Source organism: Buteo buteo, chromosome 9, assembly GCF_964188355.1.
Source record: "Buteo buteo chromosome 9, bButBut1.hap1.1, whole genome shotgun sequence".
Lineage (NCBI taxonomy): Eukaryota > Metazoa > Chordata > Aves > Accipitriformes > Accipitridae > Buteo > Buteo buteo.
In genome coordinates this window covers 15,081,887-15,212,351 of record NC_134179.1, presented here as the reverse complement: position 1 = coordinate 15,212,351, position 130,465 = coordinate 15,081,887, and the positions used below count along the sequence as shown (strand labels likewise).

Below are 130,465 nucleotides of genomic sequence, written 5' to 3'. Positions count from 1 at the left end.
TGTTGAAAATTACAGCCTTGAAGCTGTTTTCTTTCTTGATTTACCCATAAGTCCTTATTTCTGACTGAATTTTCCTTTTCTACCTATGTATTTATATGGCCCCACTTTCCTGGTATAGGCTCTGTATATCTTGGCCCTGCTTGAAAAGAAAAATGGACCTCATTACCTTTAATTTTTCTTTCTTGGCAAATATAGATGTTTAGGTCTGATTTTTGTCCTGAGACTGCTCTGATGGAGATGATGGCACAACCTTATGTCTTCAGGGTCAAGAGAGCACAGCCTGGCATACAGCTGTGCCACAGGTATGGATGTGCAGAAGCAATTGCTACCCTATACTATCTGCTGTCAGGAGCAACTCCAGGTCATTTTGGTCCATTTTTGAATAGTATTTGGCCCAGAGGCATAGGGATCTCCTGAAGGTGTCCCCTATCCAGGCACTTAAGTCCCTTGGAGCAAAACTAGATGGAATATCCTTAAGTGTTTTCTCAGTGTTGCTGTTAGCTATCCTTACATCCATATGGTTGTGACATGCTGTAACACATGGGGGTCAACATCAGAAACCCATTGGCAGCCAGAGAGTATGTGCTCTGTTTTAACACTTAATACTGCTTGTACAGCCATGCTGATTTTAGTGGGGTTGCTTGAGACTGGGAGAAATGTTCTCTTCTCTTCTGAAGTATTTGTTCAAAAACCAGCAACAACAAACAACCCAAACCACAAGCCGTGGAAGCATGACTTCATCTTCTCTGTTTTCTCTGTGCTGTGCTGGGCAGAAGAGCAGCTAAGGCATTTGCAGATGCAAAAATACACTTCTGGGACTTTTCCCTGTGGGAAACCATTGCTTCACAGAGGAATGATTTAAACAGCGGTAGTTTGTCTTGACAGCATGTTTTCTTTACTCTGAGCTGCAAAATAACCTTTTTGCCAAAGTTATTCTCAGCTGTGAAAATCAGATGCTGCAGTATATGCCTTTGCAGGTGTTGGGTGTTTCTTGAAAGAGACAGAAATGGTTGGAAAATGGAGGGACACTTTGAAAAAAATACTCTTTTCCTGCCAAAAATCTAAAAATTTGAATTTAAAGGGGGGAGGAGGGGAAGTGTAGTTCACCTAGAAACCAAGATAAAATTTAGGGGAGGGGGTGGAGGAACCCACAACAGTATTTGATCCAGAAATGCTGCCATTTTGTTCCACAGAAGTTGCTGTCCAGGGTCCAGCAGCACTTTTTGCTTTGGGGGGGTGGGTGGGTGGTGGTGTTTGGGTTTTTTTTATTCCTCACACCACCACCTCTTTCCCACACCCACCCTGCCCCTGCCCCCTGGGATAATCTTCCTTGTCCCACAATACTTCCTGTTACTTATGATTGCACCAACACTGTGTTATATCCCCTGTCAGCACTGATATTCAGCTCAGATAAAAGAACAAGAACCAGTGGTGGTACTTCTAAGTTTTGAAACAACTAGACGTTGTTTTAGGCTTGCCTAAACAAAGTGTTGGGTTTTCATTTTGTGGGGGTTTTTTAATAGAACAATGAAAATTCTTCATGGAGAAACACTTCTTACAAGAAAAAGAATTGCTCAAAAGACTTCATTTCTTTAGTGTAATAATAGATTTGATGTGGCTGGTCTTTCAAGTAAGTAGAAAGATGTTATAGAAAAGACCACCCACGGTGGGGAAAAATATCTGCAAGGATATTCTGTAAGAGATGAGCCAAACCAAAGACTATACCAGACCCAAGAGGTTTGGGGTTTTTGTGTTGTGTCTCAAGTGTTCAATTCACACTGAAGTTTTGTCAGCCACTCCTCAGTGAAAGGATCGACAGGGCTTGTTTAGAGAGTTGTCCCTTCCTCACCTTGCTTTCTGCTTTTTTTTTTTTCTTTCCCCTTTGCCTCTGTTATTAACATTTTCTATGTTTGTGTGACTCGCTGGCAGCAAGTCAGTGTCCTTTTGTATCATGCAACCATTTACTTGTACATTTTCATCATATTTAATTCTTGTAACTTCCATGATACATTGATTTTGGGTGCTTTGTGAATCACTAACTTCATAAAGCTGATTGTATCACAATGTCATACAATACATAAAGTGATTCTTAATCCTAGAGAATTTTCACAGGACAGTGATAGTTGTTCAGAGTATTTTTGTTTGAGGAAATGTGTATGTTACTGAGCTGGTATGGACCTGCACCTTCTTTGTTTTTCAGATTGATTTTACTCTTACCTGTGTCACTTCATTGACTGAAGTCACATGTCCTGGTTAGTCTCCCTTTAAATAAAATAGGATTGAGGAATCCAATTTCAGACTTAATCTTGAAACTAGCTAGTTTGCTGTGCTGGCTCAGGATTGAATACTTGACTAGCAGTCACTGTCGGAAGACTTGGGAAATAAAGGAGAACAAATGTTTTGCTTTGCACTCTGTTACGATTTCATAAAAACCATAAAGTGTCTAGTCTCATCACCCTCATCTTACACTTTTTCTACATTCAGAAGATTTTCTGTATTTCAAAGGATTTTCAGAAATAATTTTGAAATTATAATAAAATGTTTCCTAACCCTCATGGTATTCAGAGCGTCAGGAGTTTGTCTTAGGCAAGACCTATTGAACTGAGCATTTCCAGGCAGTACTGTACTTTACCTCTTGCCCTGTACACCTTAAAGATTTCTGTGGTAGCTGCAACCCTACTCATCATTTCCCAGTTTTTCCTTAGCATTTTGTTGGAATGGAACTCTAAATGACTAATAATGTGCTTAGGTTTTTTGGACAGTTAAATAAGGGGTTAAAAATCAAAGCTGGTACATAGCAATGATGGGTTTTATGTATGTTCGTCCTTTAATAATAAGCTCATTTCTCAGCAGCCATTTTCACTTTTAAAGCTCTGCAGAACCATACTTTGTGTTGAACCATGAATAGCAGGTGGATTTTGATTAGCGTAGGATGACTTGCATCATTGCAGAGTCTCTAGATAGCCATGAAAAAAAGAACTGCGTTCACTCCAACTTCTACACTGTCAACACATTTGCCAGCCAGATTGAACTAAGATGAACCTTTATTGGAAGAGATGACTGAAAGAAGAAAGCCCCGTGCCAGTTCAGTTTCTCCCTCCGACTTATGGTTATTGACTTGTGGGCAAACTGCCTACATATAGTTTCTTTTCTATAACTACACCTTGCCTGTCTTGTCTGCTTAGGCTGCAAGCTTGTTGGGGCAGCAGTGGGCTGTGTATGCCTGTACCAGAGGGATGCTGATCTCAGTAGGAGCCTTGAGGTGCTGCTGTGACACAAGTGCTGTTGGTGCAGAGGATTTGATGGGCAGGGAGAACATCTGGCTGACACATAATGCGTAAGAAGTCAGACCCTTTCCTGCAATAAACTGCAACTGACTTAAGATGAACTAAGGTTTTCTTAGTTCTCCTGATTGGCTTTAAAGAGAAGTATTTTAAAGGGAGTTATAAGCAAATATTTTGAGTAAGTTACCAAGGTAATTCAGTAGAGTTTTCTCCCTCCCCCAGATTTCTTTTCTTGGTCTAACTTTTACTATCGAGCATACTCAGAACTATTCTAGAGCAATTTCATAATACAGTAATCTGCAGTCTATAGTTTTCCAACTTGGTATCAACTGAGCCCCCCTGATCTTACTCAAGTCTTTGCTTGCTCAAGTAACCGTCCATGTTTACAGGGGTCTCTACTATCAAGTCCTCACTGTCTGTTTTCTGTGTCCTTAAATGAGGTCACTGCAGGGCAGAATGCTATTGCTGGGCTGTGGCTTGAGTTCCCACTGTGTCCCGTCATCCACTGCAGCAGCTCTGCTTCGCAGCATGTGTTTTATTGTGTCCATTTTCAGCTTTGATTTCTTGTTCTCTGCAGCCTCCTCTGGCCTCAGCCCTTTCCCCTTCTCCAGCTGTGTGACTTACTAGTGCTTCTGGTATGTGTTTAGGGGTTTAAAACCTAATTATACTTTGGTTTGAGGGCAAATAAGCTTTCTCTTTTTTTCACCTCGAGGCCCAGCAAAAGTCAGTGAATATGGGTTGACTTCTGAGGGTAAGGCTGTAAGGATCGCCCGAGAGAAGCAGCAGTTCATTAAATTTTATGTTTCTGGTTAGTTTCCCCTCATATTCTAATTTAATCCAAGAAACAGAAATGTGCAGTGGGCACTGAAAATATGTTTTAAGATAAGGGCTTAAGGCTGAATGTCAGAATTATAGCTGCTGTTTCTTCAAAATTAACTTTTCAGCATGTGTTTTCATGGAGTTTATAAACTGATTCAAGAGCCATCTAGGCTTTTAGGGGTCCTGCAGAGCATCAAAAGTAGTTAATAAAATAGTCATCAGCTGGATTTATTATTGTTGATACAGTAAAGTCTGGGAGTACTATACAGTAAAGTCAAAATAGGTAAGGTTTCTTAAAGATATTTTGCTCAGGTTTGCATACTGTTGGTTTTGATACCCAAGAATACCCTTAGTGCAGTGAGGTTTATGCATATTCATGCTTTGGAGGTCTAATCAACCCCCAATGAATGTGGAAAGGAACGATTTTGTTCCTTTTAATGAACTTTTGATCAGAATTTAGATGGAGAACCTACTGTGCTGTAAGTGGAACTTACAGCTGCCTGTATTTAAGTTAACACTTAGCAAATAAATGTCAGACTGCCTACAGCAAAGTTTACTAAACCATTTCTAATATAGTATTTCATTTTAACTTTCTTATGCCAAATTGAGCTGTTCTGGATTTTTGATTAAATAACCCAGTACCAGATAATTATCCTAGCTGGAGTGAGGAAAATTTACCTCCCCTACCTGCTTTTTGAAAGCACAGGTTTTAAAAGCTTCAGGGAAAAAAAAAAAAATCTTGGTAGTTTTAATGAATGAAATTTGGGGAAGAAGGGAAGGAGAGTTGTTTTGCCTGTGTTAGAAAAGATTTTCCAGCTGTGTCGTGGAGAAGCATTACTATCCACTAGTGCTGTGGACCAGAGCCATAAAATTTAGCAGGCTGGAGGGCCTCTCAGTTATAGCCTTCCTGTGAAATACCTGCCCAGTGCTTGCCTGTCTGTCCTCAGCTGTCCAAACATCTTTGTTTGTGTCAGCCTATGGAGACTTTTTAGATCCTTTTGGATAGACTATCCGGAAAATTCCCCTGGCAACACGCATGCTGCCTTCTGGGACTGTCAGGGCTGAGCAAGGCTTTCTTGCAGGTGTCCCTCCAGGCAACAGTGGCATGGTGCTCAGCTGTGGAGTGGAAAGCAGGAGGCTGTTCATTTCTTCACTGCTGCTCCTGCTGAAATTGTGGAGGAGAGAGCCTGACTGAAAGCCCAGGGGTGAAAAACATGCGGGTGGAGGGATGCGAAGCAAGTGAGATGAGGGACGGGACTGAAGGCAGGCTAATTCAGCCCAAGAACAAGCAATGGGGTGCATACCGGGGGCTGTAGGAGGGAGAGAGGAGAGCTGAGAGAAGCCAGGGCAGAAGGGGACAGAGGTGCTGGGTGCACTGGAGTAGGAGCTAGTGGTCTGGTAGGTGGGGAGAAAAGACAGTTCAAGGCTGGGACTGTCCAGTGAAAGATCCCCGCAGTACTGAGTTTAACCAAGGCAGTAAGTGAATCCTGACACCCCAGTTGCTACTTTTCACTTTCAGCAAGCAGCTGTGAAGCCTACCAAGCAAATGAGCACCCCCTCCATCTGCTACCCACTGCTTGACCAAATCGTTTACCCTATTATATGCAGTTTTTGCATGGGCAGTAGTGATCTTGGAATAGATCCCAAATCTGTGGGAATCAGCATAATCCCACGTAATGATTTATTTTGATTTCCCTCACCACCATCTTGTGTGGGGTTTTTTGGTTGGGGGGGGTGGGGGGTGTTCTAAAATTACAAAACAATGTTTGAAACTAAATGCATTAAAACTGCTTGGTATTTTACAACACAAACATAATCTCACTGAATACTGTTACAGAGAGGATCCAACACTATTTGGCAAGTGCTTTGCAAAATAAATCAGCTAGAACCTGCCCCCTTGACCCCCATCAAACCAGCCCAACGCCCTAACTTCTCAGCAGGGTGTATCTCCAATGTCTGCATTTCTTGTAGCTATTTGCAGGTTTAAAAATACTCTATTTATGTTCTACCAACTTCCAAACAAACTGTCCTCATCTCTCTAGAAAGGCAACAAAATGGCTCAGAAGACAGCAGTCACATCCTGCGCACCTACGCCCACGGGCACACACAGCAGCAGTGCATATACTTAAGCTGTCTCTAACACACATAATTTTCCTTATTACTAAGTACTTGTCTCCTCCCTTTTCAATGCCTTTAAAATAAAGATTTATATGTGCATATGTACATACAGAAGGAGAGGGAAAAAAGTGTGGGAATTGATTTGTCTGCCTCTAGATCGCTCAATTAAAAGTCTTGAGTGATCTCTCTGGATTCAGGTCAAAATCCAAAGCCTGTGGAGGTTATCAGTTACTACTATAGCACACAATGTTTTGGAGCATAATTGTAATCTATATTTCTAGATTTAAAGTATATCTGTAATAAGCATGTCACATGGTACAGGCATCTCTCTAAGCAGATGCTTTACAGTTTGCCATGCAAACTCTGGCATATTTAGTTTTCTTCAGAAATGAAGTCAGCTAATAAAATTTACATTTTGTAAAAAAAAAATACTCATAACTTTTTTAGAGGTATAATTTTCTTTTATATACAGTAATATCACCAAATCCTCAAGGAATATTAATCAATTATTTTTCACTCTGTACCTTTACATCAAGTCTATCCGCTTTTCATAAGATATGTTCTATCAGACCACAAGGTGCTGTGTATGATCCGTCGTTTCTTTTCTTGCATTTATGTCAATCTGGAAAGTACTTACAGTCTCTTTTGAGTTTAGAAGCTGTGTGTTTATGCTAAGGTTGGGAATCATTAACATCCTAAAAGTTTTAAGGTTTCTTTGAGATAAGCCATCTTGATTTTTTTTTTTTTTTTTACTTAGCTTTCCCAATTTTCTCTCTGTTTCTCACTGTTGAAATCAGGCCAGGTATTTAATGAAGGTGATTTTTTTTTGCATGATATTACACTACTTATGAATTTTGTTCTGCTGAGGAATGACATTCAAATATCCTTCCTTGGGATTATTTTGATATTTCCATTTCCAGCCTAGACTGGGAAAGGAGGAGAATGCATGATACGAAAGAAGTCATTAATTGTGGATTTGTAGAGCTCAACAGAAGTTTGTCTTTTAATTGGACTTCAGTTTTTAAGCAAAACTTTAAGTAATCCAGCTGGGTAGTTCATTCAGCTAGGCACTTGAGAATATGAAAAAACCTTTTCCCTATGACTGCCTCAAACCAACATCAATGTGAGGATCTTACTATGTTGCAAACTGTTGATGAAAATGCATTGAAAGTCTAGAAATAAGTGATATTTCATGAAGCTTTGAGGACACCCCCCCCCCCCCCCCCCACCTCGCAAATGTGGATTTGCAGATCTCACCGGTACAGAGACACAAGAAATTACTGATTGGAAAATATAACATGGTCAAAGGGAAATTTCTTACCAGGAAAAGCAGACTTTGCCTTCAGAAAAACCTAAGTGTTTTTTGTTTCCACGATCAATGTGACCATTTTATTTTATGGGAGTTTTAATTCTAGCTCCTTGCTGTGTCCCTTTCCTTCTAGTGAGCCTTGCCCCTGAGTGGGTAACTGTGCACTGTGCTTGTTTGGCCGCTGGGAAAGCCTGCAGCGTATCATGGGAAACAGGGGCCCACCAGAGGGGGAAAGTAGGGGGAAAAAAAAGGAAATGCCACATTTGAGGCAATGTTATGTTTAAAACATCCTTTTTTTTCTATTGAGTCAGCTGCTACATCAGGGATTTGGTGTGCACAAAACTTAATGAACAGAAGTGGATTGTTCTAATAACAAACTGCATGACATCAAGTCTTTCTTTGAATTTTTTCAAGATTAATTAATCCTAGAAAAGTCAATTTTCAAAAACATCAGAGAAACGCAATACATTAAACTTATTTACTTAAGTAAATTTCAGCCAGCTCCTAAGAGACCCTGCATACAATGTAGAAGGATACAAAGACAAATGCAATGAAACATTTCAATGTTTCTATCCTTTAAATTTTCCATTTGGCAAAAAGTTCCAATAGTTTGGGTTTTGATCTTTGTTCAAGACAAACAGATATCAAACCAGTGATTTCCTTCACAGCAACGGCTTATATTTTTGATCAGCTATAATGAATTTTGCAAGTATGATCATTTTCAGATAGGGTGCATTCTTGTCAAACGGATGAGAATAATACCTCCATTAATATGTTTGTTACTTTCTTACATATTTCTTGCCTTTCTCAAATATCCTTGTATTTGTATATTCCCATGTTAATGCATTTTCCAGTACTATTATTGCCCTCCTTTGTCAAAGTAGGCTTTGACATTGCAGAATGATAGTGCTGTCATAAACACTAGAATCCCTCAGTGAACATGACTGGAAATGGTCAGCAGATTAAAAATGTTTGCTTGAAGTTTACTCTTTGGTTTGAAGTAGTGGGGGAAAATATTTGCATAAATGAGTTCTTAAGAGATACTAAAAATAAAAAGTTGCTAAAGAAAATATAGCTTGTCTACATTATCATGTGATTTTAATTATGCAAGCATTTATGTTCTTTGTGTATTTTGACTTAGGGCCATATGAGACACATGAGTGAACTGTCACTCATGCAGAGTTAATTATAATTTATTCATATAGGGGAAAAAAAACTGGGAAAATTTGATAACACTTTTCATTGGCAGTAAACACTAGTTGTTATTAGTCCTTTGAGAAAATTATTCTTAGCAGTCTATATAAACTCTGTATTTCAAAGTGTTCCCTGAAAAGAGGTGTATTAGCACGTGGCTAGAAACACTACGGGAATAGATTTTATTGACTAAGAAACTATATCCTTCTGTACCATAACATTTATTTCATTTTTTTCTTTCCCTTGAACAAGAGAATATGTTTTGATTCAGTGTTTGGCAATCCAAGCCAGGTTATTTAAAATAATATTCACTTGGAATGTACTGAGTGTAAAATGCTATTTTTAGAGTAGTAACTTTTACACAGTATTGCAAACAGAAATCTTTAGTTTCCCATGTGTAATACAGAACTAGTTTGTAAAGAATCTTTAGACTTTGCACTTCTCCTTTTCCCAGGTAAGTGGCAAATAACTAGAAGTCCCTGTCACGTAGGGCAACAAATGGATAAAGCAAGCATGGATTCTGAGTTCTATAATTTTTAATAAGTTTTAAACTAGCTACAAAATGTCAATCACTTCACAAACTGACAGGAGACATAAGGAATTTCATATTACATGCTGTAAATTATATTTATCTCACAGTTTATCTAGAGTTCATTCATTTAGGTTTTTTTATTATTTTTTAATTAAGTCAGCTACTAAACATCTTAGCGATTTGGTGTGCATAGCTCTAGGTAAGCAACAGAGAACTGTACCGATAACAAACCACATGGGGATAGCAACTAGTAAGAGAGCCTTATAAAAATTACATTTCTTTGCACCATTTCATATGGTAGTCATTACCTCCAAAAGATAGTCTTCAAAAGCAGCAAACAAACCCAATATATTACACTTATTTCTTTTTGTCTTTGACATATTTTCAGCCAAGCTTTTATTTTGCTGGCAATGGCTAAATGGTGAGTGCCAAATCCCTCTTTTTTCATAATTAAAAAAAATGATCATGATTAATAACTATATATATATCAACAAGAAAAAAGTGGCACAACTGCAAACTTGCTGGTATAACATAGTCCCAAAAGAGTCCGAATACTGAGCATGCTTTTGTTGTCATTGTTGTTGTGCTACTGCCATGGGAAAATTCTTGTTTAAGTAGGAGTCTAAAAGTCTATTTATTCCTCATGCATAAATGCATAAATCACATCACTTTTTAGTGCAATGCTTGTTATAGTAATATAATTCCACGTTGTCTAATCATGAAATCATAACAACAGATAATGGCAATGAAGAACTGAAGACAGCAGGTTTAAGTGCTTAAACATCATGATACCCAAAGACAGGAGCATGGCAGTAGCTCTGTGGAATGTCACAGTTTTACAAGAACAATACTGTATATTTAAAGGTTAACAGCACGTTTAGCATTCCAACAGTGTTGTCATTCAGCAAACATCATTTAAAAAAAAAATGAGGAGAGGGGAAAAAGGAATGGAATCCAAAACAGAAACAAGGAAAGGAAAAATCCCAAAAAACATCATAGTGAGCTATAGCCATCAAATCAGCACTATGTACAACCTTTGGAAAGAAAGATATCTAGAAAAAAATAATTACAAGTATCATTTTTGGAAAGCTGACGAACTACACAGGACAACATTTACAATGGGGCTGATATGTGCATGTGTGCAAACCTAGTAGGTAAATACCATGATAAAAGCATGAAGGTACTGCCCTGTTGGACAGCATTAAAAGGAAATGCACTTCACTGCATTTAACCACTGCCCAGCATCTTTGTTGCACGCTGGTTGGCTTCATCAATCCTGGTTTTGTTGGAGTCAGCCTAGGGAAACACAAAGGAAAGAAACAGATGAATACAGAGCAGAAGGAGAACATCTACAATGCTTAGTGGACACTTCTCTAGTCTTGGCTAGGTCAGGAAAAAAGAGAACCTTGAAAATACAGGAGAGCTGCTTTTTGTAGTGGTATTAGGGACCCAAAAGGAAATTACAGATTTGCTGGTTTTGTAAAACTTCAGGTAGCCTTTGAGTAGAGCTTTTATGTTTGTATTCAGCTTCACTAAGCTCTTTTAAATGCTGTGCTAGATCTGTAGCTGGTGTTATTGATGTATTGATGGTAATGGATGACAGAATGAGAACCAATGGTGTGCATATGGATTTCACTGGTGAAAAGCTTCAGTGCTCTCTAAGATTCAGTGGGCCTGAATTCTGTTCTAATTTAGATGACCAGGCATGCAGTGAAAACTAAAATTTTGTTAGTGTAGAGAGTCACTGGAGCAGGGAAGCTAGATCATCTGATGTAGGGAATGCTGGCAAAGATAATTTTTTTTTGAAAATACATCAGTCTGAATTTCTTTGCTCTACATGTGAAAGGAAGGGAAATAGGTAGGAGTGATGCCATTATTCCTTTCTCTTAACAAAGTTCACAAATGTAGTTGCAAGACAGAGAAACCTTTCTCATTGGGAGCAGCATAAACAGGAATTGAGAAAAGGCAGGGATTCTACCGTTATTTGAAGCAACCAAACTGGAATTTAGTCCAGCTTAGACTGAACCATTACCTTCACTGTATTCCATGGGGTAACACTTGTCATGATTATAAAATGCTGTTAATAAAATGGCACTACTTGGGAGGTTTAGGAGTTCTCTTTGAGTGGGAAGACACTGACCATGGCTTTCTGTAGCTCTACAGAAGTTAGCTTTGGAGACTAAAGCCATTGTTTTAGCTGACAAAAATTGGTAAAGCTCCCTTCAAACCCATGTTTCTATGCTGACTTATGCTAGCAGAGGGACAAGATAGAAAATATTTTTAATTTTTCCAGATCAGACTTGTGGGAAAGGTGAGAACTGTGTTACTGCTTTAAAAGCATGAACTCAAATAGCAAACTCTTTTCTGTGGTTTGATGGCTGTGTTTTGTTAGCTTTGATTGTTCCCACATCTCTGGGGTGTATCCAAATTGTACACGTTTATTTTAAATCTCCAATTTGCAAAGACAGAATGGTGAAGCAAATTTCCCACATGCATTTAAAAATCCTTTAAAAATGGTTATACTGATCTGCAATAAATCATTCTTAAATATCTTGGGCTTTTCTCCATAATTGTTTTGGCAAATGCTATGTAGGGTTTTTTTTGTTGCTATGCACTGTATTTTTAGTACAGTAGCACGTGCCAGATCCTTAACAAGCATAAATCAGCATAACTATTCATTATGAGCCACACTCCTTTATTTTAGCCATGAGTTTGACCTTGTCTACCACAACAGTTTTGTGTGCTTTTGCCAAAAGACTACCTAAAAAATAAGTTAATGGTTTTGGAAGCAGTTATGTTTGTCATGAAATCCATGGATATTGATTGAACATTGAGGAAACATAATGGTCCTAAACAGGAATACTAAGGTCTAACCCTGGTGGATGATGTTGCATCAAAGTCAGTGGGAGTCTTTGTACAGACCTTCCCACCTAGGTCAAGACAGAATGCTTTGAGACCTTCCTACTCCCCTCCCAGCCTTCTGTTTATGGCTCATTTTAGGGCCAGGGTCTTCTGGTGATGATGTCTGAGCTATTTGACCTACTTATCACGTTGTCATTTTAGTTTTTGTCCCTTTCTTTCTGATCTGAGGGAAGGATAAAGGCTTTTATTCATTGCTATCCTGATTACTGTGGGTAGATCAGATTACATCTCTGCATTATGAGATTGCTTGGGTTTGGATGCATGCATCCAGTTTAACAAGAATGCTTTAGAAGCATTTGGGTTAGCTTTGTGACACACCCCAGCTTTTGCAAAATGTGCCAGCCAAGGGTCTTTCTAATGATCATAATTGATCAAAAGTACAGGGCTCCAGCTGGTCAGGAAAAGAAAACAACTCCAGCAATGCTGTATGCCCACCGCCAGCTAGGGATGATGGTCTATTGACCTATTTCATTGCAAAATGGATGTGTGTGCATTTGCAGTTTCAGTATTATCTGGCTAACCACCATTTCTGTCTATAATTTTATAGAGGGTTTTCCTAATATATTGTGTTTCTTTTTCTAGTATCCCATTACTGTGTGTCCTTATTCTGAGAAATTTAGCAGATTTTCACTAAGACTGAAGATTGTCTTGGTTCTGTGCTGTTTTCATGATGACTACTCTGTGTACACTACAAGTCAATCTTTCAGGAATGTGTCACCGTTATTTAGCCAAGGGCTCTGCCTGACAAGGCCTGCCTGTGAGGCTGGATTTAATGAATCACATTAGCTTGCAATGTTGTTTTTCTACTGCTCTATGAAATGCCTAGCTCTGTAAGAAGACCACATAGATATGGAAGGCCAGTCCCTCAGTTAGCCAACTGCTCTCAGCATGCAATGCCTAGAGATTTGGCCCACGAGCTTCACGGGCACAAAGGGCCTGGTCAATGTTTTCAAAATCCAGATGTTTGCAAGCCTGAACTGATAGGAGAACAGTGACTTGTTAGGCTTGCTGTAGTTTGCGAGAGTATCCTGCAGGCATGGATAGGACGCAGCAGATTTCCATCCACAGGACATGTCTCCTGCCACTCTGGTATGTCATGAGTAGGGTAGCTGGTAACATGTAATAGTGCATGTCCTCATACTTGCTCTGAGAAAATAACATATGTCCTAGACTTCTTATTTAAAGGTAGTTATGATGTAGGCTGTATAATCTTCCAGTCTCTTCTCACAATGTGGATAGAGGTACTGCTCTATAGTCCTTTTCATATGAGTCACAGCGGTAAATCCTTCCCCTCCATGCTCCTATTTTTTCCAGAAGTATGAAATGCTGCAGAATGGCATCACAGTAATCCTGTGCATTTGCCAATACAGTCAAACTAACAGATGCAGCTGTATAAAACAAAACTTTTGACTGACACAAAGCCATGTGCTCTGCTGTGTTATGTGACTGTCTCTCTGTCAGAGATGAACTTCCCACCTTTAAGACAATGTATACTTTACCCAGTTCTCTCTGGAATCAAACTTCAATAAGCAAAAATATCTGAGTGATTCCCTCAGTGCAGTATTTTCTTTAATTTTTTCACTAGGCTCTGATGTAGTTAATTGACATGAAAAATAGTCATGGGCATCCTGCTCGTGTGAGAAGGCTTGCACGTGTAAAAAGGCTCAAGAGTACAAGCTCTACCATTTAAGGTCAGCATTAACTCTAAGCAGCACACATAAGTCCTTGGGTTAGATCCTCAGGTTGTGTAAACCTCAGCTGAAGTCAACTGTTGTATTGATTTTACACCAGATGAAGATCTAGCCTCTTATGTCACTTCAGCCTGGCTGTGCCTGTGCCTGGAGCTCTGCCAGTATGAATGCAGATGGCTTGCAGATCTTGGGATCTGAGGATGGCAGTGAGTTCCCAGCCGGGTTTGGAGGGTACTGCTATCTGCTTCAGAAATCTGCAATGCAGGTCTGGCACTGGAATGGTGCTCTCTGCCTTTTTAGATGGTGATTTTGCAACAGTAATGCTGAACCTCAGTTATTTTTACATACATATATACCACCACCACACCGCTGAGAGAGCTGGTAGATCTCTGTCCTAATGTGGTTATAAGCAGGCAGCACAAGACTGGCTGCACTGTCACCATACAGCAAAGCCTTGCTTAATAAATCCCTATCCCCTTTTTGGGACTAGCCCTCCAAGCAGGTGATCCAATTCTCAATCGCTCATGGCATTTCCAAGGGAAGTCCAGGAAAGCTTAAAGCTTGCCAGGAAGTGCCAGGGCATTCAGACCCAAACCTCACGGTGCTGCACAGTTCAGGGCACTTCACCTTTCTCAAAGCTGTTGCAGAAGGAGACTTGATTTGTGCTAAGGGGTCCCTTTGCCAGCTGTTGTCTTGCAAACCCAACACTGTGGGTTCAGCGCAATGTGCGCTGAAGGTTACTGAAGATCCACAGCAGCAAGCGCTTCTGTGGCCCAATGATTTAGAGGGAGAAGAGAGAGGAGCCCTACCAGCTATTTCTGTCCCTTGTCCTTCTCCAAGCTGAAGAAAAACTGCAGTATGCACATCCTGTGCTTGCAGAAGGGAAAACAGCCTCTTTTGGGGTCCTCTTAGAAATGTCATCTCTTACCTTCTCCATGATCCTGTCAATCTGGCGATTCTGTGTGTCGATCTCGTTGCCCATGTCCAGGGCCATGTGACGTAAGTTGCCAATGATGCCGCTGACCTGCTCGAGGTTCTCATCCATTTCATTTTCCCGGGCATCGTTTGTTACCCTGGGAGCAAAAAACCCAATTATTCAAAGCAGAGACAGAGGAGGTTTACCCTGAAACTCTGATTCACCTGCAATCTCCCCTGCATCCTCCTTCGCTTGTCACCTGAGGAGCATGCTGCTGTGCTCAGCTTTGAAGAAAAGGGATTAATAAGTAGCTAGCCTGAAAAACATTACGTGCTTATTTTTTGGTTGTGGGGATTAATTGTCTGGGTTCATCACTGCTCTGTTTATACTGCTCATGTCTGCTGTTCCTAGAAGTATTGCTATCTGAGCTTGTCTGTACTACATAATGCACCTCTCTGCTAGTGGTGGTCCTCCTCAAAAGACAAATGGAAGGGTGCTCTGTTTGGACTTGTGTGTTGTTAGAGTACATGGGAAATGCTGGAGGGTGGTGGAGTTGAAGCTATACCTGTTCCCCTCCTTGAACTACACATAACTAATGGATACTGTCCAGTTCTCGTACTCTTGGGGCTCACTGAAATATTGGGGAAGAGCTGCTTCAGCTGTGCAAATCCTGACCTAACATCCTATTTAATTAAATGTGTTTCTGGTAAATGACAGAAGCAGCTTCTCTCAGATTTACTGGCTTCAGTAAAGATCCTTTGTCCCTCATTCTTAGCACAGTCTTTTTAACTTGCTTGGTTTTTAGAAGAAAAAACTCACACTTGAGCTAAGGCCCAGTTCAATGCTCCAGTTACTGGAGAGGCATGTAGTGACTGACACTGGGAAAGGCAAGATCTATGGGTCCCACTCAGAAAATCACTACTTTGAGCCTTTTGTGCAATTTGTGTTCATGTAAGTGCCAAAAGGGTGCTACAGGCTGTTTGCAGAATGATTACGGTGTAGCGTAACTTCCTTCACTGCTATTCTGTTATCGTGCCCCAGCCTTCGTTTTGGTGGGGCTGCCATCCAGAAATAAAAAAAAAAAGTGAATGGCAGACCCAGCAAACTTAAATGGCAACTCCATCCCACACTCCAGATTGCATGACAGCATTGTTTCCATCACACTGATTTCCCTTTATCACAGCAGCCAAAAAAATAAGTGGATAATAGTTTTTGGAAAGATAATTACTTATTAATCCAGTGTCCTTAATCTTCAGAGATCAAAGCTTTGCCTACTGGTATGCCTTTATCCATTCAGCTGATAACATTGTCATCTAAATACATGCTCTATAAGCACTGTAATCAGTACGTACTTATTGCTGGATCCCTATGTATTGCTGAAAGTTTGCAGTTTGGTTGCCATTAGTATAGCTGTGTGTTTCAAACCGGCTTTCATTTGAGTGCACAGGGGTTGCCACTAAACCATCAATGTTTCTCCACAGTTGTGGCTTTACAGCAGCTGAGGAGTAGGGCATCATTCCCTGTTCAGTGAGGTTTTCTGCATAGCCACAAGCAGGGAAGCAGTATACCTCTAGATAAGTGTGCTTCAAGTTCTGCGCTTAGCTCAGTGCTTTGGCAGGGAGCCTGAGGCTTTTTTCTTTTTGAAAAGAGAAGAAGGGGTGCTGGATGCTTTGGTACATCTTCTGGCAAGGATGGATAATGAGCACTACATATCTTGAGACATTATAATGATTAACTAGTATTTATCTGACACTTCATTTCTGAGGCATTTGACAAACATCATTAATGAGACCCATAATAAGGCCCCCAGGAAAAGTGCATTGTTCACGCTGGGGAGCTGGAGTGCAGAGGACAGTGCCGACTGGCCATGACGGTCTGCAACCTCATGTTGGTGCTGTGAAGTAAATACATAGATATTATTTCTATTTTGTTATTGCCCAAATCTGGGCAATCTCAAGGAGGATGCTTTAGGGCCACATTTTCAAGCATCTTCTGGTTCTCAGGGTTAAGACCCTTACTTCCAGGATTTCTGGTGACATAGCCGTCCTTTGCACTAGCACAGGCAAGCACCCACAGGGCCAAGGGAAGTCAGTGGACACAGTAAGCCTTTACTACCTGTCTTAATTGTCGTCAACCTAAATCTGAGCACCTACCACTTGGTGGAAAACACTGGCTCCATCGTGTTTCGCAGCACCACTGAAGGAGTTAATGAGCGTCACAGAACTCATGACCATATGGAAGAAATCTAAATATATCAGTGACAAGGAGAATAGAGAGAAAACAGCGGATAAAAAGGCTCACCTGCGGATAAAGCCACCACTGATGGCCATCTGCTCCCGTTCATCTACGACACGTGCAGGCTGGCTGGCTACAACGCCATCCTGATTATTGCCCCAGGCTTTTTTGTAAGCATCACTTGATTTAAGCCTAGGCAAAAAAGATGATGAGTAACAAAGCATCAAGTGGACAAGGACAAATGCAAAACTCTTCTCCAAGCTAAAAGCTGCATCAAGCAAATGAGTTTTCAGATAGAGGGTCATTGATTGTATACCGATATATCATAACCCTGAATAAAAGGAGGGGTTTGGGTTTTGTTTTTTTTTTTTCTTTACTGCCACAACAACTGTGATGGTCAGAGGTTTTGTTTCCAATAGGGTGGATTGCAATTGTCAAGTCTACAACACTGCACACAGGTTTTTGGATGTTGACTTAGTTTCCAGAAAGAAGGAAAAAAAAAAAAAGGAAAAGAAAAAAGAAGAGGAGAAGAAATACAGATAAGTAGAAAACATTGTTTCATTTCAGTGACACATATGTTTTGACATCAAACACAGAGAACATACTGGCAGACAAACATAAAAACAGAACTGCCAAGTATAGTGTGTACATCACATCACAGCAACACACCCTCTTAGAGAAAAAAGGATTTGGCGAGATTTTAACATTTTACCATGCAGAAGATTGGACTTCTGTTGATATTTTTAACATGTATGTGGCATAATAGGCATTTAAAGCCACTAACCTTTCCCAAGGTGATTTGGGGATGCTTTTATCATAAAATTCATAGGGTTCATTGAATTTTTCAAATAATATATCGGTACTTGAAAATAGTAATCATACATCGACAGTTGATGTACAAACCTTTGTCCACAGAGACAAAAAGTAAAAGGCAGAAGTGAAATGAGTGCAGGAGAAAAGAAAAGATACAAGCAATCTAGCATCAGAAAGGGAAATTTTTCTACATTTTTCTTCATGCACCAGCTACAGGCATGAATAAGAAGTGAAGCATTCTCACTAAGCACAGTTGCCCCAATAGTTCATCATACTCTTAATGCATCAGCAGTAACAGCCTTCACAATAAGCAAGACACAGGCAAAAATGGATCATCACTTCCTTCAGGAGCTTTAAACCACAGGACTTTAAAATAGCCTAGCAACTTGTTATATTTGTTGTTTACGACAGTTACATTAACTTTCAGAGAGCCATTTTTGACTGAGCTGCCATGGATAGAAAATTAAAATCCAGGCATACGTTCAGTGGCAGATTAGCATGTGCAGCATATTTAGGGTTGGTGTCATTGGAGTTGTTAGATGAGAGTGAACACTTTAACAGGAGAATGTGAGTGCTTGGAGTCTGTAGGTGTAAGATCTTGATATTGTTCCGGAAACGGAGCAGTTTCCAACAAAGCTGGTGGGAACTGCAAATCTCCGTGGTTTCCCTGTTCTTCGGTCAGCTCCAATCAGTCATATAAACAGCCCTGTGGCTTGGATTTTGTGGGAGAAACTGAACATGCTTCTGGGGGACTTGGGAGAGGACACAACAAACCTATCTCTGGCGTTATGTTCTCTCCATGCCCCCTGAAGCAGCTCAGCTTCTATTGAGCCTGAAGAGATGTTACATGCTCCAATATAGAATTAAAATGTTGATGAAAAGAGGATCATTCCTATTCATCTGTTTTGTTGCTTATTTCCTATTAAAGTTTGTGAAGACTTGAAAACACGGTAGTTGGCTTGTTTGTTCTTAGTTCTCTGAAACTATACATCAGCTTTGGCTTTTGTAGGAATGAGTGAAAGTAGTTCTCTTGCTGCACATACATTTACAGGTTTTGCCTGTTCTTTAGACCTATGCAACTTTGAGAGTGAGACAGTCTCTGTGTTTGAGGTGAATGATTTTATACACCCAGAACTTGATCTCTGTTTCCTTGTGGACTTCCCATTAAAGTCAACAGGTGGAGTCTGGCTCTGCTCATGGTCAATAGCAGTTGTCCTTTTGAATGCAGTCTGGTCAAAGTTTCATGCCATGGACATTTTGGGTCTCCTAAGAATGTAGGATCAAGCCTTACATTTTGGTAAGGCTCACAGAATTGTATTTACTCTGTATATCAGAGTATAGTTATGCGTGAAATGGTTAATCTTTTTAAAACATATGCCATTAATCTACCACCAGCCAGAAGTATGCATTAGGAGATCATGGTGATACTGATGCCTAGAACTGTATGGATTTCTCTTTGTCCTACACTCCACTTCTCAGAATATCATCTTATTCCTACCTTTTGAGTCCTGGGATAGTGATTCAGGGAACAGTCTCTAAAAGCACTGTTCATCCATACCCTGTTTCTGAACACAGTGGCAGATTAGCAATGCCAGTTTATGAAATCTGGCTGCAGACTGCAAAGGTCAGAATACTGCCTTGAAGCAGGGAGGAGGCAAGTTTAAATGTCCTCCACATCAAATGCAGTATCTTTCTGTTCTTGCATCTGTTGGTTTCATGATACTGCGATCATAGTGAAGTGGTAAATGTTATAAGGCCACATGTCAGGTGCTAACCCAATCTATGCCACAGGCCTGGCTGTCAGTTCTGAGCAGCCTTTCCTACAGTACAGCATATCAAAGCTGCTCTAAAAACTGACTATTCCTGCAAAATACATTGGAATTTTTTGTACTTCAAGGGTGAGCTTTTGATGTAGGCGTCATGCCAGGTTTCTCCAGCAGGAGCAAGACAGGACAGTGTTCCTCTTTAAGTTGCAACAGCTTTTAGAGTGCGGGAGATGTAAAGTTTCTGCTCCATACTCTTGTACCTGCAGCTCTTCTGCGCTGGGTCCTCTGGTGCAGGACAGCAGGGCTAAAGCCTGTATCGGAGCTGATACCAATTGCATGCAGTCCTACTGACAAAGGCTGTATGTGTGTGTAGCTCTTTCCATTCCTTCTTGCTTCTCTCCCATTGTGCACACCAAGGCAATAATACACATATTCTGGGAAAAATATTTACCCCTGCAAAGTATTTGTGGCTTGGTGCACAGGAGCAAAATTGATTTTTTTTTAAGGCTGAGGTGGTATCTGCATTGTTTCCCAAGGGAATTAACTTCAAAATAAATGGTGACTGATAAGGCAGAAACCCAGTCCTACCGGGTGGATTTCTGGCAAAATACCCATTGAATTCTATGACAGCTCTCCTTCCTTTGGTCTTGATAATCATGGTAGGATCGGACCCTGGCTGCGAAGAAAGTATCTGTGCCACGCAGAAAGGGAGTATAATACTACAGAACCACAGCACTCTGCTTTGTTTCCTGCACAATCTCCGGCCAACCATTTATGACTGTTTTCACTGTAACCTGGTTGCATGCCTACTCACTGCATGCTGGATTTGCCATTCCTCAAGGGCTTCTGGTTGGTGCACTTTGTCCCCAATTTCCTACACCCGCATAACCACACATCACGTTTTCATTTGGCATTTAAAACAAGCTTTGCATTACTTGGAGGACGGTTTCGTTCAAGTGTGATGGCATGCAAGCAAATTCAATGCATTTCAACATTTCTGCTTAGTGTACGTGCTACCCAAATGAGAGAAATTTGGTGTGTTCAGCTTTTCTCAAATTTGTTGCCTATGGCAGGATGAAAACCATTTCAAGCTGGGTTCCAATTGTGAACATCATGTCTCTTTCAAGATCTCATCAAAGACTATTTCTGTTGTACAATGAAAAAACTGTGATTTTCATCCATAATTTTAAGCAATGTTTATTATGAGATCTGCATTTTTTCAGCTGTTTTGTTTTGTTTATTAAACTTGTTTGTGAAAATATGTTTCAAAATTTAGGGTCTCCAGGAATAAGGTAGCCCCAGTGTTTTTGTTTGCTGGAAAATGGAACCACTTGGTACACTTTGTGTAAAATGTTGAAACTTTTACCATTAAAAGGTGTCGACAGTGAAGCTTTCACTGCAGTATGCCTGATTTTAATGCATCTACAGTAATTCCCAGTCAGTTGTCTATGCTATGAGATGAATGCATTTGAACCAGAATCGTTCTTTCTGCATGCCACATGCTCATCCTGTCCATGTGCCTAGCAAGGATGAGCTTCACAAGGCCTTTGGGATCAGCCTTAAGTGCTCAAAGAGATGAGGCAGGCAGCACCTACTTGTTACATGGACAGACACAAAGACCACAGAATTTTCCTAGGTCCGTCAAATTCTTTTCTGCTTCTTTCATGTCCTTATTGATTTGGTCCATTCCCTCTTCGATGCGTTCCAGTTGTTCTGATTAAACACAAGTATTTTATCCCCACAGAATGAAGCAGATGGAAAAGGACAAAGAAAAAAAAGACAAAAACTTCAGACATTCACTGTGACAAAAAACTGGACACCACATAGCAGAGCCGGTACCCAGTACCTACTTGTTACAAGGACATATGAAAAGGCCACAGCATTTCCCTAAATCTTTTAAATTTTTCTCGGCCTCCTTCATGTCTTGGTTGATATGGTTCATGCCTTCTTCAACACGATCGAGTTGTTCTGGTCAGGACAAAGGGATGACAGTGTGGAATGAATTGTATTTTTGTTTGTTTGCTTTTGTCTTCAACAGAACATGAAAAATGACCATGTAGAACTGAATTAATAATGACATTACAATGCATTAATCTGAGCTGATGCATTGTTGGAAGGATGTATGCCGCACTGCATGCCGAAGATCTTTTTTACTAATATGGGAAGAACAAAACAAAGGAGGAAGATGTTTGAAATATATTCATTTAAACAAGATGTAATGATGTAGAAAGGAAGGGTTATAAAGTTCAAGGTCCAGAAACATAATACAATACATCCACTTACTAAGACACCAATGATATCCAAGAGGAAGAAAGATTAGTGTTATTATTTTGCATTTATGTACGTTAATACAAAAGAAAAGTTGTCCTTCCATGGAAAATACTTCAGTTACTTACGCTTAAAAATGCCTTGGAATTAGGTGATTTTGGACAGCATAATTGCTTTGACTAGTGAGTGAGAGCCCTGGTAGTAACTGTACCAGAGATGGAGCGAGCTGTTAAGAGCTGTGTCCAAGCACTCCTTTTTCCAGAGGCTGAGGAAACTGAGACCTGCCACTTCGATTGGCATTGGATATTAATCTCTAATTTGAGTATGGCCTATGGGCTGCTTTTCTTTCTGGTATGGGTGCTGCAAATTAGGAATAACCCCAGTGAACACAGAGTGATTGCAGCCACTCCGGGAGCCTGATGCTCACTGAAAGAGGACCACTGGTTGTGTCGTTCATTGTCTCTGTCCCCAAGGGATCTTATGAAAACAAGCATTGGGTGAAGACTCATGTTTTCAGTGGGGTCATTTCTGCTTTGCTCCAGGGCAAGTTATGAAGCACCAAGCCCAGTAACCAACCATACGTAGACACTGTCTCTCCACTGGCGTCAAAGAGAATTTGGCTTGTTTCCACCTAAGGCTGACAACAATGTAGGGTTTTCTTAGTGACTTGGTAGCTCAGAATAATTTAGTGTGTTAATTTCTTCACTATTAAAGCTGGGGAAAATGGCCTAGAGAAACAGAATGCCACAATGTAAAATTGTAGGAATGGATACTCTGCTGATGGAAACAGATATGGATCCAGTGGGATCAGGGGTCTTATGTGGACTCTGCGGTAGCAACAGCATTTTACATGGGTGGAAAGCCTCACCATTTGTTTCATGAAGGATAAACCCAAATAAGTATTACATGGAATGAGAAAGTTACTTGGAGTGGCATTTGAATACATTAAAAATTGTAACTGTACCTAAAGAGGCAAAGTAAAGCAATCCCAGTAAAACACAAATACATCCCTATTCCCTGTATTGAATAGAAAAAATATAAACACAGAATTAGACCTGGGAGGAAAGGAACTAAGAGAGCACTGGTTATAGGAAGAATTTAATGTCATCCCTGATGTTAACTGAGTCGTATCCAGAAGGAAAAGGAAAAAAAAGGCATTTTAGAAAAAAATCATGTGCATATTGATGTCGCTACAAAACTCCTCTTGACTTCTTTGGGAACATGAATAGCCCTAATTTCTTACTTGGGTTTCTAATAACAATTGAGGTTTAGATTTTTAAAGCTTTCTGGGGGATTTGGATACCCAATTCCCATTAAAATTAATTTTACTTAATTTATTTTAATGGGAAATAGGCATCTCACCCCTAGAGGGCCTTGAAAATGCTGGCCTAAATTATTCAAGCTGAAATAATTTGAATATTGAACTTGTGCTCTTTGTTTAATTCTTGCATGAGGCTGGGCTTTGAGAAGGAGAGGGGCCATGTCAGCGTTGTGAGTTGCATCTGCTTTTCAGCTGTCAGTTCTCATTCTCCTCAGCTGGATGTGCCTGTCTCCAGATACCACAGGAGTTATTGATCCTAAATCCAGAGATACATTTAGAAGATTAGAGTTGTTACCTGGCACTGTCCTCTAAAAGGGGCACATATAATGTGAGCAAAGGATTGAGAAACTAATAAGGAAACGCGAGAGATACACTGCACAAGTTCTGTTAGATAAACTGCTGAGCCAAGAACTAGAAATACAAGTTTGGATTGTTTTAATGCAACTTGTAATTTTACATTTTGGTTGGGAGACTTTAGCAGAAGCTTTGGTTCATGTTTGTAGCCACAGATTGTCAATCTCATCAGAAATGTAGAAATGTGAGTATGTGATAGAAGGTGATATTCCTCTAAGTGCTCCTGCTTCTCACTAACTCAGAGTCCTGCCTGCTCCTGCGTAACTGGGCAACTCTTGCTCTGGGAAGCAGCTGTAAGAGTGTGAGCTGGCTTTTATGCTGGTTCATGCAGCGTGATGGGAATTGCTAAATTTCTGTTGCAGATTCCCACCTCTTGCTTGTGAGAGCTGTGTTTGCAGAGCCCCGATGGTTTTCAGGGCTCTCAGTTAAGAAGGCTATTTCCACATACGTATTTTGACACTGGGGGGGACAAGAGATACTGACCTTTCTTCCGCTAATTTTGCTGCTAGTATTTCTCTAACCTTGACTGGCCAGTAGAAAACGCCAGGTAGGACTGCAGAGATCAGTCCTAGATCTGGTACCACTGGTGGCTTTCAGTCTAAGCATGTTTCCTTGCTCAGATGCACATTCTCTGAAGTCAGGTATTATGTACTAGGGCCTTTTGAACTTTCTTTCCCTGGTTCCTATTCTGCCTGAATAGATGAGTGCTAGTTGAAGAGTATATTTGTCATGACTCAAAGACTTTCATTTAAATTATAGCTCTCTCCAGGAACCTGACTTAATTTATCCTGCTTCAGAATTTGTGTGTGATGCCTATACTACTTCAGAATAGAAAAGGGACCCACAACTAATTTATCTCCTATTAAAGGAAACATCATCACTGTAAAAAGCCCATGTCATATTTGTAGCCCAGAAGTCTAGACAGCTGGCTGTTGGTCCTAAAACCATTTGCTAGTTGTTAATGTCATGGGCTGGATTGTTAACTGGTTTAAATCGGCGTAGTTATGCTGGCTTCATGGAGCAACACCAATTTATACCTGTCAAAGATCTGGTCCCACAGGCAAGGAAATAGATTCATGAGTCTAACCACAATTATTGAGGCATAAATATTATAGAGGAATTAACTTAATGGGGTCACTCTGGATTTGTTTTGGTATAACTGATATTAAAATCTGTCCCAGAATGAATCACTGCTGGTAAGAAATCAGATGGCTATCAAAAGGTTAATTTAATGTATGTTTTCATAGATCTTCCCTATTCCAACTTTGCACATTGTATTAAAGGTTTTAGGGAAGACAGTCTTCTGACACATACCGCCATGAACCTATGCAAATTCATGCCTACAAAAGATCATGTCCTTTATCTCCCATTTAGAGAAGCACTTCAAGGTCAGAGTTTAAATATCTTTTGATAGTTTGTTGCAGTATTCTTTGAATATACTACGTCTATATATAAGTTTATATATCGTATGTGATATATAAGAGAATTGGCGTTGTCTGGAAGCAGAATACACATCACAGGTACGTTTCATTGAGATTTCCTTCATTTTTTTTCTAGGAAGCTCTGCTAATTATTATCCCTTTGTGCATATTGATTGCCTTTTATGTCTGAGAATGTCACTGACTCAAACATAGTGGCCATATACCTTCTTCCAGATCTTACAGCAAACTAATGGCACATCGTAGGATATAAACAAGGATATTTTTTACCTGTATTGTTATACTTACAAATTACTTCTGTATTAAAACCATAGGCAGCTTTCTGTATTAAAACCACAGGCAACTGAGGGACTGTAAGTTAGTCCTGTTAGTTTTACCAGTGCAGTGTGGCCTTTTGCCAGTGGGTCTTTGCCAGGATCTTCTGTAACAGCGTGGTGAAACCCCACTCTGTGACTTATCTGGGGAAGCGGCTGGGAGAGGAAAGCTGTAGCAAGGGCATCCCTCATCTGTTCCTGTGGTCTCTTGAGCAAACACAGCTGCAAAAACATCTTAACACAGTGTTGGATGCAGGACCAGGACAGGGCAAGCGTGGTGTTGCTCCACCTTTGCATCCCCATCTGTAATTTATAACAAATGTTCCTTGACTAGTGTCCAGGATCTGGGGCCTGTGCTTGAATGTCAGTTAAATGCCTGTGGAGAAGGGAACTTGCTCCTTTGCCTGGAGTATTGTGCAATGAAGCAATTTCCACCAAGGACAGTTTTAATTAGAGAAAAAGAAAAAAAAAAAAAGGACATCTAAGAACAAATTGTGATCATAATTGCATACAAGAGGGCTGAATTTGAAAGAGAGTCAGCAGATTAACTACTTCCAACTATACTCAGTGATCGCATTTTCCATAAAGGAGAATCATATTGGAGTGCAGTACATTTCTAGGACAGCCTTTTCAGAAATCGTGAGTCTTGACCTAGCTCCGCTCTGAAGGGCATTGCTGGGCACAGGTATGAACAGAAGAAAGCTGGCAGGGAGTGCTTGTGAGCCCACGTGTAGCTGTGCTAAAAATAATAGTAGACAAGGCACAACCTGCTTTTGTGGGGGATTTGTTTGTCTTTTGTCCTGCACTACACTTTCAACATAATTAATACCATTTTTCCTGTATAATCTGGAATAGTTGATAGTTACCATATTTTTTCGCTATTTAGCAAACCATTTCTGACTGTGAACAGCTCAGCTCAAAGGTGGTGTTGGAGTGCCTCTTGCAACTCTGCTTTTGGCATCTCACTGTCTATCAATTTTCGTGGTAGCTGTTGAATAGGAAATAAGCAGGTGAAGGGGTCTGTGCAAGGGGCCATAATTTTGCTCTCTGATGGAAAGGAATGGTAATTATCTTTGTATTTACTGCAGTTGTTTCTCCAGTGCCATAGAAGCAGGTCAGCCATAACTCATACAAAACTAAAACTCGCAACTTCTGCAAAAACAATAGAGGTCAGCTAGCATGGGTACCATCACATGGTGCCAACACTTTCACTTGTGGGGTTGCCCAGTTATTCCAAAGTTTTATGTCCATACTTCAACTTGATCTGGAGTACAGATCTGCTGGGTAGATTAAGCTGCTCCCTGTGTTCACTGGCATTGCTTGTTGTGCATTTGCTGTTGCTGTGGTGCCGGGAGAAAATTTCAATTGCATTGACATTTTTCTTGTGACTTATTAAAGTTGTAGCTATTCCTCTGTCTTATCTTGGATGAAAAATGGCTGTGTTACTACTGTTATTGGAAAAGTTTCTCCCCTCCACCCTGTTTTGAATACAAGAACAAAATTCTTCTGTAATAAACTGCATGAGGATATCATCAGACAAAAAAAAAAGTCCTAGAAGGTCCAAATCTCTCTGCCTGCTGATACTCCCAGGTGATGGGAGTTTCCTCTGGAGGAAGAGAGCTACCACTCTGGGATCCCTCCTATGTCAGCAATTCAGATTTATCTTCATATCCCCACTTTGTACTATCAGTTTCATTTCTGCAGTCTGCTGTTAACCAACATGCATCCAAATATTAACATTTTTCTAAGTTAGCATGTTTCAAAGACACATTTAACGAAGCAGAGCAATTGCCACTGCTCAATAATCCTCTGCAGCATGACATTTTTTGTGTAAAATGTAAATATTTTCATTTAAAGCATTATGTACATATTTATATTTAAATAATTAATTAAGGGAACTTGACTCAAGGCCAGGTTTAAAAAAATGTAAGCATTATGGATGCACATAGGGAAAGATTTTCTCACTGATGAAGAAAATGCCAACAAGGAGAATCTAACCTCAGCTCCTTCCTGTGGGCTCCCCAGGGGAAGAACTGTGTTGAACTGGTTTGGGTGACAATGTCTTGCTCAAAAAATGATAACTCTTGGTATTGCAGAGGGACTACTCCAAAAGCCCACTCAGATTCCCGGTGACTTCAGAGGGCACTGGAAGAGGTTTCTAGTTCTTATGGCAGTCCCATTCTCTGTGAAACAGGAGTAGTAAAAGTTCTTGTGCAGCTCCACATCTCTGTAGGGTCATAACAGACTCTGTGGTCTGCTGTGCAGCCACCTGTGCTAAACAGTTAGGCAACAGGAGCTAGCCAGACTGGCTTTATTTTATAAATGCCTAGTATTGTAAAATTACGTTGACTTATTTCCTTTTATGATCCCAAAGACTTCTGCTTATTGATGTCAGAAAATGAGTTCTGCTTTGCGTTATTTAGATTGAGATCGGCTCAAAGAAGTTTTCTTTGTAACGTCTGTTTAAATTCAAAGCAAGCAATTTTGTAAGGAACCTAGAAATAGAGCTTCAAACAACTGCAGAGATTAGATATTCTGCTTGCCACCCACTGGAAAGATCAATGTCATGTTTTTTGTATATTTAACACCTAATAATCTTAAATGACTTGTGCAGTCAGCTGAAAAGAGATCACATGGCAGTGTTAGCAAATTATTTCCTTAATCTGATAATCTGCAGAGACATCCATGAGTTGCACACACTGTGCTAATTACAGAGGGTTCAAAGTCATCATTAGCATATTTTGCCTAATACTATAATAAGTTCTTTATCACTAAAATAAAAAAAAAAATCAGGAATTATTACAGCTATGTGTGGCTAAAATGGACAAAACTTAATTAAACATTTAGCATAGTACAGCGGTTACAATATTGTTAGGCTGTTTTCCTTGAGAAACCCATACTGTATAGTCACAAGCTAAATTTACTGAACCACCTAAGGCATGACCATAACTGATTTAAAGAGGCTTTTAAATTTTCTGATTCTTTCCTGTAAGTATCGACTAACTGCATCTCTGGCCATACAATATACATTTCAGGGTTTACTCTCAGTAAGAGTTTAACACTGAGTTCCCTGGACTCCAAAGAGGTCAGTGAGTCCAGTCTCAGCTCCTTGGCTCACACAGACTGTCCTTCCCAACATGACTAGAGAGATGGTCAGACAACTTTTGTGTACAAGGGTTTAGCAATAGTAGAACTCCGAAGTAAAAAAACAAAATTCAGGATTAAAAACAATGTACACCCCGCCCCAGCAATCTGTGGAAAAATAACAGTTAAAGAACAGAAACATACTTTCCCAAAGCTAAACAAAAGGGAAGTTATAGGAACCACTAAATTTTCTGCTGATCTACCTGTGAATTACATTGCAAGACACACCTGGGTATTTACAGACTTTCTTTGACAATATTTGTGATTTATTTTAACTGTATAATTCACTTCTGAAACAAAACACATTATTTAGACAGGTGCCATATCTGTTTCAATATAAGTAATTTCTGGTTTTCTGTATTCAGTGGTAGTTCTCTTACTGCCATTATTCAGAAAAAAAATTTTGAAGACAACAAAACATTCTATGTAATTTTTTTCTTGTCAAGACAAATAGATTTAACAAAATTTGGTTAGGTTAAATTCTTTCCCCTAAAGGGGGAGGTTGGGGGAAGCAATAAGATATACATAAAAAAAGCAAATAGGAAAAAATACTTTCTGTTTAGGTCCTGTTATTACTTTTCATTCATTTTAGTGCCAGAGAGGCAGGGCATTACAGCTAAAAAGGGCCTGTTGGGTTCTGCGGTCCATTTCTCAACAATGCCATACCATTGTTTATAATAATTGTCTGCACTTGATAAGTAACACGCATTACCTCTGCAGAAAATATTTCCTAATACAGTTTTGTATCATGCCACATAGTAAATAACAACAAGGGCTTTGGGGGGGCTAATTTGATATAGAGTAGCAGAAATTTATACTCTGTTGATTTAACTTCTCTTTGGAGACACCATTTTGCTGGTGCTGTGGGTCTACAGCAAATGAAGACTTACTAGTATTGTTGGGGGGGCGAAGCTACCCACTTTTTTGTAATATTATGAAAGGCAAAAATGTAATTTCCTGGAATGTATTGAATACGTCTAGCTCTGTCACTGTTGTCCACAGGCAGGGGCTCGTCTAAGCTTGAAAGCTCCTATACTGTCAATTGTAATGAGCTGATGGTGTCATAGCTTTTAATGTTAAATTCCTGTTATCCTCACTGACATTTCTATAGAAAAAGCAACGGAATTTTACACAAACTAAATCTGTTTTATCTTCTCTTGGGATGCATTTATTGCATGCCTTTCACTTGTGGCTAAAACAAGTGAAAAAATTACATAGCACCTGCATAAATAATGTTGGAGGCAAATCTTCTCATTGTGTATCTAGATCTTGACCCAAAGATTGGGCGGGGGGGGGAGATTATTTGGATGAGTTCAGCCTGCAGGTCTCAGACATTAGTGGGAAACAGATCAATAGAAGTACAGACTCTTTTGCAGTTACTGAGTTACTGTACATTCTTCCTCTGTCAGGCAATGAAGCTAAAGGCAAAGAGGTTTGGGGGTTCTCATGCACAACCACACTCATTTTATGGCCCTCATTTTCAGGATTGCACATAGTTAGTACAGTACTTTGAGAATGGTTATACTTCCTTACTGAAGCAATCTGAACTTACCTCCTTGCTCATCCAACATAACCAAAGTCCTGATACCAGCATCTTTACTCTACATCCCAATAGTGGTAGCAAGGTAAGGAGAGAGAGGGGGAGAAGAAAGAGAGAGAGAAAGAGAGATCAGTGAGGGAACGCTCAGCCCTAGATACGGGCCATAGGAAGACAAAAGAAAAACAGTGAAAGGAATGACAAAGTCATAAGGGGCTGGTGGCACAGTCCAAAGACCTTATGTACCTGGACACTGTATAAGGAACCGGGTACTCTCGATTGTACCATCAATCCTTCAGGGTTCACTGGAATACTGAACTGCTGCAGAAAACACAAACCTGGGCCTTGAGATTAAAATAAGCACTTTAGACTAGAGTAATCTCTAAAAAGAGAGGGTTCATCTCCAAATTCTCTGAAGCAGGAGAAGGGAAGAATGCGGTATTGACATTGCAGGTGTATGTTCGTCCCACAGGAGAAATTCCCAAGGAAAATAGATATGACACAAACATGTTTTGGAAGGAGGCATAGCGTTTTGTACACAGCCCTTGCAACACGGAAGTCAGACAGCTTACCTACTCAGGAAATCCATTTTAAAGCAGGCTAATATTTAATAGGATTAAGCTGTACTTTTTGGCTCAGAGATCTAACAGATATGGGTTTGAGTCAAGTTTTAATTCAGCCAACAGACACCTTTAGCATCAATGGACTTTGGATTGAACTTGAAGGTAGGATTTTTAAAACACCTACATGCTGAATCTGCCCCTGCTCCCACAAGTTAGTGGGAGTCTTATTGCCTTTGCTGGATACAGGGTTTGAGCAAAGCTGAGCAATTCAGAGCTCCCACCTGCCTAAGCCAGCAGCAAGGCACCTTTTACAAGTACAATTTTTGCGTGCATTATCATCATTCTGGGATGTGATCAGGTGTCTCGTGTTTCTGGGTGCTGTGATACTGAGCTATATCACAGATCAGATTAGCTCCTTTTTAATTACGAAGGGGAAACTAGCTCCATTCTGCTTGGAGCAGTGATAACATCTGTGAATAATTAATGGCCTGAACAATCTCCTGACTGTTGCATTTCAATAACAGATCAAGTAAGTCCTCTGTGGCCTGACAGCTTGCCAGCAGTTACCTGGACATGTGCAGCAGTAATTTAGCTGCTTCTGTGAACATAAAGCCAGCTATAGCCCTGCGAAGCAGAAAAAGTTGATGGTGTCAATTTTGCAGAGGACAGGGGAGATGCCCACAGTTGCATAGGAACATGAGGAACAGAAACCTGGCATCCTGACCATCCCTCTTGCTTTTCAGGCCATCTTCCCCCACCTCGAGGCAAATTAAAGACTTCATATTATCCTTCCTCCCAACTGCCCTGCTCACTCCCGTTGCTCATCTCTTTTTCTGGGAGCAGTGAAGTCTCTCTGGCCGTCGGCTGCCTGGTCCATGCTTGCAGGGTGCTCCCAGGCAGGCCGACAGCAGACTAGCCACATTGGCTCAGCTACAAGCCTGACCCTCTGCCACACTCGAGGGCTGTCTGGCTGGTGCTTTTCTGCTTTGCTCCAAGAGGATCCAGCTCAGTTCAAGAGGGATGCGAGATGCCTCTTGTTGTGCTCTTGTCTGCCTCTCCTTGCACTCCCATTCTTGTCTTTAATGTCTACGTCACTGTAGAAACTGGGAAAAACATCTGATGTGTGCAAGCTTGTTCGCTCCCTCTTTTTTAAATATCCCTGCGTTAGCTGCCAGATGGAGAGAAAAAGCCTCCTGCCTCTCCCCATGTTCTGTTGCGCCCTACTGCCCTTGGGTCAGCTATCCAGCAGGTACCCACTGCTGCTCTCTCTCTCCCTTCAAGCTCATACTGCCATTACTTGAATCCCAGCCAGCTTTTATTTTTGCAACCTTTAGAAATGTAGTGTCCAAGGGTTATCTTAGATTTGCCTATTTAGAGTAAGGAAACCATCTTTAATTATCTTACATTTTCTGTGTGGCAGGTGTCAGATCTGCTAAGCACAGGATGTGCGGTAGCTTTTTATTGTGCTCTTTCTATGCTCTTGGTAACCAGGTATGTCTTACCCCAAAAGATTTATAAGTATTTTAAAAAACATACCTCATGCAAACACAAGAAGGCTGCTTGGGTCCTGAGTCATCTTGTGTTTGGGTAAGTATGGTGAAGTCTGACATGGGACCCTTCTAAGTATTGGACTTGGAAACCTGAGGTTGGTGGTGTGACAGTTGTTGGCTTTCAGTGAGTCAGACATCGTCAGGCTGAGAAATGTTTACTGCTCCTTAACCCTCTGACCTTATTTTCTTGCTGGTTTTAACATCCGAGCAAACTGCCTTTATGCAGCTAAGATGTCCGGTTACCTGAATAAGATCTATGCTGGGAGACGAACTCAAGAATTAGTCCTTATGGTTTGTATTTCATATTAAATCCTTGCACAGAGTGAAAGAGGTGCAATTTTCTTTTACTTACCTGACCATCAGTGCCATTTAGTTTTATCAGGCAATATTGTATCTCATAAGAGCAGCCTGCAACAGCATTAATACTAATGTGAAAATATTAAAGGGTGTGCATTGAATATACTTGTCTGCATCCGAGGTCTAATCCAAAGCATATTGAAGCTAATAAAAAGATGCTCACTGACAAAGATGAGGTGATTCAGACATCAAGTGACAATCTCCTCCTGTTCCAAGTTTCTATTAAGCATTAATTTTCAGCTTTTTCACAAAAAAAATTAACGGTGTAAAGCCAATTAAAAAAGAAAAAATCACATTTGTGCATTTAAAACGGATGCAGAATTTCCTAAAAGTTCAGTATTTCCATTGTGACTGATCTTTTAGATAGCTCAAAACCAAACATGTCTGTAAGAGAAAACTATTCTAAAAATGTCCTCATCATCCAGATGTCTGAGCAGGAGAGAAACACTCAGTAACTGAGCCTCAGTGACAACAGGCTGAGGCATCTCTGGAAACTACAAAACCTCTTCATTTAAAGGAATATAGAGGAAGAGATGTGCCAAACAAGTGTGTTTGGGGCCCAAGCACAGACAATGTTGGCATTTTCTGCACTAGAAGTACCACAGACACTCCCCTTGGTCTCAGTGGGAGCAGGAGTCAGCAGACACACTTGAGCTGGTTGCTTAGAGAGTGTGTAACAGGAGGGGAGAAAAGCTGAGTTTGCGAAGTGCCACCCCAGAAGAATATGTTTTACAACAACCGATCATAAAACCTTCATAACAGGCTCCCAGAAGAGCCAGGGTCACAGCAGGGACTCGGTGACCATGCTTTGATTTGTCTGGTCCTGAGAGCTCAGGAGGGGTTCCCACCCACATCCAGTCCTCACCAACATCAATGACATCCTATGTGGGAAGCCATGAATGGGTAGAACTAGTGAGGTGCCTCTTGGTAGGAAAATGTGTGCTAATGGTACACCTTCCCTGGGATTAGAGCCTTTCTTTCTTCCTGTGCAATGGAGGCATTTCTTAAGACCCTCCAGTCCTTGCACAAGCAATCCTCTGTTTAGTTTGTGGCAAAATAAGGATTCTCAAAAAATGGGATGCTTTGGGTAATTCAAGCTGGAGAGGAGAAAAAAGCATCTTTCATAGGACCCTACAGAGTTCATGGAGCACATGCCATTTTAACCCAGTTCTTAAATCTGTAACAGCCTCCTCTCCCCAGAGTTCCTTCTGACTCTCCTTGTCTTCTTGTTGCACTTGAGAGGAGAATTTGGACTGCTGGATTTTGCCATGGTACAGCAAACATCTCACACTCTTGTCCTTCAGAAGAAAATGGCACAACATGAATTGCTTTTGTTCAGGCATTAAACTGACAGCTCTGGAGTTCCTCTGTTTATCCAAAAAGCAGGTATACCACACATGGTAAAATATATAATCTTTCCCATGCAGCCCTTGAGCGTACTAAGTCCCGACTCTAGGAACAAGCAGGTCAACTGGCATGTCCTCCCAGACTTTGATTTCCATGGAGACTGCTGTGGGTTGCCAACCATTTTTCTGCAAAGACCTGGCCAATTTTGCACACAAGATGACCCCTCAGAGCAGGAGGCCATCACTTTCAACTTAAAAATTAATCACATTAGGTGAAACAGCACCATGAATATAGACCACATAAAGTTTATGAAAGTCGATGTCCTTCAATCTTTCAGTAGCACTAAGCTCTAGTGTTTAGATAAAAGCAAACCAACAAGGAGTACTAGTTTGGGTTCAACATGCATTCTATGAAGCATGTGCCCAGGCTCTCCACTGGACCACTGGCTAAACTAGTGATCAGAAAGCCAGAATATATGATTTTAAAACTCTGGGCTTAATTCAGCTCATAGATACCTAAGTCTGTCAATGCTTCAGTGAAGCCAGTTTAACAGCATAACTGGGAACCCTTTTGGAGGCTTTAATATAATTATCCTAAGTCTTCTGTAACAGCTTTTTAAAACTTTTTTTTTTTTATGAGGGTCTCACTCAGAACAAGTCAGCAACAAAAGGTTCACTGAAATATGCGCAGTACTTTGGAGGGAAAATACATTGCTGTATCATTTTTTATTATTGCTGCTATGTCACTTAATTTCCCAAGGTGGGAATAAAACTAGGAAGGGAATTGGGATGACTTCTCAAAGGGCCCATCAGTCCCTCCAGGAACACAGTGTGTTGCATCCTATCCATGCCTGCTACAAAAGGCAGCTAATCCAACTTTGGTTTACCCTGAGGGTTGATTTTCATAACAGTACAAAGGAACGATGTAACAGATAGAGAATCCAAAGTTTAGAAATCACTTTCTCTGCATTTCAGGAGATACCCTGAAAAACAGATATACACTCTCAGTTATGTAAAGAGCACATCAGCTTCTCTTTTGATGAAGAATTTTGCTTTAATCAATATGGATTATACAGTTTGTTTTGAATAAATTAATACAGACAATTATGTACCAGGACAGGCTGACATTGCTAGCAGTTCCCAGAGACACTAAAGAGAAGTGTCAATACCCTAAAGACAAAAATGTGGTCAAAGAAATATTTTTTAGTCATCCATAGTAACACATTTCCTCAGCTCCTGCTCCAAGCTCACTGTCACCCTGTTAATGCTTCAATGTCTCTCTGTGCCTGATTAAAGAACCTTGTTACTTCTCAGCCTGTTAATTCACCCTGTGGTTCAGATCCTCAGCCAATACAAATCTGTGACCCTGCCCTTGAATCCTGTGTGCCTGGTTTTCATCTAGTGCAATGACCCTGACGCCAGTGCTACTCCACTGGTTTATAGAGACAAAGGGGTCTAATCCTGCATAGGAAAAACTGAGACCAAAATTATGAATCACATTCCCATGTGCCAGAAATGTATTTCTGTGGAATTACCCAGATTAAAACACTTTTCTGAGTAGAACTCTTCCAATAGCTAATGATGTCAAAGGGATTTTTCAAATTAGCTTTGACTAGATTTGGACCAAACTATAATTAATAGAATATTTTTTCTTTTGTTCTTCAGACTAAGGAACATTTGACTATGATAATAACGTCAGGGAAAACTCACTTCCCAATCACGAATGAAGTTAGTACTACTGTGTTCAGTGTCCTGCACAGAGCAGCATCATGAGGTTATCAAACATTTACAGCTTGCCATTTCAGCTTTGATATGTTAGTAAATTTGACTCTAACCCCCCAGCATACGAGAGGAGAAGATAGCCATATCTGGATTTAGATGTACAAAACAGCCCTTTTGTCTGTATGTGTTGCTAAGTGCTTTCTTGCTGGGCTTTCTGCAGTACTGATCTTGCTGGTATTTTTTCCCTTGCTGCATCACAGCTAGGAACCATCTTTTTTTCCATCCTACAACAATTGATTTTCTTTAAAGGCCATGGTGGTTCCACTGGAAGATGGCAGTAGGCTCATGGCTTTTCCCCTTGGATGTGTTATTCTGCATTTCATAAAGCTGGCTCAGAGGTAAAAAGCTTGAACAAGAAGATAAGAACGTCAGCTACAAACTGTGTATTTAGTCTCACTTCTTCTGCCTTAGTACATTTTTGTGTTTTGGCCCAAACATTGCACAACATCATCATAAAATACAGGTATTTATAGCAGTGAGTAGCTGAGTGGCTCGAAAGAGTATCGGTCAGTGTAGATGTAACTGTATTGCATGGGTATGCTGGGCACCACAGAGCAAACTGGGTTTTGTAATCTGCCATCCCAGTATGTAGCTGCCTTGGGACAAAGCAGTGGCTACTTTGCAACAGCCACTCACCACTTCTTTTTGCTTCCCTTGTTGTGCTAGGACTGAAACAATGAGCTTCTTGCAAAGTTGAGTTATAAAAATAAGCAGCAGTAACAGATTTGGTTTTCCTTGCTGATGTTCCTGGGGAACAGCACCAGGGCTTAGTCTCCAAACTCAGCCTAGTCTTCTTGGGCAAGGAAGGCATGGTCCTTTGGGGACATCAGTTTTGTCCCCCAGGCTATGACCTACATTTCAGCATTAAGGATGCCTTGTACAGCTATAGGGCTTCCCTGGATGGACAGCACTCCTCTGTCTCTAGGGTGGAGCCAAGTCAGACTATTTATTCTATATTTTCCTAGTATCTGACAGAGCTGAGCCAACCATGACAGGAATTCATACATATGGATACAGTAATGATGTTTAAACATGGAGGCATCCTTTTCCTGAGTAAGGAATAACAGATTTGCTGTATCAAGAGAATAGAATAAGAAGCATTCTTTTACTGAGAAAGAATGTTTTCTAACTCTACCCACTAGACAGGTTCTGCTAAGCAAGGGAGTCTAACTGGATTTTTGTGGTCTATTAAATCAGAGCAGTGCGAGTTTGATTTCAAAGACACTCACCATTTGTCTTTTCAGTATAAAATCTCTCACTCCCTAAATGCTACAATCTTTCAAAAGTACCTAGGAAATGGGGTCAGAGTAATCAACCAACTGTTTAGACCACAGAATAATTTTAAAGGTCTTTTGTAGTCACATTAGTGAAAATAATATTCAGCTCATTGTAGAAGAATTCCCTTGACTACTCAGTGCTAGTTTTAGAAACTTCTCTATTTGGACAGGAAGATATTGTAGCATCTGAATAAAAGCCAGGTCCAGAGAGATGCCGAGCTCTTCCAAGAAGCGCTAGAGTCCTGCATAAATTCATTGGTAAATTCAGCAGTCCCAGTTCTCCTCCCGCTTTGCCATTTGCCGTGATTTAATACTGAAATTCCAGTGGCATTCACAATATGCTGGTTCAATATGTTAGGAAGACTCAAGCAGTGCATAGGTCACACAAATACAGCTCAGGAGAGACGGGGCTGATATTTACTGATGGCTTGGCCCTGAGCAAATCACTTCCCTTTCCTGTGCCTCTCTTTCTTCCCACTCATCATCTGCCTTGCCTATTTAGATCACAGGCTCTTTGGGGCAGCAGGCTCTCCTGCCTTGCATTTGTGGAGGTAGCCATATGAGACTCTCTTCCATGTCATTGAATTGATTTCAGTAGGAGCTGTATCCAGCACAGAGTTGACATAAAGTGATGGTTAGAAATGGCATGTCCAGGGAATTGAGCAGCAAAAAGGGACAGATTGCTTGTGAGACAAGAGCATGCTTTGGCTGCAAGGGACCCAGATCTGAAGTGTTTGTGGAGGAGAAGCGATGCTGACTGTGCTCAATCACCCATCTGTCTGTCTATCTGTACATAGAAATTTAATTTTGTCTCCCCTGGAATCCATTGATCTCCACAGTCATGACTGATCTCAAGGCCATGGAGCCTATGGCTGAGCTTGTGCTTGTTCCTGAATGTGGGACCTGATGTAATTTTCTTCCCATTGTCTCTGGTGGAGACTCTTCTGGTTGTCAGGAGTACAGTGACTGTCAGTGCTGATGACCCTGATTAAAAATGTCACCAGCTCCAGAATCAAGGCTCACATGGTGTCTGAAAATAATACGTCCTGTCAGGAGGGAGCAAAGTTTTCCACCACCTGATGGCTGAACACTCTAAACTAAACTGCGTTTGGGAATTTCCAACTTTTAAACCCCTTTGTTATGAAAAGGGTGAAATGAAACCTGACTGAATTGTTTTTTTCCCTTCTGGTGGTGACCCCTCCAGGCGGGTATAAGCTATATTAACCATAAGGACTGAGCCTTGGTCCCCTTCCTTACCACCGTGGAAAATCAAAGAACTTCCTTTTCAAAAGCTGTCAATCTAGGACATCTCACGAGCCTTGAAATCCTAATAAATGTTTCAGAGGTACATAAAGTGGCATTTAAATGCTGTGGTGACCAATGCTCTATAAATAGCTGCAAATGTTTATGAAGAGGGAGGTATTTAGAGACAACAGGACAAACAGACAGAGGGCCTTTCTCACCTTCCCCACTTTCAGTATTACGGCAAGGACGTCAGAGCGGTGCTGGCACAAGGCTCCAGGAGCTCTGCAGCAAACTCAGCCACTTGTCCCTGACTCCAGGTCACCTTCAGAAGCTGTTTCCTTGGTTTATCTCAAGTAGCCTTTCTCAATGGATGCTCAGGTATGGGCAAACAGTGCCTCAGCAGCTGGTCTGCAGTGTGACACTTGGCAAGTAGGGCACAGTGTCTTGAATGACCCTCGTAAGGGGTAAGGATAAGGAGGGACAGGGCGGCACATAAAGCCATGGGCATGCCCTAGCAATGTGAGTCAAAAAAAACCACTGCCAGTGTCAGACTCTCCATCACTTCTGCTCACAACAGAAGTGCAAATAAAATGCATGTCCTTACCTCTTCAACAAGCTGCAGCATTCGACGGGTGCTCTCAAGGGACTGAAAAAAACAAAGGAAAAACCACTTAGATTTAGCAAGTTACAGTTTCCAACACTAATGTGCAGGCTCATGCTGACAGTATGTTTTTCCTACACTCTTTGCCTTCCCTCAAAATCAGGCCATCAGCAGGGTACTGGTGATCTCTTCATCTTCGGCTCTCTGTTACGGCTTGCTAACGCAGCAGTTCCCACCGCATCTCAAGGCAGCTGCAGTCTCTAAGGCTTGTGCTCCCCTTGCTCACATGTTGTGGCGGTAGTGCTTGGAACAGCTGGTGTTCCACTTTAAAAATAAAGTCTGTGGTTTTCAGCTATACTTTTCAGAGAGCTAATTGGTGACTTTTAACATTTAATAGGTTTGGCAAATTGAAGGAATCCTCAGAAAATATTAAATTGCTGCTTTTTTGCTCTGAGGCCAAATTGACACAGACTCTAATACCTAAACCAAACTCACGATCAATGAATACCTTAATCTCAACTAAACATGACATTAAATTTTACCTCAGCTCATTTCTTTTCCAATACTGCTTTCAGTGTAAAGCTGACAGAAAACAGAATCAGCCCTAGAAATCCTTTGCTGGATCAGCTCCTATTTCTGGATGTGTCTCTCATGCCAACCCCAACCCCAAGTTTCCAGTTTAGCTATTGGTCTCACTTCATCAGCCAACTGGTCGGCACGCCGCTGCATTTCTTCCAACTCATTGCGCATATCAGCGTCTTCCGCCATTTTAGCTGTGGGTGTGTTTGTGGAAGCTGCAGATCAAGGATTTGTGCTTAGCTGCTTGTGAGCCTGGAAGACAGCGAAAAGGGAAAGAAACAGTGTGGTTAGGCTCCCTGACTCACTGAATTGCGCTTAAATGTCAATTTACGAAAGTGCTTTTATTACATGAGTGCCCTCACCCAAACTCTTTTGTGCTGGATAGCAATTCCTATAGAGTAGAGAGCACAGAAGATTTTTCAAGGTGGTACTTTATTCCTGCATTATTAATCAATCACTTTCGAAGAACAAGGATGTATCCTTCTCATGTTCTTTGAGGAAAATCCTTCCTTTTTTCTTAACCTTTCAAGTGCTATCCATTTCAAAGCTGGAGATTCAGGAGGTGTTATTTGCTACCAGAAACAAGCTTAAGACCCATTCATTCTTTTCTAAAATTAAAAGTCTTAACATGAAGGAGGCCAAGGTCAAGCCTATGCCCCTCATGTCCTATATTTCAGCTGCATTGCTTGGAGGCCCAGACACTCGGCTAATATATCTGCAGTGAAATTAAAGACAATGAGACTTTGCAGATTTTTATCGGCTAATGACCTGTCCACCATGCTCTAGTTTGGACTCTGAAATAATATTTACAGGTAGATTGGGTGAAGTTGTCTACCTGGGAGAATCATTCGTTTCAGGAGAAGTAAGGGACCTGACTGGTATTTTCAACTTCTCCCCAAAGTGGGTCAGATTCTGAACTTGGTTATCCCTCTCAATACAGAATGACACCACGGAGCTCATCCTAACCAGAGACCAGGATGCAGCCCATTAATCCTCATTTGGGTAGGGTTTCTTTTTTGTTATAAATTCGAGCTAGCTCTGATTACTAAGCATGACTTGATTAAGAAAGGCTGGTCCTCCTACCATCTGTCAGGTCTTCATAACAACAACACTGGCTTATTTCTTTGCTTGATTCAAGCATGGCACATTGCAAATTACTGCTCACTGAATGTTAGATGTGTTCATTGCAGGAAGACCTAATCCCAGGTGCAGTGGAGGTGGGGAAGTTGTGGGGGACTGCAAATAAACAGCCATAAAGCACATGCTGTCATGCTCAATTACAGAAAGAGGACAAAAGCAGCCCCTTTCACCAAAGCTGCTCTAAGAAGGCGAAATCCCAGGGGCTATTTTCTGTCCTGTCTTTGCGATACGTGCAGCTTTTGTGAGACAAGATAAGTCAGGGCAGAGCTTGGCTTTAAAATTTTAACAATAACAACTCTGTTTAAATGGAAGTTATTATCTATTGGAGATGGACCCATTCCTTCCTTTGACAGTGCTCTCCATCAGGACATCAGGAATATGGCTGAACAGGTACAGCTGGGTAGCAGGGATATTTCCTGGGTCACACCCTGTTTGCTTAGAAATGTATAAGGAAAGCAGACAGCTCCTTGCATTTCCTCTGCAGCTTCAGCAACAGATTTGTTGTTTTTCTTATCTAAGAGGGAATATGTGACCTTCATGCTTTCACATTAGCTGTGCCCTCATTCATGGCTGCTTCTCCTCTTTGAAGCTACAGCAGGAAGAAATCCATCTCAAAGAGTCAGCCCTGCAGCTACTGGCACAGCATCCTACTTTCACCACTGAGCACATTGCCACATCCTTGTCAGAGGGAGACTGAAATTTTGTGATGGGTCACACAATGTTTAGGAGCCCAAAAGTATGATGGAGAAGAAGCCCACCTGGTTCTGCCAGCTGCATGGTCACAGTGGTGCAAAGGACCAACCTTAAGCAACTCATCTGCAGCCCCAGCTGATGCAGACACAGAGCTTAATTTCATGGCTAATATTCAGACTGATATCAGGCCCTTCAAGAATGTTCACAAACAGCAGTAAATAAACTTTACAAAAAATGGCGCACTCTGGGGTTTAGGAGGAAAAGATGAACCAGGAATTGGTCTCTGCATGAAGGGCATGTGAAAATGTGGGGGTACTCTCAAGGCCCCAACCTTCCCACACTGCTGCTTGCGCTCATGTTGCCCTTTGTGGCACATCACACAGCTCCAGGAAGACACTGCTCCTGATCAGCAAATGGAGCATGCTCAGCTGGGATAAAAAGAAGTTATTTCGGTAAAGAACTGCACTCCAAACTCCTGTCCCACTTGGCGCAGGCTGGCACTAGCACTGATCACTGCTTCACAAATTGTGGTTTTTTCCCATATGGAGGCAAACCTCAGCATTTAAATATTTCTGGCACAGCCTCTGTGACAGAATACCAGGATTAAGTCTGTGGACCTAGTTTTAGAATATTTAGTTAAAATATTCTCCTCTGCCTGGATCCTTCACTACACTTGTGCTGGCAGAATAGCAGCACTTTGAGCTTTAGCAAAAATCAGGACAATATAGACATGACTTTGGGACTGATCTAATTGGTATATACATATAGCTGTGAGGGGCAGGAAACTGTTCTGTTATGTCTATCTGGTAGCATCTTACTAGCTGTAAAGTGGGAGGTGTTGTATCAGTGAGAGGATGGGATGCTAACAGGATTTGGTTCAGTCTCTAAGCATATCCAGTGTGAGCTGAATGATTACAGACCTGTAAGGGAGTGAAGGTGAGATGAGTGCTTCTACTGACAATAACAAATAATAACAGTCTGTTTGTCAGTCACTGCAAATAATAAAAATTGTACAGAAAATTCAGTTTTCAAGTAGATTCCAGCCTGACTTTTGATCTTTTACTTATTCATTTTTGATCATGAGCCAGCAGTGGTGTTGGGTGGTGCAAAAAAGAAACAAAGTGGAGAAACTTTGTCATTTTTCTTTAGAGTTATCCTTCTCGGTTAGTTAGAACCATCAGTTGGCATTGTAGTGACAGATGTATCCTATTTTGCATCAAGCTAAAAAAAATGTCAGAGGTTGTAACCAGAGAGATGTTTTGTAGCAAGTGATCGAACTTGACAGGTTTATTGAGATGGTTTGGTATTTGTAAAGCACTTAGAATGGATTGAGAAACAGCAAAAAGCATTCTTCCAGACAAGTCATTTTACATCAAGTTTTAGTCATAAACAAAAGTGCCCCGCAGCAGTGCTGATTCAACTTTATTTAATAGAAAACCATGCACAAGAATCAATAAAGGTTACTGATTTGCGCACAGAGTATGATAAACTACATATATTTTGCAGATGGCTGGGAATAGGCTTAAATTTTTCACAGATTTTGCAGTTTAAAATGTGGAATAGGACAGATTAGAGAGAGGATTTTCCTTGAAAAGCCCCATTTAGGCTGAAATTCCATTCCAGTGCCATGAATTTCCAGCAACAAACCCTGTTATCAATAAAATCCTGTAGAGAGCAGATTTATGTTTTGAAGGAAATTATTTCTCTACAGTACAAATTAACAGGTTTCCCCCTATGATATTTCTTAGGAACTCCTATATATAGTCCTTGATGTATGAAAACATTGAAACTGAGTGGTTACAGGAATGGCCAAGAAAAGGTAAACCATAACATATTTGCTCTCACTGATTACTGGACAGACTTTCAAAAGCATAAGGTATTAGTCTGTCTTGGGCCCACTGAAACCTGCTGTTGTTTTAGTAGAACAGGAGCAGGCCAAAGATAATATTGAGGACTTTGGGTAATAAAATCCTTGTGGAATTTACGTTTTTTATAACAGCCGATATTTTGCATTCTGTTCTCATTCAAGCTGACTTGAACCAAGTATCGAAATCCTGTAATTGCCTTAGGAACCTCTAATATAACTGGAAATAAACTTTCTGAAATGTACTCTGTACTTTCAATATAAACTACTTTTTTTTTTTTGTCTACAGTCACTGCAGAGATGACAGATCAGAAAACCAAAGCTGTGATGTAATGCTCTTTAGATCTAAAACTTTGATCAAAAAAAAAAGTTGCTACAGAAGTTACAGCCACTTGCACACACTCAGTCAATTTGTGGGTTTACTTGCAGTAATTGTATTTACAAATGCAAGCTCAAAATTTCACAAGGACCTTGATTTTTCCATTTCAGAAAAGGGAAAGGAAGACCTCTGGGTTCACACACTAACATACATGGTGGTCTCTTAGAAGGAGAAAAAAGTCCAAACATTGCTACAAAAAGCTGCGTACATCATGTACCAAGCTGTGCTCTGTGTCTTCCAGACAACACAAGCAATTTCAGGGACTTGGGTGACTTACATCAAATTCCCTGTGAGCCAGTCTTATATGTTATGCCAGTGCTCGTACAGAAGCACAACCGACTAAGCGTTAAAGAAAAATACAAAGAGAGACTGGCTAATGGAAAGGCATTGCCTATTATACTTTGAATTCTGCATCTGCTGGTTTAGTAGTGCTCAGATGCAATAAAGAATCTCATAGCGAGAACATTATATATCCTTATGGAGTTATACTGAAGTCTAAGAGAGACCTACATATATCCCCAGAGGAAGAGAGATACAATGAGTGACCTTTGAAAGCAAATATTTGCTTCACAGTGATATAAACACTTCAATGCAATAAATACAGGAAAATGAAAATGCTGCAATTTAGTGTGATGACGGCAACACTGCAATAAAATGTTCTTTTTTAAGCACTCTCCCTGTTATTAAAGGACACATCTATTCTTCCCATGGATATTTGTAGCCAGAGGATGACTGCATTGGCGTATTCTACTAAAAAAAGTCAAGAGTCGGTCAATACCACACTTTATGCTTCTTTCTTGTAGGATTGAAAAAGCATTACTGCAGTGGTGTGGCATTAGTAGAGCCACAGAAAACCCAAAGAGAGGCTTTGGATCAAGCATCTCAGGATGGGTGTTGAGCCATTTAACGCTGGCAGTTGGGTTGCAGCTATTCTCCTTTCATTTTTAATCTGGTTGTTGGTAGAAGGAGAAACACATGCTGTCAAAGAGGGAGATGAAGTTCAGCTATGGATGAAGGGGGTCATCCTTGCTCCCCAGTGTTGCCTTGCAGCCATTCAGTTGGCTCCCTGAGTGCTGTGCAAGGCATGTTCAGCCACAACGGGGCCAGGCACAAGGCAGTTCTGGGGTTGTGTAGGATCCTCCTGTCAAGATGCACACCCTTTTCCCTGCTGCACCTCCCCGACAGCTATCATTGCCCAGCAGGGAGCTATCTAGAGCTCAGCTGCCCAGCACATTGGCAGCCTTCCCTAGATGGACTTTTTATGACTGGGTTATAAGAAATGCAGTGGCATTAACCCCAAAGCTCACTCTAGACCAGAAATACCTACTAACACCAGTAGGGAATGAAATGACATCAAAAGTGAGAAACTGCTGCAAAAGAATGCTTAGATACCAATATCTGTGTGTGCTGCTGACACCAGCAGGTTCCCCCCAAAATTATGTTTGAAGGCAGACCCCAACAGAAAGCCAAGAAAGGCGTGTGTGTGCTGCCCGCAGTTGGTGTGACAAACAGCTGGTGAGAAATTATTTAAGGGAGTTGGGAGCATAGTTTTTATAGATTGTGGGCTCCTCACAAGCCCTAACTCTTCTGGGTTTCGACTTCTGTCATCTCTGTTTCACCCAGAGCTCGCCACAATTAATACCATCTATAACAGAAACATTTCCTGCTTTTACTCTTATTGTATTTTAATTGATCTGAAAGCACTTGGAGAACAAATCAGCTAATTTTGTAATGAAAATCCTATTTAAAGATTTTATGCTATTGCATAAAATGTAACAATGAAAAATTACGCAAATTTGTTATTTAGATTTAAGTTTTAAATAGCTCTGAAATAAAATCTTGAGGAAAGTCTGCTTTTTATATCAACTCTGCAGCACAGCTTATTGCCTGGATGTAATTTATTCACAAGATTTTCAGCAAAGTTCTCATTTCCAGAGAAACACCTTTGTTATGTTTGTGTTACTGATTAAACCAGAAATCTGCCTCTGTGTTTCCATAGGGTATGTTAGCTTTAACCTGTGGCACAGACATCTCAACTCTGCTCTGTTGCTGTCCCACAGCATGTTGCTTGCAAGCCTTTGGACCCAGCTCCACAGCCCAGGCTGACATAGTTCAGTGATAACCGATTTCACTCTGATTTTTGCTTGATATTCAGTAAAGAATAATGACTACTGGTGAGGGCTTGTCAGGGAGTGACTTTGAAAAAGACAGGCAGTGAGATCTTGCAAATCTGAATTCAGGAGAAGCAGGCAGTTCCTAGTTTGTCACTGTCTTCCTGCATCGCCTTAGACAACTTATTTTACTCTCAGGGCTTGCTTGCATTGCCTGAAAATAGGTCTCTAGAGCTACGTGAGATGCTGTAGGTATTTGGTTTCCTGCTGCTGGCTGTGTCTGTCAGCGTCGTGCAGATGTCTTGGATATCCTCTGATGGGACTGCTTGTCCTTGTTTAACAACTGAATATGTCTCCCATCTACACAATATGGATAAAATTCTTCTTTTCCTTCCTATTTTGTCCTTTTTTTTTCCTACTTAAATTGCAGGTGTTTCAGGGCATGGACTGGCACCGTTTGGGGGATGTACATAGTACAGGACAACGGAGGCTTTTGGATAAATGCTAGTGAGGGTGACATCATGTTCTCATACTGCATTTCTGTGTCAGAACCCATACCTAGCTGGAACAAGAACTCTCCCGTCAAGGGCCAAAATGAAGATGTTGAAGTATAATTAGACAAAATTATGACTCCTGACTATTTGCTGAATGTGTTGGGAAAAATAGTTCCAAAGCAGTTTTCCTATGGGCTTGCATTGCTATAATGACAAAAAGCTCAATAAAATGATTTCTCAGTGGGAATGCAATTGCGCAACATAAACGTGCTACCAGGGGAATTGCTGCTTCTTGTACACGTGAGCACCTCTACCCCAGGCAAACCCCTGATCATTAGTGGGTAAATGAGTGTGATTGTGTGTACACACAGTTGCAGTGCAGCAGACGAGTTGTGTTGACACAACTGCTCCGTGCATCCCGTTTCTGCAAACAGGGAGGTTATGAGCAATACATCCCACGCTTCCTCCCAGGTGCTGCCACCAGGGGCGATGGCAGGTGGATAAAGTTGCCGTTAAGATCTCGGAGAATAACAGGCAGTCATAAAAGAAATGCCTGGAGCCACCCCATCCCAGTACAAAGCAAGTCATTGTTGTCCTGTCAGTTGTCAGACAACACTGCTGTTTTATGAGGCTCCAACATGTGCATGCTGCTTTATCAGGCTCCTGCACCAAAAAAATAAAAGCACAGAGCAGCCATTTTGTAAAAATTTCACTTCAGAGTAATAACAACTTGGCTTTCTATCCATTTTACTGCCAACAAAACTGCTTTAGAAAAGAAAACCTTTCAATGTGTTATCTTTTTGCAGTCATTTCTACAGCTGTGTACCCACACATTTTCCCTTTTTTTTTTCCTTTCCAACAGCAACAGAAAACCATTGCAGGCAAAAATGTTTGTTTTGTCTGTCTGGGAGAACAACCATCCAGAGTGGTGGAGGGTGAAGGAAGAAACCCTCTTACCAGGACTGGCCACCTCATCTGGAGGGAGCTGCTGGCAGTACAGAAGGCACTGAACAGAGACCTGGACAGAATAGGCTGCTGTGAGTCTTAATTCCCTGCTCTCACAGGTAGCTGCCTCATACAGCTTTGCTTATAATTTAGCAAGCAATGTCCAATGATTCACTAAGTTTATTGTGTTCCCACTAGTTCTGAGTCCAGACCCTCACTTCTCCAAAACACATTTCACTTCTAGCACAAATTAATTCACAGCCAGAAAATATCAGCTTGTTCCTGTGCTGGTCTTGTCATGTGGCTTAAATAGTTTCTCTCCTTCCCTGCTCTCTCCTCCTCTCTCTCTGAGGTATATAAACAGCAGTCATAACCTTTCTCAGCATTTCTTATGACATGAAAGATCAGAATCTGTTAGCCTTTCTTAGTAGATGGGACTGTTTGCTGCTCTGATCTTCCTAGCAGCTCTCAGAGTCTGAATTCCAGTCTGAATTAGTCTTCTCCGGAAAAGGGTGGCTGGCATTTCACAGGGTGTTTTAAATGAGGGTATAGGCTTTGCTCAAAGGGCTTAGTGCTTCCCCACCCCTCCAGGAGATACCTGCTCCAAAATATCCTACAACGTCACTTGCCATTTGCATAGCTGGATCTTGCTGGCTCAGGACAAGAAATCCGGGTATTAGTAGGGAGGATTAAAGAAAATGTTTTGACTCGTGACAAAGCTATTTACATGCTGTGGCCAGAATCTGGGAGAAAAACAAAAGGCATCTGCTTAGCTGGAGGATGAGTTTTCTGACTGTGTCACAGTTTTCAGTGAAACTCACAACCTGAATCTGTTCAGGTCTTCCTCAAAATATTCACTCACCATCACTGCAGCAATGACAAGCAGTCAGTCTCTCTCCTCTTTGATTATATTCCAACCTGGGTTTCTTTACACTGCTCCTAAGCCACTAAATCTGATTAATGGCCAATTTTAGAAGCTAGGGGTGAAAGTCACCCCCATTTCAAGTTGGAGGAAGTTTCACCACTGCCATTAGTGGGGTCAGGCTTGCAGGTGGGGCTACCAACCAGCAAAATGCCGGTAGATGCTGGCAGTGTGTGGAGGGTGAACGGGGGGGGGCATCTGTTTGCAAACATAAAATAGGAGTGCTTGGCATCTTAAATGCTTTTGTGCCAGATTTTCCCAGTGGTCTACCTGCCCCCTTCTGTCTTCTGTTTCTCTTAGATGAATAGATAGATAGAATATAAATATTAATATAAATATAAATATAAATTGGAATTATTGCAAGACATTTATTGAGGGATTCAGGAGACAGCAAGGAATAAGAAAACAGCATGGCAGATTTTCCTGGGGAGCATAAAGGGCATTCCCACCAGGCTGCAGGAGGCCTGTTGCATTTGCTGTTTCTAGTTTTGTAGAAAGAAACTGTTCTCTCTGCACGGCCTTCTCGAGTGCACAGACCTCCTGTTCCAGCCCCCTCCCTCCATATGCACATCCAAGCCTCTTCCACATCTCCTGGTTTAAGTTAATCGTCACCTCTGCTGAGCATCCCAAACCAAAATGATCTTTTGGGGTGAGGGCAAGAGTCAAACTTGGGCAGTGACGGGGAAACCAGTGTGGGGCAAAGGCAGGCACAGATTTCCCAGGAAGCCAAGTGGGATCTGCATCCCCTCCCTTGACTCATAGCACCAAAGGTGTTCACCACCTGTCTGAGCCAAAGCGTTATTGCTCCTTTTCCTCACTGTTTTAAGAGTTGCTCATGGACCACGACTGTAAAGTGCTGAGGTTTTGCAGGTGATATGAGACACCTGCTTTCGGTGGGCTCCAGGAAAGGGGTCGGTCATAGCCTGGAATGTCAGTGGGCAATGAGCAACAGCCTGTTCACTCACATCTCTCACACAGAGGCTGGATCAGTCTGATTCAACCTTATAAAGTCACTGTAATACAGAAGATGAACTGTGTCTGTGCCTATTAACTACCCCCTGGTGCTGCAGTTAGTGTCGGTCAGTTAGGAGTGCTTCACCTAGGTAACAGGTAACGCGGCATGAGAAAATTACAGTAACTCGGCCCTGTCTGCTCATTCTTTTGCTCTTAGTCCTGCTGATGGGAGTGTCTTACAGATCAGTGGGGTGGCAACCAACTGGCTGCAGTTGGTTTGCATTCATGGGTGAAGGGTCTCCCCCTGTACCTTCATAAATCAAGAGAAGCAGACCCAGTGGCAACAGAGAAAGCAAACTGAGTTTCTGCAAGAAAGCATTAAACATGAGGGGTTGTTCAAAAGGCCTCACTCATTGCCTCAACCCTTTCTAAGTCTTCCCTGCCTTTGCAAAGTCAGTGCTAAATGCCACCATGTCAGAAGAGTTACACACACTTGTATAACATGCAGATCAAATCAATGGCAGAAAATGCAAGCCAGTAGAGATCATCCTCAAATTTCTTATAATGATCCAAGAAAGCAGACAGACAACTGAAGAAAGACTTTTTTAGGCTAAATGGATGATGAAAAGGAAACCCACAAACTGGAGAAAGATTTTTTTAGGCTAAATGTATGATAGAATGAAAACCCATGAGCATTACAGGAAGAAAAGAGAGCACATTTGCATTGGCCTCTGTCACAAAGTAGAGCTAATTTCTGCTGCATTTTGTGGAAGTCTGCAAGTCAGGAGGAAATTTTGTGATAATTTTAATTTGAAAGTGATTTTTTTTAATTAATTGAATGAAACAATGAATAACTCAGTCATTTAAACAGCTGTGAAATTCTTCATTTGTATGGTAAAAATTGGTGCTATCCCTTCTTTACTAATCCTGATGCTTTTAGGACTGGATGAGACAAGCTGTGAGTGTAACTAGTGCTTTTACAAGCATAGTATGGAATGGCTGATGATTTTGGTAGACGGTAAAATATGGAAAAAGATTTTGTGGTGGAAGAACAATAACTCAATATTTAGTTTAAAAGATGGGCAGTGACATAGTTAACACCATCAGCATCAATGTTGTTGTCGCTTTGATTTCAAAAAGATAGACAGGAATAAGGTGTTCCCCCGATGGTGTTTGTTACGGGTTGTCAGCAGACTCAGGCAGACAACATTTCATTTCTTTCTGTGTGGTTCATATTTGCAAGATTTCTTTGCAGTCCAGGACTCACACCTACCCCCACCCCAGAGCTGTATTACACCAGTAAGGACTTACTTTTCCTACGCTGAACAGGACTTGATAACTATGTATTTGTCGAATTGAGTGCTGCACAAGCCCCACTCCTTCACTCCTTCTTAGCATTCAGTCTTAGTTTTATGCTCTTTTTACCCTCACAGCACCGCTGACACCTTGTAAATGCAGTATTGCTTTGCCAGTAGAGCACGCGCACACTTGGCTGCTGAGCCAAAGAGCTGTGGCTTCACTGTGGCTTTTGTGGGTGGGTTTCACTGGCTTTCAGTGCATTTGTGTGGGCACTGAGGCAAACATACAATGCCAAAGGACACCTTCTTCTAGCAAGACTTGATAGTGTAGATTCTGGTTTATGCAGCTGTGACCTTAACAGAAATGAATGAAAGACAATTAATGCAGCTATTGCTACATGTAAACATTTTAATAGGGGAGTAAAATTCTGTACCCTACAATCATGAGGGTATTAGGAATGTAAATAGACAACTTTCTCCTATTGACATGTATTTGCAGTAAATAAAGCAATTCATTATGTTAATAATATTAATCCTTCCCTTTCATTCCTGCCTGATGGTAAAAGTCTGGCCATGTTTCAGCCAATGGACTGATATATTTTTAGCAGAAATCTTCTTTAACTAAGTCGCCAGAGTCAAACCAGCAGCTGACAAAATATAAGCATTATGAAACTGGGCTGATGGTGTTATTTGTAGAATGGGATTTTTAACTGAAGAAAGGCGATATTTTTTCAGCTATGGGGGACAGCAAAAGAGATGTTAAAGAAAAGATCTCATTATCTTTGAGAGTCTTGGTTATCACTGATTATTCATGTTCTTTTCTTTTTCAAATTAAAGAGCTTTATCTTTGAAGAAACAATTTCAATATCCATATATCAACCTGTCTGTCTGTCCATCCTTCTGTTCATCATATCATACAGCATTTGAAGGAGGTAGCAAGAAGGAAGGGAGTTTGCCAACTTGAGGTTTTTCCCTTGTGCATGCAGCCATTTGTGGTGAGGGCACTGTCATGTGGAAATGCAACACCTTAAGTAAAATAGAAAAGGCACAAGAGATTATAGGCCTGAGTCAAGGCCCCATCACCTCAAAGAACTACTATCCAAACTGTGTCTGAAAGGAGTTCAGGAGACCATCTGCACCCCCCCCCCCCCACTTACTGCCCATGGATTTTCTCTAGGGCAACAGAGCTTTAATAATGGACAAGCAAAAAAAACCCATAAGGTTGACCTTTCCAAGGGTGCTCTGAGTTAACCCCGAGGGTATCTTGTGTTTTGCAGACCAACAGCCACGCTGTTGGCTCAGGGCTCACTTTCTGCAACATCCAGGGCAGCCCAGCCCTCCCCCCAGCTCCACTGTCCTCTACTTTTTGCTGTAGTCTCCACTGGGAACTTAAACTGTGGAGGTAGGAGTTAAAGCTGAAGAAAGTCTATGAGCTTTGAAAAACTTACTTTCCTTCAAGAAAGAAAAAGAAATAGCTACAGCCACATTATAAAAAGAAAGGACCCTACTTAGTTTTTAACTACTTTCATTCTCTGTTTATATATTGGTGATACACAGATAGACACATGAGTACGTAAAATGCAGCTGGCACAATATAAGGACACAGCAGAGTATCTTTTTAAAATGCAGTTTATATGGCAAAAAGGCCTGGGAACCCAATTTTAAACAATAAAGCTTTTACAGATCTAAATTTTATTATTTCAAGGCTCTTTTATAGAGTCACAATGACAAAAAATTCTGCTGCTATTAAACAGCTCATCTCCCTGAAGTGAAGCTGGACCCTTGACCAGCCCAGACCCAATCCCCAAAACCTGCAGTATAGCAGGTGCCATTCAGACAAGGGAGAGGATCTGGCTGCTCCCTTCACTGGGCACAACTGGGAGATTAAATGGGAGGATCCTAGTGTCATATTCACTGTAACATTACTGGTGAATATTTATACCAAAAACAATACATTGGGAACAACTGTTTAAGATGTATACTTACAGTGCACTTACAGTTGTACAAGTCAAATATCGAAAGCATCTTACATTTCTAGGCTAAGTAACAAATTATATTAGCCACAGGAATGCACACTAGCACCCCACGGATATGCAAAACTTACTCATTTTCAAAGGCCAGTGCTGCTTTCTGATTCACACCTACAACTAATTCTTGGCTGCTACTCATTTCTCAGGAATCAGTAATATAAATTCAAAGAGGCCCAGGGCACACACGCACATCAGCTTTCCCTGGTGCAGGGTATGAGAACTCCTCATTATTTATTACAGGCTCACAAGGCTGATTTAGAAACCTCTCCTTCTTCTGAAGTCCATTTCAGCCTTCACAGGCTGATGGAAAAAAAACCAGCACGCTCCTTCAGTGAAGATTACCCAGACTTGCAGGCAAGGATTTAGCTGTACTAATACAAGACCACAACTTCTATTCTTTTTTTTTTCCTCCTGTCTTTTTTTGTTGACCAATCATTTCAACAACAGGCTAGATAGGGCCTCAAGGGCATCGCTTTCAACCATGTGATGAGCAGATTAACAGAGAGGCTGCAAAATCCTTTCCGCTCAAACTGTTTTAACAGAGGATCAAAATCTTTCTCTCTGCGTAGGGATTTTTATTTAGCTAGTTCTTCTTATTCAGTTTGCACATGTTTGTGAAGGAATTAAGGCCTGCAAGGGCACGTAAGATGGTCTGGTTTGGTTTCTAACCTCCTCCTTTCAATTTATGTTTGGGAGTAGAAAGTTTTCCCGTTCCTTGTCAGAAAGTTGCCCCTTCCCTGGGTCTTACATTTGCATCATTATTGTTTGAATCTCATCAAACAATAGATGATGGCCCTGAAAGGTCAGAACTTAAAACATTTTGCAAAAGCTCCCCCTTTTCCCTGCTGCAGTTCATGTTCTCATTAAGGGAGATGGATATATTGAAATAGGCTGTGATACAATCTGTAGGGGAAAGGTTTGGGAAAGACATGAGCTGGGTGGGTCCTATGGGGTTACACGGGATTCACAGAGCTCTGCTGAACAATAAAACATAAGATTAAATTTGATCACGTAAATAAAATAACAATTGACTGATTCTTGGCCCCAGCAGCCTGCCTACTGGGAAGCTGATGTGCTAACTATTTGCAACATAGAGGTATACAGGGATTCCTGTTGAAACTCTTTATATTTAATGCACAGATCTCTGAGGTATGCAGGTACAACTACTGCTGATGGCAAGGGGGCACATTCACTGTTGTAGCATAGGAGTGTTTTTACTGGAGAAAACAAGACTCAGAAAAACCCAAAACAAAAGCAGAAAACCAGACTGCCTTATATTCATCTAAGGCACAAAAGCACACATGGAGCTACGTAGATTGAGGATCAGATGTGAAGGTCTACACACAGTATGGCCAAGAGGTTTCTTTGGCTACAGCCTGTGTTGAAACAAAACTAACCCACTCGCTCAGCTGCTGGACGATGAACCGCAGCAGTGAGCTGGGAAGAGAGCAATTCACATACTACCAACAGAAATGGCAAGAATAAACTCAGCAAAAAAAAAATAATAGCTTTAAAAAAATTAATCATTTGAGAGCAATCACAGTCTGGTCATGAACAAGTCACAGAATTCAGCAAATAGGAGGATTTCCCCAGAACTGTGCTTGAATATTCCCACATTCTCACTGTCAATATCCTACAGCTCCAGATTTCAAGCTGGGGAGCGGAGTATGTGCTACACAGCTGAGGGCAGAGGGATTTTGCCTTGCTGCCTGACAATGAAAGCTCTAATTCTTTTTTTCATTTAAATCCCTAAACATTTTTCTGCCATCACTGGGACCTATATGGGGTGACTTTGGGCCTTTAAGATCAGAGGCTTTATAAAGAGCCATGCCAAAATGAAGGAATAAAATATTCCTTGCAGTGGGTGAATAGTGACAACCAATCTGACTCTTCTGAACATTAAAATGGTACTTGTTTTACATCAGAAAAACAGGATTTGCCTTCCAACGTCTACCTTCATAAGACTCTCATTTATTTAGGCACATCTGCATTCATTCACCTGAGCATAAATTCAGAGAAATTCTGGATTTCAGCTGAGACAGTCTGCTTTTCCAGACCTCTATATGAAATCACAGCTTGTCCCAAGGACGAGTGACTATCAGCAGCAGCGCTGCCTCCAGAGCATCACAGAGATGACTCACCCAGACTCAGCCCCCAGCAGACTGGGAGCAAGAGGCACCATTGCTCACAAAGCTGCAATATGACAAGGACCACGGGGCAAAGCCCATGAGAAGACCGATCTGGGGGTGTACAACTCATAACGCTAAGCACATCTGGCCCAGCACGGTCTGTGGTACAGAATAAATGCCTAAATAACGGGATGGGAGCAGATGTCCTCCCCAAAGGCATGTTCAGCAGTGGTAGGTGGCTTCTGGTGATGTCCCTAAATGGGGAGTTAGGAGTTGGTACACTGTAAAGCCTGTGAGATCAGGCATTGTAAAATAAGGAAACTCTACCCTACAAGATGGTTTTACACTTTGAAGTGGCCAAGTGGTCAGTGTTCAAGGCTAGCTGTCTCAAGCAGATAGTGCAGCCAAGGGTTTTGCTGGAGCTGTTCAGGAAACAGCAAATGTGTCTCTCCTCTGAGACCCACCAGTAAGGAGCTATCTTTTCAGGTTTTGGTAGAAACTTTCTTGTCTTTCAATATCAGCCAAAGCCCCTTTATTTTTTCAGCTGGGTTTAGTTTGGAGAGCTCTCCATTCACTTCTATCCCTCCTGCAAATATATGTTTGAGGATTTTTAGAAATGGGAATATTTTGAAGACAAGAACAATACTTGCTAATGAAGTCATTTATTAGTAAAATAAGTTCCAATCAAGAATATTGACATGCTTTATTCTTTATTTATAAATACTACTCCTGTAAGTAAAGACAGCAGGATGGGGCATGAACTTCACTTGAATGTAATCCAATTTAAATCTAAAGCAATCATTGTTTCCTTGTGTATTTTATGTAATCTGAATTCCTGGATGAAGAACCAGCGAGTCTTCATTCTTGACCTAAGAATAATGTGGGAACAATTCTATGTCTGATACAGAATTTGTTTTCCATAAGCAATATTGCCCAGTTCAGATATTTCAGAATGAACTGCTTTCACGGTGCTGACACTTATTTCTCAGTAAGTGAAAAAAAAGAGGGAGATGACTCCTTCCTTCATGAAACCCCAATGACACGTACAGGAGAAAATCCATGCAGTGTAAGAGCTCTTGTAGTGCAGCTGCTGCCTTCACACTTAACCCAAGGGTTAACTGAAGACGACAGATTGAAATGAATTTACCCTCTTAAGCTTTGACAATGCATCTAAAGAGCACATCTCAAGGACATACAGCCTGGACCCATCTGGTAGACTAAAAGTCCCTTGTTCAAGCAAATGAAAAAAAAAAGCCATTGTTGAGGAGAAAAAGTAATACTTATGTCACTTAAATCAGTTAATGACTTAAGAGAGCTTTGTAACTGTATTTCAGCCCTTGTAAGCACGGAGCCCTGTGACTGACAGCCAAACTGTTGCCTGAAACGCCCCAGGCTTAGCCCAGATACGACATGGGATGGGCAAAGAGAGCAAACATGCCTGTGGTCACAACCCTCAGGCTCTCTGGTCTCCTCTCTCGTGTGGTGAAATACTGACGCGCTAGTGAAAAGCTGCACTTCCAGGTGACCTTGAGCTAAAGAGAATAGGGGCAAGAGATTTATTTAAGGAGCTTGTGGGAGGGGCATGCTCTATTTTTAAAGAAAAATAATCCATTTTGGGGGTTTATTACACTTTGGACCTGGGTGGCTGCCAGAGAAAAAGGAGCGCCCTCCTCCTTAGAGGGATGTATTGCAAACCCATCATGAGCCTTCAGGTTTTCTGCAGCACCTGCCTGTCCTCACTGGGTTCTTCTGCTCCAGAGCAGCCCCATCAGCAGTGGGATGCCTTTCCCCCTCTCCCACCACTCCCAGCCAGACCCACAAATCCTTCTTTTCCAGGGTACTGCCTCCTTACCCTCAGAAGCATCCCTTGGTTCCTGCAAATCTGAGGGCACTGCAGCCTCTGCAGTGAGTGACTCTGCTGCAAGTGCTGCTTCCAAGGTTGCAGGGGAGAGGCTGAGAAGGAGGTTTCCTGGTGTTAAATTCAGGTAGGACTAAAGCAGGAAGGCCATGCTGCAGTGTCCATTTCAATATTTGATGCAATGAAGCCCTATGCCTGGGGGATTTACTGTCAGCTGCTGCAGCATGCGCTCGCTGTCTGCTGCAGGATGCGGTGCTGGAGCCCTGCAGGAACCAGACCGGAGCGTATGTCCCCGGGGCAGAAGGTGTAGCAGGCGGTGGGCAAGGAGAGGGGTCTCATTCTGCAGCCTCCTTCCCCTCGGGAGGAAGCCGTGCAGCTGTCAGCGAGGCTTTGTGCTCTGTCCTGCTTTTGTTCGAACCCCAGGTGAAGGAAGGCACAATGACAAGCTGACAAATTCTTTATTTTCTTCCCTTTTCCCTACATTCCCCGTTCCTCACCACGAGGCTGCCTTGAATCCAGGTTAAGTAATGCAGGATAGCAGAGTCACAAAAAAGACTAATTACTTCCTCACGTTTCATTAGACATTGAGGGTAATCGCTGTCTGAAATTTCAGACAGGCCCTGGATGAACATAAACCATCACCAATGCCCAGTAGACAGCTGGCAGCAGTCTGTGAAGCAAACTTAGCTTCAGTGGGTATTTCAGGCAACCCAAAAATGCAGGCCATGATTTTAAACTTTGTCCTGGCATACGGAAATAACTGTAGCTGTGGCTGAAACTGGCGAATGTGGAATATTAATTTTAGATTAATTCTGTATTTAAGAAAAAAATGCTAGCTTGTGAGGAAGGGCCCTGCATGCCTCTTTTTCTTCGCTGCTGGAAAGCAGTGAAGTGCCTTGGGCTGGGTGAACTAAACTATTGCTGGGTTCATTGAGGGAAGGATTTAAGATCTGACTCTTCTGAGGACTTGGCCTAAGAGGCTGGAACAGGTCATTCTCTTTAATAAAACACTATAAACATCCTCATCCCTGTCAGGCAAAGGTGAGAAAGAAACTCCTGCATTATTTTTCTCAGAGGAGTTCATCTCACTTCCACTGAAGCAATGAAGACTTCCTTATGAACACGGTGGTAGCAAATTTTAGCTCATAAGGCTGATGTCATAGTAGCTCATATTGACTACCTTGTCTAACTATAGATATTTCTTCATAATGAAAATCAATATTTGTTCATATTTAATAATTGTTCTTTGAAAGCAGTGGTTTCCCCTCCTTATCAATATCAAGTAATATCCACCTTTGGTAAAAGAAAGTTCTCTGCTACTGAAACGTGGCACTTCCTATGCTGCATCACAATATGAGTCCACTCATCCCAGTCACCTGTCTCCACAATAATGTGCCATCTTCTTCTGAGGAGTGTATAAAATTCCCTGAGATGGGAAACAATAGGCCAACCCATCAGTCCTCAGTTAGAAGTTGATTAATGTCAGGAGTGATCATTATGTCAGGAGTTATTTTATGTGTCTGAGCCAGGTTAGTGAAACTTTTCATGACATAGGAATCTGGTTCTTTGGCAAGCCTTGCTGCTTCAAACCTCCTCTGACTTAAAACAGGAACAAGAATTAAAAAGTCTAGCCCAAAGCTTAATGAGGCTCTTGTATTTCCAGGACATTTCAATAGGCCTTAAGCTAAGCACTAATACAAGCTCACAAATAATATGGGTGCAGCAAATGCTATGTTTTATGGCACAGATATGGAGAACAGAAGAGAAGCCACATATCTTCACCTCATTGTGTCTCAGTGCAACAATAAAATTCATATGAAATCTCGGTCCTAGAATTAATAAACACATTGAACTGCAGCTCTGGGAGCATTAGGTCAGGAGCAAATTAATGTCATTGAGCCAGTGAAGCTTAACTAGGTAAGGCATGTGCCACGTTTGGGCTGCTGAGAAGGCTCCTTCATTCCACTGCTGATTAACACTTGCCCTTGGTTAGCAGATGTAGTAACGGTAAGAGGTGAAGATGGCCTGTCAAAGTAGTCTGCCTCCTGAGTCAGCACATGAAATTGTTAATGGAGCCCTTAGGGGTCCCTTCCCAAGAAGTTGCCAAATCCAGAACAAAATCCAAAAGCAGTGTTGTGTTACTTATACCCATTTAAGAGGAAAAGCAATGAGTTATTAAGTATACTGTTCCTTTCCCCCTACCTTAGAGCAGAGGTTTGACCACTAGGATTTACTGCCTTAGCTCTTCCAGACATAAAGACCGTAACCACTGAGGAGCAGTATCAGTCACACACTAAAGGGCACATCTGTGGGCAAATCACCAGAAGTTCACGGCATAAACCACTGCTCACAGAGACCCAGGGATGAACGTGGATACCTGTCCTCTGCCCCTCAGTAGTTATCCACTCCCAGGGTAAGGGCAATCTCTAAACATGTTCAATTCAAAAGCCAGGCAGGAGATCACAAAATATGAGCCTTTCACGTGTCCCCTAAATCAACTCCCAGCAAGTACCTTGACAATCTTCTTTGACTGATATGTAGCCTTAGACCCTTGGTGGCCCCATCCAGGGCCACTAAGGAATAGCAGTGCTTATCAGCTTGTTTTCTTCTAAGACACCCCAATGCCCACAAGCAGAAGAGGCACAGAGCGTGTGGAAAGCCAGGGAAAGGAGAACTGCGTTAAGCTTTTCCAGCTGTTGTGGTGGGTGATTTTGTCCCATGAGAGCCTAAGACTTGAGCAGGTGCCCAGGAGGCACCATAAGGGATCAATTACAAATGTATGCTGTGATATAAGTACAGAATTTAGTAGGACACCAGTATTAAAATATGATTTCTCCAGCTAGTTGGGTTTTTTTTTAAAAGGATGCTTCTTTCTGAAACATGGCACAGCAATTGCTATTCCAGGCAATATAAGTTTCAAGGCCATACATTTTATGCCTAATGCTACTTCCAGAAGAAACAGGAACCTGCATTAGAGGCTGCCAACCACAGCTTCCGTATTATCCCAGACATCTGATGCATCCTCTCCAGAAATGGCTCAGCCATGGGAAGCCTGATCAGTCTTCATCTGCTTCACCTCATCCAAAAATGAGATGTAAACATTTCCCACTTTCATTACATTTCTATCGCCAAAGTTATGAGGCTAGAAAAGCTTTTTTAACATCTCCAAAGCACAAGCAAAAAAACTTTGTCCCCTTCTCTCTCCAATTCTGATTGTAGATCCGTATTTCTTGGCTCTGAAGTCTATAATCAGTCTAAATGGGTTAGGGGGTTTTGGACTAAACAACAGTACAAATGTCATTCATCAGTATAGACTCTGGCAGGAGTTGAACTAGACTTATGCCAGATACATAGATAGACACAAGTAAGCAAAGAAACAGAAGAAAGTTTGCCATTTCATTAGAAATGTGCAATATAGTGATTTTATAAACTAATCAAATAATGATCTAAAAGCTTACTAAGAAGATTAAAACTCTTCATTTCTCATATAAATGGAAGCTTTGCAGAAAATGAAAAAAGTGCAAGTATTTCTTTCTAAAAATGACTCTTATCCTTTTCAAAGCTTTGACAAAAATGATTCCTTTTCTTTCGACTAGCAAATCAAAGGTCCATTTTCACTGCCCAGGGATCTGACTACCTTATCACACATTCTGTACCCATACTTAGTTAACAAGCTACTAACTAAAATAAATGCAATAGGTTATGTTACTTCTGGAGGGAAGTACTCTTCTCTTTGGTATTGAAATAGGTAGAAAATGGATAACATTTCTTATTTAAAATACTGAATTTCCCCCAGTATTTCACATTCTGAGCTTTCAGATTTTACCATATAATTGAAATGTCCTCATGTGAGAAATACTAAGTAGTTTAAGCAGAAATGGAGACATTCATACAGAGTGAGGTGGTTGAATTCTGAAATAAATTATTTTCAACAGCATTGATTAAACAGTGTTTCTATATTCTTTGCTGGTCTGATTTATTAAGCAAACAATTTCTCTCTCAGTGACCCATAGTTAACACCTATACTGGGATATCATTTAACAGGATGCAACAACAGCATAGAGGAATAAACTTTACTGTTATTTTACTCAAAAATCTAATTCATCACAAACAATAATAATTGTATCTACTAGAACAAATATTTACATTTTTTACATACACAAAACTGGCAATATTGGTTTTCACAGTGACAACAAATAGTTGCAACTCTTTTCTTCAATTTATCTTTTCTATTGACTACTGGAGAACCTCATCCTTTAACAACTTCCTTAGTTCATTGTTAACCTCTATAAAGTTAATTCTTCATGTGGTTTTACAATGTGCTTCCCATAAAAATGGTACTTGTCCTTTGCTTTTTTATGAGTTCTAGGCAGAAAACTTCAAGAAAAGACAGAGATGTTTGCAGTAATGGCCAACTAAGCTGTCATCTGACCTAGAAATGGAACTTCTTGAATCACAAGCACAAGTGAATGGCTTAATTCCCTATGACATCTGCGGTTACATCTGGACATTTCCCTTTGATCCATCTGTATTTGGCAGTCCCGCAGTGTGTATAATTTGCTCAAAGAATGCCAGATTGCTGCTGACCCTTACAAGTCCTCATGCATACGACTTCTCTTCCTTTGAAGAGAGACAGGTCCTGGCAGTTCTGTTAAGAAATTTTAAATAGTGAATCACATGTCTCTATCTCAGCTCAAAGTAATCCACCCCTGGCTTGAGATGGACACTTATTGATCTCATGCATCTTGTTTGCTATGTCCCCTCTCAGAGTGACTACTGGGCCAGGAGTCTGTGAAAATGAGACTGTCACCCAGGCAACAAAAACTTTTTACACCTCACTGGTTCAAAGCCAGTTTTGTGGTTCTTTCCCATATTACAACATATGGCAGCACAGAAAGGGATTTTCTAAAATTCAGGCTGAATGTTCTTGTTCCAGCATTCCCAGCAACTTGCTTAGAATTTTTCATGTAGCTGTATCATACTATATTAGCCTTACTGCAATTGCTATTTGTTCCTCTATTTTACTCACGGCAGACCGGAATAGCCTGTCGTCTTCCTTTAGGAGGCCTTTTAACAACGTTAAAGCATCTATGAGGAACATTATAATCCAGACAAGCTAAATCACTGTCCTAGATATTCTTCTTTGCTCAATGTGATTCTCTGCAGGCTGCATCTCTTGTGACTGTTGCTAGTGACAGTTGCTATTTCTGCAGAGGTGAACATGATAGCTCAGCTGAGGAAATGTGACCAACATATACCCAGCTGCAATCCTGCATTTTTAATAGCATCCTCCTGGTGCCTCAAAACAATATTATTTCACATGCTTCTGTTAAGATTCCTATCAAAAATCTTGTGGGCAAAATTACTGGAACTAATGCTTGCCAAAACATCACTTTTGGAAATGTTTAATTAAGTATATTCATAGAGAGCAAATTCTGGATTTGAAAAACAAGCTTTTCACTCTTCCTACATCTGTAGCCCTTGCACACTCACTAGGGGAGCAGAAAGCCCTCTGTACAAAATGGAAGGAAGGCAGCACAGGTGGAGCTACAAACGTGTGCAATGAGCAGTCTGAAGATCTAGAAATTATTTTCTGAGAAAAGACCCATCAAATCATTTCAGATGAAGAGGAAGTCAAGAAAAATAAAAATTTGTGGTGAGCATTCCCAAAATACGAAAAATTATGGGGATTTCACTATATAATTGATTGACTGCAAATTGGTCTCTCGCTTCTTCAGCTGAGTCATACCTTGAGAGTATCTCAGCCATGTGATTATTGAGGTGATGATGAGCCACTTTTCTCAGCCTTGCCCCTGCTTTGGACTTAGAGAACAGATTCAGTAGAGATGAGTCAGTTCTGCTCTGCCATGCTGGAGAGAGGACCTGAGTAAGTTCTCCTTTAGACATAGAATCATAGATTCATAGAATCATTTAGGTTGGAAAGACCTTCAAGATCATGAGTCCAACCATCAACCGCGCCCACTAAACCATATCCTGAAAGTGCCTTGTCTACACACTTTTTGAATACCTCCAGGGATGGTGACTCAACCACTTCTGTGGGCAGCCTGTTCCAATGTCTGACAATCCTTTCAGTAAATAAATTTTTCCTAATATCCAATCTAAACCTCCCTTGCCACAACTTGCGGCCCTTTCCTCTTGTCGTATCTCCAGCCACCTGACAGAAGAGACCAGCACCCACCTCACTACAACCCCCATTTTAGGTAGTTGTAGAGAGTGATAAGGTCTCCCCTCAGCCTCCTCTTCTCTAAACTAAACAGCCCCAGCTCCCTCAGCTGCTCCTCATAAGACTTGTGCTCCAGGCCCCTCACCAACTTGGTTGCCCTTCTCTGGACACGCTCCAGCACCTCAATGTCTTTCCTGTAGTGAGGGGCCCAAAACTGAACACAGTACTCAAGATGCGGCCTCACAAATGCCAGCATATGATGATTCATAGCAAAATTCCTATTACGCTCAACTCATTAAGGGTTTTATAGAATAGGCTATGTTCCTGCCTTCTATAAACCACTGTATGTTTTTATATATATGTAACTTTCTGCCTAGTTTCTCAGTCAGTGAATTAAATTATTATTAACTCTGAGATTTAGGCAGGGATTATGCTGTTGGTTCTTTGTGGTGTGCAGAAGACCTCAAGTGCAGCCCCTGTTTTCTTAGGGCATATGAGGAATGACCTTCAATGCTTCCTGAGCCTCCATCTTGTGCTGTGTGCTCCAATTGTGTGCTGTACTTCCCTCGGAAAGGAGGAGCAGCTCCACAGCTTGTCTTCTGCATAATGCAGCTATGCATTATTAAAGCGTTTGCACTTAAGATGTTTGCTTTTTGAATAGCGTCCTTTGATACTGTGCCCAGAGAGTTAAAAAGTGCTTAATTACTGCCAAAAAGACCTTCCTCTTCCTCTTAAAGTGTGTTTTTAAGTCAGTTGTTGTTAGGAACTCCACATGGTGCTGATCAGGTTTGCTCTTCTGATTACAATGGTGCTGTACTAATTTACCGCAGCTAAGCATCTGGGACTAAATACTCAGTTGAAATGGGAAGCATCCTGCCCCTGAAACAACTTACTTTTCTTTTATCTATTGTTCTGGTTATTTCAGATCTGTAGGGTGTCTTATTACCGGCACGGGGTGTCAGCTAGAGAAGGGCTCTCTCTGGCTGGTAGGACCTGCCCACGGCAGATTCTTAGCCATCCTGTTGCTAACAGCCTGCACAAGTGTATCTGGCACATACCTATAGGTCTTTGTGCATCAGGACATGCTTAGTCCAACTGCTGGTCTAAAAGGCTTTGCAAAATTGTTCTTTGTTTTTTTGGGTTGTCCCATTTTTGCTGAGGACTTGGTATTTGAACATTTTTCTGTAATCCTTCTTCATTTTTTTCCTTGTCCTATTCATTATCAGCAAAAGTGGTTTTCTACTTTCTCTTTACCCAGTGAAAGTGGGAATGAGATAGAAACAAACATTCTTCCTACCCAAGTGAAACATAACTGAAATGTTTTGAGAAATACCTATATTAAAGAATTGCTTTCTTAATGTAAGAACTGCTGGTTTTCAGTAACAACACTCTTAAACCTAGAATTTTTCTGACAAATCTCCCTGTTGCTCTGGAAGCTGACCCAGTTAGTGCTGTCCTGGCTCAACAGCCTGTTGTGGGTTGACCCTGGCCGGACACCAGGTGCCCACTAAAGCTGCTCTATTGCTCCCCTCCTCAACTGGACAGGGGAGAGAAAATATAATGAAAGGTTCACGGGCCAAGATAAGGACAGGGAGAGATCACTCACCAATTACCCTCACAAGGAAAACAGACCAGGCTTGGGGAAATTAGTTTAACTTATTACCAATCAAATCAGAGTAAGGTAATGAGAAATAAAAAACTAAATCTTAAAACACCTTCCGCCCATCCCTCCCTTCTTCCTGGGCTCAACTTAACTCCCAAATTCTCTATCTCCTCCCCACCAGTGGCACAGAGGGACAGGGAATGGGGGTTGTCATCAGTTCATCACACATTGTTTCTGCTGCTCCTTCCTTCTCAGAGGGAGGACTCCTCACACTCTTCCCCTGCTCCAGCATGGGGTGCTTCTCACAGGAGAAAGTCCTCCAAGAACTTCTCCAAAATGATTCCTTCCCATGGGCTGCAGTTCTTGAACTGCTCCAGCGTGGGTCCCTTCCATGGGCTGCAGTCCTTCAGGCACAGACTGCTCCAACATGGGCTCCTCTCTCCACGGGGCCACAGGTCCTGCCAGGAGCCTGCTCCAGCACAGGCTTCCCACAGGGTCACAGCCTCCTTCGGGCATCTGCCTGTCCCGGCGTGGAGTCCTCCCCGGGCTGCAGGTGGATATCTGCTCCACCATGGACCTCCCTGGGCTGCAGGGGGACAGCCTGCCTCACCATGGTCTACCCCATGGGCTGCAGGGGAATCTGTGCTCTGGCACCTGGAACACCTCCTCCCCCTCCTTCTTCACTGACGTGGGTGTCTGCAGAGTTGTTCCTCTCATATGTTCTCACTCCTCTCTCTGGCTGCAGTTGCACAGGGGTTTTTTTTTTCTCCCCCTTCTTAAATCTGTTATCCCAGAGGTGCTACCACTGTCGCTGATTGGCTCAGCCTTGGCCAGTGGGTCCGTCTTGGAGCCAGCTGGCATTGACTGTCGGACATAGGAGAAGCTTCTAGCAGCTTGTCACAGAAGTCACCCCTGTAGCCCCCACACTTCCAAAACCTTACCACGCAAACCCAATACACAGCAACATTTATTTGACTGCTCTGGTGAGCTCCCCTGTCCTGGTGGCTGTATGCCAGCCTAGGAGACAAAGCTCTATGATATTTAATTGTAGCTTGTGCTGCTGGACAGCTTGTCCTGAGCAAAGCAGTAAACTATGAGACAAGATCTTTAAAATCACTGTGATTCTTTTCCTTTCTCTCCCTCGCTCTGGGCCATAAAACCGTTCATCTGAGCAACTGCTTACAAGCACGAACACAGTGTTCACAAATCCCACCTCGCAGTGGGATCTCATCACTTCTGGTGATACCCTTTTTATAGTCTACCACTTTCATTCTGTCTCATGTCTTCAGCTGTAAGGCAGTAATTTAACCCCCCATCTGGCGCTATTAATTTGCACTGATAACTTCATGTCTCTTCTAAAATAGGCTTCTATTTCTAACACACTTGAAAAGAGTGCCTTTTTTTAGACTTTCTAGCCAAAAGAAAAAGGCCTGGTCTCTACCTTGTGATATCACAAGCAGTGGTTTGTTTTTATTTTCAATGTAAGTGCTGCAGAGCAAGTGCGTGTCTCAAATACCACAGCAAGTAGATAGCAGTCATTAACATTTTGCTCAGCTATTTGTCTTTGAAACGCTAATTACAGGGGAATAGTTCTCACAAATACCACCATCCTGGTGTCTTGGTGTCTTTATATGCATCTGTAAGACTTCATTGTGGCTAAACTCTGGCTCGTTCTTAATTTCCCCCTTTTCTAGCATGGGCTGGTTCATAATTTTCCCCTTTTCTATTAACTTGCTGCATCCCTTAAGAGCAGCATAGCTTGAATACATGAAGAACATGTATTGTCTGCACAAAATAATGTGATGTGTCTGTTGCCCCTAGATGTCATGCCAAGTTGTAGGCCTGCATGTGAATGCCACCCCTCTGCCTCCCTCCCTAGGGTCTGCTCTTCCTCTGTCTGGCAGCAGGACAGAGGAGGAAGAGGAGGACACCCTGCAGCCAGGTCTTTCCCCTCCCCATTTTTGCCCGCAGCTGGCAGTGCAGAGAGCTTGACTCAAGAATCAGTCAGACTTGGGGTTATTAAATAGCTAAGGTGGCTTTGATTTCTCACTGGGCTGGCTTTCTTGCTAAGAGATCTGGTGCCAGAAAGATTGGCACTTGAAGAAAGTAGCCAGCAGAAAAGTTGAAGGTAAAGGAAAACACTAGAATGTGAGCTTGGGGTCCATTTAGGGTTGATGCCCACCAACCGCTACAGGTTTTCTTCTCTTAGTGAAAGAAGGAAGACTGATCCAAACTCTTCATGAGATTAGGAGTAAGGGCATACCTCTGCACCCCCTCTACATTTTAAAATGCAAAGATTGAACAGAAGGTTGTGTCTGCTAAAGGGGTGCAGGCTGGACACCAGGAGTGAGAATGTGTTATAACCTAACACTTCAGGGCACTTTTAAGATGCTCCTACCAGAAACTTGAGTATTGAAGTTTGCTTGTTAAGTCTAGGTAATTATCATTGGTGTGCTGATAGTGAAAGACTATCAAGAAAGAGAATTAATCAAAAAGTCTACCCTGTCCTTTCTCTTATTTTAGTCTGCCTGGCTTTTGTCTCTTTTTGTGGGTTTTTTGGGTTTGGTTGGTTTTTTTTCATTCCCCTAGTTATTTTCTTCTCTTTTTTATTTTCTGGTCCCCTTCTTCAGCCTTATTGGGACAGTGGATCATTGTCTGGTTAAGGTACAAGTAATTCTTCTAAGCCCAGGATTTGGCCTACCGTGTTTGACCATAGTGGAAAGCCTGGTTAAATTCTGAAGGGTCTCTGACTCTATACGGGAAGTAGATTGTTTTGAAAAATAGATTCTGGCTGCAGGCATGAATGGAAGAGCTTTTTGTTTGCAGAACAACTGAGGGACAACACATTTCTTGGAAATGTCACCACAAAGACAGGCTAGACCACAAAAAGAAGGTAAAGAAACTGAAATCTGTAAACAGCTCTGGAGTCTCACATTCTGTGCTTGAAGATCTAATCTCCAGCATCACGGAGTGTGTCCGGCCATTGGATGAGTGTCCTATCCCTTCACCTGACAGGCTGGGGAATCTTTCAAAAGCTTTGTGAGTAATGTCCTAAGTGCAAGAAAAGGCTTTATGGGCTCAAGGAAGGAACAGAAATATAACGGGATCCTGATTGGGATAGAATGGAGCTCTCAAGAATATGAACATTAAAGAGGAAAGCAAGTGTTACTCCATAAAGGAATAGAAGTAACCATGGGAAAACCACAGTAGGGCAGCAGCAGAGCTGCTCATCAATCTACATAGAAGTTTAATAACTTTGCAGATAAATGGTTGCATCCACAATAAAAAATTTATAGGATTTCACTGTTCAATTAAAACCCATATATTGTAATATTCTCCACCACGGGCAATTTTTGAAATTGAGATTGCATAATTGTACTGCTGGAGAAGAAGTTAATACTTCTACAGCCCTATAGCCTGTGGGATGTTCTGTTTTATAGGGGGGTCAGATTGTTGATGGGTAACCTCTTCTGGCCTCTTACTCAATGAACCAGTCAAAGGAGAAGGAAGCAGTGGGGTCCTTGTAGCTGAGGGTGCTTATGTAGCCAGGAGCCAAGAGCTCTTCATCTCCACCTGCACTGTGCTCCTGTCTTCCTGCTCTTTCCCCGTTTTTCCCTTTGTGTTCTGGGTGGCCTGATGCATGTAATGCCTTCTCTGTCCATACCAGCACACCAAGACCCCTGTCCTGAATGGGGCTGAAAGGAGTCTTTCCTTGCATCTCCCTTTCTTGGGAGGGTGGTTTCCCTCAGAGCATATGGGGAATATGTGGAGAACAGAAAGCTGAGGCTGGGTAAGGTGAGGTGGGACTGGGAGGAGACCCCAAACTCCAGGTAACAAATAGGCAGTATAGTTACTAAGGCACTAATCTGGGAATTGGGGTACTACAGTAGCTAACACCTTTTTTGTGATGTCTGCAGCTGTCTTGCATTCTTATTTGTCAATCTGTTAGAAATGCACACCAGTTCTTGTTTACAAGGCTTAGAAAACTAACTTCAGAGCCTAAAAGTTGCTCCAGGAGCAGCTATTTTGTACTATTTAGAGCAGTTAATTAAGAAAAAGGGAACTAGATGATGCAATAATTTAAAAATGCCTTGCTAATATTGAAAATTTGAGGCCTGCAGATGGCCCTACTGTTGCGTTACAGAAGTGGTCTAGAGCATTTTCAATTATACTTAGTGCATTCCTGGTGCCTTAAGGGTTTTTTCCACTGTCTCTTTCTTGACCTGCTCATCTCTAAAATGAACTAAACTGACAGGCCTTCACCACAGCAGAGAGCCATCCAGACCTTTTTTTTTTTTTCTCCTCTCTTTTCTTTTTTTAAATAAGAAAAACCTCTTAGGAAAATCAGACTTGAAGAAACTTGCTGCCTTATCAAGTCTAGTCTCTTGTGACCACCAACAGCTATGTCATATAATCCCCTTCATGAATTCATCAAGCGTCATCTTAAACCTCTTTGCTGCTGTTGGCCTTCCTGTCTCTTGCTCCTCTTGTTGGTATAATAAAAGACATATATTTTCAGGAATTGCAAAACCCAATACCATATCCCAAGAACATGTTTTTAATGGCAAAAAACCTGTAGGAAATCCTTCAAAAGGCTAGGCAACAAATACATGTCTCCATACAGCTGAGCAAATAAAACAAATGCTTCTCTGGGGAGAACGGCTGTTAGAAGTCAGCGGTGAATTCCAATTTAATTGGGTTCACATACCTTTGTTTGTTACTTGAGGGCTTTTCACGAACTTGAGTGTCACTTAGGTGAATACTCTCTGGAAAAGCAAATGTTTGGCTGAAATACTCAAATATTCACAAAACGTATCTGGGTTGTACATTCAGCTGTTTGGAACCAGTGCTGTGGAAGAGAGAGGGCTCGGTCCTGCTCTCCCCCTGCAGCTTAATGTGGATCTGGCAAAATGTACGGCTCTGGCAAACTCATTGTCTTGTGTTATGCCTGGCCACGAGAGCACCATCAAATGCATGAATGTTTCATCTACCTTCTGGTCTGAGTTTTCTTTCTTCTCTTGCTATCGTGAATATAAAACTAATAATCTGGGTTCATACGGCACCTTCCAGCCAAGCCTTTTACAAACCTGAAGGGGACAATCACGTGTAACACCCCCTTGAACACTAAGTAAATGGTAATCACCTCTGCCGGGAGGATGTTGCATTGTAGGGGTATCAATTTTTAGGTCACCAACCCCTGGCAGTGGAGACTGCTATGCCCTTAAATACATGAAAATATCTTTCCAAAAGGTACGGGATACTTGTCCTCCATCTGAAGGCGAGGAATGCAAACTAAAAGTTGTTTAAATCTCAGTTCTTTCTTCTGTGGATGGAGGCAACTGAGGTACTTGACAAAGGTTACGTTGATTTAGTGTGTGATACTTGCACCTGAATATTCTGGGTGCAGCCCTTGTGCTTTAATCACTAAACCACAATATCTGAAGCTAAAGTGACTGTTACTGAACACCTCTAGTCCAATAAATTGCAATAGCTTTCTTACTGTTTTCTGCAAGAACAAATTATTCCTAAGAGATGTCTGTGCCTATTAAATAGAGAACAGAAATTTCTCTCCTAACAGTGTCAGTCACCTCTGGGGTCAGCGCTGTTCAGCACAGGCAACCCTGAGCTCGGAGAGGTGTGTGTCCATGTGTGCACACATTGTGCAGAGGCGTATCAGGCAGGAGCAGCGCTGGGCTGAATCAAAGAGCAATTCCCTGATGCCTGCAGGAATGCAAGCTTGTCTAAATCCTTTTGAGGTAAATGGTGAGGTGTCTAAGGATGTGAATGAGGACCAGACTGAACCAAAAAATGCTAACACAGAGGGGAGAAAGAAAACTTTAATTTGCCTCTAAAGCATGGCGAAGCTAATTTTAGTACCTTTTCTTTTAAAAGATGCTTAAATATGCATGGAAGACTTCTGTTCTTGTTAAAAAAAGAAAAAATCAGTGAATGGTAACGCTATTTTGACAGATCATCTCTTCTGAAGAAGTATACTTTTGTTTCGTGACATTTTTTAGAGTAGCTGGAGAAAATATATTTACCTCTGTAGGGCAGATCAATGAACTGGCATCTGCACAGTCCCACTGTGAGCTATAATTTCCAGGGCAGGGGAAGAAACCAAAGGAACTGTTGGCACATCTTCCAAATAACTGGTTTATATGAAAGAAAAAATAAATTATTTCTTCCGGTACAACTGTATTGCAACCCAGAAACAGAACTCTCCTTTGGGTGGAGAGTAATTATAATAAATAAATACATCATGACAAAGACCATAGCTATGATGTGATTGAAGCCTTTAGTTTTCAGCCCACTCCACACTAGTCTTCTAATCTCTTTGGCAGGCTAGTGACTGTGAAAGCCTTTGGAGATTTGCTGCCTGGGATTTTTAGTAAGGATATGCTTCTGAGAAAATGTGGGAGATGGAAGCGATCAACGTAAAATTACAAACGTGCCCCACCAAGCACTCTGCAGTGCCTTTGTGTGCACGTCCCTGTTAATTGGTAGGTTTTGAGTAAGAAATAGCAAATCTTGCATTAATTTCAAAAATCACCTACATGAAGCATCCTTTTATAATGTCTAGGATATAAATTTTAGTTGTTAGCACTGACACAGGCTATGATAACTATCATTTTGCTCATGGATTCTACCAGTAAACTCTGGCACAATAACTTTGTCATATTAAAAGCACAAGGAAAACTATAATTATAGTAAAAATGTATAAGAACAGTTCCCATCTTTCTGTTTTAGAAATGTGTACAGTGAGACTTGACTTTGCCTTTGTTCTTTTATACTTCTACTCCACCAGTAATAAGTCTGAGTAGTCAAATACTGAAAATATTGCCTTAAAAAACTTGGTGAAAGAAGCATAATTTTCCTGTGTATTTACTGGAATGCAGGAAAACTTCCCACTACTTCCCAGTTTGGAAGAAAAATGAATGGCTACTGCTAGGAAGGGCAGTCTGTGAAATCAAACTGCACCTGGAAGTGCAGGTTTCATTTTGTTCTACATCCATTTATGCAGTTCTGAATTTTTCTGCACACAGATGTGCCTCTAGGAAAAACTCAGCTGTGTCCTGGGTTTTACACCATATAAAAAGTTATGCTGGTGTTATGTACCAGCAGAGTGCAGCAGAACCCAACCTGAAATACAGCCGTAACATGCAGTAGTCCTCCTCCGCTGCTTTATCGTTGCTTACTGTCACCATTTCTGAGGCAGACTAACTGTGTGAACTTTGTCTGTGAGAATCTGCAACAATGAAACCAGGCTGGTAAAAAATAGGTTTTGGGGGGATGACATTTCAAGTTACTTCTGTTTATAGAAAAACCTGCTCCTTCAGCAAGTATACCTATTTCTGTTTTAAAACACGAATGGTGAGCCCCAGCTTGGGAGCTCATCAGCCTGTAGTGTAGCACAGCACTCAGTTATGCTAATTCACACCAATTGACAGTGTGGCCCAATAATAAGTTAAATCCCATTTTAAAAGCGCAACAGAGCATTGTTAGCTCTAAAATAAATTAAAAAACAAAACAAAACAAAAATAAAACCTAAAAAATCTTTTTCTTTTAAATAGCCAGACAGCACAGATTTGTCGGCATTATCTTTCAGCTTTCAAAGGCCAGGAACAGCAATGATTAATTACTTAGTATTTCCTTCCTCTCCTCCCTGTGCTTGTATTAGAGTTCAGCTTTCTCCAGTGGGTAAGATAAGATACCATATCTCTCATTATTAATAAAAAGAGGTTATAAAGCAATGATTGAATTCTCTTTAGAATTACATATTTCAGAGGGGACATGTATGCAGCACTTGTTTTCCCTTTGAAAAACCTAACTGCTAAATGTTCTCTTTGTTACAAGTCCCACAAAATGATGTGCAGGGTTTCTTCTTGGACTGCAGGGCTGATCAATATGCACCCGTTGCTGGGAGTAGAAAGCTTTCCATACTCCCCACTCGTCTCTAGCAGCACACAACCTGACTGGTGAGCTCATTCAGAGCTTCATGCAAAGTCTACCTCACAAGTGGAAGTATTAGAATCCTTGGAATAATCAAAATCAGAAGTCCATGCTCACCTCCCTTCACATCAGGGTCCTAATTCTTTACCCGAGTTTGTCTTTCTTTCATCACAGTGCTCTTTAACAGTAGTCAAAAGAGGATTGTAGGTGAGAATGAAGATGAGGTAAGTGATGAGGAAATAGCAAGTGAACACAATGAAAGGTGTAAAGGCAAAGCTAAATTTCCTTCTAAAATAACAGGGCAAGTGGTTCAAACACTTCCTCTAGGCCATTCAAGTCCACTTTTGAGTCTTGCAACATCAGCCGTAGGGCCATCATAAAGCAGGAAAAAACAATTTTGAGCCTGTGAAGTTGACTTGTCTTTGTGCTTGGTGGAAAGTCCTAGAAAATTCAGTGGGATGTGGGACAGCAAACTGAAAACTCATCTGATGAGAGGCAGATTTTGCTGGTGGGAGTATGTAGCTAAGTGTTTGTGGAGGGAGTAACAAAGGGGTGATAGACAAGAACTAGGAATATAACTTGTGTGTTTTGGAGAAGTGCTCGTTGCAATACAATGCAGCAAGCTAAATCTGCAACGTCAGTAGGGAAGAAAGCCAGAGTTTATTGAAGCTAAGGGCAAAGATCTCATTTAAGGCTCAAAAATAATGAGCTAAAAAGAAATAAACTATTCTTTGACAACTGATGGCCTTGACAAACTATATCCAGCACTCCCAGGAGTAGATATGTCAGCCCTGGTGCCCGCTCCAAAGTCCAGCTTCCTAGAGGTAATCGTGATTTGCCTCAGATCTGCATCCTGCTGCAGCTCTCAAGCAATGCATTATTCTTCTCTCTGTTACATGCTCTAAAACGCTTGGACAAGTCTATTGTTACAGATTGCCTGGCACTCACCCAGCCCGAAGGTGACTGCGTTGGTAGTGGTGGATGAAACTTCACACGTAGAAAAATGCAGTCTTCCCAATGAGGGCTGCAAAGTCAGTCTACTTTTGTTGTGGGGTTACCTAGCTTATAACCCTAGAAATCTCTGAAATGAGTGTGTGTGTGTGTGTCTGTGTATAAAAACATACAGATGAAAGTACTGTGCTTATATTATAAAGAGTTATGACAGAGATTCAGGAAAAGGTACCAGAAAGAGTAGTTGTGTGACAAGCCAAGGCAAAGATAAACAAGTTTCTTCTCTTCCTAGGCTTCCCTACATTCCTGAGAGAAGAAATCATTAACAAAGTGAGCCCTACACTGTGCCATATACTTTCCATTTTTCCCCAAGTGTTGCTACATACGCAGAAGCTGTAGTCTCATGATACATAGGCATAAAAATTGCTGAAGGTGTTCATACTGACAGGATTTTGTTGTTACCTTGCTCAGTTAAAGCAGTGCAAGCATTAGGTAGACAGCATGCTTTAATTGCCTTAGTACTTCAATCTTGCTGTTTGTTGCCATACCTAAAGCCTACGGAGACAAATGAAAAGCTTTCTGTTGACCTGAAAAGCAGCTCCAACCTCCAGTGCAATAAATCTGCAAATTGGAGCTGTGTCTCATTAGATGTATTTTGAGGGTTCAATACTGGCTGGATTCTGCTGTTCTTTCTTTCACTGCCCTCATGAGTTCGGTGGACACAGAGCCTGGTCCTGAGTGCTCTTGGAAACGCCACTCTAATTTTCTCATTGGTTGTAGAAAGAAAGTTAAGCTGTATTTATTTGGGGGATGCTATTTAACTGCATTTTGTTTCATAACATGCTGAGTTTCCACAGCTCCTATTGACTTCAGAGGCAGCCTCAAGCTCTTGCTTTTGCAAAGCAGGCCTGCTTGCTTGCACCTTCGGTTTGGTCACCTCTGTTGTCTTTTTGGCACTCATCCTAGGTATCAAACTCTTCAGTGGTCACCTCCTGGCTGACCCCTTCTGCACTACACAGAAGCAACGGAAAACCACTGCTGCTTTTTCCTAGACTGGCATCTTTGCCCATGATGCAAGGATGTGCAGGGAGATGGGGCACCAGGAGATAGTCGCTTCCCCAGCTGTACCCCACGGGGCACTCATCTCCCAGATGGTCCCATCCCTTCCCTTGTCACCCACAGGGATGGCTGCCCCACACCATCCTTGTGTTGCCACGGTCAATGGGAGTGTTGTTCCATGCCTAGAGCCCTAGCTCTAGGGTGGGGGGTGCGGGACAGGCATGTCCTTGTGGATGCTGTGGCCAGGGCTGGCAGCAGCCAGGTACGGGTTGTGGGGCTGCTCCGCCACCCCCGGGCTGCGCTGCAGACCAGCCCCCCCTTCCCCCCCTCCCCTTTTCAGCTGGGAACGAAACCAGCAGCAATTATTCAAGCCAGGCACGTAAATCTGGCAGATCCCGCGGCCATGGTTTGACGCAGCTACGCAGCGCAGTGTCTGGACGCGCAGCCCGATCCCCCCCTTCCCCCTTGTTTATTTGCCCCGCAGAAAGCAGCGAAGTTACCAACTTCGCCAGCAATGAGCCGCACCGAGGGGTTTGAGAAGATTGGGGGGCCGGGGAGCGGAAAGGACGAGGAGAGCGGAGGACCGCCGGGGACGGGGGGAGCCGGGGCCAGGCGTGCGGTGCGGTTCCACCGCCGCCCCCCGCACCAGCCCGGCCGTGACGGGGCAGCCCGGGCGGCGCGTTACATAAGGCGGCGGGCTCCGCACCGCTCCGCAGAGCGTCCGCGGAGGGCGGGGGGGGACGGGGGACGGGACAAAGCTCAGCCCCCCCCCCCCCTCCCCGCCATCTCACGGCTTGGGGAGCCCCCCAGTCCCCGGGCGCACAGAGGCACCGGAGACGCCGGAGGAGCAGCGGCGCTGCGCGGCGCGAAGAGGGGGACGCCGAGGGCCAGGAGCGCGGAGCCTCCGCGGGCGCGGGGGAGCCCCGGGGGGCTGCTGCTGGTCCCCGCGGGCAATGCCCGGCCCCGGAGGGACCCCGCGGGCTGGGCGTTACGTAACCCCCCGTTTCCCTTACGCAAATACCTCTCCACCCGCGGAAGGGCAGGGACAGAGGCCGAAGTGCTAAGCGCCGATTAATTTTAGGAACTGAAGCTATTTGGTTTTTTTTTCTTCTGTAATTTCTCCCTCTTCGCATTCTGAGCTGCCGGCGGGACCCCCGCAACTGTTTCCGCCTGCGGTCCTGTCCTGGAACGAGCCAGCACCGCCGCTTTCCAAAGGGGGAAGGCTCTTCCCCGTGCGGCATGACGGGGGCTCGCCGGGGAGGGCAGCCCGGGGGGAGGTGCGGAGCCGCAGGGCGCTGCAGCACTCCCGCCTCCGCGGCGCGTCCAGCATTGCGCGCTGCCGGAGGGAGGGCGCCGCGCCGGCATCCGCGGCCGCGCAGGGGGCACGGCGGCGCTCTCCGCGGTGCTGAACCCCTCCCGCCTTGTCCCTCCACCGTGCTGAAACGCCGGGCGCTGCCCCCGGAGCGGAGCGGAGCGGAGCGGAGCGGAGGGGCCCGGCCGCTGTCCGCGGTGCTGACTTTCACACATCGCCCCCCCCGCCCCGCCCCGCACCGCCGCCTCTGTCCGCGGTGCTGAAGCGCCGCCGCAGCCCGGCGCGGTGCAGGCGCTGCAGTGCCCCGGGCGGCAGCAGCCCGGTCCGGCCGAGCAGGGCAGAGCGCCCGCAGACCCTTCTTCCCGCTCCGGGGAGGGGGGGAACGGCGCTCGTTCCTCTTCTCCTCCTACCTCCCCCGGGCTTCCCTTCTCCGCCGGCCTCCTGCCACCCGCAAGCGAGCCCGCTACGGCGGAGGAGCAGAGCCCGGCTCCCTCCCCTGGCTTCAGGCGGCGATGAGGCTGGCCGCGAAATTACACCCTTCTCCCTGCCTTCCTTCGTCCCCGTAGCAGCCCAGAGGCTGGAGACAAAAAGCCGAGCAGGTCCCTCTTTAAATATAGCCTTTTTTTCATTTCCTTTTCGTTAATACCGCCCCCTCCCCCCTGACAAGCCGGTCCCCCCCGGTGGTCTCCCACCCTTACCTCGGCTTCTGGAGCGCTACGCCGGGCCGCGGCTGCGGGTTCGGTGGGTCGGTGCCGCAGCTGGGAGGCAAGGACAGCCGCTGCTGACCTCCCCGGGTCTCCTTCTTCAATGGACCGAGAGCCGTGCCCTCATCAAAGATGGCCGTCCGCTCCTACGTCAGCAGCTTTTAATAGCCCTCCCCGGCGCGGGGGGGGGGGGGCGGGAGCAGGAAGGGGGGGCAGAGCGGGCCGGGCGGGCTTGAGTCATCGCCGCCGCCGCTGCACCGCGCCGCGCACCGCGGCGAGGCGGCCCCGCCGTTTCTCCGCACCCGCCGCTCCGCGGCCTCCCTCGGCGCGGAGCGGCGGGGAGTGGTGCGGAGCGGTGCGGGGCGCGGTGCAGCGGCGGCGGGCCGGGGCCGGGGCCGGGGCCGGGGCTGGGGCCGGGGCCGGGGGCTGAGCGCGGCTGCGGGTGAACTGCCTGGGGAGGGGGGAAGGGGGCCTCCTGCAGCAGCGATTTCCTCCGCCAAAGGGGTGGTCCGAAGAGGGTATCCCTCTGAAGTCTCCGGTACTCCATATATGGCCAATCTACGTGGGCTTCTATTTTTATGTGTGAATTCTTCCTTCTCTCCCTCTTTTTATTTCTCAGAACATCCTGCCGGGGGTCTGGGTGTGTTAAACTGATTATTCCTCCTCTCCTCCCCCCTTTGTAAGAGCAGCCAAACACAAGGAAATCCATGGTTAAGGACATGTGTTGTCCTTATCCTGATCATTTGAAGGACAGGTTCAAAAAAGAGAGAGAGAAATTAAAAACAAACAAAAGCCTGGGCACGTACATGCATACACAGAGCAGAGTGAGCACATCCCACTGCTGCCAAGGAGGAAAACGGTAACTTGGTTCCAGGAAAGAGCCTGGCTTATTTATCATGGATTAATTAAAATATTCATTCAGAGTGTACCTAATTTGGAGCAAATGGAGCTGTCTCCTGTGTGATTTCTAATGGGGAGGAAATCCTTTCATTTCATACAAAACATTGTATTTTTGTAAAATTTATCTCTTAATGGGGATTTTAATGCGGGATGGGGATTGCATCTGAAGTGCGACACTCTCTTTCATAACCTCAGTCATCCCTTCCTTTTCATTCCACAAGCCTTCATGCGTTCATTTATGGAACCATCCAGACCTACAGAAAAGTGGTGATGCCTCCCTCTTCCCTGTCTGAGCCTCTCTTGTGAGCAATAACCGAGCACTGGCTATGTTTAATTCTGACACCACACGTACAGGCTTTTCTAAATAGTCTGCAGATGACAGAGTCAAAACATCAGTCCCACATTAGCAATAATTCTATCCTTATCATATTTTTTCCCCCCCTTTTACCACAGCAAGGAAAACCGGAAGAGAGGGAAGACTATGCAGCTGTATTTTGGAGCACGTTCATCTCATGTTGTGGTTGTACAGGGGTGGGGGAGGGAAGGGGAGGGAGGGGAAGGCGTGGGGGAGAAGGAGAGAGAACTGTGGGTGATTCCTCCTCCCCTGCTCTGTAGTTCCCCATAGAAAAACGTGACTGTAGATCGTGCTTTGCGATTCTCACCCTCTCCTGTGAAAATATGTCCTTCAGTCTCGTTTGAAAGGAAGCAGTCAAAAGTTTGCTAAATATATGACAAAGGAATTCTCAGGCAAGAGGGGCTCCTTGCTGCATTAGAGTATCTAATGAGCTGTGCACATGAAAGCCGCAGGGAAGGAGGGAACCTGTCAAGTTTAAGGGCTGTAAATACAGACTAACAGTATAAGATTAACACTGTGCAGACACTCCCCCCCAACCCTCCCCCCCACCCCCCGCCCCAAGGTGAGGTGAGGGATCTGGAACAGCAGCCTGCTTAGGAAACAGATTTAGCATCCTAAATGGCAGTTTGGGAAAGCAAACCTTTTCTGGCGAGTTTATGCATGGGTTAATAGTACCCAGCACTTCAGTTAGGTATGCACTGCAGATGGCAAGAGGAATCCCAGAGTGAGCCTTGGTCTGAAATCCAGGCTGTCTGTGCACATGCATTGTGCTTTGCAAGTTCCTAGCACACACGGAAAGTTAAAAAGAAATTTTCAGTCAGACAGCTTGTCTGATAGGTGGTTTTGAAATGAAGTATGATTTTCAAGAGAGCAATACTAGTACTTATTAATAATTCATATTAACGGTAGATAAGGGAAGCAAAAGAGAAATTATAAACTGTTGTTTTGACTAAGCCACCAGCACTGCAAAATGCTGTCTGGGTTTGGATTCAGCCCAATAATGCCTCTGAGAAGAATTTCACTCCATTGGATACCAGCAGGGATGAATTTGGCTTCTTGTATCGAAAGCCAGTGAGGGAAATGCAGTGAAGGCAAAGTAAAATGCATCATAACTTAGGGAAGGAGGGATAAGGGATGGTAAAAGAAAGAGAGAGGAGGGAGGGAGTGGGAGGAGGATGAAAGGTAGGTTTCCAGTGAGAAAACTGGATTCAATTTAAGATTCATTTTCAAGCTCTGCTGCAGCAGAAATCACGTATTTTAATAAAACAACGTAGGGCAGAATCATTAAATAGATCATAAACATTGGCCGTTGAGCTTAGTAGGAACAACTACCATTCCTACAGTTATTCTTAAAATGAACAAGGGAAGGGATACATTCTGGAACGCGGATGCCTCTATCCCGGGAGTTGCAGAGGGGGGCAGCCTTTTGCACCACAGCACTAGGATTTCTGTCGCAGTAAGTGCTACTAAGCAATTTTAGCTGATTCTCTAGCATCTTTTGAGGATGCTTTTTTTTAAAAAAAAACACATGGGGAGTTTATTGACTCCATCCGATAGTATTTAAACAGTCATTTCACACTGTGTACAGGACAGCTGTGAGAAGTGAAACCTAAAAATGAAGTACGAGGAGAGAGAAAACCGGAATTGGGTCTAAGAATGATTCAGCTGCCTAATTATTCAGGCAAATATTCAACAAGCTGAGCAACGAGTACCTGTGGGCACAGCCCATGAATAATGAGACAGGGAACATGCTTTCCTGTATGTGATGTGGGTTCTCACGTTACCGGCCAGGAGCTGGTGAAGGGCAGAGCAGGCAGAGCCTGCAGCAGGTTAACAGGGAGGAAACGACAGCCCCCGTTTTGTCCATAATTCGAGGTCTGATCACGGGCAGTGGAAGCTTTCTGGCTGCTCACAGAATCACCTTCAGCCTCCAACATGCACGCCTGCATGCTGCAAAGCTGGGATGTGAGGCAGCTAAGCGAGCAAAACGCCAAAATGCTGAGCAGTGCCACCAGGTCCTGGATGTTAATTCCTGGCCTCTCCTGGAGTCAGTTGTAACACAAAGACCGCCTCGATTCCCTCCACCTTCTTTAGACATTTCCATATTATTTTTTTTTCAACAGAGGGGGAAATACGTTATTTATCCAAGTGCTGCTCATCTATGCCTCAAGTATGTGGCTGGGAAATAAATTGAACTAGAGCAGAGAGAGAAAAAAAGAGAGAGGAAAAACGTACCTGCTTTGGCACTGAACATTTCACAGCCTTTCTGATTTCTGCATTTTCCCAGGCTTAGATGCCAAGGCATGCCCCAGTCTGTTAAGGGCTGGGCGATCAGAACAATTTGAGGATTGAGCCCTTTATGCCAAACTCCTAATTATTTTGTGTCATTCACTGCTGTTTATGTAACTACTGAATTTTGACCATCAGCAGCACTCACATCTATGTGCCTCAGGCTGCTTCTGATTAAATTTGAGGGAATAGCTAGGCCTAATTTTCATTTTTTTTCCCTGCGTTTGCAGGATGTCTAGATACACAGTTAAGCTGTGGGCTTATTTAAGGACCTGTCTATGATAGGGTGCTCCAATTCAAGCCAAGCCAAGATTCCTCTGAGGCTTATGTTAAAAAATAGAGAGATTTAATATACGATTTTAACATAAACCCTCAGACATGAGTCCCCATCAATTTCCTGATTACTCTTTTAGACGTGCAGAGCCAGATCCCAAAGGTGTTTTGGTACCTGATTCCCAACTAGCTGCTTAAAGGGCAACTGGGACTTAAATATTCAGTGAATCTGGGTCTCCACTGCTGACCCCATGTCCCCCTGCCTTGCCTGGGTGCCTTCCCACAGCTATACAGTCCCGTTTGACCATGTCATTTTCAGCAATGCCAGACTTTAACATCTATTATCTGATGTGTAAAGGAGAAGTAGTCACAACACAGTCAAATCTCCAGGGATTATAATCTGGCATGGAGGTGTGACTGGTCTGAGGTCTCCAGGAGCCTTGCCACTGGCAGTTTCAGGCCAAGCTCAACTGCCCTGAGAATAAGGCTCTGCACAAGTCCCACTAGGCACAGAGAAAGTCACAAAGGTATTGGACACAGAGGAAGGAGGAATAGGACCATTTGGTCTATATTTTATGGAGGAAAGGGGATATAGACACAGGTATGTCTGTGTGCCTGTAAGAAAGACAGCAGGTAAAGGTTAAACTCCATTTTTCACTGAAAACAATCTCTGCTTTAATAGAATAAACCATCATCAGATTTGACTTCTCCTCCTGCCCATGTGACCTTAACTTGGGAACCATTTAAAAAACTTATCTAAAGGATGAAGAAAGGACAGAAGTCCCACAAAGCAGGACACGGGCTGAACTGAGAGCTGTAAAACTCTTCCTGGCTGCTGTGCAAACCTAAAGGCACCAGGCGTTTCTGTTTGATCTTAAAATACCCAATGCTCCTTCAGCTGCATTTCTGGGCATTGCTGACACTGGCAGGGTAAGGCCTGTTTGGGTAAAGCTGTTGCCAACTAGGAGTTACGTTCAAGCCTGAGAAAAGGAGGGAGATGCCAGGCCCGTGGAGCCCAGCTCAGACTGCCTCAGGCCGCCTCAGGCCATGGGCTGCAGAGCTAGACTCTCAAAACTCAGCAAGCTCCACTGCAACCGAGCAGGCGGCTGGAGCAGGGACTCCCGAGCCCCTGCCAGCCGCAGTGAGTTGGTGCCTCTTGCACACACAGTGCTCTGCGAAGGAGCGTCGCAGGCGTTTTCTGCCTGGAAAAACAACAACAACAGAGATGTCGGATAATAGTTTGAAAAATGCATCTTCAAATTTGTCCTTTTAAGGCTTCTTTAACGTCCCATCACTGTTAAATTTTACAGTGTAATGAGTAAAATCAATCATTGTTTGCTGCTGCAGTCTCCACTTCACTTTCTTCTGCCTAACTTTTCTGTAAGCATAAAAACATAGTAGTTCACACCAGTATATTAGCACACAATGTAACATATTTGCAGTTCCCCATGTAATTTTGAACATATACACCATTTAAACGCTAAGCTTTAAGTGAGTGCAAATGAACGTGCTCATTTAATCCACGCTTAGAATGAGGTTGTGCTTCTGGGGGACAGTGCTTCTTTACAGGAAACACAGGCTATTTAAAACTGTGATCAGACTTTCGGAACCGAGAAGTGAAATTCTCTTTGTTTGCAGGCTTTGAAATCAGTGGAGCTGTGATGAGTTCAAAAAGCTGGCTTGTGATTTTTAATAATCCACCTGGAGATGAGAGTATTGCTAGTCCTTCCTTTATGGTTATACTTGCCAGCCACATGATACATATATTTATTACATTATTTATTTCACTATTTTTGAATGGTGTGAAGTGGTACAGGAGTTGCACCTGATTATACCAAGTGAGGTAAATATGATTTAAGGAAGGAAATAGAAGCCTCACGAATCCTGAAGCAAAAGACAAAAATGTAAAGCAAACCAGAACACCTCTTCTTCTCCCAGATATTGGTTTCTGCCTAGAAGATAGGCACCTCTTGGGCTTGCCTACGCGGTAATCGGTTCAGGGCCATCAGTTGTCACAGCAAATGGTGAAAGCCACAGCAGATTAAGATCTCCTGAAGATGCCAGCTCAAACCAGTATGAAAGCTAGAGCTGCCATGTCAAATCATGCCATCAGGTTGAGTGATTTCCTCTACATTAGCACATGTGATGCCACTTGTTGGTCCTTTACAAGGAGAAAGTTCGGCCATTTCTTGATGTGGCTCCCACCCCTCACTTGTGAGGGAGCCTCAGCTAGTGCGAACTGGCTGAGCTCTTTTGACCTTAATTTTTAGCACCTGTCCCTGATTTGCTCCACCCCGACCAGGATGCCTTCTGCTGCTCTGCCCCTCCCTTACACAGGTAAAAGGGTTGATGAGAGAGGTGCTGTCTTTTGTTATGGAGTGTTCCTTGCACAAACTTTGTCCTGGAGGAATGAGTTCATAGCACGAAGAAGTGCTGTGAGCACTGAGTTTGTTCCTGTCTTGCTGTTTCCTTTCCTTAGAGTGTGTGGGAAGGTGTTGACTGTTAGTAGGTCTAGTTCTTGCTCTTCCTTTAAACTGGGTCATTGCAATTTGTCCTCCTACCTTCTGTAAGGTTTTGGGGGTTTTGTTGGTGTGTTTTTTGGTTGGTGTGTTTTTTTTTTCTTTCTGTCTCCCCTTTGATATTATCCTTCTGCAACTCTCCCTCTCCTCCCCTTCTTCTCCTTCTCCCTGTTTCCTCCTTACACTAAACAGGAGGAAAGTGGGTCACTTCATAATTGCTCTTCTCTGTTTCAGAGAAACCCAGAGGCATAAAACAGAACAAACAGGTAAGTGTCACCGATTCCGGGGAGCTTTAAAGATGTTTTCCTCTTGGCTGTCTCCTGGGCTTGCTTCACCTCCTCCTTTCCCTTTGCTTCCAAGCCCCTGATGTAACAGCTAGTGCTGCTGTCTGACTGTGTAGTTAAAATTCAAGTTAAGGCTAAGTGACTTAGGAAGCTGAAAGTGAGGTTCTTGGATATTTTTTTGGTTCAATGGAATAACAACATTTTTCAAAGGGGATAGGTTGTACTTAGATATGCAAAGGAGGGAGTGATTCAGTGTTGATGCAATAGTTTGCAATAATCTCAGGCACCCATAGAAATGATCCAGAAAATAAAGGCAAGACTTCTTCCCTCACTAACAGTCTTTATGTGGGAGCTGTTTGCCACACAACAGGACTTTAGATCATCCTCAGTTAGACTAAACAGCGAGATGTGCAGTCCAGCCAAGCACACAAGCATGTGGATTTTTTTAAGGTAGGCACAGTCCCAGGGATTCTTTTGCCCCTGAGGCCTTGCTGTGTCAGGGCTAGCTCAGCCATTATCTGCTGCTTTCAGTGAAAAATTTAGTATTAAGTTGAGTCCCTCTCTGAGGAGAGAGTTGGAGTCTGGCTCCAGGTGTAGCGTTAGAGAACTTCCAGGGTTAGGAGATTCAAAAGCTGAGGGTGATGCCTTTGACAGATGGGCATAATCTTTTTTTTTTTTTTGAGATCCAGGGTTTATAGATCCTAGGATTGTACTGCTCATCATCAGCTGTTACTCCAGATGAATTAACTCTGTTATATATGTCAGGCAGGCTGGTTTACTGTTCCTTGTAGAGCCCACAAGTGTTCACTGCTCATCAGAACAAGCTTATTGTACATGCTCAGTTGTGACTTTCAGGTAACTCATCTTGTTCCAATTTTCACTGTCCTATGCAAGAAATGGTTTGTTCTTCTTGGAAAATTCTCTTGCTATTTGCTGTGCAGAGTGGTGGAAGAGACCATGCTCTAGAAGAAGGGCAGGGACCTGGGTTTTGCTCCTAGCCTGGCTATTGCAAAAAGTCACTTCCACCTTGAAAATTAGTGCTCTGGGCTGAGGTATGAAAGTGTCATCCTCCCTGTGAGCGCTGGCTGGCACAGTCCTTGATGGTGTTTTACAGAACATGCTGCACTGATGCAGTTACATGTTTTAATTCCCCTATTTAAATTGAGGCTGAATCCATCTCAGTCTTTGTTCCTGTTGGTCCCCATCCCCCCAGCCTCCATTCAGGTTGTAAATGTTTTCATCCTCACCTACTGTTCACTATATATCTGCCCAGTGCTCAGTCCAGTGGGACTTGGTGCTGCCTCTCTAATTTATGTCTCCAAGGAGAGCCCAGAAAGCCAATAGGGCAACTGCCTGGAGAGGAGATTTCCTTTTGTTAGGTGAAGGGAAGACATAAACTTGCTGATCCTTTTGGAGACTCACTTCTGTCACTGAGGGCTCTTGGGAAAGCCTGATGTGTCTGTTTAATCTCTGCCTAAAAGGGGACTACGTCAGACAGGGAACCTACTCGAGGGGAAATGGCAAGTGCTCTTCTGGGCAATGATGTCAACTTTCCATCATGTGGATGTGCACCTGGAATAATTCAGGTGACTCAAAGGAGGCCAGGTTTACTCTATACAGTAGAAGGATTCAGTTTTAAGATGGACCAGCCAGATACTTAGCCTAAGGTGTTAACCCTTGTGTTTCTCAGCTTCCATATACATAGCAGTAGGTTTAAAATTACTCCTGGCAGTATTCCTCAGCCAGGTTTGAGGCAAAAAGGACTCTTATGCAGCATCAGTCAAACAGGAAGAATATATCTGTGGATTTATGGGTCAATGTCTTAATATATCTCTTAAATGGAGTGAAAACTGTCCTGGAAACTTCCTGAGAGTTATTTCAATTTCTCCTCCTCACTCCTAGTGTTTTGCAAATAATTGATATTTTTTTTAATGGAGAAACTTGCTGAAAATTGCAAGTGAGGGAAGCTACTCTGTCAAGAACTCCAACTTCTGAATGTGGAATATTTTTTTTCCTCTCCTGAAAAACTAATACACATTCAAAATATTTGGAGGAACCAGAGCTCAGCTGAGGAAAACTCTACTTCTCTCAACCTAATTCTTGCCCCTGGTGTTTTTAAGGAGTGTTCTTTGACCTGCATGTTTCTAGAATATGCACAATATGGACTCCTCTTGAGTAATTAGTAAGCCTTGTTCTCACATGAGCTATATGAATAATATGAAGCTGAATCTGAGTATGTCAGCTTACTGCCCCATCTACATTTTTCATGTGAGTACCAACCACTTGAATGTGATAGTGCTTGACAACCTGTACTACTGTGAAGCCCAGCCCTGGCTTGGCAGGGGGTGTTAAGGGTCAGGCTTGGGTGTGTTAGCATGCTGAGCAGAAAGCTTTCATGTTGCCTGACTGAGGTGTGCTCTTGCGGTGTAAGAAAACAAGAAAGGACTGGAGAAAGTCCTGATCCAAAATCCAAAGGAGTTTTCCTATAGACTTCAATGCAGGTCTGTGGAGAGCTTTGGATTGAGGGATGATATGGATTGCTGTCAGATCACTTAAAAATAGTTCCTCAGAGATTGTTTCCTAAGCAGGAAAAATCCTCATTACTTGAAGACTGTCTGAGCAACCACCCACAAGTCAGACTGCAGCTCTCTTGCCAAAAAGAGACCATTTATTAAGAGGAGTCTCTCAGAGCCTGCACAGACCACAAATGAACACCCCCAGGTGAACAAGATGCCTGCCACATGACCCCTATTAAGCCCATTACAGCCCTTATCAGGCTCAGCTGCCTTCCCAGCTCCTATCAGTGGCTACAGTAGTGCTGCCTCTCTTACTGTTGGCCTCAGAGCAGGCCTGTGGTGTTTCTGTCTTTGACTTGTCAAAAATGCTTGTGAAAAATGTCTACAGACTTGGGCTTCCTCACTCATTTCCCAGCACATTTCCAAAGCAAAGGGATGAGTTAAAAGGTGACTAGAGAAATAATAATGTGTTTTAATTATGTATTTGCCTTGTTACTTTAGCGTTGCTACTGCAGCTGAAGCAATGGTTCCTGAGCCATGGCTCATGAGTAATATGTTCCTCATGACCAGGATGATCCAGATAACAGGGAGATCAAAAAAGTGCCAGAGGCAATGGCCTGTTCTTGCTGTTATGGGCTCAAGGGATGCTGGGGACTGTTCTGCTAGGAGCTAGGCTGTTACTTTGACTCTGCAGCTGAGTAGAGGAGATGGGGACTCCTCACATGCCTCTCTGCAGGCAATGTGAGTCTTGGTGGAGGAGAAACTGCGAGATAAATGGAGCTGATATCCCCTCTGTAGTAGCTTGCTTAGCAAAGGACCATGGCCCTTTGCTGCTGGTCACCTGGGAAGTGAGCACCTCCAAGGCATAGCGAGATGCAGAGCAGCTCCTTTCCTGCACCTGACTGGATCATGATCTAGATTTATGGTTTGCTATTTGACTTTTCCTCCATCTGGAGGGTGGATGTTAAGCCTTTGTGGTATGTCTGTTGGCCAGTTGTTTTTTCCACTCCTAAAGGAAGGCCAAAAATTAAGGCTGACTCTTAGCTGCTGGGTGATAGGCTGCCTCTCTGCTGCTGTCTGTGACTCGTCTGCTCAGCATAACAGGCTGAGGGTGAGATTTGGAGTGCAGGAGCCTTTAAGAAAAGGCAGGAAGAGATGAAGAACAGAGGATGGAAGAGAGCCCTGAACAAGCAACTGTGAGTTGAAGCAGTGAGGTCTGTCTGATTGTAAAAGGACAGCTAATGAGATACAAATTATTTTGGTCTTTGCAATGGCACAGTGGTTGGGCGGACCAGGTGTTGTCTGCTCAGGGGCTTAACCCTAGAGTGCTAATTCTACCTCCACTTCTTAGCACTGCCTATAAGCCATTGTGGGACTGTCACTCAGTACCTGATATGCTTCAGTGTTGACTTTTGTCTTGTCCTTACCCCAAACTTTGTGAGCACTTGCCCATCAGGGGATCCAAAGTAGACACCTGCATTGTTTGTGGGAGTGATTTATTCCTATGGGGTTTTCAATCACATAGCACCCATGCAAACAAGATTAAGATGTGGTGTGGTTTATATCTGACTCTTGTTTGTAATAGTGCAAGGACGAGAACAGGAGAAGCCTCTGTCTGTCCCCAAAGCAGGTGAGACATTCAGCTGAGCAGTGCCCAAAGTCATATCTCTGCTTTCTTGCAAGAAGAGTCTGGACATGAAAATAGTCTTGTTGCAGCTTGTCTTTCTCCTCTCTTATGCCAGGATGGTCCTCCTGCCTCTCCAGCCATATCCAATGTGGTGCAGAGCCCCTGAGGCCAGCAGGACTGTGGCTGCTATGCTGCAGCAGCCAGCTGAGCTGCTCTTGTTCCCAGCGGGCAGGACCCTTCAAAGCCAGTGAGCCTTTGTTGAGTATGAAAGACCTGCAGGGAAGGCCCAGACGAAGTAGTTAAGCTCTTTTATTTCGTTTCTGAGTGTCCCCTTGTTCCTGTGAGTCACCTGGCACGTGGCCCTGGTGCCTTGCTACGTGCATTGCTTTCTGCCTCAGCGCTGGAGTCTCTCTGCAGAACGTACCCTTCAGCTGATCTGAGATCTTCTGCACAAAAGAACCCAGCAGGTTTGCAGAATCGATCATGCTAGAGGCAGAAATAGCTTTGCGCTGGAGCCAAGGTCCTTTCAAGGCAGGAAACATTCATTTGGGAGATTTCAGCAGCACTGGGCTTGTTAGTAATCTCAGCTATTTGAATTCATTGGGAGTCCAGCCCCAAATACACAGTACTCAAAGAAATTAAAAATGATCCCTTTGGAGCACACTCCACTTGCTTTCTAGCTTTCAGCTATTTAAAAGCTGTGCTTCCAGCACTTACACATCCAGCCACAGGGGCTAGAAAATGGACCAAAGATTGCAATGGTACAGAGCTTGCCAGAGTAGGAGCTGCCCTACCTGTGTTGGAGGAGCTGGATCATATGCTAGGCTTTCTGCCTGATCAGCTTTGTGGGCTCCTCCCAGGATTTTTTTTCTTGGCTTCTCCATTTCTTTCCCCACTCCAAATATAACTGTGCTTCCGATAGGAGCCAGGATGTGACCTTGCATGAATAGGGCAGCATTGCTGTGCCCCCTTGTGTTGGCACAGGGTCCAACTGTACTACTTTGTTGCATAGGTCATCGTTCCTTGCACAGTCTTAGTTATATTAAAAGGTGGAGAAACTTCTGGGTGTGAGCAAAGGTATTGGAATTTCACTCTTTAAATTGATCTGCTAGGTGATATTGATTGGGGGGTGGAGGGGTCAAGGCTCTGTATAATTTACTGTTTTGATCTTCCACCATAACAAACAGAAAACAACATAGCATAGGCTGAAGGGAGAAGCAGCCTATGTGTATTAACGTCTGGCATGACATTTCCTTGTAGAAAAGGAGATGCCTCTAGTTTACCTGTATGAAGAATTAGCACTGGCACGGATTTCTTCCTGCATAGAGATTGGGACTGCTGCCATCCTATGCACCAGTCCCACTGCTTATTTGGCAATAAGCTAGCGAAGCCTTGCCTGATACTGGGTATGAATCCGCGGTAGGGAGGAATTCTCCCACACGCTGCCAGAGAACAGATTTATTGCCACATATCCACACAAGGTGCTGAATTCACCTAAGTATCTTCTATTTTAATTGCTCATCTCAGCCACCTAATCATAAATCACTGCTAAATTTGTAGTGGGGATTTGGGGGTTAAAGACTGAAAGATTCTATTGATATTATTGCAAAAGGTCTTTTCTGGGTAAATGAATTCTATCCTCTTGGTTGTATTAAAGATCTTTCAAAACCAATCTGCTAGCAACCCTCTCTGTGCGCTCTGAGCAATCACTGTGCAGACTGCTGCATCCCTAGCCAGCAAAACGCTGTGTGCTGGCTGAAGCCCTCAGCTCCACCTGCCTGCACTAAAAATCAGAATGCAGGGAAGAATGAGAGGCTTCCAGCAGACTGGGGAATTTTTTGTTGCAAACCATCCTATAGAGCTAAACTGCAGTTCTGCAACAGTAAGTGCTTATGGGACAGCATCTGAAGAGTAACAGAAAACAGTGTGTGAAGCAGTTGTCCCTCTTTCAGTGCAGGAGCATTCAGCAGGCTGTAATCTGAATCTCGGAGTTACAGTTCAGCTATTGAGTTTTACAAGTTGATTTTTTTTTAAACACTCTATAGGAATCCTATATTTTTATTTCCTGAGATATAGCACTTGCCAAGAGGGGTAGCACTGGGGCTTTTAGGAGGGGTAGGTGTATCATAATTTGAATATAACACTGCCATTATAAATAATTAACATTACAGTAGTACTTAAAGCAAGACTAAGCACAGCTTCTCTTGTGCCATATGCAAATATAATGACTAAGATGCTCCATGCCTCAATGAGTTTGCAGTCTCATAGCTGAGACTGGCAAAAGGCAGTAGAAAATAGCCATTTCTGGTCTATGCTTTTCTGCTTTCAGTAGGCTTTCTCTGTATGCTGAGAAGTCCAAGGGTGTACAAGGTAATGGTTATTATTTTTAACCCAAGAGATCTGGGAGGTACTTAAACTGATATGCATCAAGTCATAACTCAACCTCTCTCTGAGGAAGAAATTGTTTCCTGCTCTTGACTACTTTTTTTTTTTCCTAGAGATAGTCTTGTAAGTGCATAACTGGGGAGATGATGGGAAGATAAACCAGTTCAGCATGCCTCCTTATTAAAGTTCCTACTGGACATATTAGGCTAGACTGCCACCAGTGTGGTACAGCATAGCTTTCCTGTGTACGTATGTTGTTGTATACAGACTGCACAGAAAGCATTCTGTGATAGTAATGCTTGGGAGAACAATGTAGTCATTGCATTGCTAAATGGTCATGCAAACACAAACCAGAAACTGGGCAGCCCATTGGGTTGACCCCCCCCAGTGGGCTCCTAGCACCTCATTGCAAGCTGTATGCTCTACGCAAAATGCAACTGCACATAAGAATAAGACTTCAAATAGTAAAATCTCCTCATGTTAGAAGTTTTGTGGTGGACACTAGTCCATACCACATAATAAAAACCTGAGGACTCATTTGGAAAGTGGTCAGAAACATTGGGGAAACTCCCAATGGCCGTTGAATCTAAAATGTCAGATTTAAGGAAGACTGAGCCAATGGCTTCAGGACCTGAACCTTTGGAGTGCCAGTACTTTGCTGTGGCAACTCTGAGCCAATGTGCAGGCTTGGAGGCCTGATCCAAGAGTCATTATCAATTTTATTAACTTTGGTGCTACAAATGGCTGCTGATGTGGATCATTGGGTTTTGGCTTTCTGTATATATGTATATGCAAGTGAAGTATCAATAGCTTATTTTAGATGACAGGAAGGAAAGACAATTTCCAAACTAGGTGAGCTTTTTATGTAGGAAAAGCCCATACTCATATACTCATGAAGGCATGAGCTTCATTCACAGTTCTCAAACTATTTGCAGGAACCTGGTTTGGCAGGACAAAGCCTGTGATTCATTAATGTAACATTATTTTCTAATCTTAAAATATTTTTCATTGTTAGGTCTGGCATTTTTCACATGACCCTACTTAGGTACCCATAGTCAAGCAATGTTAATGAAACCCTGAATTCTCAATGCTTATTGAGGCCAACAAAGTGCAAATTCTGATGTCTCCCTTCCCGGGGCAGTGCATCAGGTCAAAATTGGGTTCAAAACTACTTTCATCTGCCCCTCACTACAAGAAAGACATTGAGGTGCTGGAGCGTGCCCAAAGAAAGGCAACGAAGCTGGTGAAGGGTCTAGAGCACAAAATTTATGAGGAGTGGATGAGGGAACTGGAGTTGTTTAGCCTGGAGAAAATGAGGCCGAGAGGAGACCTTATCGCTCTCTACAGCTACCAGAAAGGAGGTTGTAACAAGGTGGGTGTTGGTCTCTTAAGTAACAAGCGATAGGACAAGAAGAAATGGCCTCAAGTTGCACCAGGGGAAGTTTAGATCGGATATTAGGGAAAGTTTCTTCACCAAAAAGGTTGTCAAGCACTGGAACAGGCTGCTCAGGGAAGTGGTTGAATCACCATCCCTGGAGGTATTTAAAAGACATGGTTCTTAGGGACATGGTTTAGCAGTGGACTTGGCAGTGTCAGGTTAACGGTTGGACTTGATCTGAAGTCTTTTTCAACCTAACTGATTCTGTGATTCTTTGGAAGCTGTGAGAAAATGGGAAGAAAGAGGTCATGATATTCCTGTTCTGCTGCAATAAGCTTTGCAAGGTAAATCTGTCTACCTGTGAATTACCTTTTCTCATCTGAGAGACAAGGATTAGATTTCCCTCTTGAGACCTAAAGTCTTTGCTTTTATCATGCTGCACATCTTGGCTGGAAGATGAAATACCTGATCGTTGTGTGCAAGTGAAATTCAAAGATCTGTTTTGGGGAATCCACCTGTGTACTGCAAAGTTCCCAATTTTTTTCTCTCAGAACTACTGGTTATGATTCAGTAGCCACAGTAATTATTTTTGTCTTTAATTTTTAAAAGGGTTGAGCTAGTTCCTCTGCTTGGTCAGTTTCCATTTCATGCAGTGAAGGGTGAGGGCTCTTGAGGATATCCCAAGATATTAGGCAGGGTAAAGCAAGGTGGAGAACAAAAGTGTGTCACAGAAGGTGAAATGTTAAGTGAAATTTTGGGTGGGGAGAGCTAGTCACGTTTGTGACAGAGTATCCTCTAGTTTCTCTGAGTATGAAGCTGGATATTCTCCTCAATGGTTATTTTTGTACAGTAAAATACTGGGGGAGGGGAGAACAGGTGAAGTGAGAACACTCAATTTTGTCTGCTTAGCCTTCACCAGAATTCAAGCAAAAAATGTATCGAGATATGGTGGAATCATCTTCAGATCTAAAGAAACAACACCAAGGATGCATGCGTGCATGGAGGGAAAGACTGAGGGATGGGGGAGTACTCGGATATTATCCCTCAAAGGTGGAGGCAGAGATCAGCTAGGACAAGTGGCTGTTAGGTTTGCTTGGTGATAGTGGTACATTAAAAAGTAGGTAAAATCACTGCATTGGCCTCCAGAGGAAGGGCCAAAAACACAATGAAGGGGGTTTTTGCCATCTGGACTAGCTACTTATTTCAAGTGCAACCTGGGATTAACTTGAGCCTTCATCTTCCCCCAGTTCAATGAACTTTTGAGACAAAGAGAAGCCAGTAAGAGAGGAGCTGGCTGAGCTGCCCTATCAGGCCACACACTGATGGGGCCTGTCCTGCTTAGGCAGAGGTTGCAATGTGCCCCTTGCAGAGGAGAAGTTGCAGGATAATGGTCTTGACTCACCTTAGTGGGAGGCTGGATGGAGTCACAAGGATGCATTTGTGGTGAATTGTTACAGCTGCTTCTCTACTGTGAGACAGTATGGTTAAAGAGCAAAATACTGCATAGCCCAGTACTTGTGGGTACTGCTGTTGTCTTTCCATGCAGAAGGCTTTGATGCATGGTGTTTGATAGGCACTATAGCATATTTCCTTCAGTGCTTCAGTCAAAAGTAGGAGAGACAACAGTGATGGTTACAAGACCAGAGGTTGCTTGGTGGCTGGTTTCTTGTTTTCAGGTGGTGTAGCTTGCTCTTCCACGAGTCAAAACCAGCTAGGAATATTAGATTGAAAATATCTTGAAGCCTGCTGCAGGGAACGTGCTGACTTCTTCATAAGATACAAGGGTGGTCTAATGAGAAACAATATCAACAGTAGATAATAGGATAAAAATCTGAGGTGGAAATGAACTAAACAAAATCTAATGTGCCCAATTACCCTCTCTGCTTCCAAGGCATAATTTTTCTGATGGAAGGAGTACCAGTGCATTATGTTTGCCATTCTTGGAGCACATGGTCCAAGCCTACTTTGTTGACTTGTGCTGAGGGAAGGATTGACTTTAGTGTAACCTGTGCTGTAGCAGCATGGCCTAACCAGCATCAAAACTCTAGTCAGAAGAAATAGGACTGTGTGTACAACGTGGCCCTGCTGTCCTTGTCATTTTGTTCAGAAGAAAGTACTTTTCAGAAGCCTGGTGAAAATAAAGTGGTACTGAGATTAAAAAAAAATAATCTGTCCTGACATTTTCATCTAGGGATACTTGAAATATCATAAGAATCTGAAATCCACTGGGGGAAATGCTTCTGAAATGACAGGGGTGTGCAGGAGTTGTTCTGAGAACTGGAGGAAAACATAGAGCTAAAAATAAACACCAGCCCACCCACCCACCCACCCCCACCCCCCCCCCCCAAAAAAAAAAAACCACCCCACAAAGCACAGGAAGGTGCTGCAGCAACTTAGCCCACTATCTGTATTGCTTTTGTATAGGTGTGTCGGAGATGGCAGGCAGCATCTGGCTGCTCCAGAAAGCCTATTTTTATAAAGTCTTCCAAGTATTCAGAGGAAAAGACAACAATTTCAAAAAGCTAAACCAATCAATATTATGTGAAAACCTTTAAGATAGCATCTTCTGATGGTGGAGCATGTATTTTTCCTCTTTCTCTTACCTTGTACTTCCTGCCCCAACAGGAAAGAACCCAAATGACTCTTCCTACAGCACCATTTTTCTGGAGTCCTCTTTGGATCTCGGTGTACACAACATGTTGCTGAGTCTCCCCTTCCCCTGGGAGAAGCCAGTTAGAGATCTGACCCTGAATGATTTCTTAATTGCAGGTTTCAATCTAGTATGAAGGGGACTGCTGTTGTTATTTATTTAGCCAGGAAGGGAGAAGCACCAGTACTGGCACCAGCTTGTAATGTCAGTTCTTTGTAATGGTGACAGCTAGCTTTCCCAGGAAGAGTGGGCGACAGCAAGGCTTTTAATGAGGGGCAGGTGGCTGCTTGCTGTGTGCAAACCCAACTGCATTGGTTGGGCTGGCTATAGTAGACTACATGAGATGCTGCATATATATTTGTCTTTTGTCTCTCTTTTTAAGGGCTCTGCAGTTCTTAGCTGTAATCCCACACCAGCTGTAGGAGGGTGATGCAAAGGGAAAAAAGGGCTTCATGCTCTCCTTGTACCCACGACAGGTTTGTGTAAAGTTCTGCTGGAAACAGTTTAAATGAGCTTTTGGGAAAATCTACCAGCAGTTACTAACTGGTGTTGAGGCAGGATTACTGTTTAGCTTACTTTCTGGGGAAAACCCATCATGACAGCACCTATTTCTGTGACCCCTATTTTTGGCAGTTTTCTATTTGCTTCTGTTCTTCTCTGAAGTGTTCTCAGTCTAGCTAACGAAAGTGTCTTTGTCTCCTGTGGTTCAGTAGAGCAGATTGCACAGACTACTTCACTTGCAGAGTCCTTGAAAGCAGCACGGTTTGAACAAACCTGTTGCTTCCCTCTTAGAGTGGGAGAAGTCCTTCAATCCTTCAGAATATGTTCCAAAGCACACAGAGTATTGATGAGGGATGGTATATAGACTGGTAAAAAGATGCCCAGGAAGAGAATAACCTGTCTCTTGAGAGAGGGATATGATATTGGTTCCTTTGTCCTCATTCTCTGCCAACACGTCTTATCCTTGTTCTTAATCCATAAAGTGAGGAGGAGAGTTCACTTCTTACATCTATTTAGTATTTGGCCTCTCCCACAGACAGCCAAGGAGGTAACCAAGGCTGGTAATGCATGTTTCGGTGGTATGAATGTCTTTCCTCAATTATCTCCAGATAATCATCAGTTACTGAATAGACATCAATGGCCTTGGACAGATTGAAGTGTTGCCACAGGTGAAAGATCCCAGTCCCATTACCAACTTCCTTCAGTAGCTGTTTCCTTTACAGAACACCCCCATATTACAACTATATACAATATTGTTGTCCTACTGAACAAGAATAATGAAGATGCTAGGATAGTTTCTCTGCTGGCTTAAAAGGAGCTGCACAGGTGGTATTGGAGGTGGGCTATATTGTGCCCTCTGGGGAAAGATTTGATGGATTGGCTCCTCATCTGTGTCGGAAGCAATCTTGAAAGCCCCTGTGCTGTGTAGGGTACCAGGGCTGTGTATTTGCTTACACACACGTTAGCTGAACTGGCCGAGTCTCCTCTTGCTGAGCCAGATCTTAACATATAGGCCAGATCATCTGGAAGACCAAAACCAGTCTTGGCTACCAACAGAGTGATAGTATCAAGGTTTGACATCTGTCCCTTTCAGAGGACAAGATTGTTAAAGCTGGGGCTAGCCTGGACCTGAGGCAACCCAAGTCCCTGGGCATGGCAGGCCAGTGAGACTGTGCTTTCCAACTGGCCTGGAAGTTTAAACCTTCAAGTTGGTTGAATCTATTCTTGGGTCTAGTTTGATAGAGGATCTCAAAGTGTTAGTATAGGTATGTGACGGTAACTGCTGTCTCCTTTTCTGAAGTTATCCAGATTTTGAAGGTCTGTGATTCTCCTATAGAAAACAGGGTACCAAAGGCTACTCTGATAACAAATTCCTTAAGTTAGCTACAAGACTCCTTACCAAAAGCAACCTCATCCTGCTTCAAGTGGTGGTTTGAGCATGAAGCACAGCAGTGCTCATCTGGGCACAGGTAAATGAGTGTGGCAGGTGAAAACACCAGTCTACAAGTGCACTTATATAACAGTCTCTCTTTTGCCTTTTTAATAGTTGTATTTGCCCTGTAAAGGGGGTGGTAGCGGGTATGTTTTTTTTCCTTCTTTTGTACTCTTACTCATCTCTTTCCATGTGTTGGAGCAGCTGTCCTGTAGGGTGGTGAGAAAGCATGCAGGTAAATATTGATAATCTCTTTCTTTGTAGTAATTCAGCAAAAAAGACATTTCTCTACTTTTCACCTGAATGGCATCCCTTCTCTCAAGCGAATTAGTTACTGAGGAGTATCCTTAGGAGAGAAATCCTAACGTTTGTGAATGAAACAGACCTTTAAAATAGATACAGCATTTCTGATAAGTGATCCCCAGAGTCCTATAACCATTTTGCTGTCTTCATTAGTGCCTAAACAACAGGGGATGTCATGTGGGGGAAGGAAAAGGAGGTGGGAGGCAGCTGATGAGAGGAGTGATGTACCTTGCTAACAAAATAACTTGTCTGAATCAATACATACAGGACCTCTGTGTTTCCTTTCAGCTGCCTCATTCTGAGCAACCATGTTAAGAAGGAAGAAAAATATTTAAAGCTGTATTAACCAGAGCTCCATGGAAAAACAAGATACCTATCAGCAGACCTGGTGCTGCTATGGATGGGAAACCCACACAACACTGGGATCAACACATCGCTGCCACGTGGTAGCATTGATTTGCTGCGGCCCTGGCTTGGCACATGTGCCAGTGCTCCTTTGCACTGTCTTTCCTTTGCTCCAGCAGTGTTCAACAGCAGGCTTTTTTTTTTCTTCCTCCTAGTGCTGAGGAAAATAAGTGCAGCTGGAGGAAGACAGCCAGAGGGGGAGGAAGAGCTTGCCTTGGATGCCAGATATAGGGAGAGGTGTGGCATTTCTGAGAGAAGCTCCAAAGGATTGCTACGTGTCCTTAGGGCTTTTCTTATTCTCTCCAAAGTGCAGCACTTCCTAAGGAAGGAGCTAATCCTGGCAGACATCAAGGGCCACCAACACACTGACATGTGTGAGCATGTTTTGAGGCCAGCAGCACAGCATGGTTCACCAGAGCCTCAGCCCTCTCTCCCTCCCCTTCCACCCTGTCAAAGTCAAGGCTGCTTTTCCTGCAGCACTGTTCTGCTGACAACTGTGAATCTCTACTACTTGACATAACCTAAGTCTATCATCTGAGGCTGTAATAGTTTAATAACAGTCTGAGCTTCTGCAGAACAACTGTGCTAGTCCCTCAGGCCACCAGTGCTGCTTATCACTCCCCCAGGGTCTAAGGGAGTAGATGCAACAGCTATATAAAGGACTCTGAGGGCAGCAGTGTAAAAGCAGCTCATGCAGTGGTCAACGGGCTTCAGTTTAGTTAGAAACTGCTTGGTCCTGCATCAACTGCCAGTGTAGGGGAGATGAATTTTGCCAATCAGGAAAGGCCAGGAGAAACACATCTGTCTTGTGAAGGAAGGGGATATGAGGAAAAGACCAGGGATCTCTTTCTGACTGAAAATCAACCCAAATAGAGATAGCTTTAACCTAGGTCTCTGTTGGCTATTCCCCATGGCAGTGGTTCTTCCTCACTAGGATTTCTCCATCCATCAGTTCTCTACTGCACACCTTGTCTATGGGAAGAAGACATCTTCCTGGTGCTTTTGATGGGAGTTGTACTCGTTGCTCTGGGGATGGTTTCCCCTGGGACAGAGTATTGGCTTCCCTGCTTCCCTAAGGATGGCCTTTGCCTGCTGCTTGTTTTCTTCCCTGAATGCCTGCTTTCAAGGGGAAAAGCTGGATTATGCCCCACTGTTGCCAAAGACCTGGTGAGGGCTGTCACAGAGTCCTTCCCAAATTGCCTGCTGATGTGGACTGCAGGCAGTGACTGCTGCTTACACCGGGTGTTTTGTGGGGCTTTCAGGAGCAGAAACACTCTGTTCTGTAAACTCAAGCAGAACATAGGCTGTATGTTGAAGTAATTGGCATCCTTGATCTTCTCTGCTGAGACCCAGCAGTTAGCTTATTTGCACCCAGTTGTGGCAAAAATACAAAGCTATAAAGAAAACAAATGTAAGATTCTGATTTAATGAACTCTGGAAATTAATAATTAATGCATCATTTTAAGTGGTTCTTCAGTCTGCTACAGAGTGCTATCCTGAGATATGAGAGAGCATGAATCTCAGGTAATATGGAGGAGGACAGTCATCATTTGGTTTCTGAATGAACAGATCACAGGATGAATGGAAGAGCTAATTGTTTCTTGAAGCAGACTCTTTACACCTTTGTGCATCTAAGAAGAAAACTTGGCAGTGTGTTGAGCCTTAATTTTTAAACACAGAGGGTGAAAGATGAGCTTGAATTACAGTTGCTTTGAGTTGGTGTGATGCCATTGACTTCAACAGAGAATTTACAACAGTCACATATTAGCTCCATGGCAATTTGTTGGAACTGCAATGAGAAATGAAAGACTAAGCAAGGTTTTGCAGCTAGATTCCAATTTTCTGGAAGATCCCATGGTGACAGAAAAGTAGAATATATGGCTGACTTAAAGTGATTTGTTACATGCCTTGTGTTAAATGTATTATGTATCTTTGCTATCACATCTGAGTTTAGGTTTTATTTAAAAACCCAGAAAGATGTTTGGGATCTTCACTTATCGGGAGACTGGCTCACAGTTCAAATAAATCATACAGAATTTCTTCCTAGCCCTGAAAGATTCTTACGGGTTGGTCTTCAATTATTCCTTATATCTCAAAAGGTTTTTAAGATAGCTATTAATTTTGGGTTTGGTCTCCCTTGGAGTCCTCAGTGGATAGACTCATAATAGTGAAAGCACTTTATGGATAGATGACTCAAGAAGCGTTTCCTTTTTAGAGTGTCTTTAAAAATAAATTCATTCGAATTATAGAATCTGAAGGGTTCTATAAAAATGTGAATGTGTATCTAAGTATGGGGTGAGTGTGAAAATGTATGGATTTGAAAAAGGCCAATTTAAAAATTAACAATCCAGGAAAATTAAACTCTTAGAGTTTCTATAGCAAAGGTGCAATATTTTGACAAGGAGAAAATGTGCAAGTAGCCAGCAGCTCAGCCTTAACAAGGGGACTATTTATTGTAAAGACATCTTTCTAATCTGTGACTTGCAGACTTTTCAGGGGACTGAAGTGAAGGTGATGAGTGGTGGAGGTCTAGGAGCCTTAGTGAGATCAGAGAGTGCTGCCTGTGTTGGTCTGTATAGCCCTTTCTGCCCTACCCTCATGGTGCTATGCCTTATCCCCATGACACGATAGCTGTATCTCTGGAGCTTTGGCAGGCAGTTTCCTATAGGAAAAAATTCCTTACTGAGGCTGTTTTCTATATCCACTCAATAAAGCAGGCATTGGTTAGATGGTGTGGAAGTAGGCAGCTCTTGTAGGGTTCCCTGCTGAGCTTCCTGGCAGCCAGATGTTAGTGGCAAGCAAGTTTATCTAAAGTAAGCCCTTTACTGAAGCACATGTGAGGAAACTAACTTTTGCTTGCTTTCACACTTGAAAGCCTATTACAAACCAGTAAATTCTTTGGTGTAACACATGGTTGTTATTGTCATGTGTGTGACACAGATGTGGTCAATAACCTCCCTTTCACATCAAGGTTTGCATCTTGTTTCAAGGTCAAATCTGGTTTCTCTTAAATCACTCTCAGATTACTCTTACAATGCTTTTCCCCCTGCCTAAAAAAAAAATCAAGGGTTAAACTCATGTATTCTTACATGTAAAGAGAGAGGGATTTAATTTTTAAAACATGTCAGACATCTATTTGAAATTGGGAGCTAGGTCTCTAAATATCTTTCAAAATCTGGAGCTGTGCACCAGATGGAGAATCAGCATTTAAAGAGTAATTTCACAAAGGAAGCGGAGCATCTTAGTGAAATTATTTCCTTTAGCAAATAGTTGCACAGCATGAAGAAAGCAAGCAGAGCCAGCATCTTGCACAGGGAAATCAGGCTTAGTCTCCCTGTCATAATGCTTCTTTTCTAGTCTTTTTTTCTTTTTTCTTTTTTTTTTTTTTTGCTACAGATGCATCCAGTCCACATCATGGTGCTATGCACAGAGCTTACCAAACTAGGTATCAGTTGGTCTCTTGCTGTCATCATGCAGTAGGTCAGAGTGAACACTTTGGTCTGTCCCATGAAAGGCTGAGCCCTTCTTATGTCCTTAAGTGGCTTTAATGTAGATGTTCAGTGTATTTATGACATAAGAATTACTGGCCTGTGGAATTAGTCCAAGATAATGTCAGAGGCTGTTAAAAGCAGATTGTTAATATGATATGTCAGGCTCACATAACTGGATGTTGAGCTATGTTATCTATATATGGTCCTGAGGTTACGTGCAAATACAGGGGCTGCAGTTGGGGTTAATAGCCCAGGACATGGACAAGAAAATCCCATCAGCTACTGATGTCAGAGTATCAAAGATGGGTAATGTGCCTGGTAGGGAAAATTCAATCCCTGGTCATCTTTCAAGACAATAGTGACACTGCAGATTCTAGGTAATGTGTCAGGAATCAGTGACAGTTTAGAACATAGCTCCAAAGTTTCCTTATCCTCAATCCTGGGGACATGTGCAATGCACAAACAAGTTTGCAGTATCTGGGAAGGAAAGGAAACTTTCTAGACAGGTGGAGCTCATCAGCTTTCAAAAAACTGTAGCTTCTGCTTAGAGATCAAACAACTGCCATATGGTGCTGTTTTTCCTATAGCACCAACATATTTAGCTCTGCCAGGGGAAGTCTGGGGAACTGATTCTCAGTGGCCATGTAGGCTATGGCTAAAATTGGAGTAAAACGCTACCAAAGCACAGAACAGCTTTGGAGAAAGGAGGCTGAATAGCAGGTACAGGAGGGAGTGATGCAGTGGGTTGCTTTGGGAAGTAGGCACTGCTGAATTTGACCTCTGAGTTTTAGTTTGAGAGCTTGACAGCTGTAAAGATACATGTGTAAAAAAAAAAATAATAATTTGTAGAACTCTTTATATAACTAGACTCCTCCACCAAGCTCTGAATCAACATTATTTCAGTTAAAAAAAAAAAAAAAAAAATTGCATGCTACTGCTCTGATTCTCAGCTATAGGACCAAATCTCATTAGGAGCTGCCATAACAGCACATCTAGCTGAGGGCAAAATTTGGCTCAGAACCCTTTCACTTCTGCAACACCCACTTTTCATTTGAGTGTTCAAAGTTGCTGCAAAACATATTTTTGAAAATTAGCTATTAACTATACACTGTAGTAACTTTTCCAGTGGCAACCGTTGCACAGTACATCTGCACTGTAATAAACTTTTGCGGTACCTTAAATTTGTCTTGTTATTGTCTATCAAGTCTTGTTAATGCTAACCTTGTTCCAGTGCTGACTCAGTTGATGAGCATAATTTTGTGATGTAGGCAGCCCTTATTTGTGATCTTCTGGGGTTTCACAGAGTATCCAGAACCTTCCTCAAAAGCCAATTTGCAAGTGACTAAGTCATGAAAGGTCTTTGGACATAAGGTTCCTCTATAAATGAAAGTAGCATTTATTATTTGGGCATTACAAATGCAGTTTTAATTTTGGCTTTATCAATACTTCATTAATAAAGTGATCCAAGCAGGAACCATTTGTTACTCTGTGCTTCTAAGCAGCTTACTGTGTCACATTAGGAAACAAAAAAAGTGAAACTTGGCATTAAAGACAGCCTGAAAAATATTTCTTTCCCTTTGTCTCCCTTCACCCTTTCAGGCTTTCTGCTCCAGTAGCTTATATTGTAGTCATACTATACTTGGAGTGACTTGAAAGCATCTGTAATGCTGCATCTCTGGCACTGTAAGCAAATAAACTATTTTTGTGCAGCAATCTGTGAGCTGTGCTTCAAGAAACATTTCCTCATCTGCTGACAGACACTTAGGAAGGCTCAGTGAGGGCTGAGCAAAGAGGGCACTGGCAGAATGAGGAAACTTGCCTCATACTCCTTGATGCATTAAATTCAAAGCAACTGGAGGAGGGGTCTAATGGTAATGGGTTTTCCCTGTCTGGCTATCAACGCCTTGCAAGTGAATGGTTCTGCCATTGTATTGGGCCACTCTTGTCTATGGCTCGTATTCAGCGTTGAGCCACAAAGAAGTGAGTGCAGGAGGAGTAGGAAAAGGCAGCAGCCTTGCGGGATGGCTGGTGCCCAGGGCAGACACATGCCAGCACAACCAGCTGAAGTGTGTGAAACAGGGTGTCAGGGGATAGCACCTTGAAAAATAACTTGGTCATACAGACTGCCCTAACTTCACCTGGTTTTCAGTAAGTCCTGTTCCACACTTGCTCATTTTACAAGTTAGGAGATAATTTTGGCATTACACACTCAAGTTTTGACCTGAAGAATAAGTTGCTTCCTCTCTCTGCTTCTTGTACCGTCTCTGGTGATGAGCAATGGTGTGTGGAGACCTTCCCACCTGCTGCTGCAGTCAGGTGAGGGCTGGCAGGAACAGGCTCATCCCCCTGGAGTGACTTGGCACCAAGGTTAACTGCACAGAGGGTGTTAGACACCTGCAAGATGTAACCAATGGCAGGGTGAGATTTTGCATTAAGCTGGTTTGGTTTGTCCTTAGATCTGTCCCTCCTGGGCAAAATCCTCTCCTTCCTGGAAAATTATGAGTCCTCTTGCACTGAAGTCACAGCTGGCATCCAGGAAAGTTGCTTTTTCCTTTGATTTAATTTCTAAGCAGTTTCCTGTAACTCTCTTGGGATTTAAAGCCGGGTTTGTTGAATTCTCGTGTTCTTCCCCTCCCTCTCCAGCATTTGACAGGAACCTTCTTCTCTTTTTCTGCTAAAGAGCAAATCGTTTTCCCCTGCACCATTGGAGCTGCAGTTTACTGTGCTCTCTTTGTACGAGATGCTTTCAGATGTTGGAGGATTGGATCAGGCCTTTTGAAGGCTCTCCCCCATACACCAACTTCAAGGCTCACCTGCTTTTTAGCAAACCAGAGCTGACACCAGTTTACTTCAACACTGATGGATGCTTTCCCCCTACTTCTTGGTCTTTGTGAATGAGCTGTTGGCAAGTGTTCCTGACTACAGCTGCTAAAGCCTTAATCTCTCTGTGTATGGAGATACAGAAGTTGCCTTCAGTGACTCCCTACAGCTTCTTGCTGCAGTGTCAAAAGCTTGGTTCGTCACAGGAATGGAGCAAAGTGCAGAAGGCAAGTTCACTGAACTGATGTTATAGCTGGCTTCGCTGGGATCCGTGGGGAATCAATACGTGCAGTGTCTTGCCGTGTAATGTGTGGGCTGCAACTGGAGGTCTGGTGTCCCAGTTAGCTCCAGTTAATGTATGAGAATGGTGGTACTATTATCTAGGATAAACCTACCCTGCATCCTACAGAAAACCCAGCAATACTCCCTCAGATGAGGAGAAGCCAGACAGTTTAGGCTGGGATCTTTTTAATACTAGTGTTACACTGCTGACTGTGGGTTCTTGGAACTGGTTTGAACTGCAGCCTAGGAAGGAGCCTAGAGGTGGGGGAGAGCCGTTCTCTCTCCCGGAGAGGTCTGGCCTGGGGTGGAATTAACCTCTTTGTTCAGTGCAGAGGAAAAAAATTCAAAGGAGGCCAGGCTTGACCTACATTTGATCCTTGCAACATGCAAGTTCTGCTTCCTGCGCTTTTTCTTGTGGTGACCTTTTGTTCCTAGGAGGTAGGTAGGAACTACTTTGAGGCATCGCTGTATGTTTTGTACAGCAAACTTTCCTTCAAACAGGAAAGGATAATTTGAAGATCATTATTTCGGTTACAGGAAATCCCAAAGCTGAATTAAAAAAAGGAAACTTGTTCTTGTGAAGTCTTCAAATATCATAGGATTAAATCTCTCTTTAGGTTCTGACATTATGGATGGGATGATTGCCATTGATCTCTCATATGTGCCATGTGCTTCAGAATAGGATGTTTTGCCAAAGTGTCTCTCGCCACCAATCAAATCTAAGTAAGTGGGGAAAGAAACATGGTCTGCTTCAAAACTGGTAGGGTGAGGGAAGGCCAGGGTGCTGGTGTTTGAAATGTCAGATGTTATGGCTGAGAAAAGAATGGCTTTTTTCCTCCAGTATTTACGTCTCTGCATGTGAGAGAGCAGAGAACAGAAATTGGTTATACAGAGGACAAGAGAGGAGATCAGAGTAGCACATGGTAGTCCGAGGCAGAGCTGCGCCAATGCATTTTTTTCCCCTCCCTTCCTTCTGTTTTCTGGATGAAGGAAGGCATGGGCAAAGGAGGACGTCAGGAAAGTGCTTTGGGGTTGAACAAGACATCTGACCTGAAACAAAATACCTGTATTTATCAAATGGGGAACTGAGATTTAAAGAAATTGGGAGAGCCACTCACAAGCCCTAAGTGATGACTGGCTCCCCTGTACCTTCCCCACCCTTTCCTTAGCTGCCACTTGCCCCCAAGCTGCTTTGAGTCTTTAGTTGATGGAAATAAGGGTCTGAAAAGACCCTTATTTTAAGGGAGCACAGACAGCTGTCTGTGGCCAGGGGCCTCTTCCAACATCACTGCAGCACTGGTGGTGCTGTGTTAGATTTACTCCAACAGATGCACAGTACCTCTTGCACAGCTCATATGAGAGGAGTCTCTGGCATGACTTACAGGCAGTATTAGGGCTTTTCAAGGACATGATCCACCAAGCAGTGACTAGGCCTCTTGGTGCTCGTCTTCTGTGAGTCAACATGAGAGAAGGGCATGCCGTGTTGTCGTGTAATTACATGTCCAAGGATGTGTTTTGTTTTACTTTCTCAATGAAGAAGGGGATGGAGTAGGTGCAGGCGAAGATGGGCAGAAGTGGCTGTTCCTAGAAGCTTGCCCGCTGCAAAATCAGCTACCTCCTTGGTGGCACAATGTACGTGCACTAGCTGGCACATCATGGTGTTTGCAAACATTATTCGTCATAGCTGACACACTGCAGAGGGAAGTAAAAATATTGTGTGCAAAAACCAAGATGTCTGCAGGCAGCAACATCTTCAGAAGATTCCATCTGTAGCAGAACTCAGCCATAAAGCTGAGCTGACCTATTTTACTTTGCTGGCTCCTGACATGGGCAAAATGTTATCCAGTCACAAATTATTTTCGTGAGGGCACTCAGTGTCTTTTGGCTGGGTTTTGTCAGCCAGCCCTTTTTCCCTTCTGCTCTGCAGTCTACTCAGGTGAACTCATCTGAGCAGCGGTAAATACCTCAGGGGCAGAGAGCAGCTTGACCTTACCAGTGGATCTGCCCCTTTTCTTTGAAGGATGCTAAGGTTACTAAGTCAAAAATAGGAGATGACAAACAGCATTTGCTGCAGCAAAACATCAGCTCCTGCCACATTGCTCCTCCCGCACAGCGAAGTGAAGCAGGGAGCCGTGACAAAGACAAGGGTGCAACTTACAACTCAAGGTTTTGTTATAACGTTGAGGGCTGAGTTAAGGTTATCTGTGCAGCCTTGCTTCTGGTGCATCCCAGCTTCTGAGAGTTTACATGCTAGGTTTCCATGTCTTCTCTGTGTGCTGCTTTAAAAAAAAAAAGGATGGGAGGGAACTAGAAATCAGTAAGTCTCATTGTGTGGTATTGCATTTAACACCCACAGGAGGGCTGAGACCTTTTGATTAGCTTTACTTGCTTTTATGGACTAGCAGAGCAGTAAACTATTGAATACCTGGACCAGACACGCAAGGGCAGAGAGTCTTTACTAGCGGGTTTTGTGGCTACAGGGTGATTTTTGCCAGCCTCTGTTTCCACTCCAGGATCTAATCTGATCCTGCAGGTTAAAGGGTCTTTCATATTTGATCCCTCTGGGACCAGTTGTGTCCCTGTCTGTTCCAGGACTGCTTCTTTCCCCTCTTCCTTTCCTCTCCCCTCTGGCTGTTTGTCCCATCTCAGGCTTTCAGTCCTACTGGTCCCACAAAGGTGGCCCTGAAATGGTTCCCTTCATTTATGCTCTGGTCCTGTTTAGTTTTTTTTTCTCTGTGTAATACCTCATGCTTCTGAGCATCTATGCTTGGATCTTGCACAGTGCCCTTCCTGTGGCCAACTCCTGCTCAATCATGAGCAGTCAGCACAACTTATTTGCTGCAGAACATAACTTGTCAGCAGACTTTTCTCCTTTAACATGAAAAGGCTGAATCTAAAGCAGACAGCACTGCCACTAAACTTTGCCCTATAAACTCTTCCAAGCAGTGATTTGCACTTGCAAAGTATCTCCCTTTCTCCCTCTCTAGTGGCTGGTACATGAGCAGAGATTTATGAACTTCTATCACGAAAACAGTTTGCAGAGTAGTTGGACTTGCTATCAAATGTTCTTATTGCTCCTTGATGATAACCATCCAATGGGGAATATGAAGTTATGGCCGCAAAGGAATAGCGAGTCAGAGCTTCCGTTGATATCAGCCTCTGCAATCCCGCTGAAGGCAACACAGCTACACCATTTCACACCACACATGGTGTGTGCCAGTCTTTATCTGGCATCTATATTCTAATAGGAACATACGCTTTGCTAAATTAAGAAGGAATATTTTTGTGCTTTAGTACAAGCATACTAACAATTCTGGCTTATTTTAAGGATGTGTCTTAAAAACATTAAAAGGGGCATAAAATAATAATATATGTAATTTACCACTGTGGAGACTGTCAAGTGTTGTCATGCTACTGGCATTGTATTTAATACATGGGCTGCCAAGAGGCATCACTAATAGAATTTGCATTAATATACACAGCGTCTTTAAAAATTAATTAGCCAAAGTAGAGCATCGTGTGCTGAGACTCTCAAACAGGAGGGAAACGTTGAAGCAGTAGTGAAATAAGCAGCCTCAAAGCTGCTTGGAAAGCTGAGGGCAGCTAGAAATAGTGCCCCAACAATTCCCTCCTGCTCGTTGCATCATGATGGGGATGCAGACATAAACTGACAGCGTGAAGCATTGCCGTGGAAAATTTTGAAGGAAATCATAGATTTGGACTGGGCCTGGAGGCTGTTGTGCTGCTGCCAAAGGCTGTTGTGTTGCAGCCGTAAGCTGGAAAAGCTGCAGAAATACAAGGAACCTGTTAAGTCGCTAAAAGAAAATGTGATCTTTTATATTTTCCTAGAGGCTGGGAGACGCCAGCACTCTGCTACTTAAGCAACACGTGTAATTGTGGGTTGCACATTTATGTGCAAGCACACACCCACTCAAATATGTTGCAGAAGATTTGTGGAGGTTGAAATGTCCAGCGGCAGCAGTGAGGCATTGAGGAGCTTATCAAGGAAGTGTGTGATAACCCTCACCCCGAAGTCAGTCCCCTTATTTTTGTAGTCTTTCATCAGCCTGCAAATGCAATGCCAGGTTGACTTGGGTTGCTGTTTACTTAACTGATTTAATAAATTAACAGCAAACGTGCACTTTCAGTCTCCAGCACCTTCAGTTTCTTCATGTGTTGGAAATGGCTGGAGGTGCATTTGGCTACTCTATATGGAGGAGTAAAAGCAAATTTTTACTTGTCATATGTATTGGATACCTTTTGTCAGAAGCTGAACAAAGTTAATGGTATTTGTGCCAACACTTTGGCGGGTTGTGGCCTGCTCTTCTTTTGTACTTTAGCCCTGTTGGGTTATAAGTCTGAGCAGCAGTGTGGCCATGAGGGATCCGACCTCATTGCCCATGGACAACCTTTATATCAGGTGAGCGAGGGGAAACGGGGCCAGTGGTGCAGTGCCATACCTGGGCTGGGCAGAGCACTGCTAGCAATGAGTTTCTCTTATTGCTGAGCTTTTCCCAGCTTTACAACTTTCCTACCAAGAACTTCCCCCAGCTGTAGATATTTTCCTTCCTTAATATCTGTAAGTGAATGCTCTCTCTCCAGCTATCTGTTAAAATTATGAACAGTTCCCAGCCTTCTTGTGTACTGTCACCTTGAAGATATTTATAAGCTGTGATCCTGTCCCTTTTGAGTCAAGGCTGTGCCATTGTTTCTATTGCAGTCACATATGTCTCATTGTCCAATTTCAGGGTTTGTAACTCAGCAGTAGAAGTTCTGTCTGGGCTGGAATTTGGAAAGTGGAGTTTCAGATTGGGAGCAAATAAAAAAAATAAAATACAGCTATTAACTGTTATACTTACGGAAGAGCAAGGGAGATGAACTTCTTTAGCCACAGGCTGGCTGCTTTTGGTAAGTAAGTTTTTGTAAGTCAAATGAGTTTCAAGCAGTGCAACCTTTCTGCTTTTGCTGCAACTGCTATCCCCTCAGCATCTCCATCTGCACGATGCATGCGTGCAGCCTCGGAAAGGGGGCTCACGTTCAGACACTGCAGCAGCCTTGGTGGGTAGCCAGCTCTGGGCCAAAATACTGTAGGCTAAAATATAACTGAAGGCTGTAAAAGCTGCCCTTTTTAGGACAAATCCTACAGTTTCTCTGAAACCACCCCTGGTCAGTACTTGTAGGCTCTTCTGCTCTCCATGGAGGGGGAGGAATGCCAGGCATAGACTCCAAGGGTGGTTTTCTGTTTTAAAGGAGGTTGTTACCATGAGACCTGGTGTATTTAATGAGCGTGTGTTTTTCTGATTCATCATTTCAGGTCTGTGTTTATTCATACGGTGGTCTGTGTTACCTTCCCTTTCCACTCCCCAGGAAATCATGTTATTAGTGATAAATTCTCAGACTGCCGATAGTGTCTGAGGATTCACTTTACAGAGCGAGCTTAGGGGACATGAGTGTCCCCTTGGGAGGGCTGAGGGGGTGGTTGGCAATGAGAAAACACCTACACTCAGTTCTGCAGCAAAATGAGACACAGATCAAATGCTTTCTCACCAAGTGGGGAAACTCAAAGGGTTCCTATGCCGACCAGATGTGCTGAGTAGCAGAATAGGAAGGCAGAAGCGGGGGGGCGGGAGGAGTATGTCGAGGGATCCATGACTTCCATCCAAAGTGGGATGAACTGGTAGCTGGGACATGATTAGAAGCTATAAAAAATTAGGGATATTGGAGATAGGTTGAGCTGGACACCAGCTCTCAAAGACGGGCTGAAAGCGCTGGAGTGGGTCTGAGGAGTGAAATGAGTCAAGAAGCTCTAAATCCAGGAAAGTTTTGCTTTTACGTCAGAATGAAATAGATACTTTTCCTTTCTTTCTCTGCCTACACTTGTGGGAATGCTGCTCTGGTGGCTACCCTGAAGACCTCCCCTTGCCATGCTACTTCACTGCCACCCTGCAGCCCTGCTCCCCCTGCCAACATCACCCAGGGCAAAATGGGATGGAGGAGGGCTGGCTCTCTGCCCCAGACATAGAAACTGGGGCTAAAAACAGAGTTTGGGCTTTGCTGCTGCTCCAGTTTTTGGTGGGGGACTGCCCTGGGTCACCTCTCAGACTGTCCTGTGTGTCTTCCAAAGCCAAGATCTAGAAAGTGCAGCTACGGTGCTCGGAACAGAGGCCAATTTCTACCTAGAGGATGGTGGACCTGTTGTGATCTGAGGAAGGAGGATTTTGGAGGACTGCAGTGAAACAGGCAACTGAAAACATCCAGGTACGTTGTAAGAGGTGAAAGAGAGGGCTGAGACTGAGACGTTGGGGCGGGCAGGATGCTTCCTCTATGAGAGAGAGAGAGACATTAGACTCTCGGGATGGGATTGCACATCCTCAGTTGCTCGGTGCAATTCACTGAGGGTAAGCAGTGTGATGGAAAGGGTGCCACGTACAAAGCAGCCACTCTGTGCTCACACTAAAGATATTTATCTCGTTGGTGCCTTGCCGTCTTTGATTTCCCCAGAAACGAAGTGAATCCTGTAAGGCATTTCTTTTTCTTGCCTTCCTCCTGCAATGTGATTATCTGAAGGGATTCAGGAATCATGTAGTTTAGGAAAAACTTCCTGGGGAAAGCAGCTTGCAGAGCCAGGCATGCCAGCTTCTGTCTGCTACGTGCTGCACCCCGAGACCGAGTCAGGAGCACACTGGGAAATGGTGATCTGATGCTGCGGCGAGTGCCTGCAGCTCCACGGTGCTCCACAGGGATTCAAGCCATCAGAAGGTCTGAAGCAGCAGCAGCAAAACACGGTAGCAGAGGACTAAGTGTGTAGCTAGTGAGAGGTAAACCCTTGCCTTCCCCTCTGTTTCCACTAGCATCGGTTGTTCAGCTTCAGATTTTTCCTGCTGCCAGGTCTTACGTTCAGCCAAGCCGTGGGGCAGAGCTGGCCTCCCAGCAGCAAGGGAAGTGTGAATCCGAAACAGACCTCACCCTATGTCTGGAGCAAAGCTGCTGATGTTCCCAGGGAAATCCCTGCACTGGGGCAGCAAGGCCCCATGCCTCAGGGCTGCTGCAGTATGAGGGATTTGGCAGCGTGATGAGCGAGAGAGAGGTGGGGTCGATGGAGCAGGCACGTACCCCTGAATTATAACCTGATCCTTAGTTATAGTAAGGACAAAATGGAGGTTGAGTATTTTTATTTTTATCTTTTATTCTTTTCCCCAGGTCTTAGTAATGCTCTGCTGCTTCTCATCCAGGCGGCCGGGGGCTGCATGACCCTGGCTGTCCCAGGCCCTCCTGTCCTTAGGAGAGGGCAGCAGGCTTTGCAGCTGGGACTTAAATCCGTGTGCTAGCTGAAACACCAATAACACTTCCCTTTGAGTCAGTGTCTCTGTGGGAACATTCTCCAATATAACTTTGGTACTGTAAATACTAGAGATATTTACCTTCTGTTTCAGGGGAGTGAGGGCTTTGGTATTCCAGCATGATATTTATTTCCTTAGCTTGGCTTAGCCTTTATTGGCTCCGGGTTGTTGGATGGGGGGGAAGGGGAACGGGAGCGGATTTCTGCTCATTTTCTCTGAGGTACATGAGGTATCACCCGCACAAGCAGATGGCTTTGGAGGAGACCGTCTCCAAGGAGCGCTGCTGACATTGGATGCGGCAGAAGGCACAGTGCAGAAATATTAGCAGCAAAATCACATTGCAGATGTTATCCTCAACTCACCATCAATTTCCTCTCTCTAGAAAGGCCTCCCTGATTAATGCTTACAGCATAAGAAAGAGAGACCATAATACATGGATCTCATAAGCAGAGAATTTGTCAAATACAAACACTGCCATTGAGGCATACGTTGACCCAGAGGGTTTTGCAGGTGTTTGCAGAGTCATTGTTCACAGCACTTGTGGGCCAGCATGGAGTTGGAGGTGGTTAAAGACAGCCAAGGGGTTGTTACGGCTGAGGTCAGGGCCAGAGGAAGGGCATCTCCCTAGATTTCTCATGGCCTTTTAAATTTATTTAATTTTTTTTTTTCCAAAACACAGTCATCAAAATTTTTCCATTTTCTATAGCAACACATTTTCAGAGCTCACCAAACAATATACGGATCTCTGGAAAATTACATACATTTTTTTGTCAAAACTCAGGTATCTTTATCATCTACTCCACTTCCTAGGTTCCCGTTAGAAATGCAGAATACTTGGAACAGAAACTAAAAATACCACTAGATTTTTAATTGTGGTTGAAAAGGCCATTTGTTTGTTTTGAAGGGTTAGTTTTCATTATTATTTAGAAACAGTTGCCCAAAGCAAAGCACAAAGTTTAGGCTTAGCCTGCCCTCACAACATATTAACATGCTGATCTTCTATTAGCCCTCACCATCCATAGCCTCTCGTGGCCACAAAATGTGGGTGCAGACTCAGTGCCATGCAGCAGCATGTGATGGATGGAGACATGCCTGGGTGCCACTGACTTCCTCGTGCTGACCTGCACCCTGAAAATTTCTCCTGAAACATGGCTGAAGCAAGAAGGGCTCCTGGGTGAGGCTGAGGTGTTGCACAGACACTGGGTGATTTACCCGCTCATGCAGGGAGGCAGTGGCAGTGCCAAAAAGTGAGTCAGGTCTCCACTGCTCCTTAAATTTAGACTTGTCAGCCTTCATCTCTCTCCGCAGCTTTGTGAAGCGTAACAGGATCCAAGGTAGTTACAAAACAATGTCAAAGGTGTTAAAATGATTACCATAAAAATACATCTGTTTTCTGCAGTAATGCCTTGAAATGCTACAGGGCTCTTGGAAACCAGAAGGGTGGCACCTGGCTGCTGGAGCGTGTCTTGTGTGGACTTGGAGAAGAGAAGTCTGCTGAAATGGTAGGATTTTCCTTCCTTTTAAAATCATTATTGTAGGCAGTTAGAGAAAAAGCAATTCTATTTCCCATGTGATGCAGATCTCAATCTAGCTTCTAAATCCCCATAACCTGATTAAGGCCTTAAGAATTTCAACTATTGAAAAATATGAGTTTTTTCATATAAATATCTTAGATTAATGTCCCCAGTGCAGTGAATAAAATTAGGTGCCTAAGTCTTATCTTGAGAAATTCAAATAGCTCAGCCTATAGGGATCATTCAACCCTACCAAAGGCTTTAACATATGTATGTAAATATAGTTTACATATATATATAACTCACATACATATATGTAAATGTAGCTTATGCATATGGCAGTTTACAGCCAATCTTGAGAAGGATTTTCTTCTTACCTTTTTGTGATGTGTAGTTGGGCAAACAGAGCCTGATCTAACCCAGGGAATTTTGAGATGTCTGTTATCTTCATCAGCCTTTGGATCACACCTTCACTAAAGGGAGGTGAAGCTCGGGCATATGGGTGGTGATTGCAGAGATGCACCTTCATCTCTGGTAACATTTATTTTATCACGCATACTGGAAAGGGTGTTAGTACAGAGGAATCCAGAGATCCAGGACTCTGATAAATGTACGTAGCGTATATTTTCCACTACGGTAAATACACCTTCTGATTCTGAGACTTTATTAGGTTGTGTTACTTGGATAGCAAGAAGCAATTTTTCTCCTTCGGTAAAATCCATTAAAATACCATTTGGCTTAGTGGGATTAATGAGTGTTGCAACTTTCAGCTAAAGTTACTGTGCTTTTGTGGCTTGCTAAGTCCTCTTGAGCAGTTTGCCGTGCTCTGTGTTCTCAGTGCCACACGGCAAAGGGATATGTGCCCCCCAGCTTCTCAACTGCACCATGCCGGCCACGGGGCTCACTTGAGCTCCCAGACCTGTGTGCCCTCTCATGGTGGGGACAGAGTGGAGACATATCTTGGCAATGCCACCCGGTGAGAGCAGGAGGGGCCAAATCTGGCCAGCTTTGAGCCCCCGCGATGGACCTGGCCTGGCCTTGGGGAGCATGGACCTTGGGGAGTCACCACCCCCACCAAGGAGGGAGTATTGAGCTTCCTTGGAAGTAGGAGACCACGATCATCTCACTCCTTCTGTACCGATTTCTTTACTACCCCTGGGGTACCTGCCTTGGAGCGTGGTGCATCCAGCACGTCTGCAGAGCACAGTCAAACCCAGAGCAGGAAAGAGGAGCTGCCCGGGGCGAAACAGATGTAGCACCAGCACAAGCAGTGATGGGTGGTTTTGTTGCTCTCCATGCTTTCCCGTCCCTACCTCCCAACACTTCGTGGGGCTGTAAAGGTCAGAGCATTTAAACTCGCCAAAGGAAATGCGGTACGTATTATTTGACTTTTCAGAAATACAGTGGGGTGGCGATTGTTAAACCTGCTTCCTTTCATGCCCCAACGGCCCCTGCAAAATAACATGTTAGCAGAATATATTTAGAAGCAGACGGTGAAACAGAAAGCGAGCACTGGAGAGCGGCTGAACGCTGCAACCGGAGTGCCGCAGGCAGGCCTCCGCAGAGCTGGAGGCGAGCAGCCAGGGCTGTCCTGCAACCTTGGGGCAGGGCGTGTGGACAGGGCATGGGGGTGTCTGCGTGCAGGGATGCAGGGAGGGGAAAGGGGTGACAGCTCTGGTAGGGATGTGTCTGCAGGGTCTCTTGTGCTGCCTGTGCCCCCCATACCTGCCCTCACCTCCCCAGCAGAGTGTCGGCCAGCCAAGCAGCGCTCCCTAAAGCCAGCCCAGGGGAATTCAGTTGCTTTGGGTTACCTGGTGTTGACACAACCTCCAGGTACATCCTGCCGGTCTGATCTGAAGATGTAAACCCACCAGACTCCCATTACAATGTATGAAGTGGGCAACACCACTCAGTCACACATCTGGCTTATTTAAAGAGTTGGAGTTACTGGTGTGTTTTCAGCTGGCCCAGTGGTGTTTGCATTTTGGCAGCAAAAATGCAAACTGTAATCCTGCCAATAAGACAAATCTTTGTGTATGCCCTGGTGCATTCAAAAGTACAAGTTTCCTCAAGACATTCCTGGTTGCAACTGTGAGATAATCAATGATCGCTTTTTGAAAGTCACAAGGTTCTGGCTGATTTGTCTTTTCCCATGGAAAAATACTAGGATATATGATCTCAGTATGTGGTGGTAGCAATGGGGGAGCTATCGACAGAAATGGAGAATATTCCTGAGCATGCTTGCGAGCTGGCAGCTGAAAACTTGTCTGCTGAGCTCCCTTTCGGGTAACCGAAGGAGACTGGCTGTTAGCAATGGGAATTCAAAACCATACCCAAGAACTGTGCTGAGTGCTCTTCCTCCAGTGTGGGAATACCAACTGGCTGCCTGTTTTAGTGAAAGGAGGGCCGAAAAAAGACAACCGTGGGGAGGAAGAAGCAGATGCAAGAGGGAGAAGCATACGGTGCTGGAAGTGATGTAGCGGGAACACCACTGAGAGCGGAGGAGAAAACCAGAACAGTGTCTGTCCTGGGAAAGGAATGGGAAGCCAGCACGAGGTGCAGCCCAGGACGCGGACAGGGATGGATGCAGCAGAGAGGTGAAACAAGGCAGGCCCAATGGGTTTCAGCTGTTGCGATGAAGCAGGAGGGCATGAGGGATAAAGCAATTCCAAGGGAAGGATAAAAGCAGGTAGCAGAAACTGAGAAAGTCTGTTCTCCAGCAAAAATGACAGCAGGAGCAGGCAGCTGTGCTTTTGCCATCCAGCTATGCTAGGAAATTCAGAAAGACATCCTCGTGGGTGTAATTTAACAGCCTTTTGGTTGACCTGAAATCTACAGATTATTCACAAGTATCTTAAAATGCTGGGGCTGAGGGGGGGTGTGGGGGGGGTGGTTTTGTTAAGACTCTCTCACTTCTTCTACTGTCTTCACATCTGTGATATTTATGGGTAAAAATAATTCAGTACAAATGTAGTTGTGTCGGTCTTTAAGAAATCAAAGTTGTTGTGATGCCTGGGGCTGTGAGAGAGAGAGCATTAGAGAATTGCAGGCAGAAAGCTGCTGCTGTAGGGATGCAAAGAAATCTGGAGTTAAATAAAGAAACCAGCTCCAGCATCACACTTCCACCCAGCCCCTCTCCGCTGGGCTCACAGTAAATCAGCACGTGCTCCCAACAGCCCCTTCTGATATATTAATTAGTGCGGCACCCTAACAAGGAATGCAGAGAATCATGTTACAGCGGTGATAAGCTGAGCCTTTCTGTTTGTTTCAAGGCAGGCTGCCTCGTACTGAGCTTTCAGCCACTGTCGCAATAAGGGATGAAAGCGGGTGGTGGAAAACCAGAGAAGCTCTGATCTCTTGGTGGAGAGACGGGAGGCTTTAAAGGTGCTGTCTGCATGCCGGCAAAGTGGAGTGAGCCAAAACGTGGAGACGTCCCCTAGCAGAGCAGCAGCAGCGAGCTCTCCAGAGAATTCCTGCAACAGCCTACTGCTTTTTAAATCTGGTCAATAGACATTAGATGAAATGGATGTTTCTTTGCCAATGTGTTTATCTGAGCTTCAGTTACACTGGGCACTAGCTGGGAGCCATAAAATGTTTTGTGCTGGTTTATTAAAGAGGAACTTTAATTACCTTATTAAGAATTGACCATTCTCTCCCAGTACCTAAAAATCAAAATCTTTCAGTGCAGTTCAATGATGATTTCTTGCATCCTGAAGAGCAAAGGGGCCAGCATTGCTGCTGAGATGTTCCAGTGTAGCCAAACTCCCATCACAGCAAGGGTGTTTTCATGCTTCCTGCCACAATGTCTCCTGTCCGCAGACACTGTCTGTCCAGTGTCGCTTTGTGAATCAGATTTGGAGTAAAACAAACGTGCTGGAATGAAAACCCAGCTTTGGGGTCTGGAAGTGGAGTGCTGACCTCCTGTTTGGGATTTGATTTGGGTTTAAAAGCAACCGTAGGGTAGGATGATGTGTTTGGGGGCGGCTTGCCAGCTCTGCTGGGATTAGGAAATGGAGGATCCTGCAGCATTGCCTCCCAGCCTGACCAGTTTAATTCAGATATGGAGGAGCAGGGAGGCAAAGCACAGGCAGTGCTGACCCTGAATTTGTGCTGTTTCACACCAGGCCATGAACTGGCAGCTCGGCTACTTGAAGGGAGACTTGGGTTTGTGCCTGTGGCCAAATGACAACTGCATAAATGAAGCAGAAATGCTGCTGAACAGTTTGATGTTTTATCTGGGCTTCCTGAGATCTTTTTCTTCAGTGACTCAGGCTCTTGTCCTTCACACGCTCAGAAACACATGCACACAAAGGATGTTCAGGCAATCTGCTTGTGGCAAATTTGCTTTTTTTTTTGCCTTTTTTTTTTGTTGTTGTTATTTGTTATTAATCCCACTAAGCCAAATGGTATGGATTTTACCAAAGGAGAAAAATTGTTTGTTGCTATCCAAGTAACGCAACCTAATAAAGTCTCAGAGTCAGAAGGTGTATTTACCAGCTATTAACCCACCTCCTCACTTAAAACCAAACACTGTGACCTGAACAAGACACCTCTCTGCCCTGAAGCCCAGATGATTAAAACAACTCCTCCTTAAGGATCAAAACGTGCATCAGCTTGGAGACACCTCCACTGCACAACCAATAAGCCCTTCCCCGGTGACTGCAGAGCCGGGTGGAGAAACACAGGGCAGCAGAGCTCGGCAAGGGGTGTTGAACTGGCTGCAAGTCATACAAGTAACAGGACTGATGAGGAATGACCCGCTTTAGGGGCTACCATCACCTGTTAATTTTCATAGAGCTCATCAGAGAAGGATATTTCATCCTCCTAAGTATCGCATGAGTTAAATATGGCATTGGTGGTTGTGTTTTTCACTTGTTGCAAGCACCAGCCTGAGAGTATAGTACAAAAAGAAAGAAACAAGCTTATATGCAAGATCTCATTTAGACTGTAAATCCTCTAGTGATCATGGCTGATGCTCCTCTCTCTGTGCAGCTCTGAGTGCTGGGGTCCTCCTCCAGAAACACAACATCCAGAATCTACTGAAGGGCCGTTGTTGGTTAACCTGTAATAGCACCAGGAGCCACAGAGTCTGTGAAGCAAAATCAATAGAGCAGGATCTAAAAGCTGTACTAAATAATTCTTCAATAATCATAAATCTTGTTACCAACAGCTCTCAAGCTGCTTTACAGTGGAAATGATGCCCTCACTTTGTGGAGGTGGAAATTCAAGCATCGAGGAATGAAGCGATCATTCCTAGAGATGCAGGATCGAAAAACGTGTCTGGATTTCTGGGTCGGTGTGTTATCTACAGGGCTACATCGCCTCCCTCCCATGACCAAGCAAATTGGCATGGGATATGCCTGCCAGCAATTTTTGTCTCTCTGGCATGTGCTTTAGGGAAGCATTTCCCTCTGGGCCCTGCTGAGCAGCACTGGGCTGTGGAGGCCACCCAGGATGATGCTGAGCAGCACTGGAGGAGCAGGTTCAACACAGGGTTCACAGTTCAGACAGGGGCCTGCCTAATGGGTTTTGTCTCCTCTAAACTGGTCCCTGCGCATGCAGGAGAAGCAGAGCAGTCTATGCATGGTTTAAAGATCTGTTTTGCAGCAGGTGATGGGAACAGCAGAGCTTAGGAAAAAAATCATGCCCATTATACACATGCAGCAGTCTGACTCTGTCCCTGCTCACTTGTCACCATGTTAATCTCAATAAAAAAGGCAGCTTTTTTTCTTAACTTATTTAAAAAGTTAAAAGACCAGGCAGGGATTAGAGAATATCTCCTCCTTCACTATTCCCCCAGAGCCCCACACAGGATCCTGCTGAGCCCCTGCAAAAGGCAGTCTCTTCCCTGGGTTACTGATGGGAAACATGCCTGATCTAAATGTGGGGTTGTAAGCAGCAGTGGATGGGTCAGGGCTAAGTTTCCCAGAACAACTTCTGGTGCAGGGAGAAATTCAAGTGAAAAATCTTAAGTGCAGGGACCCAGTTACAAGCCAGGGCCTTTAACCCTCATCTTACCCTTTTTTTTTTTTTAATATTGAAGTCTGTAAATTGATTAAACCAGTGTTTACCTGATGTGAGGTAATGAGGACGAATTAACTTCTCCTAAATCATTGTGGTGTGATTAAACAAGAAATCCTTCCCCGAGTGACATACCTTATGGCTTCAGAGTTTGTGTTGGAAGCAAAGAAGAGGAAACCACAGGCTGCGACTATACCAGTGTTTTAATGAGGATGAGGGTGAGCTTTTGCAGCAAAAAACTGAGGTTTTGGCTCATCGCAAGGGCTCTCCTCTCTGCCTTGGTTTTGCATCAGCAGAGGGCAGCAGAGATTGGAAGAAAACAGTGCTATGACAATCCTGCAGCAGTGGCCAGAAAGGGGGAGAAAAATCTCCCTCTTATGTGTTTGCATGAGCAACGTGAGTGTGCTAGGTGGGGGCAGACGTGGGTGCACATCCCCCTGGTCCCTCGCCAGCCGAGAAGCCCCGTCGAGGGCTCGCCCCTGCACCGCTGATGCACTTGGAAGGAATGCGAGTGTATTTCTGTGCTTCTGGCCTATGCTTTGCACCAGGATCTCACTCCTGTCAGCTGGCTGGCAGGAGGAAAAATGGAGTGGTTAGATATTTGCAAGGAAGGCAAAAAGCAGTTCAGAATGACGTCTGAGCCCCAGGTCTTGCTCTGGGCTGCGAAGAAAATAGAGCATGCAAAATGCTCGGTCCCTCTTGCCCAGCCAAGGCAAAAGCCTCGTGGAGGGACCTTTCCCCTGACAGCAACTTTTATTCACGGTGCGTCGGCAGGCTGCCCCTTTCCCTCCCTCTGCCACAGCTGCTGCCGTGCCCCCAGCCCCCAGGAGCAGACCTTTGCTTCCCTTATACCAGCAGTCTTGTCTTTCTGCCTCTAACATTACTAGCAGCTTTCTCTCCACACCCTTCGCTCTCTTCATGCCTTCCCTGCCATGATTAAAGTCTGCAGGTTATAAAACCAGCAAAGGGACAGTGTGAGCCCGCTCATGCACCAGGTTCCTGCCAAGCCCTGGCCCTGTGCTCTTCTGCCCACCCAGGGATCAACATCAGCGGCAAACGCCTGACCAAGATGGTGCCAGGAAGCTTTACGTTGTCTCCTTAGATTGATCTTGGGCAAATTTGTGATCAAGGGCCAAATTTTCACAGCAGGGTTAAACACGCAGCAACGGTGAGTACCACAGCACATCACCATCATCCCGTTTCTCAGGCTGCTGCAGATAATGAGACTCTGTACCTTGCTTTCTGGGGGCACCGCCCAGCAAAACAGTCCGATTTTGCCAGAAACCAAAATGAAGGCACTGGGCAGAGATTGCCCCCAGCTCCGCTCCACTAGCTGCCTGCTACTGCAGACACGGGGGATTTCCTCATAATGTAATTCAGCTTTACAGATGGGGAAAGCTACTTGCTGCACTGTAGCTCCCCAAAACGGGATTATTAGGGATCCAATTATTTGTGTTATATTGCAATTATTACTGTTAACTTAAATAATTATAACTTCTTATTATCAGAAGCTCCAGTGGAAGGCAGGCACCTACATTTGCTTTTCTTTGGAATGAACCTCTCACTGAAGCAAAGCTGTCTGCTGAGGACTTGCAGGTATATATTTAGCATATATTTGAAGGATTAAACAGTCTAAAATATCCACCAGGCTGCTGGCTGCTTTGGCACTGTGTCTTGCCTGTTCAGATGTGACTTTCAATTGTGCCTTTCACTTGTGCTTTATTTTTTTGGCTTAGTCTATTGCTTCCAGGCACATTTCCGACTGTTGTCAGTACCCCAGGCAGAAAACCCAGTGAAAAAGTACTGATGTCTTAGCTGTTGTAAGCCTTACTACAAAAGGAAGGAGCAGGGTGTTTCTCGCCTCCCTGTGCTGCAATGGTGTATACCAGGGTAGCATCCTTCCTCCTCCTTCTCACACGCTCACCAGGAGGCCTCTGCACTGGTCCTGTCTAGACAAGAACACACTTTATGTGGGGAGGGAAGGGGCAGCCTGTTGAAGCATGAAGGAAAGTCGGGTGATTAGATGTGGTGCTAATGCATGCTGGCATGGTCCAAATCCTTACCTGCATGATTTTAATTTTTTTTTCTAGTGCCTTTTTAATGCAAGATTCACAAGCAGTGCCTAGATACGGACCTCCATACAAGAAGTGGGCTCAGCACCATCTTTACCACAGTTTCTTGCTGCAGCTGAGTTTCAGACTGAAAATGTCAGCAGCCAAAGACATACTGAAGACAGGGGTGCTGGAAAGTTTCTCAGGCAAGTTCTGTACATGGTTACCAAGCTGGACCCCAAGGTGCGGAGTGTGAGATGAATGACCTGCTCTGCTAGGCGGGAAGGCACATGGGGTTGAATGGTGCTTACTGGCATCTTAGAAAATCTTTTGAAGATTTGGGGCAGGTTTTTAAATCTAGGCATCTAGCAAGGATCTTGCTGTACTCCTCCTCCCACACGTGTAAGTGGTGTAATTGTACACCAAGGCTCCCTAGCTAGCACAGGCACCAAAACCAACAGAGCTCATCAGTGCTGCATTACGCACAAACCCAGTCTCCTGCCGAGGGCTCAGTCATCTCTGGGGGTGATCCGACCTCTCCCAAGCACCTGAGACTGCTGCAAACACTGCCTGTAAACAGTCTGTAGTTAACATTCAGCTTTGCAACTGAGGTGTTTGATGGTGATGTGTCAGACATGTCATGAGCAATTGTTTGTCTTCCCTGACTGGATGAGCATGCAAATAGAGTCAAGTAAACAGAACTGTCCAAAGCCCACGGGGTTTTTGTTATTTATTTTAGTGAAAACTATTAATGGCAATTCTGGAAAGTCTTAGAGCAGAGGCATTAAGGATGGAGTTTCTTTTCTTTATTTTATATTTACAACCCTATCTGGAGCTTGAAAGGAAATGGTCAGTTTTGAAGTTTTGGTGATAAGCTTCATCAAAATTTTATTTAAGAGGAAAATATTTCAACACTTTTCAATGTTCCCCCAGCAGATCTTGCTGTGAATGCTCAAGGCTCATTTTAAAATTGGTTTCTGTAAGCAAAGCAACATGCATTGCTGAAACTCATTTTCACTGAATATTTTTTATATTCAGGAAAAGTTCTCTCCCACAGTTGTTCACCAAAAGCACACTGCACAAGGTTAGGAGCCTGACCTCAGCAAATTCATTTTTAAAAAGATGCAAATCAGTGTTTCAAATGCAGGTGGTGCCTTTCAGTACACAGAAAGAGGTTGGACTGTCAGAAGGCGGATATTCCTTGTTTACTGAGAAATTAAACTCTGTTCACCCAGGTAGGCTTTAAGAGTCATACAGTGACTAGAAGAAATCATTGAACTATCAGGCTGGTAAGGGAATACCCCAGCTGTTGGCAACTAACAGCCAGTTCAAGTCAGCTGGAAGAGGGAGGGCCGCGCACTTTTATAAATATGATCCCTTCAGCTGGGATAGGAGAAAATGGTGGGAGAAGTAAAGAGACAAGCAGCTCTAGCAAGCTGAGAGGGGAGTGCTATTGGGAGGAATAAGGTATTGTGAAGGGGGGCTAAAAGGCATGAGGGGATGAAATGGTTCTTTAGCTATTGCTTTTAAGTAATGGCTACATTTGATTTTTTCTTTTTTCTTTTTAGTAGATGCCAGGTCACTCTGGCCCATCAGATAATAACTGCTGACAGACATTCAGAATTAATAGGCAATTTGAAACTACTTTTGGCTCATGTGAATGTTTCTGGTTATCCCTCCACAGCATTTCCCTGTGATGTGCTAGGCTTCTTTTTTCTCCTTTAGTTACCAGGTAGGACCTGGATTGTGCAAAACTAGCAGGTTCCCATTTTTATAGTCTGTTCTTTATCTTTCTACAGCTCTCCCATCTTTTCCTTTTGGGGTACCTGGACTCCATTTCTCCTGGAAGCAGTATGTCATAGGCTGTAGTAATTGGACAGATGTAGCAGCTCCACAGCATTTGATTTCCCCTCAAGCCCTGTGTTACAGGGGAAGAGCTGTTGCGCTGTACAAGCCCTGCTGGTAGTAGGAGAGGACTCGTTCACCCCACCCTTTCAGTAAGATCACACTCAGCAATACTCTTTTGTTTTATTTTACTTCTTTTTATTTTTTTTTTTCACCCTTTCAGGGGGTCTCCAAGGCTTACAACGATACATACCATGACTTAGCCTTGTCCCAGTCAAGTCTGTTTGGGGCAGGAGGAAGTGGACCCCTTACTCGGGGATAAGAAAATCCTCTTTCCTGCAGCCCTTTAAAGCCAATTCAGTTCCTCTTGCTGGAACTCTTCCCTGATTTTTTTTTATTACAAATGAGATATTCCTTGGAGCTATGGCTTGGATTTGTAGCAGTAGTAAGGCCAAATTAAATTTCCTGGGGTTCAATTCAAACAAATGATAAGCTGGGCTATTCAGGAGCCATTTGAAGGTCCTAAGCTGTAACTATATTTATTACTTCCACGGCACTTACAGCAGCTCAAGAATTCCACTTTGTATTGTCTATTCTGCATTAGCATAAGAGCATAGATTGCTGTGACTAGAACAATATTTGTGTTGCAATTTGCCTTCCAAAAAAACCCCTTCATTGTGAATGGTAAATGCATTAAAAATGGGGAGAAAAAGCATGTTCTTATATTTCAGTCATAAATGTGTATTTCATGAAACATATGGTAAATTGGGAAAAAATACATGTACTGGATGTAGGAAGCCTGTAAAATAATCTGAGGACACAGGTGAGAGGACTTCTTGTCAAATGTATCTTATTTTGTGGCTTTTACCGAAGCTGTCTTCATATCGAAGTGATAATTTGTTGTACCATTTGCTTAGCATAAGATAATTCTGATCATGTCTTCCTCCTAGATTAACAGTAGAGGCAAGCTGATGAAACTATATGGTGGCTTAGAGAAGTCTCAGGGACAGAGGGACTGCACAAAGGGACACACTGTGCCTGTTTGCATTTTGGGTAGAAATGTGTGGGTTGCTGGGGTGGGGGGTGCAGATGAAATGGGGAATTAGGTGTGCAAGAATCCAGTTGTCCCCATATGTGAGAAGAAAGGAGCACAATAGTGAGGTGCCTTTTGGAAAAAAAAAAAAAAAATCAGTTCAAGGTAGGCCTGAAGCAGTTGATCATTCACTGAGGTCTTATCCATCAGATATCTCTTGGTGCACAGTTACTATCATGTCCTGTAGTATCTGATGAATTTAGAGTCTTATTCAGTGCTGAGGCTTCCTACATTAGGAGGATCCTTTGAAAAAACACTCTGGAGTTAAAGAACTGAGTTTTGAGCACACAAATGTGTGTCAATGGTATCTACAACTGCAATACCCAGTTGTAACTAATTTCATGTGTTTTGCAAGTGAACTTAAAATAGCACATGTTGGAAATCAGGGGATGAGAAATGGAATGGCCTGTGTTCTGCAATGGAGTGGTATGTGAAGCACTTCTGGGTGTCAACAGCAGCTAGCCTGAGGTACTCACATTGGTTTGAAACAATACTTGGAGACTTCGCAACTGTCTTGAACTTTAAAGGCAACTCACAAAAGGTGACTAAGGTTAGATTACAGTTTGATTGTGAACCAAAGCTGGTATACAACTCATCTAGTCTTAGGTTGTGTGTATGTGCAGAGTTCATCTTTCCTTTTCCTTCCAGTGTTGCTGCCCTGTGCTTAATTCTTCTGCTCTGGTTTCTCCCTTTGATTTATTTTTCACTTGTGCTACCTGTCTCAAGAGATTGACTCACAGTCATAATCTTTTTTTAATTCCCACCTGCAAATTTCCTTGTTCTCAGTACATTTTCTGACACACAACAGATTCAACTTTCCAGAAGGCTCTCACTTGGGAGAGTGGTGCTTTGCTCTCTATTACCGAGGTCTGTCTCTCTCTGACTGTCACTTGGTACCCTTTAACACCATCTACCTAATCATCACTCAGTTTTTCTGTGACCAGTCCATTAGCACAGTCTCTTTCCCTCCCTCACAGCTTGCTCCCAGCTCTTTACTCAATACCCTTCCTTCTGCTGATGCCAATTTTAAGTTCTGGAGCTTTATCCTTTGATTCCCCTTGTGATATCTGCTTTCACATCCCTAAAAACTTCCTACACTACTATTGTTGCTTCATGCAACAGACTTTCCTACTCCACTTCTGGTGTACAAGGCGGGGGGGTGTCTCTGAACACATACTCATCACCACACTTGAGAATGACAGTCTTGAAAGGTGCTTCTTGACTCCAGCCAAACCCTTCAGTCTGCTCTGCTATCTGACTCTGTGCCACTGGGGCCTGAATGAATTGACTATTCGTGCACAAAAGTTTTCTGAGCACTGGATTTTTTGATTGGGTGTTAGTTATCAAAACACCATTAGAGTCAGTGCCAGGTGCTTATTATACTCCGTTCTCTGAAAATGCCACAAGGTAGTTATTTTTTCAATATGTAAATTAACAAAAATATCGCTGCCTTTCCCTCTTTAAAAGGGACTGTAGGGAAGGCTCAGACATACAATAGTGACACCATTTACTGTTTGGTACCCTCAACAGACAGCACTGAGGCCACTCGGTTAATAAGATCTTAATGTTGAGACTGACTTGGAAAGCCCTAAACAATACCACAGCCCTGTAATAGCAGCAAAAAGCACTAACCAAGCTAGCCTGAGGAAACAATTTGGGGTGGGGACAGAAATCCCTGGGACAGGTAGTCCTGTATAATGTCCCTCATGTATGTTTGGTAAATGTTTCTTCTCTTGCACAAAATGAGCTCTCTTCACAACTGCGTGTGGTTGCGTGGCTAACTTTGCATTGTGTGTGATGACGCTTTGCCTCACCTCTTCTGTTGCACTGCGCTCCTGCAGAAAGCCAGTCAGTCCCAGACCGAGAGCTGGATGAGAGATGGGGTGGTAGCTTGTGAGACAAGTCTGCCAACTCTTTGAGCAGCCTGCTACGGAGAAGACAAGGGGGCTACAGGAAAGCCAGCAGGCCAAAGGAGCACAAATATTTCTCTCTAGTCAGCCATCGTGTTGCGTACAGCTGAGGGACAACTTTTGCCCCCTCTTCTTGTGGGACAACATATGAAGACTGTGAGAGTCTGAAGCCCATCTTGGCTATGAAGACAAAGCACATGGATGGTGGCCATAAGGATTTCCTATGGGAACAGAAAATGGCCCCCTCTCAGCACACTCTTTTCTGAAAAACCTTTTCAGAGGTTACTTGCCAACAAGCCTAATTCTAAAATGTGATCCAAACTGATACAGGAGACAGCCCCTTCTGCTGGCCAGGTTAGCTTGTTCCCTTTGCATTCAAGTTCTTGTCAAGTTGGTTACAGTTACCCTAATGAACACAGCCAGCAGAAAATGGTCCACATCTTAACGTGGCAGTATTTACCCAAGCAAGAAGTACGTCTGTGGTACTTCCAGAGAGGAGAGCTGAGCAACTGGCTCTAATAGCGGAGAACTCGCCTAGGTAATCCCCATGATATAACTCTGCCAGAAACACAGTTTTACGTTACAGGGTAAGTTAGGAGTTTCTGACAGTGCTGCTTGATTTTATTTTGATGGGTACTGTTTAGCAAATTGACCCCATGCCTCTCCTTTTAGGGATGCAGTTTTACTTACAACTGTTCATGGGCTTCCTGCTCCTTGCCTGCACTGCCTTCTATGACTAACTTTAACACTGTTATTTTTGTTATTTACAATCATCTGCAGCCAGCAGAAGTTTTATGCTGACAGGCAAAGATGATATGCTGATATTAAGAATTCCAAGACAGCTGATATTTGAAATGGTATCTCACTTGCCTGTAAAGTCTTTCTTTATACAGAACTATTAAAATGCTAAACTTATCAGGATATTTTCTCGATGTAAGCAACTTGTCATAAACTACTCATGCGCAACCACATTCATACAAACAATATGTTCAGTAGTGGTATCTGAAAGTTATATCTCACTAGATATATCTACTTTGCATTTGTCTTGGTTGCTACTAAATATCACATTTGCATTTAGATGTGCAGCTAGAGTTACAAAGGGATCACTGCATGCAGCATCATGCAGGCAGTGGTGGTGTCTTTAAGAACGTGACCACGCAGGCTTTCCCCAACAATCTTCTACTCTGCTCTCTTCATACCTAGGCAAATCCAGGCATGGAAATGCTGTATCACACACATCAGCATGGGCAAAACTTGGTTCTTATTACAAGAAATGATGAACCAGAAGGAAAGAACCCAGTTTGAAGCTCAGATTCCAGAATTCAAGACTTGCAGTTCAAAAAAAAGAGTATGTTTGAAAACAAATTTTCAAAAGTAGCTGTACTCTTGAGCCAGACAGCTCTTGAAGTCTCACAATATTAAAATAAATTTGAAGAATGGGTACTATCAAACCAGAAGCTGATCTAATTTACAGTGTCTGTCTAGGCTAGTGTCATCTTCTCTCCTAAGGGACACACACATCACCACAGTGGACAATCAGGAAGCGAACTGCATTGCTAGAAAACTATCATATGCCAACAGTAATTAGCTGAGGTCCTGAAACACAAGGGATTTTTATCCCTTATGTGTTAGTTAACTAGACTCTTCTCACAATCTATGTAAATATTTCTTTAGGTTTCCAAGGATAATTGGGCTAGAGGGTTCCACAGGCTATTTACACATTGTACAGTATTTAATGTGTGCTGGGTTTTTTTCTCCCTGTAGTCTGAATGTTCTTGTATCCTGTGAAAAAACAGATAGCAGGTTTCAATTCACTTCTCCACACTTTTTGCTGCTTTAGATATATTTTATGGCATTCCCTCCCACTTATTTCCTCTCTAAGCTAAATACTCCTAGCATTTCCAGTCTCTGCTTACCCAAAACTTCTCACCTGTAACTGCCTTTTTGAAGCTCCGAATTGGACTCACTTTTGTGTTGCCAACTATTTTGCAGACATACTCAACAGGATTCCAGACAAGCAGAGTCCCTCAGCAGAACCCATGCTGTATTGGCCTGCTCCTATCACATGAATCTTGATGTTATACACTTCCTAAAATGAACTTTTATTCATTACCACAGCCTGGTCAGTTTAATTCTAAGACACCAAATCCTTCCTGACTAAAGAACTCATTAAAATAGCAGGGGCAATATCTGTTGACTTCACTGTTGTAGGGGCAAGCACTGATTTGGATTAGCTGTGGATGAAGCTGCTAATACAAGAACCTGCACTCACAAAATCTCTGAATGTTTTCCAAGTCTGCTTAAAATATCTAAAGGACTCGATAACACCTTTGCAACAGTGCAGCTGCGGAATACATCCTCAGTAAGCGAGGAGAAAGGCTTGTGCACTCTTGCAAGTGAGTGGCAGAACTTGAAAGCAGTACACTAGACAGTAGTAGTCCTGGTTGTAAATTCCATACTTTCTGTTGTCTTAATTACTGAATGCTATCTTCATTTCTTTATATTTAACACCCTTTTAGTAGAAAGGGTAACATATCTTCCAGGAAGAAGTTTTTTGCTGGGGTGAAAATTAGCCTCATAAAGCCATACCTTTCCAAAGACAAAGGATGTATGTGTCACAACAGCGGCCAATCCATGAAGCACACTGAGCCAGCACCAAGACTTGGAAACCTTTTTCCAGACAAAGTCCGTAACAAAAGATTGTGTGTAAGCAACATAATCTACAGAGGAAAAACTTGCTACTTTTTTTTTTTTTTGTCACAACTGAGTTACATTTACTGAGCACTGTATGATTCCTTCCTTACAGAGAAGTAACCTTTTTGATCTTTGTCCCCTCAAAATACGTGCTGAAGTAGCTTCTTTCAGCTGGTGTTCTTATTCCGTAACTTTTCTATTAAAGGGGCTCATGAAGCTTTCTGAGTGGTCATCAAGAGTAAAGCGTTCACGGAGCAATTCTTGCTTTCTTATTAGCTCCTCTGTTGCAGCTTCAGGGGCCCAAATCTACAAAACAAAGGTATTTGTAGTTAATTTGGACATGACTTCCACAACTGAAGCGTTAAGAAGATACTGTTAGCCAAACAGAGCCATGTTCTAGCACTCCTTTCCATCCTGAGACACAGACAAAAACCAGTGCAGCCTCCCAGTGGAAGATACCACAATGATTTATGTACATATAAGCAGAGCATTCTCTTATTGTCACTACCAATCTATAACATGCCATGGGCTCAGATTAGGGATAATGTGGGAAAGAAGATCCAAAGCTAATTGTTTAGAATGACTGACTCTGGCCCAAGATCCTCAGAGTGGAAAATAGTGATTAGCTGTAGAGTCGCTGGCAATGTAGCCTTATTCCCCTGAGACCACGGCAGAAACTAGCACAAATCAGGGTTAGGGAAATGGTAAAGAAACTCCAAATAAAACTTCCCTGTCGGCAATGGTTTTCTTTTCCTTTTTAAGAAGAAAGAAAAATATTTAAAAAAATACTTCTCTATGATAATCTTTTTCTGTTTCTCAGTTATTTGTGAATGAGTATTAACAAGTCCCTGATACAAAAATTGTATTTCCAGTATTCTAACTCTAGAAAGTAGATATTTAGTGTACTGTGATCCATTTAGTTCAGTAATTGTCACTGGCATAAGTAATCATGTGATAACTAACTGAGAAGGCAAGTTAGAAGTTGGTGCTGGTCCCATGCACAAGGACTCCTATTCTTTAAGTGTGAGAATGTAAAAATCCATACCATCAACATAGTTGCATTTGTATTTTGCTGCAGGTCCACTTTAATCCTATTTTAAAACCTGATGAGAACTTGATTTCCATGACAATGTGTTTTATATAAATATATGTGTATATACTATATATAATACATATACACATATATATGAGCTCTTTACTGTTGTTTTGTGGCAATCTCTCTAGCCTGTGTCACATCATCTATAAGCTAGTTGAATTGTGAAGTCATTTCATCAGATTGTTCTGGTTTTTGATCTACAGCAAGATCTAGCTTCAAATGAACGTGACACTGAGCTCATGTTTTGCTACTGTACGTACTTTTCTGGGTTTAAATGCGATGTCATCTTTCTTGGTAGCACCACTGGTTATCAAAGAGTTCAGATAAGTAACACTGTCCTTAAGAGAATGTGTTGTCTTTTCAAGAATGGATTTTTCTACAGCTGGCAGAGATACCTGTGAAGTCTGAAAGAGAAAATGTTATCAGTTATACAAATATATCACATTTGGAAGCAAGGCACACATCCTGCACTTTCTGATACTTCTTTTCCTATCTATTTACTGTCAGCGTGTTTTTCTTTTTCTGTTCAGAATCTGTTTTTATTAAAGCTGGTTGTTTGCAGGGGTTTTTTAATAACCAAAAATCGTGAGGGGAAACCTTTTAAAAGGTAGAGGATGACTCTCCTTGGACGCTAAAACATTAACTGCTCTTTAAGACTCACAAGACAATCGCCTAGTACCACAGGTGATTCCATCCTGTGCCAGGAAATGAATAAATAAGCACCTAAGGTTGTCGTCATCCTGCCTATGAAAGTCCTATACTATCCCTGACATACAAAACATTTTTGAAAGGGGGAAACTGACCAGTGGCTACTGGACATATTTACTATGCTGTCTGGAGCAGGGCTGCTGAAGGACACTTCCAGCAATGCAGCTACAACTGCATTTTCTCTCCTAAGAGCATCTCAGGTCTGACTAAGAAGTACTGCTGGTAAATCAGGAAGATCTTATCCCCAATAAGACAAGGAGGATGTGGTCACGAAGGCTGATGTCAGCTTGGGAACTAGGGCAATGGTGAGGTACTCGAGGCTCCTGGGGGTGCAGGAAAGGCATTCAGAAGTACAACAGCCAAACATCAGTGTGGGATTTGAGAATCAGGACTTGGCCAACAGTAGAAGAGGAAGGATGTGAGACAACCTGGGAAATGAGAAGTCAGCAAGCCTGATATCACCTCAGTGAGTTGGATTAGCAGAATAAAAAGACCTTTCTACTAATTCGGAGGGCCTTGGTCTTATCCTGTGAAGAAACAGCTGCTCCCTTTAAGAAATTACAGTTATCAGTTTTTCAGTATCTATCACAACAGAGCTAGATGATCATAAACTTCAGGAGAAGGGGGAGAAGAGGAAGATATATTTTTCTGTGGCCTGTCAAGGATATAGGACATAATTCTTAAGTGGGACTGGGGAAGACATGAAGTTCATATAATTAACAAGCTAAAATTTCAACCAATGAACAAGTACTAGTACTGGCTTCTGAAAAGACTCACTTTAACAAAACTGCCTGATTTATAGCTGTAAAGAGACATGGATGGCAAATAAATGAAAGAACCATGCACTCTACTAACTATTTGCAAGTCAATCTTTTGTTACCATCTCTCATACCTCTTTTTTCATGGCTTGTACCTCTACAGGCATCAGTGTAGAAGGTGACTTTGGCTTCACAACTTTTTCTTTCTCTGCTTTTTTTTCTGGTGATTTTGGCAAATTTTCCAGTTTATTTTGGAGCAGATCAATTATTCTAGAATCTGCAAATACTTTAGCAATATCAAGAGCATTCCTTCCTGTAATTAAAAAAACAAATACCTTTATAAGCCATGAAAATGGCAATTGTTATTGCAACTGGACAATGACACTACAGTCAACTGAATTTAATTAGGCCTTTCTTTTATTAACCATTCAGTGTGCCAGCAGTGTGCCTGACATTGGTGTGACAACTGGCAGTCATCAGCACTGCTTGCAGAAACAAGCCTTGACACCAAATATTGCAGGAATTCTTGGAGTGGTTGCTTTGCTCTTAATGTCCTGACATTTGCAGCTTAATATACTGGTCATGCAGGTTGTAATTTTGATCTTTGAGAGCTGCAAGCATTTAGCACTATGAGATGGCCAGCATAGTACGAGGTTAGGAATGTAGGGCAAGTTATTGTAGGTATCTACCTCTTCCAGTGCCCGCTCTGTGGCTGGCAAGGAATCAAGGGAAAGCCCTGTGGTTTAAATAGTGCTGAACATCTTCAGTGCCTAAGAAAGGAAAAACTCCCCTGGATCTTACAAGATGAGACCCTGTGGCTGTAAAGTAGTTGCAAGACTAAACTGCTGTGTGAATTGGAACTTCATGTGGCAACAGAAATGGAGAATACACATCCCTTCTACAAGCAGGGTTTCACCTGTAAGGCATTTTGGGAAGGAAGGTCTTGTTACACAGCAATATTGCTTCCTATGTTACAGCAAGGGCTTAAAATGTGATAAATGTCAACTATTTAAATTACTCTGAATATAGAGGAAATAATACTGAATGAGGGATCTGCTGCAAGGAAGTAACACTGCAATATCAGTTCAGATTTGTTTTTCTGTTAAATCAATTTTTTTTTTTCTTAGGGAGTAATATTTATGTGCTAAGCAGCAAGAAATTTTTTTTTA

The 130,465-nt window shown here is 43.1% G+C and overlaps 2 protein-coding genes across 3 annotated transcripts in view; both read right to left on the bottom strand.

Moving 5' to 3' along the window:
* Window positions 1-8,962: 8,962 nt before the first annotated feature.
* SNAP25 (synaptosome associated protein 25) lies at window positions 8,963-75,986 on the bottom strand. 2 transcript variants are annotated; one of them, XM_075035460.1, is made up of 8 exons: window positions 75,851-75,986; window positions 39,394-39,528; window positions 38,701-38,742; window positions 29,992-30,040; window positions 21,450-21,567; window positions 17,087-17,212; window positions 14,798-14,942; window positions 8,963-10,552 (listed from the first exon to the last, which is right to left on the bottom strand). In XM_075035460.1, the coding sequence occupies exons 2-8, from the start codon at window positions 39,463-39,465 to the stop codon at window positions 10,484-10,486; spliced, it is 621 nt and encodes a 206-aa protein (XP_074891561.1). In that variant the 5' UTR covers window positions 39,466-39,528; window positions 75,851-75,986; the 3' UTR covers window positions 8,963-10,483. The 2 variants fall into 2 exon arrangements, with proteins under 2 accessions (XP_074891561.1, XP_074891560.1); XM_075035459.1 differs by lacking the exon at window positions 21,450-21,567 and adding an exon at window positions 21,195-21,312.
* A 50,876-nt stretch (window positions 75,987-126,862) lies between these two features.
* Window positions 126,863-130,465, bottom strand: part of ANKEF1 (ankyrin repeat and EF-hand domain containing 1) — a 20,319-nt gene continuing 16,716 nt past the window's right edge. The window contains exons 6-8 of the mRNA XM_075035458.1: window positions 129,431-129,609; window positions 128,091-128,234; window positions 126,863-127,040 (exon numbers count right to left, since the gene is read on the bottom strand). Of these exons, the coding sequence (XP_074891559.1) occupies window positions 126,915-127,040; window positions 128,091-128,234; window positions 129,431-129,609 (449 nt within the window). The 3' untranslated portion in view covers window positions 126,863-126,914. The remainder of the gene's footprint in view (window positions 127,041-128,090; window positions 128,235-129,430; window positions 129,610-130,465) is intronic.

Excerpts from the sequence above, each read along its gene's own strand:
- SNAP25 (XM_075035460.1), bottom strand. The coding sequence starts at position 39,465 with ATGGCGGAAGACGCTGATATGCGCAATGAGTTGGAAGAAATGCAGCGG. Across the intron at positions 38,743-39,393 it reads CCGACCAGTTGGCTGATGAA|TCCCTTGAGAGCACCCGTCG; the intron begins GTGAGACCAATA and ends TGTTTTTTTCAG. Across the intron at positions 17,213-21,449 it reads TTCATATGTCCTTGTAACAA|GCTTAAATCAAGTGATGCTT; the intron begins GTAGGTACTGGG and ends TTTTTTGCCTAG.